The 104,787-nt window shown below is 42.3% G+C and overlaps 1 protein-coding gene across 2 annotated transcripts; it reads left to right on the forward strand.

Annotated features, from left to right (window-relative positions):
* The first annotated feature begins 5,063 nt into the window (after nucleotides 1-5,063).
* Nucleotides 5,064-102,717, forward strand: LOC142759071 (cytochrome P450 2C14-like). 2 transcript variants are annotated; one of them, XM_075860915.1, is made up of 10 exons: nucleotides 5,064-5,143; nucleotides 30,011-30,198; nucleotides 33,330-33,492; nucleotides 40,932-41,081; nucleotides 45,569-45,729; nucleotides 74,321-74,497; nucleotides 76,164-76,305; nucleotides 97,126-97,310; nucleotides 99,051-99,192; nucleotides 100,084-102,717. In XM_075860915.1, exons 2-10 carry the CDS (start codon nucleotides 30,025-30,027, stop codon nucleotides 100,260-100,262), a joined length of 1,473 nt encoding a protein of 490 aa, XP_075717030.1. In that variant the 5' UTR covers nucleotides 5,064-5,143; nucleotides 30,011-30,024; the 3' UTR covers nucleotides 100,263-102,717. The 2 variants fall into 2 exon arrangements, with proteins under 2 accessions (XP_075717030.1, XP_075717031.1); XM_075860916.1 differs by lacking the exon at nucleotides 5,064-5,143 and adding an exon at nucleotides 5,701-5,764.
* The last annotated feature ends 2,070 nt before the right edge of the window (nucleotides 102,718-104,787 follow it).

A 104,787-nucleotide genomic window follows, 5' to 3' on the forward strand; every position in this document is an offset into this window, starting at 1 on the left:
TCTAATGTTGGAGAGAAGAGAAACCTCTTCTCTCCACCGTTAACCCCTTGAATGCCGCAATCAAAGCTGACCGCGACTTTCAGAGGAGGGGGGCTGCCCTTTGATCGCGTCACAGAAAATCCCTGTGATGCGATCAAAGCCCATAACTTGTATGGCCAGACAACCCAGGGTCCATTGAAGGACGCGAGGGCTGTCTGAACATATTTCCTGTTGTTAGGGCATACTGAGGTACACAGGCTAATGTACTGGCATATAGATCTATGCCAGTACATTACAGTTAAAAAATCTAAATCAAAATGAAAAATCCCTTTATGGGATTAAAAAAAAAAAGTTAAATGAATGTAAAAAAAAAATTATGTTAAATAAATAAAAAAAGTTTTTTTTTTTTACAATAAATAAACTTTTTAAAAGAGACATGTCCGGAGATATTTTTTGTACATATGGAGTCCAATAAAAATGGCCTTGATATTTCTTCTCTTGGATTCATACAGCATCCCTAGTGGTATGGACAAAAGTATTGGGACACCTACACAATACACCTACAGGAACTTTTATGGCATCACATTCTAAATCCATAGTTATTAATATGGAGTTGGTCCACCCTTTGCAGTAAAACAGCTTTCACTCAACTGGGAAGTTTTTCTACAAAATTTTGGAGGAAGTCTGTGGGAGTTTTTTCCCATTCATCCAGGAGAACATTTGTGAGTTCAGACACTGATGTTGGGGCAGGGGGTCTGGCTCGTAATCTTCATTCTAGTTAACCCCTTCAGGACTGAGCCTGTTTTGGCCTTCAGGACGAAGCTGATTTTTAAAATCTGACATGTGTCACTTTATGTGGTAATAACTCCGGAATGCTTTTTCCTATCCAAGTAATTCTGAGATTGTTTTCTCGTGACATATTGTACTTTATGTTAGGGAAAAATGTGGTCGATAAATTCAATATTTATTTGTAAAAAACACCAAGATTTGAAGAAAATTTGCAAAAATTAGAATTTTTCTAAATTTTAAATGTAGCTACTTGTAAAACAGATAGTAATACCACACAAAATAGTCACTAGTTATCATTTCCCATATGTCTACTTTAGTTTGGCATCGTTTTTTGAACATCCTTTTATTTTTCTGGGACGTTACAAAACGTAGAACTTTAGCAGCGATTTCTCATATTTTCAAGAAAATTTCAAAAGACGATTTTTACAGGGGCCAGTTCAGTTCTGAAGTGGCTTTGAGGGCCTTATATATTATAAAAGTCCCCATAAATCACCTCATTTTGAAAACGGCACCCCTCAAAGTATTCAAAACAGCATTCAGAAAGTGTTTTAACCCTTTAGGCATTTCACAGGAATTAAAGCAAGGTAGAGGTGAAAATTACAAATTTCATTTTTTTTTTACAAAATTCATTTGTAATACATTTTTTTCTATACCACAGAAGGCTTTACCCGAGAAATGTAACTTATTATTTATTGCCCAGATTCTGCAGTTTTTAGAAATATCCCACATGTGGTCCTAGTGCGCTAATTTACTGAAATACCGGCCTCAGAAGCAAAGGAGAACCTAGTGGATTTTGGGGCCTCCTTTTTTTTAGCATATAATTTAGGTACCATGTCAGGTTTGAAGAGGTCTTGTGGGGCCAAAACAATAAAGACCCCCCAAAAGTGACCTCATTTTGGAAACTACACCCCTCAGGGAATTTATCTAGGGGTATAGTTAGCATTTTGAACCCACAGTTTTTTTGCTAAATTTATTTGAATTAGTATGTGAAGATGAAAATCTACTTTTTTTTCTGAAAAAACTTAGAAATTTGTAATTTTTTCAAGGAATAAAAGAGAAAAAACACCCCAACATTTGTAAAGCAATTTCTCCTGATTATAGCAATACCCCATATGTGGTAATAAACTGCTGTTTGGACCCACAGCAGGCCTCAGAAGGGAAGGAGCACCATTTGGATTTTGGATTTCTGATATTGCTGGAATAGTTTTCAGTGCCGTGTCACGTTTGCAATGCACTGGAGGGATGAAAACCATGGAAACCCCCCAATAGTGACCCCATTTTGGAAACTACACCCCTCAAGGAATTTTTCTAGGGGTAAAGTTAGCATTTTGACCCCACAGTTGTTTTGCTGAAGTCATTGGAATTAGTCTGTAAAGGTAAAAATCAACTTTTTTTCTGTAAGAACTTAGACATTTTTAATTTTTACAAGGAATAAAGGAGAAAAAGCACCCCAACATTTGTAAAACAATTTCTCCTGATTACGTAAATACCCCATATGTGGTAATAAACTGCTGTTTGGACCCACACTGGGGCTTAGAAGGGAAGGGGCACCATTTGGCTTTTGGAGCTCAAATTTAGCTGGAATAGTTTTTGGGTGTCATGTCGAATTTGCAAAACCCTTGAGGTACTAAAACAGTGGAAACCTCCCAAAAGTAACCCCATTTGGGAAACTACACCACTTAAGGAATCTATCTAGGGGTACAGTGAGCATTTAGGCCCCACACGTCTTTTGCAGAATTTATTAGAATTAGGCCGTGAAAATTAATATCAACATTATTTCCACTAAAATGTTGATTTTTTTTCAATTTCACAAAGGATAAAGGAGAAAATGCACCCAACATTTGTAAAGCAATTTCTCCCGAGTACGGCTATACCTCACATGTGGTCATAAATGCTTTTTCATTAGAAAATAATTAACCCTTTCCGGACTGATCCATGTTTTGTTTTTTCTTTTTCGTTTTTCCTCCCCGCTTCCGAGAGCCACAACTTTTTTATTTTTCAGTCAATAGAGCGGTGTGAGGGCTTATTTTTTGCGGGATGAGCTGTAGTTTTTATTGGTACATTTTTATTTGGTACATAAGACTTTTTCAGCACTTTTTATTACATTTTTTGATAGAGCCAGGATGACCAAAAAACTGCGATTTTGCCATTTAAAATTCTTTATTTTTCACGGCGTTCACCATGCGAGTTCAATGATGTTATATTGTAATAGCTTGGACTTTTACGGACGCAGCGATACCAATTTTGTGTATTTTATTTTATTTTTTACATTACTTTAGAGAAAAAATATGAAAAGGGTTTCTTTTTGGACTTTAAATATTTATAAAAAAATTTCCACTAATAATAACTATTTACTTTTGTTTTTACATATTTTATTAGTCCCCATAGGAGACTTGAACCAGCAATCGTTAGATCACTGGTAGAATACACTGCAATACTAATGTATTGCAGTATATTGTCATTTTTACAGGCTCCTGTAACAGCGCGGTCGCTGTTTCTGTCCGTTAGTCCCGGGTGTCAGCTGTAACACACAGCTGACACCCACAGCGTATAGCGTGGGCTCAGCGCGTGAGACGCTCCATATATCACCCCCCACACCACGACATGTTATTAAGTCATGGTGCGCGGAGGGTTTAATGCGCAGTCGATGGTGGAAAGTGAAAATTAAAATTTTCCACTGATGTGCCATTTTAGTGCACTATATGTTGTACCCAGTTTGTGCCACAAATACCACAAATAAAATATTAACAGGGTTCTCCCGGGTATGGCGATGCCATATCTGTGGACGTAAACGGCTGTTTGGGCAGACTGTAGGGCTCAGAAGGGAGGGACGCCATTTGGCTTTTGGAGCGCAGATTTTGCTTGGTAGAAGCTCTGCCGTTTTGCTGGTATTTCAGTTTATAATGTGGGGGCAAATGTAGGCCGGGCAGAGTACATCAGGGGCATAATAAGAGGGTATAATAATGGGGTAAATAAATAATAATCCGCAGATATGTGGCCGGTGTCGCACTGATATTATAAATGGCGCCCGATCTTATCCGCTTTTGGAACGCTCTGCACATTTTGCATCGCCATAATCTGGGAGCCGGAACTTTATTTATTTTTTCTCCACCGGAGCCGTGTGAGGGCTTATTTGTTGCGGGACAATCTGTAATTTTCATTGGTACCATTTTGGGGTACATGCGATTTTGTTGATCACCTTTTATTCCATTTTTCGGCAAGCCAGGTGACCAAAAACCATCAATTCTGACAATGATTTTTATTTATTTTTTAAAACTTTCACCCTGGGCTATAAATGACCATTATTCTTTATTCTGCGGGTCGGTACGATTACGGCGATACCATATGTATATAGGTTTTTTATGTTTTGCAGCGTTTGCACAATAAAATCACTTTAGTAAATTATTTATTTTCTGTGTCACCATATTCTGAGAGCCGTTAGTTTTTCATTTTTCAGTCAAAAAAGCTGTGTAAGGGCTTGTTTTTTGCGGGACGGGTTGTAGTTTGTATCGGTACTATTTTAGGGTACATGCGACTTTTTGATCACTTTTTATTGTACATTTTGTGAGGGGTGGTGACCAAAAAATAGTGATTCTGGCATTGATTTTCATTTATTTTTTTGCGGTGTTCATCGTGCGGGAAAAATAATATTATAGTTTTATAGTCGGGGTCGTTACGAACGCGGTGATACCAAATATGTGTACTTTTTCTTTACATGTTTATTTTTTTTTCCTATAATAAAACACTTTTTATAGGAAAAAAAGCAGTTCATGTTTATGTCACTTATAACTTTTATTTTTACCCTTTTTTTTTAATTTTTTATTCTTTTTGTACTTTTTTCACTTGTACCACTAGGGGGCACTTAGACTTGCAGCTTTGATCGCTGCTGGAATACATTACACTACACAAATCGAACGCCGCAATTAAGGGGTTAACTGACTAAATCAGCGGCGATAAGCCGCTGATCGGCAACGGGGAATGCAGGGCAGACACCCTGCACAGTTAACCGCCGCTACGGTGTAGCGCCGCGCGGCGGTTAACTGTCAAAGCACTGACGTAACTGCACGTCAAGGTGCGCGAACTTACTGCACACATTGAAGTGATGAGAATTTTGGGTTTTTGCTGCGTCCTGAAAGGGTTAAGCTATAAAAAGATCCGCTGAAATGCTGCAGTTAGTCGCTGACACATTTCCTCACGTTTTTTTGGGCAGGTTATAGCTGGGTGGAGTAATTCTCCATAAATTAAAATTTAACTTGTGTTATCGCGTGGTTTACATAATCTCAGAACTAAAAAGCGGAGGATTCAGCGTGTGAGGACAGAGGGTCGGAGACTCCACCGATCGCCTGTATCTGCTGAACTCTCCGCGCTGCACAAAGTAAGACACAACGTTCTTATAACTTCTTATCAAACCTGAATGTTTTCTTTACTCATTTTATATTTACTTCTGTTTTATGATTTGTATTTTCTCCCATATTATAGATAAAGATCAATATTTTTTTTCAGTCTTTTTTAATTTGGGAGGTAAACATGGGAAAATTCCCCCCTACTGTAAATTATAAGTATATTACAAGTCACCAAGATCTGTGACCGTATAAAAGCACACGGCTGCAGGCTGAATACATTTCTACAGGTCACGTTGGGTGGTGGCTTTTAATCTTCTTTATAATATAAAGTAGTTGGTATATTAGTCCTTATAATACACACCGCAGCTGCTGCAGGTCATTTATGATGTTTTGCAGCAGCTGAAGTGTATTTTATGAGGCTCTGTTGCAGATTGTAAGGGGGTGATGCTGCCCCCATGTTTGTTGGTACCTGCGCTCTGTGTTCCCTCCTGTGTGAGGTGATGTTTACACCTGAGTGCAATCTGTTGCATGCCTGCCATGTCATGTGCAGCCACTAGAGGTCACTACAGTATGAGTGATATAGAGATAGAGCTGCCTGGCAGGAAACAGGAAGGAGTGTGTGTTTGCAGCTGAGGCAGTCGGGATCCGTCAAGGTAGAGATGTAGCAGCCACCGTGACCCACGGAGCTGCAGAGCATTCCTCCAAAGTGACTGGTGCACCCTAGGCGTAGCAGGGCAGGCTGTGGGTAGAGGGTAGCCCCTCAGGGACCCGCGGTGGGAACAGGCTGTGGAGCCTGCAGTCACTTTGGCGCAGCCCGACTTGGTTAGGACTCCTGCAAAGTGGAGAGCCCAAACCCGGTTTTGTTTGCCACTTGTTTAAATAAAACCCATTTAAACTTCTGCCCTCTGTGATTATTGAAGAACCACCCCGTACAAGATGAGGTGTGTTATGAGGTTCTGCAGCATCTGAGTGTATTATGTTCTGCAGCAGCTGAGGTGTGTATTATGATGTTCTGCAGCAGCTGAGGTGTGTATTATGATCTGCAGCAGCTGAGGTGTGTATTATGATCTGCAGCAGCTGAGGTGTATATTATGATGTTCTGCAGCAGCTGAGGTTTGTATTATGAGCTGCAGCAGCTGAGGTGTGTATTATGATCTGCAGCAGCTGAGGTGTGTATTATGATCTGCAGCAGCTGAGGTGTATATTATGATGTTCTGCAGCAGCTGAGGTTTGTATTATGATCTGCAGCAGCTGAGGTGTGTATTAAGAGGTTCTGCAGCAGCTGAGGTGTGTATTATGATGTTCTGCAGCAGCTGAGGTTTGTATTATGAGCTGCAGCAGCTGAGGTGTGTATTATGATGTTCTGCAGCAGCTGAGGTTTGTATTATGAGCTGCAGCAGCTGAGGTTTGTATTATGAGCTGCAGCAGCTGAGGTGTGTATTATGATCTGCAGCAGCTGAGGTGTGTATTATGATGTTCTGCAGCAGCTGAGGTTTGTATTATGAGCTGCAGCAGCTGAGGTGTGTATTATGATGTTCTGCAGCAGCTGAGGTGTGTATTAAGAGGTTCTGCAGCAGCTGAGGTGTGTATTATGATCTGCAGCAGCTGAGGTTTGTATTATGAGCTGCAGCAGCTGAGGTTTGTATTATGAGCTGCAGCAGCTGAGGTGTGTATTATGATCTGCAGCAGCTGAGGTGTGTATTATGATGTTCTGCAGCAGCTGAGGTGTGTATTATGATGTTCTGCAGCAGCTGAGGTGTGTATTATGATGTTCTGCAGCAGCTGAGGTTTGTATTATGAGCTGCAGCAGCTGAGGTGTGTATTATGATGTTCTGCAGCAGCTGAGGTTTGTATTATGAGCTGCAGCAGCTGAGGTGTGTATTATGAGCTGCAGCAGCTGAGGTGTGTATTATGATCTGCAGCAGCTGAGGTGTGTATTATGATCTGCAGCAGCTGAGGTGTGTATTATGATGTTCTGCAGCAGCTGAGGTTTGTATTATGATCTGCAGCAGCTGAGGTGTGTATTAAGAGGTTCTGCAGCAGCTGGGATGAGTATGAATTTCCACGGCAGCTGAGATTTGTATTATGGTGTTATTCATCAGCGAGGTGAGTAGTATAATGTTCTGCCACAGCTGAGGTGTGTATTATGATGTTCTGCAGCAGCTAAGGGGGGGGGGTGTTATGATCTACATCAGCTGTTGTGTTATGATCTGCAGCAGCTGGGATGTGTAGTATGATGCTCTGCAGCAGCTTAATTAATGTATAAAGATGCTCTGCAGTAGCAGAGGTGTGCATGGTGTTCCTTAGCAGCTGAAATGTGTATTATGATGTTCTGCAGCAGCTGAGATGTGTATTATGATGTTCTGCAGCAGCTGAGATGTGTATTATGATGTTCTGCAGCAGCTGAGATGTGTATTATGATGTTCTGCAGCAGCTGAGATGTGTATTATGATGTTCTGCAGCAGCTGAGATGTGTATTATGATGTTCTGCAGCAGCTGAGGTGTGTATGAAGTTCCACAGTAGCTGAGGTGTATAATTGAATGTCCTGCAGCATCAGGGTCATTGTGCCATATAATATACTGCAGCTGTTTAACCCCTTAGTGACCAGCCCATTTTAGGCCCTAATGACCAAGCTATTTTATTCGTTTTTCTATAGTCGCATTCAAAGAGCTATAACTTTTTTATTTTTTCGTCTACATAGCTTTATGAGGACTTGTTTTTTGCGGGATTAGTTGTACTTTTTTAATGGCACCATTTTTGGGTACATATAATTTTTTTTTATTAACTTTTTTTGGGGCGATTTATTAAAAAAACCTGAAATTCCGCCATTGTTCTATGCGTTTTTAAATTGACGCCGTTCACTGTGCGACGTAAATAACATGTTACCTTTATTCTATGGGTCGGTACGATTACGGCGATACCACATAAGTAGAGGTTTTTTTATGTTTTACGACTTTTGCACAATAAAAACACTTTTGAACTAAAATTATTTGCTTTTGCATCGTCGCTTTCCAAGAGCCGTACTAACTTTTTTTATTTTTCCATCAATGTAGTGATTTTTTGGGCTTGTTTTCTGCGGGACGAGACGTAGTCTTGATTGGTACTGTTTTGGGGTACATGGGACTTATTGATTCATTTTTATTATGACTTTTTTGGGGGGCAATGGAAAAAAATTGCAATTTCGCCATAGTTTTTTGCATTTTTTTTTACGGTGTTCACCTTGCGGTTTAAATTACATATTAACTTTATTAATGGAGTCATTACGGTCGCGGCGATACTACATATGTGTACTTTTATTTTTTACACTTTTACTAAATAAAACCACTTTTTATGGAAAAAAGTTTTTTTTTTTTTTTTTTTTACTGTAACTTATTATTAATAATCTTTATTTCACATTTATTACTTATTTTATTAGTCCCACTAGGGGACTTTACTGTGCGATGTTCCGATCGCTGCTATAATGCTCTGGTATACTTCGTATACCAGAGCATTATTGCCTGTCAGTGTAAATCTGACAGGCAATCTGTTAGGACGTGCCTCCGGCGCGTCCTAACAGGCATGTGTCCAGGGCAGACCTGGGGGCTTTTGTCAAGCCCCCGGCTGCCATGACGCCCCATCGGAGACCCGCGATTGCATTCTCGGGCCACCGATGGGTGACAGAGGGAGCGCACTCCCTCTGTAAACAAAGTTAAATGCCGCAGTCGCTATTGACAGCGGCATTTGACGGGTTAAACGGCTGCGATCGAAGTAAACTTGGAAACCCGGGCGTTGGAGCAGGAGTTCAGCTGTCATCAGATAGCAGAGCCCCGGCTCCTGCCTGCACGGGAGACCCGTGCAGGACTTAGACTAGGCTGACGTGAAAAGGCGTCAGCCTAGCCTAAGGCCCCTTAGTGACTCACGTGAAAAGGCGTATTGGTGGTCACTAAGGGGTTAAGAGAGGGAGAGAATACTGCACATCAGCAATCCATTTCCATTGCAGTGAACTATTTGGCCATCATAAAACATAAAATGCAGCGATAAACAATATCTCTACTCAATAGAACCTATCCATAGGGTATGTACATACATCATTTTACATAGACATATTCATTTTCCCCACGTAACACGACTGTGCTCCTTATAAATATTGTACCAAAAAAGAGTGCATGGAGTCTAAGTCAAAATATAAAACATGTACTTTATTTGACAAAATCTAAAGTTAACACATGAACTATTTAAAAATGAAACACCACAGATGACAGACAAAAAGACCGCCAAAACATGAGACAATTACTCATAAGAATTCACATAACCATTATGTATCAACATATTCATTGGTGTGAAGTATCATAAAGAAAATGCATAGTGCAACGTAATTGCTTAAAGGGATCCTGTCATCAACATCTTATCTGTTAAACTCACCTTATCCCTCAATGGCCGCAGCTGTCCAGAGTTCATTCCTGTTCTCTTCTTTCCTGAAGTCCTCCTCTGTCTGTAAATATCGTCGTTTAAACTTTTCCCGCCTTTTATGGTAATTAGTTTTCCCTCTGGGATGCAGCTTCTTAACCCCGCCCACCGTTGCCACCTGTCTGGTCCTGACTGGCTAAGGAGCTGTCAATCAAAAAGAAGGAGGTGGAGTCCACTCTGAGACGCTGGAGGAATGAAAACCTGACTCTTTTCAGATGAAGATTTGACTCTTTTCTGCTCATTTGCATACGGTGTGGGACCACTGAAAAACTGAATACTAAAGCTACAGAGCTTACTTACAACATATTTATAGCTTAGATGACAGTGATTTTTCACCCACTTTCACCAGGTATTGCTGGCTTTATAGCTAAAATGCTGGTGACAGGATCCCTTTAAACCATAGGTGTATCTGTTTCTAAAGGTATGAGAAATATTCTGTTATCAGCCTCAATATAAGGGCAAATAGAGACCCCCCTACCACTATTCCATTTTAGTAAAGTGCTAAGTGCAAGCAATGAACAACCTGAACAGAGGTGGACTACTGACCCATGATGCGGTGTCTCAAGAAATGGCGACCTGCCTCGACGCGCGTTTCGGCTTCCGCCTTCGTCTGGGGGTGGCACGTGCTAGTCTCTACTTCCTATTTATCCTGTCTACTACCCAATTGAAAACTATTGTGCTCAACTGCAGAATATTACCAGAGTATCTCTGTCATTCCTCGGCGTCATGACCGCGATTATCCATGGCATCTCATCACATGATGTGGGCGTCATGTGACACGTGGAGTGCGTGCGTGATTGCATCATCGCAACGCATCACCATCACGTGTGTGTTATAGACGCCGACTCATAGTGAGTTGCCATGGACGCCTGCGCAAGTGCACTTGACACAGATTCGTACTTTAAGAAAAGAGGCTTCTCTACATCTCCATGTTAGAAGGTAAATATCGTACTAGATAGTAATTAGCACATGCAAATGGAACATGTATGCTGCTACAGAGATATGGAGAGAAATGGGGTCATCACGAGATGTTGTCAAATATATTAGTTGTATAACATTAATATTTATATATATTTTTTGACATGATACCTAAAACTGTGGTCACATACACGATAATATCAGATTATTACAAAATTCATATCTTTCAAATACATAGATGAACTTGTTTAAATACATATACACAATACAATATACACGAGAAAATTTATGTAATCATGTATAAATACTACCAAATATAAAATATTTATTACAAAAAAGTAAAGAATATATATTTACAGCAAACAAGGATAATTACTTCCATAATACAAATTATATGTGGGAAAAATAAGGGAGTGAAAAATTATAAATAAATAATTATGTATTTATGTAGATATAGTAATGCTATTCTACAGTTGGTGCATACTGGTGAACACAATGTATATATGATAAAATCAATTTGTAGTCAGAACAAAATAATATTTATATGTGATGAATAAATACAATCTAAATATTCTGCGTTGATGTGTTAATATTAAAATTGTGCCTTAGGTCTTCGTGTCTTCGTGTGTATATATGTGTACATGTTTTACACGTAATCGTATGTATATATCTGTGTATGTTATAAGAATACATATCCTGCTAGCGATACTCATTTACATATAGGAAATAAGAGAGCATGGTAAACGGAGAACGTCTTATTGGTATCTTGCGTAGATCCATCAGGTGTTATGGTATAAATACTTTTTATTGCAGTGCAGAACAATGTCCTACATATCAAGGTAATTCACATCATCTGTAACTAAAACAATAGGAAGAGAAAAAAACATAAATTAAAATCATGGCATCATATTGGAATAATGCTTTATCCAGTTACGAAATTCCACAGCACATACTAATAGTCAGAGAAAAGAGGCCTAACCGTGGGCTTCATTTAATCCCCTGGGCTGCATAGTCCCCAACGTCCATATCCATTTGCTCTCTAGTCTTAATAATTTTTTCATTAAATCACCCCTTCTCATGTTCATTTCTATGTGATCTATTCATTTTACTTGCAGTAGTCTGGAATTGCAGTTATGATGCAGCTTAAAGTGGCGGGGAATAGTTTTCAATTTTTCCACTTTGTCCGCATCATAAATGTCTTTTGCGGCCTCGATGTCGCGTACATGCTCCCGAACCCGAAGTTCGCGTGTGGTTAGTCCTACATAAATTTTGTCACAAGGGCATGATGCATAATAAATTACACCCCGTGTGGCACAAGTGATGTGCCATACGATTTTAAATATTTTGTCCCTTTTTGAGTTATTGAATTCGACAGCACGCTCAATATTTAGACATGAGATACAGTCTCCACAGGGGGAGCAACCCCACTTTGGCCCTTTAGTTCCAAAATTCTTTTTGCCTGGTGCTAATGGAGCATAAAAACTCTGTACCAGGTAGTCCTTAAGGTTCTTTGCCCGTCGGTATGTTCCTGAGGGGAATTGTGGTAAAATCTTATTAAGTATTGGATCAGCTTTTAATATTGGCCAATATCTGTTCAACTGATATTTCATTTCATCCCAACGAGAATGGTATGAAGTAATGAACCTTACCTCGTTACTCTTAGTTATTTTCACAGCTGGTTTTAGGAGTATGTTTCTTTCAGCATTTTCTGCTCGCTTTTTGGCTTTCCTGATACATCGTCTACTGTATCCGCGATCAATGAATCTGTTTGTCAGGTCCATTGCTTGCTTTTGAAAATCTTCTTTTCTTGAGCAAGTGCGTTTCAGTCTAAGGAATTGGCCTGTTGGTATAGCTGCAATGGTCTGTCTTGGATGCGCGGAAGTGGCATGGAGAAGTGAATTTACAGATGTTTCCTTCCTAAATAGATCAGTTTGAATAAATCCATTACCGTCACATTGGATCAAAATATCTAGAAAATCTACTTGTTTATTATTGTATTTATATGTTAATTTAATATTCTGGTCATTTGAATTCAAATCACTCATAAATTGCTGTAACTGTTCCGATGTCCCCCGCCAGATCATGAAGATGTCATCAACGAAACGGGCCCAAAATACGACCCGCTCCATTGATGTGCCATGATCAGACAGGAATAGGTCTCTCTCCCACAGCCCCAGGAACAAATTTGCATATGAGGGTGCACATGCCGCTCCCATCGCAGTTCCCTGGAGCTACAGGAAAAATGACCCATTAAATGTAAATACATTGTGTGTTAGAGCAAACTCTAATAGGGTGGTAAGTAATTGAGCAAAATTCTCATCTAGATTGCTCATACCTAAAAAGTATCTTGTAGCTTGTATATCATCACTATGTCTGATGCTGGTATACAGCGATTCGACGTCACACGTCACCAACCACATATCCGCATCCAGATGTATGTTTTCTAATTTCTGTAACAAATCAGATGAATCTCTAATATATGATGGCAAGCATTCTACTAGGGGTTTGAGATGATAGTCTATAAATTTACAGATATTCTCGGTGAAATTACCTTGCCCGGAGATGATGGGTCTACCCGGTGGGTTCCTCAAGTTTTTATGTACTTTTGGTAGTAAATATAGAGTTGCAATCACAGGTGTTGATACAATGAGTGCATCATATTCATTTTTAGTTATGATTTCATCTTCCATTGCTCGTTTTAAGATATTTGTTAGTAGCTCACTGTAAGAGAGGATTGGATTAAAAGTTAATCTCTTATAACATTTAATGTCTCTTTTTTTAAAACGAGCATTTTTGGCCACGTTCTGACCATTTTTATATTCATGTAAATGAGGCTTTCTAAAGTACAACTGGGCGTGTATTGTGTGTGTTACATCTGGGTGTGTTTACTACTTTTACTAGCTGGGCGTTGTGTATAGAAGTATCATCCACTTCTCTTCACAACGCCCAGCTTCTGGCAGTGCAGACGCACAGCGTGTTCTCGAGAGATCACGCTGTGTCGTCACTCACTTCCTGCCCCAGTAAAAGAAGTAAAAACGCCCAAATGTTACACACATAATACACGCCCAGTTGTACTTTTACTTTAAACACGCCCAGTTGTACTTTAGCAAGCCTCATTTACATAAATATAAAAATGCTCATAACTTGGCCACAAATGCTCGTTTAAAAAAAAACAAAAAAAACGTGACTCTTATCTACATTACAGCGCCGATCTGCTGCAATAGGAGATAGGGGTTGCAAAATCTGGTGACAGAGCCTCTTTAAAATGCCACCTTTTGAACATTAATGTTCTGGCAAATAAGTTGAGGTCTTTTATAGCAGTAAAAGCATCAAATGGTGCAGTTGGCGATAATCTGATATTATCGTGTATGTGACCACAGTTTTAGGTATCATGTCAAAAAATATATAAATATTAACATTAATGTTATACAACTAATATATTTGACAACATTTTGTGATGACACCATTTCTCTCCATATCTCTGTAGCAGCATACATTTTGCATGTGCTAATTACTATCTAGTACGATATTTACCTTCTAACATGGACATGTAGAGAAGCCTCTTTTCTTAAAGTACGAATCTGTGTCAAGTGCGCATGCGCAGGCGTCCATGGCAACTCACTATGAGTCGGCGTCTATAACACACACGTGATGCGTTGCGATGATGCAATCACGCACGCACTCCACGTGTCACATGACGCCCACATCATGTGATGAGATGCCATGGATAATCGCGGTCATGACGCCGAGGATTGACAGAGATACTCTCAGGTAATATTCTGCAGTTGAGCACAATAGTTTTCAATTTGGTAGTAGACAGGATAAATAGGAAGTAGAGACTAGCACGGGCCACCCCCAGACGAAGGCGGAAGCCGAAACGCGCGTCGGGGCAGGTCGCCATTTCTTGAGACACCGCATCATGGGTCAGTAGTCCACCTCTGTTCAGGTTGTTCATTGTTTGCACTTAGCACTTTACTAAAATGGAATAGTGGTAGGGGGGTCTCTATTTGCCCTTATATTGAGGCTGATAACAGAATATTTCTCATACCTTTAGAAACAGATACACCTATGGTTCAAGCAATTACGTTGCACTATGCATTTTCTTTATGATACTTCACACCAATGAATATGTTGATACATAATGGTTATGTGAATTCTTAGGAGTAATTGTTTCATGTTTTGGCGGTCTTTTTGTCTGTCATCTGTGGTGTTTCATTTTTAAATAGTTCATGTGTTAACTTTTTAGATTTTTGTCAAATAAAGTACATGTTTTATATTTTGACTTAAAGACTCCATGCAATCTTTTTTGGTACAATATCTCTATTCAGTTGCGTAAGTAGGAAAGACTGGGCCCCATAGCAAACTCTTGACCACCCCCCCCCCCTCCAGGTGCCACACACAGCCCCCTTATAAATAGTGCCCCCTGTAGAGGGTTCTATATAGCCCCGCCTATAGACAGTGTCACCCCATTTGTAGATGGTGCCCCCACCTCCCCCTTGTAGATAGTGCCATACAGCCCCCTGTAAATATCACCTTAAAGCCCCCATTGTATATAGCGCTATACAGCTCCCACTGTATATAGTGCCACACAGCCCCCCTCCCTTGTTTATAGTGCCACACAGACCCCTGTAGATTGCGCCACACTCAGCCCCCTGTAGATAAAGCCACAGCCCTCCCCTTGTCTATAGTGCCACACAGCCCCCCTTGTCTATAGTGCCACACAGCCCCCCTTGTCTGTAGTGCCTCGCAGCCCCCCTTGTCTGTAGTGCCTCGCAGCCCGCCTTGTCTGTAGTGCCTCGCAGCCCCCCTTGTCTGTAGTGCCTCGCAGCCCCCCTTGTCTGTAGTGCCTCGCAGCCCCCCTTGTCTGTAGTGCCGCGCAGACCCCCTTGTCTGTAGTGGCGCGCAGACCCCCTTGTGTGTGTGTGTGTAGTGCCACGCAGACCACCCCCTCGTGTGTGTGTGTGTGTGTAGTGCCGCGCAGACCACCCCCTTGTGTGTGTGTGTAGTGCCGCGCAGACTACCCCCTTGTGTGTGTGTGTAGTGCCGCGCAGACCACCCCCTCGTGTGTGTGTGTGTGTAGTGCCGCGCAGACACCCCCTCGTGTGTGTGTGTGTGTGTGTGTGTGTGTGTATATAGTGCCACAAGGCAATCGGGCATTGGAGAAAGTTGTATCAGCCAGGGTGATGTCACTCAAACATGGAAAGGTGGGTTTGGAGGCAGGACTATGTGACTCTTCAGGATAGCGGCACCGCCCAATGACCCATTAATGAGTAATTAGCATATAGTGTGCGCCATTTTAAAAGTGGATTTTAAAGATTTTGCTGCATCTGAAAAAAACACAAGGGAATGTTTGGAAATATTGTAAGGTCATGTATTGCCGCATGGTGGCGGTTCAAGGGGTTAAAACTACCAGACATGAGATATACAATGAATTGAGAACAATACCATCTGCCCTGAAATTTTGTTGTTATAAATATATCCTATATAATTACAGATCCAGAACCAAGCTCATACATATATATACAGTACCACAACCAAGATCAGTACATAAATACAGCACTAGAACTAAGCACATACATATATACAGCAACAGAATCAACCTCAGTACATATATACAGCACCAGAACCAACCTCAGTACATATATACAGCATCAGAACCAAGATCAGTACTTACAGTACATACAGCATCAGAACCAAGATCAATACATATATACACCACCAGAAGAAATACAGCTCAATTTAGTGCAACCCCTGCTGTATAGGTTTGTACAGCGTAAAACTACAGTTCCCAGCGTGGCCCGAACAATGGTGAGGATATTCTGGGAGATGCTGTTTCACAAAATCATATCATAATCATACCACCCATCTCGCTGCAGATCATAAAGTGACTACAGTACTGATCAGAGGCAGAATAAACATTTACATGAAGTGATAATTAAGATTCTTTTCTTCTCCCTCCGGTCCAGACCTCTATGATGGATTTCTACCGGCCATGACCCATTTCTGCAGTTTTCCGCTCAGATGTCTTCAGCTTCTCACTTTTAAAGCATTTCTGCACCTATAAACGAAGTTAAAATTCTCAACACCTCTAAATATAATAAAGCGCCATACACTGCACCTCTAACTATAATAGCGCCATAGATAGTGCTCTACGTATAGCCCACCTCTGTAGATAGTGTCACACATATAGCTCCCCTTGTATATAGTGTCCCTCATATAGCCCACCCCTGTAGACCGTACCCTACATATAGCCCCCCTGTATCTAGTGCCCCACATGTAATCCACCCCTGTATATGTTGTCCCACATATAGGCCGCCCCTATAGAAAGTGCCCTAAAAAAAATAGATCGCCTATGGATAGTGCTCTACATATAGCCCAACCCTGTATATTGTGCCCCACATATAGTCCCCCTGTAGAGTGGCCCACATATAGACCCCCCTGTATATAGTGGCCCACATATAGATCCCCCTGTAGATAGTGGCCCACAACCCCACATATAGACCCCCCTGTAGATAGTGGCCCACATTCCCACATATAGACGACCCTCCCCCCCTGTAGATGGAGCCCCGACTATAGATAATGCCACTCACAGTTTTATTAGGAAAAAAACAAAACACTTTACATACTCACATGATCCCGTTCCTGCGCCGTCCGATGGCAATGCAGATCTGCTCTCGTCTGAGCAGGTCTGCTGGAGCTGAACGACGCGCCGTTCAAAGGCGCTGATTGGCAAGGCAGAATTTGTCCCGTCAATCAACGCCTTTCAAGCACGGAAGCGGCGCAATGACGTCATCGCACCCCTAGCATCGTTGAAAAGCGCTGATTGGCGGGGCAAGTCATTTTCCCCCGCCAATCAGCGCTAATGCATGTATTTGTACCTGCGTGCTATAGACGGGTTGGCTGTCGCTAGCACCGGGTCCCCCTCCTGTGCTAGCGACGCCTAAGGGCATGAGAGGGCCTGCGTCAGCCGGCCCATACTTGTTGGAGGCTCGGCGGCGCGGGCCCCGTAGTAGCGGTGCTACCGCTGTAGCAGCCATAACGGCCATAACGGCGCCGGGCATATGGGGGGGCATGTCGTCTGGCGGCGCGGGCCCCCTCAAGCCGCCGCCCCCATAGCAGCTGCGGTAGTTACGCCACTGTCTAATATTAGATCTGCATTCTGGAACTTCCAAAATAGGAGGTGAAATCCACTTGTGTGACAAATTATAGTTCTGTGCGACATTGGGTTTTCTTGTTTCTTGGATAATTTTTAGGCTACATGGGGAATTTGTACTAGTTGTCAAGTGGTTAATAAAATTGTCTATAATCAGCCTCCAATTTGTGGGCGTTCATTATACTGTAAGATTGACCTGAAGGTCCTGGGCCCCAAATAAAAATCTGTAATGGGGTTCCCAAACTATCGTGCATAACTCGAACAGCACAGAGAAACACAACTCCAACCTGTAGTCTTAGGCTGGGTTCACACACCTTATTTACGGACGTAATTCGGGCGTTATAACCTTGAATTACGTCCGAAAATACGGCTCCAATGCGCCGGCAAACATCTGCCCATTCATTTGAATGGGCTTTACGATGTTCTGTGCCGAAGGTAATTTTTTTTTGACGCCCGCGTCAAAGAAGTTCCTGTCACTTCTTGGGACGTAATTGGAGCCGTTTTCCATTGACTCCATAGAAAAAGAGCTCCAATTACGCCCGCAATGGACGCTGCGAAAAACGCCTGCACTTGCCTTTACGTCTGAAATTCCAGAGCTGTTTTACTGAAAACAGCTCCGTAATTTCAGGTGTATCAGACGTGTACGTATGAACATACCCTTAGGGTTTGTGCACACAAAAACTCAAAAACATCTGAAAATACGTATTTTCAGTTTGTTTTTTTTAACAACTCGCGTTTTTCGCTGCGTTTTTTAGTGCCGTGTTTGGAGCTGTTTTTCTATAGAGTCAATGAAAAACGGCTCCAAAAACATCCCAAGAAATGGCATGCACTTCTTTTTTGACAATGAGAATGGTAACACACATTTTTCTATTAGTCCCGGGTACACAAAGATATGTAGAATACAAGGATTTCCCACAACAGACATGTCAGGAGAGGGGACAGATCCCCTATAGATCCAGTGACTCACAGGTGATGTCTTCTTTGATGGGAGTCGTTTTCTTTTCCTCTCCATATGATGCAGACCGTTATGGCGACTTCTCCTGATGAGACATCTTTGCTCATCACTTCTGCAGCCATTTCCAACCTCTATAGAAACACACAAATTTAGACACCAAGGTCCAGAACCTTACATTAAAGGTGTTGTCCGGGCACAGACCGGTTTTTATACTCATGACCTATCAATGTGCCCTGACAACCACTTTTACTCAGACTAACAAATTTGGACCCCATACTAGATCATAGAATACATACAGACCCAGACCTTCTAAACTATTACAGTCCCCAGATCAGACCCCGCTTAACAAATACAGACCCCAGAACAAGCACCCTAAAAAAATACAGACCCCAGACCCGACCCTAAATAGACCCCTAAACTAATACAGACCCTAGACCAGGCCCCCTAAATACAGACCCAATAAGCTAAGACAGACCCCTAAATACAGACCCGTCCCTCTATACTAATAATGACCCCAAACCGTACTCCCTTAATACAGACCCCAGACCAGAACCCCAAAACTAATAAAGACCCCTAAAATAATACAGACCCTAGACCAGGCCCCCTAAATACAGACCCCATAAACTAATACAGACCCCAGACCTGACCCCCTACACTAATAATGACCCCAAACCTCACTCCCTTAAGTAATACAGACCCCAGACTAGACCCCTAAATACAGAACCCATGAACTGATCCAGACCCCTAAATACAGACCCCAGACCTGACCCCCTACACTAATAATGACCCCAGACCTGACTCCCTTAACCCTTTCAGGACACAGCCTGTTTTGGCCTTGTGGACGCAGGCGATTTTTTTCAAATCTGACGTGTTAGTTTATGTGGTAATCGCTTGGGAATGCTTTTACCTATCCAAGCGATTCTGAGATTGTTTTCTCATGACATATTTTACTTTACGTCTGTGAAAAAAATTTGGTCAATAAATTCAGTATTTATTTGTGAAAAACACCAATATTTAGAGAAAATTTGCAAAAAATTGAATTTTTCTAAATTTGAATGCATCTGCTTGCAAAACAGATAGTAATACCACACACAATAGTTACTAGTTTACATCACCCATATGTCTACTTTATGTTTGCATAGTTTTTTGAACATCCTTTTATTTTTCTAGGACGTTACAAGGCTTAGAACTTTAGCAGCAATTTCTCACATTTTCAAGAAATTTCCAAAACCTATTTTTTCATGGACCAGTTCAGTTCTGAAGTGGCTTTGAGGGCCTTATATATTAGAAACTCCCCATAACTCCATTTTAAAAACTTCACCCCTCTAAGTATTCAAAACAGCATTCAGAAAGTTTCTTAACCCTGTAGGCATTTCGCAGGAATTAAAGCAATGTAGAGGTGTAATTTACAAATGTAATTTTTTTTGCAGAAATTCATTTGTAATAGAAAAATTTCTGTACCACAGAAGGTTTTACCAGAGAAACGCAACTCAATACTTATTGCCCAGATTCTGCAGTTTTTAGAAATATCCCACATGTGGCCCTAGTGCGGTACTGGACTGAAACACCGGCCTCAGAAGCAAAGGAGCACCTAGTGGATTTTGAAGCCTTTTTATTACAATATATTTTAGGCACCATGTCGAGTTTGAAGAGGTCTTGTGGAACCTAAACAGTGTAAACCCCCAAAAAGTAACCCCATTTTGGAAACTACACCCCTCAAGGAATTTATCTAGTTGTATAGTGAGCATTTTAACCCCACAGGTTTTTTGCTGAATTTATTGGCGTTAGTCTGTGAAAATGAAAATCTACATTTCTTCTGAAGAAACAGACATTTTTAATTTTTGCAAGCAATAAAGGAGAAAAAGCGCCCCAACATTTGTAAATAAATTTATCCTGATTACGGCAATACCCCATATGTGGTCATAAACTTATATTTGAACACACGACAGCCCTCAGAAGGGAAGGAGCGCCATTTGGGTTTTGGAGCTCAAATTTTGCTATAATGGTTTTTGGTGCCATGTCCCATTTGCAGGGCGGAGGGACCAAAACAGCGAAAACCCCCCAAAAGTGACCCCATTCACTATCGGAATCCAAGAGAGCAAATGCCTCTTCAGTGGTATATAACTTGCGTGCCATTTTTTACGTATTTTTTTTTTTTTTACTTATTTTTTGTAACCGTTTTAATAAAAGTAACAAAGAAACAGTCCACTAATCCCTTGATCAATAAATTTATGAACAACCCTAAGGCCCTGTTCACACTGAGTTTTTTTACGAGTTCTTCGGTGTGGAAACCGCTCCGCAAAACTCGTCAAAAACCGCCCAGAAATGTCTCCCATTGATTTCAATGGGAGTTGGACGAGCTTTTTTACCATGAGCAAATAAAACGCATCGCGGTAAAAAGAAGCGACATGACCTATCTTGAGGCGGTTACCGCCTCCAAAACCCCATTTCAATCAGTCAGAAGGGTAAAAAAAACAGTGTTTTGGCGAGTTTTTGTCAAACCACTGTGCAAAAAACATTTGGAGCAGTTTTTGCAGGAGGAATTCACACGAATGTGTATTGCGTCCGTGCGGGCCGCGTGGTTGTCACGCGCCACGCACAGACCAATACAAGTCTATGGGGCAGTACAGACAGTCCGTGCTTTTTGCGCAGCGTTTGTCCACTGCGCAAAAAGCGCAACATGGTCAATATCTCTGCGTATTTTGCACATCACGCACCCATTGAAGTCAATGGGTGCGCGAAAACCACGCAGGTCGCACGGAAGCACTTCCGTGCGAATTGCCTGTTTCGCGCACCAGCTGTCAAAAGGATGAATGTAAACAGAAAAGCACCACGTGCTTTTCTGTTTACAAACATCCGAATGGCTTGTCATAATGATGGCGGCTGCGCGAAAAGCACGCAGCCGCGCATCATATCGTGATGACACGCGGAGCAGGCAAGTGGCTTTTGCGCAGGCAAAACGCTGCGTGTTTTGCGTGCGCAAAAACGCCACGCACGTCTGAATCAGCCCTAACAATGAATCAATGTATTTAGAATTTACAGACGTGTAAAATATATGAAGAGATTTATATAAGTATATGTGTGTATACGTATTTATTACATGTACGTATATATCTATATGATGATACAGATATATAACATCCCTAATTATTAATTTTTAGTATTAACAAATTTCAAATATATGTCTATATATAATATATATTACGTGTGTGTGTGTGTGTGTGTGTGTATGTGTATGTATATATATATATATATATATATATATATATATATATATAATATAGACGTGTGTGTGTATATACACACACACACACACAGTATATATAATTGTAAACAGTAAATATATATAACATAGACGTGTGTGTGTGTATGTATATATATATATATATATATATATATATACACACACACACACAGTATATAAATATATATATCTATATGATTTTATATTTTTATATATATATATATATATATATATATATATATATATATATATACATACACACATTATAAGCCCTAATTGATTACTAATTCACTAATTAATTGTCCTAGTCTGAGTACTATCTACCTAAACTATATCTAGCTGCCTACACTAAACTATCTATGTGGAGGTGTTTTTGTGTGTTTTTCACATACATTGTGTCTTTATACGAGACACACAGCAGCTGCTCAGCACAACTTCTTCTCCCCCACTGTCTCAGAACGATCTGACAGGGAGGGAGAAGAAACATTGTAACAAACAGCGCAGAAAGTTTGTTGCTGCAACAAACTTTGCTGTGAACACCATGATAAGTTTATCATGGTGATCATGTCATCAGGACCGACACCAATCCGGTCCTGATGTCTTCTCTCAGCACTTAGGCTGCTAGTAGCAGCGTGTGCTGAGAGATTCAGAGCACAGGGAGAGCGCTGTGCACTCTGTTCTGGCACCACGTGAATTAACGGGCTGCAGGAGAAAAGCCCAGCACGGCAGCCCGTTAATCTACGTGGGCTGGTCGTGAAGGGGTTAAGTAATACAGACCCCTAATCTAATACAGACCCCAGACTCCTAAATACAGACCCCTAAAATAAAGACCCCTAAACTAATACAGACCCTAGAACAGGCCCCCTAAATAGACCCCATAAACTAAATTAGGCCCCAGATGTCAAACTAATACAGACCCCTTAAACAAATCCATCCCCTTATACTTCCATAGCAGCTCACCTCATTCTTCTCTGTGGAGTCTTGCTGCTGCTCATGGACCTGCGTCATGTGACCAGCTGGTCTCTAAACAGTAGTAAGAACTTCAGAGATGAGGTCATGTGACCTTATGTCTAAAGGTCCTTTTGCAGAACATATACAATGCTGTTTCGTCTCGTTTTTGCCACAATTCGCTGCAAAAACGTGACAAAACGACATTGTACTTTGGGCAGCCATGGGCCCCCTGGGAGCCTCGGGCCCCAGGCGGCCGCCCAAAATGCTTTATAATGATCCGCCATAGGCTTGAAGGCATGTCTGATCTTAGACAATTCTAGTACGGTATTTGTGCTAGGCTTCGTTCACATCTGCGTCAGGGCTTCGTAGTCGACTACACTATCCATTCCGTCCAAAACGACGGAACCCTTGCACAACGGAGACAAACGGAAACCACTGGCATTGCGATCCGTCACCATTGAAATCAATGGTGATGGAAACGGAAGGTTTCCGTTTGTGCCAGTCAGGGCTCTGTTCCGATGGAAAGCTCAGATGGAACATCAGAACGGTGCCCAGACGCAGATGTGAACGAAGCCTTACTGGAAAGTTTATTGATTGTTTTATTTTTTACAATGTTCTTTCTTCTCTTATTCAACCCATTTCTTACTTTTCTTTTATTTAATTAACTTTTTTTATTTTTTAAAGAGAACCTGTCAGGTGGAAAGTTTACCTTAACCGTCTTCCACAGTATTTTTAGGTGTCTTTAGGATAGGACATCAATGTGTGATTATTAGGGTATGTTCACACGACAGCGTCCGTAACGGCTGAAATAACGGGGATGTTTCAGCCTGAAAACATCCCCGTAATTTCAGCCGTAACGGCAGGTGCAGGCGCTTGAACGCCGCGTCCATTACGGACGTAATTGGCGCTGCTATTCATTGGAGTCAATGAATAACGGCTCCAATTACGGCCAAAGAAGTGACAGGTCACTTCTTTGACGCGGGCGTCTATTTACGTGCCGTCATTTGACAGCGGCGCGTAAATTACGCCTCGTGTGAACAGACAAACGTCTGCCCATTGCTTTCAATGGGCAGATGTTTGTCAACGCTATTGAGGCGCTATTTTCAGACGTAATTCGGGGCAAAAACGCACGAATTACGTCCGTAAATAGGCCGTGTGAACATACCCTTAGGGGTCTGACCCCATGGGATCTCTGCTGATCATCAGAAAGAAGGGTCTGCAGCACTTATTGGAGGCTGATGGCCCCTTTTCTGCAGTATACATCGCAGTTTTGTTTGTGTGTAAAGCATTGTCTTATGTTGCGCTTGAATGAGGCTGAGCTATAACTGAGCTGCAGTACCAGTCACAGCCACATGGACGAGAGAGTTGCTGTTTCGGTACTTGCTGTTTCGACAGTTAAGGTGCCACTGGCCATTCTTTCTCCTGATAGGTGGGCATCAAGGAGGTCCTAGGCATGGGTAGACACAGCTAGTAGAGGGTCCCTGTGCAAGAATATGGGACCCTTGCTCTCAAATATCTCAGAATTGATACCCCCGTTATGTCTTTCTAACGATACCACAATCCATCAGTAACTGTGAGCCATGAAATTCATTAGCTCAGTACATTACATGCAAGCTAACAGACCGTAGCAAGATGCTTTTAAGGGGGCAGTGCACCCCTTATCTTATGGACCCTGTGCAACTGCATCAATTGCACAAAAGGTATAGCCTGCCAATGATGACACATTGATGGGCTCTCCTAAATCTTGCCTAAAAGCTGGTTAACCTATTAAATTTACCCCACCAGAAAAAAAATCTTCTTATTCTCCGGTGTAAATAATACCAAATATGCAGGTTGTCAATATTGTTTATGCCCTTTATCAAAACGTTCGTGGATTTCAGTTTTTTCCATAACGCGTATTTTAGACTTTCATGGGGATGTATAATACCCAAGTACAGACATTTTCATCCAAAGAGAAAGTAGGAGAACTCTCTTCTATCTTCCGGTCTTCTACTTGTCTGTAAGTTACCTAGACGAAGGGACAGAGAGTAGAGTAACACATGATTGCAGAATCAGACTACACAGGGTTTGATTGTAGTCTGTAACCATGGAGACACATACGTCTGCATTGGAGCTGTGTTGTGGAAGGCAATGGCTCAAAATATATTAGACTGAAATTTAGTCGAGTGTTCCAACAGACACTCACGCCAGGAACTTTATCCAGCATTCTAATCAGGAGTTTTCATACCGATATCTATCCAGAGAGGAGAAATAACACACAGACGCTGCTGGTATGCTCAAAATACTCCCCTGGGGGTTTATTGTCAAACTCAATTACAATAATATCATTCAAAATGGGTGTAGGCCGGAGGTTAACCAGTCAGAGGCAATGTGACTATAATTCGTATTCAGCCAATAGCAGACCATACGAATATTTCAAATTCATAATTATTCTTTATTAAAATGCTGACATCAGGTAACACCTGGAGGCAAGCATACAATGGGGTGGTGTTAACTGTTCTTTCCCATGAGGAAGTTTGTTGCGATAATGACACATAGTTGCATTTTATGTCTAGGGGTGTTCAGCCAACCCACTAGCAATGGATGCATGAAGATAACACATTTCTTTGAGACTCGAGCAGAACTATGTAGAGGAAAGGTCATTAAACTAATGGAGAATCAACATCTTAGTAATTCGGCATCCTGCTTGATAATTCATAATGTAATTTAATACAGAAAATATAAGCAAATGGACCGTCCTTCACAGCTGTAGACACAAAACGTTAGGAGATTTTTTTTAAATCAAGACTATTTTTAAAGCTGCTTTACATTTTATTTTGGATGTATTGGAACAAAAGTGTGCATATTTAACCCCTTCCCGACATTTGTCGTAAGTATACGTCATGGAAATCCAGTGCTTCCCGCAAAATGTATGCTTATGACAAATGGATGGCACCGATTCAGAAGCTGAGTCGGTGCCATCATCCCCAGATGTCAGCTGTATCTTACATCTGACACCCTGCTGTAATGGTGGGAACCGAAGTTAGCTTCGATCCCCGCCATTAACCCCTTAAATGCAGCAGTCAAAAGTGATCGCTGCATTTAAGGTGTTTGCAGCTCATCGACACCCCAGCAATGAAATCACCAGGGTGTCGGTGGCTGCAATGGCAACCGTAGGCCTAATAGTGGCCTCCTGGTCTGCCTAGCATGGAAAACTTCCAGCCCCTGCCCGGAGGCGGTGCCTGAAAGGCTTCCGTAGCCAAGATGAAAAAAAAAAAGCTGACAGTTGGACCTTCAAGTACCCTAGTGGGACTAAAGAAAAGTGTAAAAAAAAAAAAGTTAGGAAAAATATAATAAAAGTTGTAATGTAATAAAATAAAACACAATCGCCCTTTTTCCCTTATCAAGTCTTTTATTATTAAAAAATAAATAAATCATACATATTTGGTATCACCACGACAGTAAGGCTGGGTTCACACAGAGCTTTTTGCAGGCGGAAATTCTGCCTCAAAATTCAGTTTGGAAACCATAAAAATATTATGTTATTTATTCCACGCGGTGAATGGCGTAAAAAAAACCCTGTGAAAAACAATTCCAGTACTTCTGTATTTTGGTCACTTTGCCCTAAAAAAATTTAAATAAAAAGTGATCAAGAAGTCGCATGCATCCAAAAATTGTACCTATAAAAACTATAGCTCGTCTCGCAAAAAACAAGCCCTCATGCAGCTCCGTCGACTAAAAAATTTAAAGCTATGCCTCTCACAACATCGCGACAGAACAAAGTACATTCTTTTTACAAAAGTAATTTTATTGTGCAAAAAGATGTAACACATAAAAAAGTGCTATAAATTAGGTATCGCCGGAATTGTACTGACCTGCAAAATAAAGTTAACATGTCATTTATAACGCATGGTCAACACTATAAAAAAAACTGTGCCCGAATTGCTGTTTTTTGCTGTCACCTTGCCTCCCAAAAAATAGGATAAAAGGTGATCAAAAAGTCGCATGCTCCCCAAAATCGTACGAATAAAAACTACAGGTCATCCCGCAAAAAAACAACCCTCATTCTACTACGTCTATGAAAAAATAAAATGCGTTAAGGCTCCAATAAGTCGGAAAAGAAAAATATGCGAAAGTGCAGGCCCCCCGAGGGGAACATTTCTTTTGTTTCAAATGGCGAATTATCAAGGCCCTAAAATTAGAGAACCAGATTGTGGTTTGAGAGGTGTGGACCAAAAGGGGAATAAGAAAGGACATCATTTATCAGTGGGACACTGGCCTGTGCATAAAGGATTGCTTCACAACACACATCTATGGATTTTTTATTTTTTTTTACCCCATTATTATGCCACCTGACTATGCCCCTTATATACTCTGCCCAGCTTACATGTACCCCCACATTATAAACTGAAATACCAGTAAAACTCCCATCAAAACTACTACCAAGCCAAATCTATTCTTCAAAAGCCTAATGGCGCTCCCTCCCTTCTGAGCCCTACAGCTTTTGAGGAAACCGCAGTTTACTTCCACATATATGGCACCACCATACACGGGAGAACCCTTTTAACAATTTTTGGGGTGTGTATCCCCAGTGGCACAAGCTGGGCATGACATATTTGCCACTGAAATGGCATATCTGGGGAAAAATTAAAATTTTTACTTTGCGCCATCCGCAGCGCAATCATTTATGGAAAAGACCTGTGGGGTGAAAATGCTCACTACACCTCTTCGTAAATGCCTTGAGGAGTGTAGTTTCCAAAATGGGGTCACCCCTCAGGGGTTTTATTTATTATTTTAATTCAGAACCCAGCAATTGTGAACCAATACTGTGTAAGTCGCCAAATTAGGCCTCAACTTCGCATGGTACACTTTCACTCCTGAGCCCTGTCAAATGTCCAGGCAAAAGATTAGTGCCCCATGTAGGGTGATTCTAAAACCGGAAACACAGCATAATAATTAGAGAGCTGTCTTGTTAGGGTATGTTCACATGGCTTATTTTCAACTTTTTTATCGAGCCGTAAACGGCAAAAAAACTTTTGAAAAATCGGAGGCTGCCTCCAAACATCTGCCCATTGATTTCTATGGAAAAAACGGCCGCCTGTTCCGACGGGCCGTTTTTTTACGCTGCCTTTTGTGAAAAAGGAGTTCTTGTCACTTCTTGAGCCGTCTTTGCAGCCATTTTCCATTGACTCCATAGAAAAACAGCTCCAAAAACGGCCATAAAAAACACGAGTTTCTAAAAAAACGGCTGAAAATCAGGAGCTGTTTTCCATTAAAAACGGCTCCGTATTTTCAGACGTTTTTTAGTAAGCGTGTGAACATACCCTTATGGCGGCACTAGCTTGGCATCACATATTGGCATATCTATGGAAAAGATCCCATTTTCATTCTGCAACATCGAGTGCACACTAATTTCTGCAAAACACCTGCGGGGTTAACATGGTCACTACACCCCTAGGTAATTACCTTGAGGAGCTTAGTTTCCAAAATGGGGTCACTACTAGGGGTTTCCACTGTTTTGGTCCCACAGGGGCTTTGCAAATGCGACATAGCGACCAGAAACCAATCCAGCAAAGTCTGCACTCCAAAAGCCAAATGGCGCTCTTTCCCTTCTGAGCCCTGCCGTGTCTCCAAACAGCAGTTTATGACCACATATGGGGTATTGCCGTATTCGGGAGAAATTGTTTTACAAATGTTGGGCTGCTTTTTCTCCTTTTATTTTTTGAGAAAATGAAAAAAAATTTAGCTAAATCTACGTCTTATTGGAAAAAAAAAAAATTTTTAATTTTCACTGCCCAATTCAAATAAAATCTATGAAACACCAAAATGCTCACTACACCACCAGATAAATTCCTCAAGGGGTGTAGTTTCCTAAATGGAGTCACTTTTTGGGCGTTTTCGCTGTTTTGGTCCCTCAGGGGCTTTGCAAATGTGACATGGCCTCAGCAAACCATTCCTGCTAAAGTTGAGCTCCAAAAGCCAAATGGCGCTCTTTCCCTTCTAAGCCCTGCCGTGTGTCCAAACAGCCGTTTATGACCACATATGTGGTACTGTTTTACTCGGGAGAACTTTCTTTACAAATGTTGCATTTTTTTTCTCCTTTAGTCTTTGTGGAAATTAGAAAAAATGAGCCAAACCTACTTTTTTTTTTAAAGAATGTAGATTTTCATTTTCACGGCCTACTTCCAATCATTTCTGCAAAAAAAAACTGGGGTCAAAATCCTCACTATACCCCTAGATAATTTCCTTGAGGGGTGGAGTTTTACAAATGGGGTCACTTTTGGGGGATTTCCACTGTTTTGGCACCTTCAAACCTGTCATGGTGCCTAAAATATTTTCTAATAAAAAGGAGGCCCAAAATCCTCCAGGTGCTCCTTTGCTTCTGAGGCCAGAGCTTCAGTCCATAAGCACACTAGGGTCACTATTTTCTAAAACTGCAGAACCTGGGCAATAAATATTGAGTTGTGTTTCTCTGGAAAAATTTGTGTTAAAAAAATATTATACAAAATATTTCTACAAAAAAAAAAATTACATTTTTCAATTTCACATCTACTTTGCTTTAATTCCTGTGAAACATCTAAAGGGTTAAGAAACAGAAACTTTCTAAATGCTGTCTTGAATACTTTGAGGGGTGACGTTTTTTAAATGGGGTGACTTTTTGGAGGTTTCTAATATAGAAGGCCCTAAAAGCTCTTTCACAACTGAACTGGTCCCTGAAAAAATAGCCTTTTAAAATTTTCTTGAAACTGAGAAATTGCTGCTAAAGATCTAAGTCTTGTAACATCCTATAAAAATTAAAGGATGTTCAAAAAACAATGGCAATCTAATTTTGTGTGGTACAACTGCCTAACTTTCAAGCAGATACATTTAAATTTAGAAAAATGCTAATTTTGTAAACGTTTTTCACTACATTTCATTGTTTTTTACAATTAAATACTAAATGTACCGAGCATATTTTGCCAGTAACATAAAGTCCAATGTGTCACGAGAAAACAATCTCAGAATCGCTTGGATAGGTAAAAGCATTCTAAAGTTATTACCACATAAAGTGAAACGTGTCAGATTTGAAAAATGAGGCTCTGTCAGGAAGGTCAAAAGTGGCCAAAGTGGGAAGGGGTTAATAACAAAATGTCGAATTTTAAAGGAAACCTTTCAGTTTGTTGCAAGTAAAAACTCTCATAGGAAAGTTCTTCTTGAAATATCTGGGCATAAGAATATCTGATGTTTTGTCTTAATTTTCTACATTTTACAGAACTCTCATTTGCCATGGACCTGATCACAATTCTCATCTCCGTTGTTGTCATCTTATTTTTGGCCAATGCTTTTAAGAACCAGAGACCTGGAAATTACAAAAATTTTCCACCTGGACCAACACCTTTACCGATCCTGGGAAATGTTTTCCAGCTGGACATGTCGAAACCCCATAAAACATTCATGGAGGTAATACAAAAATTCTCAAATAGAGTTCTTATAATATATATGATCTCCAGATGGAAATTGGCACAAAGGTTCGGATCCATTTAGATAAAAAAAACAATGGGGAAGATTTACTATTCAACTTGCGCCACATTTATTAACTGTTTAAGCCACTTTCTGGAGCCGCACTCGACATTGAGGCGTAGATTAGCGAGAAAGAGATGTGGCTTAAAATGTAACGCTGTGCGCCAAGTGTAGCAAAACAAAGCCAGACAAGAGGTGGTATAAGGAAAAGAAAGGTGTCTAAGGGCCTGTTCACATCTGCTTTGCTGTTCCCGTTGCTCTGCTCCGTCAGAGGAGCAAAACAACAAAAATATTGTTAGCAACAGTTCGGATATATGACGGATAGCATGGGCGCCGACGGTACCGATTGACTTTTATGGATTCCGTCAGGTTTTTGTTATGGTGTCTGTCGTTTTACCAGAAACAATAGCGAAGCATTCTGCGCTATTTTGTCTGTTGTGTCGGGCAAAATCTGTGAAGGAGGCCTTATCTTACAGCCACTTTGATTTATTTGGCTCATCTTCTGACTTTATTGTCTAGGTTTACACTATCTCAAACTTAAACACTACTAGTAAATCTGACCCAATGGACATTGACATGAGAATTCAGGGAATTCCACCTGATCTATTGTGTGCTGTATTTTTTTTTCCTTTTTAAAGGCTATGTACACCTTTGAAAACGTGTGTGTGTGTGTATGTATATATATATATATATATAACAGTGTGATTGCCACAACTTTGTAATTACATTTAATTAAAAAATATTTATATTTTTGGAGATACAGCTACTTTGTATTTTGTATCAGTAAGGTCTCTGACACGCAGGATTGAGCTGTTACCGATCACATCTAAGTTCATAAGTTAGATGCAGGGCCGCACCATCCATGAGGCGAGATGAGCATCTCGCCTCAGGCTCGCAACCTACAGCCTCTCTGAGAGGGGCGGCGGCTCCACTGAATCCAGTCATCGTCCCCCCACTCCTGCACGATAATTGTGCCTGCGTCTATAGTACGACTTTGTTGAATGACCGGGCAAAGCAGCCTGCCTATCGGCTCCTATCAACGACGCAAGCGGCATTGATGACGTCATCGCGCTGTTTGCGACATTGAAATGTACATAATGGCCGGGCAGAATGACTTGCCCTGCCACTTAGCGCCTTTTAACGACACAAGCAGCAGCAGGGCTGCATTGAAGATGACTGCAAGGGAAAATGTTTAGTTGAGTATTTTTCTGTTGAAAAGGGGCTATACGTGGAGCACTATCTACAGGGGGGCTATGTGTGGAGCACTATCCACAGGGTGTGGGGGCTATATGTGGAACACTATCTACACGGGGGCTATATGTGTGGGCTATATGTGGAGCACTATCTACAGGGGGGCTATATGTGGGGGCTATATGTGGAGTACTATCTACAGGAGGGCTATATGTGGGCCACTATCAACAGGGGGAGGCCATATGTGGGGCGCTATGTAGGTCACTATCCACAGGAGCTATATGTGGGGCACTATCTACAGGGGGCTGTATGTGATGCACTATCTACAGGAGCTACTATCTACAGGGGGATCTATGGGGGCCTGACTGATTCAGGTCTCAGCGTAAGATACAGCTGCTCTGTATACAAGATACAAAGTAGCTGTATCACAAGAAGCAAAAATAAGTTTTAATAAAATGTAATTACAAAGTTGCCTCAATCACACTGATGCACATTTTTATTTAAAAAAAAAAAAGAAAACTTTTTTCAAAGGTGTACATAGCCTTTAAGTCAATTATGTTCCTGACCTGCTTTTTCTTGTGCCTGGTTACAGGAAGTATCTAGGTTACAGTTTCATTTATTGCAGTTATTAAACTAAGTCACAGAGTCACACCAGCTCCATAGAAATGCACAGCCCCTTTTTCCTGTGGCTCCTCCTAGATATTACACTGAATTATATGCAAAGAAAAATTAAGTAAGATATTGATTTTATGATGGACACAGTCTTATAGCGATAACTGGAAATTCACTTTTATATGACTCGTTTTACAAATAGATGCTGAGGACCTTCAGAGATTTCAAATTTCTTTGCTTTACAATGAGTGTTAAAGAGATTATCAGTTTTGAATGATCCAATTTTTTTAGAAGGGATCCCTGACAATAAGATGATCACAGCTAGTCCCGCTAACTGTGTGGGAACCCAACAGCAAGTTTTTAATTTCCTTTCAGCGCCACCACAGGGAAAATAAAGCGTTACACTTTACAATGGACTGTCCATGTAATGTATGGATGTGTTAGGTCCTCCAGAGCCAGATTTGCTATTTGAAGTAATTCTCTTCTTTGGCTAATAGATGAAGGACCTGATCGGGACCCCTTCTATTAACTCATAATTACCTTCCAGGGTATTTGAAAGTAAATAGATAAATACAAATATATATATATCATGTATATATAAATGAGTCGGGAGTATTAATGAGCTGCCGCTAGCTCCGCCCACTTTCTGCTAGCTCTTCTCACTCTCCGCTGATTGACAGATGACTCCTTAGTACTGTGAAAGGGAGACATCTGTCAATCAGCAGAGAGTGGCTCGAGCTAGCGAAACATGGACGGAGCTAGCAGAAGCTCATGAATACCCCAGACTCTTCTTTGACGGCACTCCCCGGCTCTGCAGGTAAGCTCTCATCGATGGCTTAACTTCAGCAAATCAGTTGAGATCAGCTTCCCTAAATGAGAGCAGCATAATCTCCGCGACAGGTTCCCTTTTAATGACACAATTTTGGTTTACTTCACTCACCACTAGGGGGCACTTAGGAACTCACTGAATACTGTTATTATTGATTTCAATGTATAGACATTATTAAGTAAGCCCTTAAGCTCCCCCTAGTGGTGGCTGAAGGAAAACAGAATTGTAACATTTAACACCATGCAGGGGATTTGGAGCTCTTTATCAGAAAACGGAGCTCCAACCGCTGTAAAGATATATTATGAAATTCTGAACAGAATGTTACCCGTAAAATGGCATGGTGGTAAAAGGTGGAGATTAAATTTATTTTCTTTAAGTTTAAGGTGAATTTAACTCATGGAAATCGTTTAAGTTAATCCTAAATATCTTGTGTCCACAGCTTTCCAAGACGTACGGCTCAGTCTTCAGTGTCCAGATAGGCATGACAAAAACAGTCGTCCTGTGCGGTTATGAAACTGTTAAGGATGCGCTAATCAACCACGGTGATGCATTTTCTGATAGACCCTATGCACCTGTCACTGACAAATTAATAAAGAACAATGGTAACCATTTTTTTTAATTGACTTTGACCCCCTTCTAGAAAAAAATATATTCATAATATTTATACTAAATTTGCAAAGTACAGTAAAATTGCAAAAAAATTGATAGTAGTAAATTGTGAGATAAAATAGATTGGGTATTCTTACTGGAGGTTCTCTGCCCGTACAAATAAGTTTTTTATATTTTTTATGATCATCTTATAATTCATAATATTTGATATTCCAGAATCTATCAGGTTCCATTGATGTTGGTCTAAATTTTCTATACTGCTTTCTCCCATTACGCCATTATTAAAACTGCTAGAGCCTACATAAAAAAAATATATAACACACACACACATATATATATATATATATATATATATATACATTACAATAATTTGTAAAATTGAAGTTATTAAAAGAGTAAACAAAAAAAAAAGGATTCAAATATAATAATGATACACAAAAGGAATTTTAAAGATTGTAAAACTTGAAAAAGCAATAGTGGATACATGACAGGACAAACAGAAATTGGAGCTGTTGCTCCATAAAAGTTTAGAGTTGTGCTGAGCTATGATACGTCACCCATAGCCGTGTATGGGGCCCTGCTATACCTCTATATACCAAGGATTTGTATACAAATCTGAGAGAAGTCATTGGATACCATGTTAAAGGAGTTTTCCGGAAGCAAAAAAATTACATTTTGTTAAACTAAACAATGGAAAACAAGTAACTTTGCAATATATTTACGTTTGATCAGATGTATGTAGCGGCGTATCCCATCTTCAGTCACGTGACCGCTCGGTAATCCAAAATAGGCACTTCCTCTGCAGATCCGTCCATTAGTTCCGATAGCTAACTTCCTGTTTCTGGTTTTCAGAGTGTACGGTTACGTCACAAATGACGTAACTGTACCACGTGTTTCCCCACGTGCTTAGAACGTGCGTGGTTGACACACACTCCACCACGCATGCTGTGTTAAATGACATGGCTGCGTCTTCAATTTTAACTATTTGGTGTTCGTGTGTAGTTTGACAGCCGTGTATTCTGTCGCTCTCTCTCCTTTCTCCTCACAGTGCGAAGTGCATGTGAGGAGGAGGGTGTTTTTTTTGCTCCCTGTAGGAGCGGAATCCCCGATCCACGGCCACAGCTTCGGCAACGCTGTGGCTGGGGATTGGGGATTCCGCTCCAGGAGAAGTCCCTGACTTCACTGTGTCCATATATGGACAGTGAAGTGAGGGACTTCTCCTGGAGCCGTCCCCTACAGGAAAGTAGGGGGGTGGGGTGCCATCTATGGGGGTGACTATGTACAAGCGGGCTGTGTAGCACTACCTACAGGCGGGCTGTGTGGCATTACCTACAGGCGGGCTGTGTGGCATTACCTACAGGCGGGCTGTGTGGCATTACCTACAGGCGGGCTGTGTGGCATTACCTACAGGCGGGCTGTGTGGCATTACCTACAGGCGGGCTGTGTGGCCTTACCTACAGGCGGGCTGTGTGGCATTACCTACAGGCGGGCTGTGTGGCATTACCTACAGGTGGGCTGTGTGGCACTACCTACAAGGGGGTCTGTGTGGCACTACCTACAAGGGGGTCTGTGTGGCACTAGCTACAAGGAGGTCTGTGTGGCACTAGCTAAAAGGGGTCTGTGTGGCACTAGTTACAAGGGGTCTGTGTGGCACTAGCTACAAGGGGGTCTGTGTGGCACTAGCTACAAGGGGGTCTGTGTGGTACTAGCTACAAGGGGGTCTGTGTGGCACTAGCTACAAGGGGGTCTGTGTGGCACTAGCTACCAGGGGGTCTGTGTGGCACTACCTACAAGGGGTCTGTGTGGCACTAGCTACAAGGGGGTCTGTGTGGCACTAGCTACAAGGGGGTCTGTGTGGCACTAGCTACAAGGGGGTCTGTGTGGCACTAGCTACAAGGGGGTCTGTGTGGCACTAGCTACAAGGGGGTCTGTGTGGCACTAGCTACAAGGGGGGCTGTGTGGCATTACCTAAAGGGGGCTGTGGCAGTATCTATAGAGAGCAGTGTGTGGCAGAAAATTTACAAATTAAATTCATCCGTTTTTAAAACGATAAAGGGGAAAAAAGGATGCAAAACGGGTCAAAATCGGCCGTTAAAAACGGAAACATGGCCCGGAACGGGAGAAAAACGGACCAAAACTGCAGTTTTTATCGGCCAATACTCGGACCGTCGCGTGAATAGAGCCTAAAGGTAGTTGATGCTGTGCCGTGTCTCTACACAGTCGGAAGTGCTGTCTTAGCAAAGACACGGAGCATCATCAATCATAGAACACACCCCCTCCTCCTATCTCGTCATCTACACCTCCTCTTCCTTCCCTCTAGGATTTTCTGCGCTGCCTGTCTGCCTTGTCTCTCCTCTAACACGCCCCCGCCTATGTGTATACACACACACACACACACACACACATTAATGTGTGTATATATATATATATATATATATATATATATATACATACAGATCAAGCAATATAACCACATCCTGTTATTGATATGTATATCTATATCAATAACAGGATGTGGTTATATTGCTTGATCTGTGTGTGTGTGTGTGTGTGTGTGTGTGTGTGTGTGTGTGTGTGTGTATATATATAATATGTACAGTAAATAATAGTGAGACACACTAAGGCCTCATGCACACGACTGTAGCTATGTGCACGACCGGGATTTTCGGGTCTGCCGGCCGCGGAGTGTCACCCGTGAGCCGCCCACAAATCGCGGGCCGCGTCCATTATTTTCTATGAGCCTGAACCGCAGTACACGGCTGTAATAAGACATGTCCGTTCTTTCTGCGGTCCAGGCTCCTAGGCCAAACACGGACCTTGGAAACCACAGTCGTTTGCATAGGCCCATAGAAATGAATGGGGCCGCAATTCTCCCGTGGATTTTCTGGTGAATTGCGGCCGCAAAAGCACATTCGTGTGCATGGGGCCTTACATACATTTATGGTAATTTATGTAAAAAAAATAAGTTTTACCATTGTTTTGAGTAGTGATTGGCGTTTGCTTCACTGTAAGGCCCTGTTCACACTGAGTTTTTTTGCAGGCAGAAAATTCTGCTTCAAAATTCCGTTTGAATTTTGATCTGCCTGCACACCTTTGCCACATTTTTCGTGGCGTTTTCCACTCACGGCCATTGAGCGCCGCAAGCAAAAATGCTGGGAAAAATACTTTCTCTGCCTCCCATTGATGTCAGAGGAGTAAACTCCCGAAGATAGGGCATGTCATTTCTTTTTCCCTCAATGGCCGTGGGGAAAAAAACGTGGCAAACGACGTGCAGGCAGGTCAAAACAGAATTTTGAGGCATAATTCTCTGCCAGCAAAAAAAACTCAGTGTGAACAGGGCCTAATACAGGATCTCTTGGAACAGATCCAGCAGCAGGCGAGGAAAATGTGCTGACTGGATTGTGTTTACCAAGATGTCTGACATAGGTGGAGTGGGCAGACTTACATTTATCAGACTGTGAAAAGGGCGGGGGAGATGGGTACCTGTATTTAGAATAGGGATAGATGGAGGCACAAAGGATAATGATGATTATTAGTGTGTAAGACCGTGTTCAGGGAGGGAGCTGCCTGTAATTAGTAATTAGAGCAGGGAATGATCCTGTGAAGATAGAGGGGCGTGGCAGTATGCAAATAGCTGAGATGCTTTGGAGGAAGGGGGGGATGCAACTGCCTCCTCAGATGCAGCCGGGAATCATGGGTATGGTGGGTTTCAAGACCGGAAACAGACAGCAAGGGTTGTAAACAAACAGAGCAGCAGTGACGATGGAGATGAAACCGAAACTGGTTAGAAGTTTAATAGGGGGCATTAGGGAAGGCAAACCAAGGCTGGGGAACACTTTTTAGAAAAAAAAAAATCCTGGACAACCCCTTTAAGAATACATTTTCTCTAGAAGCATTAAGACTACCTCTGTAACATGATTCTGTACATAGATAACATGCAGAATACTAGGAACACTGTGTGTTTCTCAGGAGGTTTGATGATTTAACATGCAGCAGAAAAATACCTCCTGGAATCCAGTACCTTTTAATCCTGTCATGAGCAAGGGCCATTGTCCAGGTCAAATTTTCCATTTCTGATGTGCACGTCTTTTAAACGATAATATCTTTGCAACCGTTTGAATATCCTAAATATTTTTACTTTGTTTTTTACAAGACTTATGAGGCTTTAATTTTCTAGATTAGGGCCTGTTCACATCACAGTTCGCTTTCTGTTCCGGGGTTCCGTCTGAGGTTTCCGTCGGGTAAACCCCGCAATGGAAAGTGAAAGTGAAAGCACAGTTTCCGTTTCAGTCACCAGTGATCTCAATGGTGACGGAAACATCGCTAATGGTTTCCGTTCGCCACCATTCCGGCAGGTTTCCGGTTTTCCGACGGAATCAATAGTGCAGTCGACTCCGCTATTGATTCAGTCGGAAAACCGGAAACCTGCCGGAATGGTGACGAACGGAAACCATTAGCCATGTTTCCGTCACCATTGATATCAATGGTGACTGAAACGGAAGCTGTGCTTTCACTTTCACATTCTGTTGCGGAGTTCACCCGACGGAAACCTCCAATAGAACCCTGGAACGGAAAGCGAACGGTGAGTTTAATTAACTCCATTTTTAACATTTTTATTATGAACAGACAAATCATTAAAAAAGTGAAAAAAAAACAAAAACAATTTTAGAATTTTTCAATATATTTATCTTTGTTATTTAACTTTGCCCAGATAACCGCACACTGGCTCCGTTATCTGCCTGTCGGAGGGTGGGACGTGCTGACACACATGGGGAGAGAGAAAAGTACAGACTGCTTCATTGTGTGCAGCACTGCACTTGTAACTTTAGTTTCATAAAAATACACATTTGTTTTATGAAACGAAGTCAAAGAGGTGTCAGCACTAGTAAAGGGAGCTGCCGAGACATAGATTAGTGCAGAGCTGCTCACGCTGAAGCAGCACTGCATTTATTAAACCCGTTCCAGGCTGTCGACGTCTATACACGTGCTAACTGCACGGGGCATCGGCAGTTAGAACGTATATAGCCGTATGGCAGTCGTGGAAGGGTTAAAGAACCCCCTAAAACTCTGCCCAAAAATGGTTCCCAAATGTCCAGCAGAAGACCACCTAATTTGGAGTCACAGTTACATACTGTAGTTGATAAGGTTGAAAAAAATGCATGGGTCCATCAAGTCCAACCAATAGCTCTACTGTGTTGATCCAGAGGAAGGCAAAAACACCCATGAGACAGATTCGAATTGCTCCATATTATGGAGAAATATTCCTTCCCGACTCCAAATATGGCAATCCGAGATCTCCAGAATCTAGTACCTACAACTTGTAATATTATTGTAATGGCCGTGACCGCAGACCCACGAGCTCATGGCAGCGTCTCCCTCCTCTGAGACGCCGGCACACTGTATTGTCCTCGGCTACTGCTAGGGTGCGCATGTGCGCTCGCTCCTGGCCTTAAAGGGCCAGCATGCACACCAGGAAAATCTCCCCCATCCTATCCCAGCATACCAGGACCTATGAAAAGGACTCTACCCTCTTCCTCCTTGCCTGAGCGTTGTTGTGTCTGCCCATGTTCGTCATTGCAAATGGGCCTGAAGTTGTATTCTGTATCGAGTATTTCCGTGCCCCGTATCCCATATCCAGTAATTGTGTTTGTCCCAGTGCAAAGTCTAGTCACGGAGTCAAGAGTGTCATCTGTGCCAAACGTATGTTACACCAAACATCTGCTACATCTAACGTCAGCTACGCCAAGTACCTGCCTAAGCTTCTATCCAGGTACTCTTGGCCTAAAGACTTTTATTGACTATTGTTTGGCCGGCTGCTACTCCGCTACGGTGGAGCGGCCTACTCGGTCCACATACCCCAAAGCTGTGAAAAATTAAATTTTTCAACAAAGGCATCAAGGTCCTTCTTGAACTTGTTGAATGAATCAACCATCACAACATCCTGTGCCAGAGAGTTCCATAGTCTCACTGCTTTTACTGTAAAGAATCCCCATCTGTGATAATGGTGAAACCTTCTTTCCTCTAGACATAGAGGATGCCCCCTTGTTATGGTGACAGGTCTAGGAATATATAGATCATTAGAAAGATCTCTGTATTGTCCATTCATATATATGTACATTGTAATTAAATCACCCCTAAGCCGTCTCTATTCTAAACTGAAAAGTCCGAAGTTTGATAACCTTTCTTGGTACTGCAATCCACCCATTCCCTCAGTTACATAGTTAGTACGGCTGAAAAAAGAAACATGTCCATCAAGTTCAACCAAGGGAAGGGAAAAGGGAAGGAAAAATTTCTACACATAGGAGTTAATACTTTTTTGTTCTAGGAAATTATCTAACCCTTTTTTAAAGCATCTACTGTCCCTGCTGTGACCAGCTCCTGCGGTAGGCTATTCCATAGATTCACAGTTCTCACTGTAAAGAAGACTTGTCGCCTCTGCAGGTTGAACCTTTTTTTCTCCAGACGGAGGGAGTGCCCCCTTGTTTTTTGAGGGGGTTTTACATGGAACAGGATTTCACCATATTTTTTTGTATGTGCCATTAATATATTTCTATAAGTTAATCATGTCCCCCCTTAGTCGTCTTTTTTCAAGGCTAAATAGGTTCTCCAAACACAGATACAGTTGAACTTAATACTAATCAGGGAACGATCAGGTCGTGAAAAAGCCTGATGGCAACTGATACATTTTTGCATTTTTGTATCAGTTGTAATCACTTGAGAGACAAAAAAAACTGATGCTGATACAACTGATATATGTGAACGCACCCTGACACAGTCAACATCCTACTCTATTGGCCAAGATTGGAGATAGGGATAGAAATTGTGACTGGATCACCTTTAGGAGTTTGACAGAGTGAGTGAGTGAGCGAGCATAGTCACCACCTCGATCTGATTGCCCAGACGCCAATAGGTTGCTACAGCGGCCGAAGGCCCAACACAAGCACCAAGTTCAAGGACATCCAGTTGGTAGATATCTATTAGGCCATGTCAGAGACCAGTTTGCCTGTCAGTGTAACACTGTGTGTATCATTATACAAGCAATCAAACAATCGCAGCTTCAAGTCTCCTAGTGGGACTAAAAAAAAATAAAGTGTAATATTTTTTTTTTTAAAAAGCAATAAAAAATAAATCCCTTTTACATTAAAAAAGTGTAAGAACAAATCCCGAAAAACAATGGCAGATTTGGTGTTTTCCATACTGCCCAAAATTTTTCTTATAAAATGCATTCAATATTTTATATGTACCCCTACGTGGTGCCTCTGAAAAATGCAACTTGTCCAGCAAAAAAAAAAACATGCATACGTCGAATAGAAAATAAAAGAATTTGCACCAATAAAAAAAAAAAATGCGTCCGGAAAGCCCAAAAAACGGCCGGTCCTTGAGGGTTTACGATGTGGTATGGATAGGTATTACATGTGTTCATTTTATTCAGGTGTTGTCTTTTCCAATGGTGAGAACTGGAAAGTGATGAGAAGATTTACACTCTCAACATTACGAGATTATGGAATGGGGAAGAAATCTCTAGAAAACAAGATCATTGAAGAGGCTGAGTGTTTAGTACAGAAGTTGAAATCCTATGAAGGTAAGGGGTTAATTTCTATAATTACCTGTAATAATGGAGGATATACAGTATATTCATGTATGCAGCAAGCTCCTGGTCACCAATGCAAAATCTGTGACAGGCCCCACTACTATCTCATGTAATTTATAGAACTGGTCTCCTTCGATGGGTCAGAAGTACATTTAGGGTTCAACCCAAGTTCAAAGGGCCCCGATTGTTATGTTCATGGCCGCAACATAGTATTAGTTTTTTTGGGCTTTCATTTATTCTTTGCTATCATGTAAGGTGGTAGAGGGTGGAGTATGATGGTGGAGCCCCTCAAGGATGTCATGGAAAGAGAGGAAACGAAGCAGGAAGTTAGAGAGACAACTACTTTGCTTTGCTCACTGCCACGAAAATCCTGTACAAATTTTTTTATTCTAACCCAAATTGGTTCTGATATACAGCACATACAGTACAATCTTCTCACTGTTAAGGGCACAGACTTAGTTACAAATAAAGCTGGCAAGATGGATGGCTTGTTCTGATGTGACTGACAGACACAGGGTCAAGGGCAATTTTCCTTAATACTAGAGCTATCTGCTTGGGCCTAGTAGGCCTTAAGATGGTGGCTGCATCTGTGTACTTTGGGCCTAGTGCCCTTTTTTTATTGGCGGTATCTGGCTGCATTGCACATGGGCCCTAAAGACCTCCACGTCGCCTCTCCCCTTAGTTTTGCACTATGCAGGCCACTGCCGATACACCTTCCCCTTACTGTCTTTGGGCCACGTCTGTTACGTACCTTTCACCGACCAGCCAAGCTATCCATGCATCTGGGCCTCATACAGCACCCCTGCTCGCTCTGCAGAAGCTGTTGCCACCGCAGGTCCATTGATGGGTACTGACTAGGTCGGTACTCACCAGTCTCACTCAGGCTCCTCATTTCTGGCTCTAAGTAATTGGTCCCTTCTGCTCCTTCTACCTCCAGAGCAGATTTTATGCCTTTACTCTCTCTCAACATCACCTCTCTCCTTATCCACAGTACACCGCTTAGGTCGCGCCAACTTTTTCCCAACACTGAACATAGACTGGCAGACTAATGCTCTTTTTTTATAGTCCCTGCGCCACCCCCTGGCATGGCGTACCAATGTATGCATGTGTGTCATCACCCGGTAAATGAGCCACCAATGCTGCCCAAAATGGCATCCGAGCCGTACATCCCGATACCGTATATTTAGAAGTGTGAACAAGCCAAGCACCTTGTGCTACCTCAAATAAATGTTAAAAAAACGAGAACTACAATAGATGCAAAGTGTCAGATAGACACGCTTTTCCCTAATGCAGAATATGTTCTCCCATCTTTGTCCTAGTGGAGGGAATAAGAATAACAATGACAACAACAACAACAACAATCGCACATAACAGCGGGACAATATCACTTAAAAGGTGCAGTATGCCATATATATATGTAGCAAATATATTTATAAGCCCATGGTGGTCACAAAAGGCATTTTTAGGCCATTCTACATCATCTTTTATTTTGAGGATTCAGTCCCCAGATGTTACAATCACATGAAAATAAGTGATTACATTTTTACATCTATTATAACCGTTTTCTTCCAAATTTTGTCTTTTGAAATTAGTTGAATTTTTAATAGGAGGAAATTTTCATTGTTCTCCTACATATATGTGGACTGTCATGTGGGCTGTTATGTTGGGGTTCTTGCTTCAGTGTAGGAGTGCCTTCCCCTTGTATAGTAATCAGTCAGCGATGCGAGGGCCGGTTCATAGAAACATCTATGGCAGGTCAGTCCAGCAGTAGTGAAGCAGAAGTCTCTTAGCTCTGGCTAGACGATGATGAAGATGAAAGCAGAATATTCACCCTAAACTCCATCACTGAGATTGAGCTGCCCTTCAATTAGTCTTCTATAGGTAACTGGTCTAAGATGGAGCAGAGTGCTGGGCGGTGAATACATCAGGAGAGACTATCTTGGTGGGTAAACCGGGCAGGTTATAAAACTATTTTAGAATCAGACGAGTCAGGTTATCTGAACAAGTAGTCAAAGGGCACAAGGCAGAATCAGCAGGCAGTACTGAGGGTTAGAATTTCTGGGTCATTATAGCGATTGTCTCATCAGAGATGACCCCTTTCAGATTTAATAGACTACAGATAAAGTGGGCAATTGCCCTCCGAGTAATATATAATAGTAGATAAAGCCACACTGGGTGTACACCACCAATTGATATCAAATATAAGGGAGGGGGGAGAAGGAGGAAAAATTGTGTGACTAAAAGAGTTATGACAAATAAAAGAAAACATTTTTATTAATGAACTTGATTAAAAATCCAAGGTTATGTAACCGAAAAGTGCAGATGTCCCCTATTTCTGCACTACAGACTAATAGGTCCGAGTAGATCAAGAGCCTGTTCCGTGAGGAAACCAATACTGCTTGTGAGCAACGTAAAGGTGCCCTAGTCCCTTATTCACTGTGCAGAGATCTGGACTCTATCTATTCAACTCCTATCTATTAATTAGACTGCACATGTATTAAATTAGAGATGTAACTCTGTTTGTGCTAATATATTCACTGTATCTAGAAATCGCTGTTTCGATACTGGTAATATATAAAGATCGTGGAGAACGGTGAGTGCATTCGCAAGTGAGTTTAAATAACTCACATACACGGCTGTAAGATAAAGTTGCTGTAAATGGTATGAGCACCATTCGTGTTACCTGGAGACTATAGGGGTTAAACCAGACTCCGAGAGGTATACATTGGAAAGATTAAAAATTTTACCAAACACCTGACACATGTTTCGCCGGCATTTCCGGCTTATTCCAGGGGCCTAGTTTAACCCCTATTGTCTCCAAGTAACACGAATGGTGCTCATATCATTTACAGCAACTTTATCTTACAGCCGTGTATGTGAGTTATTTAAACTCGCTGGCGAATGCACTCGCCATTCTCCAAGATCACCGCAGACCCTGGTTCCGTGGAGCATGGTTGACGGCATCCAGAATACTCACCACTCTGTTTCCTATCCTCTGTATTTACTACATCACACATTCACCACTCTCTCACCGCAATGTGAGCGGTGAGCTCGTTGGAATATGTCGCGAGGTTCCTTACCTGTCTGTTTCCATGTCTGTCCGAACACGGACGACACTGCTGCATACAATGCATCCCACTACCAAGTGGGGCCCCTCCACTTTTGATATACAGCCCGGTGAAGAGAATTGGCTGCATAGCAGGCACCAGTTGCACGTTAATATTATACTTTATATATTGCCAGTATCGGAACATCGATTTCTAGATACAGTAAATATATTAGCACAAACAGGGTTACATCTCTAATTTAGTACCTGTGCAGTCTAATAGATAGGAGTTGAATAGATAGCGTCCAGATCTCTGCACAGTGAATAAGGGACTAGGGCACCTTGACGTTGCTCACCAGCAGTATTGGTTTCCTCACGGAACAGGCTCTTGATCTACTTGTCCCCTATTTCTGCACTACGGACTAATAGGTCAATTTGCACTTTTTGGTTACATAACATTGGATTTTTAATCAAGTTCATTAATAAAAAAAAAATATTTTATTTGTCATAACTCTTTATTAGTCACACAATTTTTCCTCCTTCTCCCCCCTCCCTTATATTTGAGATTTAATAGACTATGATCAGCTGATCGCCACAGTTCTGGCTCCCGGCACCTCCGATAAACAGCTGATTTTGCTGTGGGAAGTCGCAGCCGATTTGATATTTCCCCTGCAGTGGCCGTATGAAGTATTACATGCTGATCGTTCAGATGACAGCTAAGCTCGGGTCCACCACAGCCCATTCTGGTTAAGGGACCCCCTTAATAATATCTATTTGTACCACTAAGGTATATGGAAAGGGGTTTTCTTCATGAGATAAACCATTTAACATACCAACTGTTTCTGAGTGCGAGGATGGGAATATTTCTGAGCCCGTGTAACATTATATGGTGTACAGTAAAAAGAAATGCAAATTAAAGAGGTTTGCCAGCAATCAACAAGATCTCTCTCTATAGGCCTAAAAGTAAAACATAATATTTGTAGTATACATACCGGACCAATTATCAACTGTTTTCCTCCCCACGGAGACCGGTGGTGAAGGATGGGGCGAGAATTGGTGAGGTATGTGACAAAGTTTGTTTCAGTTTACTTTTATGGAGACCTTATTGCAGGGGCAGAGCTTAGGGGTGCAGAGTTGGCTGTCGCACCTGGGCCCTGGTGCCCGAGGGTTTGCCACATAGGAAGACACCAGTATGATAAATAGTACAGTAGTAAGTGGAACCCCTGTTACAGACTTTGCATTGGTGCCCAGAAGTTTCAAAATACTTCTCTGCCTTATTGAGATTTGAAGAAAAAGCAGTGAATATAAACTTAACAATTCAGATTTATTTTTACTTTTTGTCATTTTTGGTTACACACAACATTCAAAAAAAATGTATAGAAATATGGTTTGTTTTTTTATTAACGAAAACTTATATTTTTAATTTTTTCAGGGAAGCCCTTTGATAATTTGACCTGTATTAATGCGGCTGCTGCCAATATCATTGTCTCCATACTGCTCAGTAATAGATTTGATTATGAGGATCCGACCATACTGAGACTTATGGGTCTAATTAATGAAAATGTCAGACTTCTGGGAAGCCCATGGATCAGGGTAAGTCACAATTGTATTATTTTATTAATTTTTGTTTTATTAATCGTCTCAATTGGGAGAATTGCTTCACAATAAACATGAAAGTTATAACTCATCGATGATTTTCATGCTTTACATAATACTAGGCCATATACAGTAACAGCTCTATACGACCAGCACAGCTCCCCTGTCGCTCTGTGGTCTCCTTGGAGGAGCTGTACTTTGTAATTTCCTGGAGACTGTATTAGTCTCATGACATTTGTCTGTCAATTAACCCCTTAGTGACCACCAATACGCCTTTTCACAGCAGTCACTAAGGGGCCTTAGGCTAGGCCGCCACCTTTTCATGGCAGCCTAGTCTAAGTCCTCCACGGTAGACCCGTGCAGGCTGGAGCCGGTGGTCGGCTGTCTGACAGCCAGGCTCCTGCTCCAACCGATAGGGTGTCTTGGCAGCCGGGGGCCTAACATAGGACCCATTCCTGCCCTGGCTATATGCGTATTAGGCCGTGCCAGGGCCACGTCCTCATAGATTGCCTGTCCGTTTTATAATATACTAAGTACACCAAAGCATTATAGCAGCGATAAAAAAAAAATTGCATAGTGAAGTCCCCTAGTGGGACTAAAATAATAAGTAATAAATATGAAATAAAAGTTATAAATAAAGATGCACAGTAAAAAAAAAAAAAAAACACAAGAAAACAAATTTTTTCCAAAAAATGGTTTTATTTAGTAAAAGTGTAAACAAGAAATAAAACTACACATATATATGGTATCGCCAAGACCGTAATGACCAAAACAATAAAGTTAAAATGTAATTTAAATCACAAAGTGAATGCTGTGATAAAAAAAACAACGCAAAAAACGATGTCAGAATTGCCATTTTTTTTCATTTCCCCCGAAAAAAGTACCAATAAAAGTTAATCAATAAGTCCCATGTACCAATGAAAACATCTTGTCCCGCAAAAACAAGCCCACGTATAACTGAATTGACGGAAAAATATAAAAGTTACGGCTCTTGGAAAGTAACAATGCAAAAACAAATCATTTCAGTTCAAAAGTGTTTTTATTGTGGAAAAGTAGTAAAACCTTAAAAACCTCTACATCTGTGGTATCCCTGTAATCGTACCGACCCATAGAATAAAGGTAACCTGTTTCTTACGCCGCACGGTAAACGGCATGAATTTTAAACGCATAGAACATTGGCAGAATTGCTGTTTTTTTTTCTATTCTATATGTACCCCAAAATGGTGCCATTATAAAATACAACTAATCCCGCATAAACAAGTGCAGCTATGTCGATGGAAAAATTAAAAAGTTCTAGCTCTTTAAATGCGACAATGGAAAAAATAAAAAAATTGCTTGGTCACTAAGGAGTTAACTTTCATTCATTGGAGTTGTCCTGCACCCACCGTGCTGCACTGCCTAGTCAAACTATACAGAAAGGAAGTATGCGTCTCTAATATGGCCCCCTAAAGAAGTTTTAAGAAATAAATATCTACAATATAAAAAAAACACATAATTTCCGTTCCACATTAATACTTACATTAATCAGTCATATGATTAAAGGGTTATCCAGGATTTTAAAATTGATGGCCTATCTTTGGGATAGGCCATCAATATTAGATCGGTGGGGGTCCGACTCGGCACCCCCGCCGGTCAGCTGTTTGAATGTGCCGCGGCGCTTGTACAATGGTGCTTTATTATTTATATTGATTTTCATTTTTGGATTTCAATAATTTTATTAAAAGTTTACAATAAAAGGTAAACTGTACATCAGACAATGCAAATAACAGTCGGGGGCAGTCCCCGTAAATCGAATCATAACCGACAAATGGGGGAAAACCCAAACCCCCTATACATTAGTAGCATATAGAGTACTTTGTGTGACTCCATATCGTTTGGACCCCAAACGAAGAACAATATAAGCCTTTGAAGGTCTTTTAAAGTACCCAGCTCATTTTGGCCTTGAGGACCAGACCCATTTTTTCAAATCTGACATGTATCACTTTATGTGGTAATAACTCCGGAATGCTTTTACCTATCCAATTGATTCTGAGATTGTTTTCTCGTGACATATTGTACTTTAGTTTAGTGGAAAAATTTGGTCGATAAATTCATTGCTTATTTGTGAAAAACACCAACATTTAGCGAAAAGATGAAGAAATTATGATTTTTCCAATTTTAAATGCATCTGCTTGTAAAACAGATAGTAATACCACACAAAATAGTTACCAATTAACATCTCCCATATGTCTACTTTATGATTGCATCGTTTTTTGAACATCCTTTTATTTTTCTATGACCTCACAAGGCTTAGAACTTTAGCAGCAATTTCTCATATTTTTAAGAAAATTTCAAAAAGCGATTTTTTTCAGGGACGAGTTCAGTTCTGAAGTGGTTTTGAGTGCCCTATATATTAGAAACCCCCATAAAACACCCCATTTTGAAAACTGCACCCCTCAAAGTATCCAAAACAGCATTCAGAAAGTGTTTCAACCCTTTAGGCGTTTTACAGGAATTGAAGGAAAGTAGAGCTGAAATTTTCAAATTTCATTTTTTTTTTACAAAATTCATATGTAATACATTTTCTTCTGTACCACAGAAGGTTTTACCTGAGAAACGCAACTCAATATTTATTGCCCAGATTCTGCAGTTTTTAGAAATATCCCACACGTGGCCCTAGTGCGCTAATGGACTGAAACACAGGCCTCAGTAGCAAAGGAGCACCTCTTGGATTTTGGGGCCTCCTTTTTTTCAGAATATATTTTAGGCACCATGTCAGGTTTGAAGAGGTCTTGTGGTGCCAAAACAGTGGAAACACCCAAAAGTGACCCCCATTTTTTAAACTACACCCCTCAGGGAATTTATCTAGGGGTATAGTTAGCATTTTGACCCCACAGGTATTTTGCTATATTTTCTGGAGTTAGTCTGTGAAAATGAAAATCTACTTTTTTTCTGGAAAAACGTAAAAATTTCTTATTTTTGCAAGAAATAAAGGAGAGAAAGCACCCCAACATTTGTAAAGCAATTTCTCGCGATTACGGAAATACCCCATATGTGGTAATAAACTGCTGTTTGGACCCACAGCAAGGCTCAGAAGGGAAGGACCCCCATTTGGATTTTGGAGCTCTGATTTTACTGGAATAGTTTTCAGTGCCGTGTCAGGTTTGCAACACACTGGAGGGACCTAAACCGTGGAATCCCCCCAAAAGTGACCCCATTTTGGAAACTATACCCCTCAAGGAATTTTTCTAGTGGTATAGTTATCATTTTGACCCCACAGGTTTTCTGCTGAATTTATTGGAATTAGTCTGTGAAGATGAAAAGAGACTTTTTTTTGGAAAAAACACAGAATTTTCTAATTATTATAAGGAATAAAGGAGAAAAAGCACCTCAACATTTGTAAAGCAATTTCTCCTGATTACGGAAATACCCCATTATGTGGTAATAAACTGCTGTTTGGACCCATGGCAGGGCTCAGAAGGGACGGAGCACCATTTGGATTTTGCAGCTCAGATTTTGCTGAATTGGTTTCTGGGGGCCATGTCGCATTTGCAGAGTCCCTGAAGTACCAGTACAGTAGAAATTCCCCAGATGTGATCCCAATTTGGAGACTATACCCCTGAAAGAATTAAATTAGAGGTGTAGTGATCATTTTGAGCCCTCAGGTGTTTTATAGATTTTATTAGAATTGGTCCGTGAAAATGAAAACATTTTTTTTTTCCAATAACCTGTAGCTTTAGCTCAGAATTTTTCATTTCCACAAGGAATACAGGAGAAAAGACACCCCAAAATGTGTTACACAATTTCTCCTGATTACGGATATACCCCATATGTGGTTGTAAACGGCTATTTGGACATACGGAAAAAGTGCAATTTCGTTTTTGGAGTGGAGATTTTACAAAATTTGTTTTTGACGCCATGTTGCATTGCGCTGAGGTACCAGTATAGTGAAAACTCCCGTAAAGTGACCCCATTTAGGAAACTACACCCCTCAAGGAATTCATCTAGAAGTGTAGTGAGCATTTTGACCCCCAAAGGTTTTTCAGAAATTAGTGCACAGTGGATGTTGCAGATTGAAAATTGACATTTTCCACATATATGCTATTTCAGTGCCCAATGTGTTGTGCCCAGCTTGTACCACTGGAGACATACGCCCCATAAATTGTTAAGCGGTTCTCCAGAGTACGGTAATACCCCATATGTGGTCATAAACCTCTGTTTGGGCACACTGCCAGGCCCAGAAGGAGCGCCATTTGGCTTTTGGAGCGCAGATTTTGCTTGGTAGTAGTTTTGTTTAGTGTTTTACTGGTGTTTCAGTTTATAATGTGGGGGCATATGTAAGCTGGGCGGAGTACATACATTTTTTGCGTGACACACTGTCGTTTTTATTGGTACCATGTTTGGCTACGCGCGACTTTTTGATCACTTTTTATTCCATTTTTTTGGAAACAACGTGACCAAAAAAGGAAATTCTGCCATTGTTTTTTTTGTTATTGTTTTTACGGTGTTCACCGTGCGGGATAAATAATATGATATTTTTTTAGGTCCGGCCGATACGAACGCGGCGATACCTATTATGTCTAGTTTTTGTCTTTTTTTTCATTTTTTTTCTAATTATAAAGGGCTTGATCAGGGAAACAAGGCGATTATTGTTTTTATTACGTAAAACTTGTATTTATTTATTTATCTAAAACTTTTTTTTCACTTTTTATTTTACACATACTAGGGGACTGGAAGATCTGATCTTCTGATCCCCTGTACAATACACTGCACTACTTCTGTATGTACTGATGTAGTGCAGTGTATTGTAACTGTCACTTTACAACTGACAGTTGAGCCTATTACATCCTGCCTTGGGCAGGACCTAATAGGCTCCCGTACCTGGCAACCAGGAAGCCGTTGCTAGGCTTCCTGGTTGCCATTGCAACCATCAGAACCCCGCGATTTTTCGTGGGGGGGGGCAATGGGGTGCAGAGAGAGCCCCCTCCCTCTGTATCAATCACTTAAATGCAGCTGTCGCTATTGACAGCGGCATTTAAGGGGTTAAACTACAGCGATCGGAGAGGACTGTGATCGCTGTAGTTGCAGTGGGATGTCGGCTGTATATTACAGCCGACATCCGATGAAGATGGAGCGAGCACAGCTCCTGTGCCCGCTTCATCCTCAGCGCGTTACAATACGCCCATTTTCGGGAAGGGGTTAATAAAAATAGTGTTTTTTTTTTTTTACACGGCTTTCTCTGATCTCCTCACGTATCTCACAGAAGTGAGGAGATCAGAGAAAGTGACAGGAGCTTTCTCCTGCAGACGACGTCACAGACGGCTGTGATTGGTCAGTCTTCAGAGACTGACCAATCACATCAATCGCCGGCATTGGGGACTGCTAATTGGTCCCCAGGCCGGTAGCAGAGACGGTTAGCTGTCAATGACAGCTGCCGCCGCTGTTCTGTCACTATGTGATTTCACATAGTGACAGTTTATTCCTGCACCGTAATAGTACGTCGAAGGTACGCAAGGGGTTAAATAGGGGGCAGGGACATCTCTTGGTAAAGCGCGGAAGAAGTATAAGATTCTGGGATGAACAGTCATTTTAACAGCTGCGATCCTGATGAACCAGGAAAGAGGCATTGAAGCCCAGTGTAACAGGTCTGTTTTACTTTTTTGTTTGAGAGGGAGGACATTTGTGCGAAACATGGTGGAATAGCAAGGAGTAAGGTGAACCCCCAGATATGTGATTTTGTCTTCCCTCCATCTCAGCTCAAAGTTCAATTGTATCAACTTGGCCATGGAATGTGGAATGCTGATGTTCAAAACCTCAGACTTATCATGGTTGACTTTTAACCCCGAGACTTGGGGAAAAACGTGATAGAGATTCAGCAGAGACATAAGGGGGACGACAAAATCAGTAAGATGTTGTCCGCATGAAATGCACACTTATGAGTCTGACCCCTCACTTCAAGTAATTTGATATCGTTATTCATCCTGATCAGGTGGGCCAGGGGCTCAATTGCCAATACTAAAAGGATAGGGGATAGAGGGCACCCCTGTCTCGTCCCCCGGGCTATGGATATACGATCTAAGAAGAATCCCTTGATTATTACCTGGGCAGATGGAGCATAATATAGACTTCTCAAAAGTGTAATAAATTTATCTCCAAACCCCAAACGCCTCAGGACAAAAAATAAATAGTCCCAAGTCAGGGAATCAAAAGCCTTATGCTGATCCAGTGACAGGCATAGTGTCCCGTCTTCCGCGTTCCATCCCAGAGTGAATGAACAAGGGATATAAGATCAATGATCCCTCTAGTCTGATCAGCCGCTTGTCTGTTTGGAACAAAACCCACCTGATCAGGGGGAGTGTATTGTTCTAGAAAGGCATTGAGTCTCGTGGCCAAGATTTTAGTCAGGATCTTCATGTCAACATTAATTAATGATATTGGCCTATAATTTTGAGAAGAAGAGGGGTCTTTACCTGGTTTTGAGATCACTGAAATGTACGCCCTAAGGGCTTCAAGTCCAGGAAGACTACCGTCCCTTAAAGCGTTAAAGAGGATGACTAAGTGAGGGGCCAAAACAGCCGCAAATTTTTTATAGTAGAGATTTGAGAACACATCTGGTCCTGGGGATTTAGCTGGCTTGAGGGATTTAATCGCAGCCAGAACTTCCTGAGTCGATATAGCGGCCTATTATCTCTGTGAGGGTCTGTTAATACAGGCAAGGAGATTTCCTTAAATAATGTGTCAACTTTCACTTCATCTATCTGGGGGGGGATTTATACAGGGAGGAATAGAATTAAAATAAACTATTGAGAACTTCTTTAGGGTGCTGCGTGAGATTACCATTCGCTAGCCTTACTTTAGGGACCATAAAGTTACGAGAAAATCGAGCAAGTTTCCGAGCTAAAAGGGTGCCGAGTTTGTCACTTTGGGCAAAAAATCTGTATTGCGTCCACCGAATGTGACGTTCTGCGATAGTCGTAAGGCATAAGTTAAGTTCAGTATGGGCAAATCAAGGCTGGTATCCACCTTCTGTTGTCTAACTAAAGCTAAATAGGTCGCTTCCTTATCTGTAAGAGCTTGGTCTCTAGTTCTTTTTAGACGTGAGGCAATCTGAATGAGTTTCCCTCTAAGGCTAGCTTTGTAGGCCTCCCAGTTGATTGCTGGGGAAGTGTCAGTCGCACAGTTAAGTTGGAAATACTGTTCAAGTTCCGTTGTGATTTCTTAGAAAATATTGGGGGTTTGTCAGAAGGGACTCATTCAAACGCCATGAGCTAGACCTAGGTTTAAGCCAGAAGCAATCCAATGTAAATGATACCTTGTCATGATCTGACCACGAAATGGGATGTATTTTGGCAGGTGGTAGACTATTTAACCCCTTCCTGACATCCACCGTATATATACACGACGCTGTCGGGCAGGGCTTCCCGCAAAGCACAGTACCATTACGTTGCGGTGATAGTGCGGGGTCAGGAGCTGAGCCTGCACCATCACCGCCGGGTGACAGCTGTATGTTATATACATACAGCTGGCACCCAGAGATATCGGCCAGGACCGGAGCTTGCGTCAGATCCAGCCGATTATCCACTCAGATGCTGCGCTCAATAGAGATCGCAGCATGTGAGGAGTTTTTAGCCACCGGCACCTCAGCAACGTGATCGCTGGGTTGCCGGTGGCTAATACGTACCTCCTGGTCTGCCAGCAACGGAAGCCTCCTATGCCCCGCTTGGCGGCGGGGCCTAAAAGGCTTCCGGTACCATCGGCAAGATGGCGCCGGCTCAGCTCCCGGCTCAGAAGCTGAGCCGGTGTCATTAGCAGTGAGTGTCCGCTGTATGTTACAGAGGACAGCCCGATGTATCGGCAGGAACCAGAGCTAGCTCCAATTCTTGCCATTTAACCCCTTTGATGCAGTAATCCAATGCGATCGCTGCATCAAAGTGGTTTGTAGCAAATCGGCGGCCTGCCATGTGATGGCACGGCTGGCGACTGCTACTATGGCAACAGGAGGCCTAACAATGGCCTCCTGTCTGCCATTACGGAAGCTGATTAGGCCCCGACCGGAGCCGGAGCCTGATTAACTAACAGTCCTAATACATTGCAATGTATTAGAACATCAATCAAACAGTTGGACCTTCAAGTCCCCTAGTGGGACTAAAGAAAAGTGTAAAAAAAAAAAGTTAAAATAAAAGTTGTAAAAAATAAAATAAAAGTTTAAAGTAATAACATAAAACACGATCACCCTATTTCCCTTATCAAGTCATTTATTATTGAAATTTTTTTATAAAACCATACATATTTGGTATCGCTGCGACCGTAACAACCTGAACTATTAAAATATTATGTTATTTGTCCCTCGCAATAAACGCCGTAAAAAAAACAACCTAGAAAATAATACCAGAATTGCTTTTTTTTTTTTGGTCCCTTTGTCTTCCAAAAATTGAAATAAAAAGTGATCAAAAAGTCGCATGTATCCAAAAATGGTAGCTCGTCTCGCAAAATACAAGTGATCATACAGCTCCGTCGTTGAAAAAATTACAAAGTTATGGCTCTTACAACTTGGCGTCATTATTTTTACAAAAGTAATTTTATTGTGCAAAAAGTTGTAAAACCTAAAAAAGTTCTATAAATTCGGTATCGCCGGAATTGTGCTGACCCGCAGAATGAAGGTAACATGTAATTTATAACGCATGGTGAACGCTGTATAAAAAAAACTAAAAAACTATGCCAGAATTGCTGTTTTTCTATCACCTTGCCTCCCAAAAAAATGGATAACAAGTGATCAAAAAGTCGCATGTACCCCAAAATGGTACCAATAATAATTACAGCTCATCCCGCAAAAAAAACGCCCCCATACCACTACGTCTATGAAAATATAAAATAAGTTAAGGCTTCATTAAGTCAGGAAAGAAAAATATCCAGTTGTGCAGCCCGAGGGGAACATTTATTCTGTTTCAAGAGGCGATTTATCATGGCTCTAAAATTAGGGAACCGGGAAGGAGAGGACTCAAACATATCCGCTGGAAGCGAGGGTGCCCGTATTATACCAGGACAACACTTTCCCAGCAAAATTCCCCAAACTGCAAAGTGTGGACCAAAAGGGGGATAAATAAGGACACCATTTATCAGTGCGACACCGGCCTGTGCAGAAAGGATTGCTTCGCAGCGTAACAAATATTTATGGATTATTTTATTGTTTACCCCATTATTATACCGCCAGACTATGCCCCTGATGTACTCTGCCCAGCTGAAATATGCGGCCAATTTATAAACTGAAATACCCGTAAAACTCCAAACAAAACTACTACCAAGCAAAATCCACGCTCCAAAAGCTAAATGGCACTCCTTCCCTTCTGAGCCATACAAAGTGCCCAAACAGCCGTTTACTTCCACATATATGGCATCGCCGTACCTGGGAGAACCCTTTTAACAATTTTTGTGGTGTGTGTTTCCCTCTGAAATGTCACATCTAGGGAAAAATATAAATTTTTACTTTGCACCATCAGCAGTGTAATCATTTATGGAAAACACCTGTGGGGTGAAAATGCTCCCTACACCCCTTAATAAATGCCTTGAGGGGTGTAGTTTCCAAAATGGGGTCACTTCTTAGTGGTTTCTTATTATTTTACATCAGAGCCTCTGCAATTGTGAACCAATACTGTGTAAGTTGCCAAATTGCTACTCAATTTTGCATGGTACTCTTTCACTCCTGAGCCCTGTCGATAGTCCTGGCAAAAGATTAGGGCCACATGTAGGGTGTTTCTAAAACCGGGAAGCACAGCATAATAATTAGAGAGCTGTCTTGTTATGGTGGCACAAGCTGGGCACCACATATTGGCATATCTATGGAAAAAATACAACTTTCACTCTGCAACATCGAGTGCACACCAATTTCTGCAAAATACCTGCGGGGTTAAAATGCTCGCTACACCCCTAGGTGAATACCTTGAGGGGTGTAGTTTCCAAAATGGGGTCACTTGTGGGGTTTTCCACTGTTTTAGTCCCACAGGGGCTTTGCAAATGCGACATAGAAACCAGAAACCAATCCAGCAAAATCTGCACTCCAAAAGCCAAATGGCGCTCCTTCCCGCCTGAGCCCTGCCGTGTGCCGAAACAGCAGTTTATGACCACATATCAGGTATTGCCGTGCTCTGGAGAAATTGCTTTAAAATGTTGTGGTTCTTTTTTTCCTTTATTTATTGCGAAAATGAAAAAATTTGAGCTAAAGCTACGTCTTATTGAAGAAAAAGGATTTTTTTATTTTCACTGCCCAATTCTAATAAAATCTATAAAACCCCTGTGGGGTCAAAATGCTCACTACATCCGTAGATTAATTTCTCAGAGGGTGTAGTTTCCAAAATGGGGTCTCTTGTGTGAGGTTTCCACTGTTTTGTCCCTTCGGGGGCTTTGCAAATGTGACATGGCCTCCGCAAGCCATTCCTGATAAATTTGACCTCCAAAAGCCAAATGGCGCTATTTCCATTCTAAGCCCTGCCGTGTGTCCAGACAGCCGTTTATGACTACATGTGGAGTGTTGTTTTAATCGGGAGAAATTGCTTTACAAATGTGGCAGTGCTTTTTCTCCTTTAGCTAAACCCATATTTTTTTTTGAAAGAATGTAGATTTTAATTTTCACGGCCTACTTCTAATAATTTCTGCAATAAACCTGTGCAGTCAAAATGCTCACTATACCCCTAGATAATCTCCTTAAGGGGTCTAGTTTCCTAAATAGGGTCACTTTTGGGGGATTTCCACTGTTATGGCACCGCAAGAGCCCTTCAAACCCGACATGGTGCCTAAAATATTTTCTAATAAAAAGGAGGCCCCAAAATCCCTTAGGTGCTCCTTTGCTTCCGAGGCTGGTGTATCAGTCCATTATCACACTAGGGCCACATGTGGGATATTTCTAAAAACAGCAGAATCTGGACAATAAATATCGAGTTGCATTTATCTGGTAAAACCTTCTGTGTTACAATTTTTTTTTTTATAAAAAATGAATTTCTGTAAAAAAAAAGAAAAGGAAATTTGTCAATTTCACCTCTACTTTGCTTTAATTCCTGTGAAACATCTAAGGCCTCATGCACACGACCGTGTTTTTGCGTCCGCAATTCAACCGCAAATCCACGGGTAAATTGCGGACCCATTCATTTCTATGGGCCCATACACACTATCCGTGTTTTCACGGCTCTCCGCATGTCCGCACATCCGTGCCGCAGAAACTACGGACATGTCCTATTATGGGCCGCAAATGCGGTGCGGACATGCCAATAGAAGTCAATGGGCCCGTGGAAATTGCGGATACACCGCCGTGTGTCATCCGCAGTTTTGCGGATTTGCGGAAGTGTTGCTAGGCGACGACCGGGAATGAGTTCTGTCGTCATCATGTTTTACCTAGGCTTTTTATTTTTCATCCGCATTTTGCGGATTACATACGGATGAACTGCGGAGGACATACGGATGAACTGCGGATGACATTTCACGGAACACGGTCCTGGAATTTGCGGACCAGAAAAACACTACGGTCGTGTGCATGAGGCCTAAAGGGTTAAGAAACTTTCTAGATGCTGTTTTGAATTCTATGAGGGGTAAAGTTTTTAAAATGGGGTGACTTATTCTGAGTTTCTAATATATAAAGCCCACAAAGCCACTTCACAACTGAACTGCAGGAGGGTAAAAATAGCCTTTTGACATTTTCTTGAAAATGTGAGAAATTTCAGCTAAAGCTCTAAGCCTTGTAACGTCCTAGAAAAACAAAACGATATTCAAAAAACGATGCAGATCTAAAGTAGACATATGGGGGAGGTTACTTAGAACCAATTTTGTGTGGTATAACTGCCTGTCTTACAAGCAGATACATTTAAATTTAGAAAAATGCACATTTTTGCAATTTTTCACAAAATTTTGTTGTTTTTCACAATTAAATACTGAATGTATCCAGCAAATTTTGGCAGTAACATAAAGTACAATGTGTCACGAGAAAACATTCTCAGAATCGCTTGGATAGGTGAAAGCATTCCGAAGTTATTACCACGTAAAGTGAAACACGTCAGATTTGAAAAATTATGTCCGGAAGGTCAAAAGTGGCCAAAGTGGGAAGGGGTTAAGAGCTGAGATGGAAGGAATAGATGGTCTATATGAGAGTAAGATGAATGGGCATGGGAATAAAAGTAATAAATAATTAATGGAGAGATTGGCAGATCTCCAGGCATCTAACAAATCACGGGAGTGTAAGAGTTTAGCTAATTGCAACACCTGGGGGGGGGCTGCAAAGGGATGTGGGACCTGTGATCATTTTTTCAAGGAGGTGATCCAATGCTACATTAGAATCTCTGCGCAAAAACACTTTACCAAGGAGATGAGGAAGTAAATGTCTAAACATGGCATTGGAAAAACTTATTTGGCCCTCGTTTGGTGTGTAATAAGAAATTATAACGTCTGCGGTCGCTGACCACCAACTCTTCTCATCCTGTTGACGCCTTTCTCTCCAGAGATGCCAGCACATGCTGCCGTCCTGTCCCGCAGTGACCACTAGGGTGCGCACGCTCAGTCCAGCCTTAAAGAGCCAGAGTGCACACATGTGTGAGATTGGGTTGATTGCTCCTAGATCACCCTGGACTATAAGAAGGGCCCTGCCCCTTCCTTCATTGCCTTAGCGTTGTTTGTACCTTCTCATATCAGTATTTGCAAATGGTCCCTTGAGTATTCTCCAGTTCCCAGTGTTCCCGTTCCTGCTACCTGTATCCTGTATCCCATGCTACTGTGTTCCTTTGCTGTGCAGAGTTGGAGTCGTGTTGGGTCGCCTGCTACACCCGCTGTGTTTCATCGCACTTGTTGTCTGCCTGCTGCCAGAGTTCCATTCGAGCCTAAACCATCGCTACTGTCTGAATTGCCACAGGTACCTTTATCCGAACTATAGATATGGACTTTGTACCCTGTTTAGCAAGCTGCTATACCGCTACAGCGGTACAGCTCAGTGGGTCCACATACCCACAGATCGTGACAGAAATTAAAGTGACTTGAGTGTCCTGCAGTGTACCATTCTCGAGAAAATACCGGTCCTCAGGATCTTCCACTGTAGTTTGATGTATGAAGGGAAGATTTCATCTGAAAAATATGCCCACTCCTCCCCCTTTCTGCAGCAACCGCTAGGTAATACAAAGGATAATGATTATGCATAAATTTAGGACAAGAGTTAGTGGAAAAATGCAGTGTAAAAACACAACATCACAATGCAAGGACTTATATGTTTGGAAAGCTTTGCGCCGTTTAGTTGGTGAATTGAGGCCTTGAACATTGTGAGTGACAATGTTAAAGGAGAACGGAGGGTCAGCCATGACCTAAATGTTTTCAGAAAGCATGATACCTAAGACACTCGACCATCATAAGAAGGGGACAGGAAAAATGGAAGAGAAGCAAAAGTAAAAGAGAGAGGACAATAAACAGATGTTATTTTGGTACATATAGCAAGATGCGAAGTCACGCCCAAACAGGGCCATAAGGGATGTTGAGAGAGCACCACCCCAAGGACAATAAAATATCAGTCTGGTCTCTCAAGATCCCAAGATGGGCAGTCCATCACACAACAGAAGGGCCATCTCTCACTAACTCAGCCCTCATATAGCTGAAAGACAACATCAACAAACACCACAGTAATAAAGGCAAAAGCAATATAAAAGCAAACGTTAATAGTAAGCATCAAAGGGAACTAATACGTGCAGAAAGTTCCAATCACAGGATCCTATGAGGAGTACATCCAGATGACATCAAGGATTTGCAAGTTCAGGTAATAGAAGCTGAGGGTCGGGCCGAAGATCTGGAGCTCCAGAGCGGTTGAAGACTTGCTGTAGAAGAGGAGGAAGCAGGCGGTGGTGATTTCCTCAGTGGCGGCGTGCCATCTATCGAGAGAAGACCCAAGCGTTCCATATTGGCTTCTCCTTCTTGGAGAGAAGCAAAGTTTTGTGACCGATATGAGAATGTAAGACGAAAAGGGAAGGCCCATCGATATCTAATCTCGTGACGAATCCGGACTTGGAGGAGAGGTTTTAATGAACGATGTCTCTGGATCGTACAAGGAGCCAAATCAGCAAAGACATGAATGTTGCAGCTACGCAGTCGTAACTGTTCTGAGGACATGGAAGCTTTCATGACCTTTTCCTTCACAGAATAATAGTGAGGCTTCACCAACACATCTCTGGGCAGACCATCTGTGCGGGGAACAGTAAGCGCCCTATGCACTTAATGTCAAAATATCGGTCAGATAAATCAGGAAGGAGCTGTGTGAAAAGATCATGTACCGCAGTTTCCAAATCCAGAAAATTCTCTGACAGACCTCTTATACTGAATTTTTCCCGCCAGGATCTATTTTCCATGTCTTCAAGCTTAGAGTGGGCTTCCTCAAGCTGTTAATATATGTCATCAATGCAATCAGAGTAATGATTAACAGTCGCCACAGTATTATCAATCTTAGCCTCCATTGCTTCCGTTCTAGATCCCAGAACTTGAAAATCAGCTTTAAGTTCAGATGTAATCTTAACACGTTTTTTTTCCACCTCTTGCTGTAAGAGTTGTGAAAAGTGTGCAATAAGAACTTTGTCACCCGAATATGCCCCAGTGTCAGTGTCCGCTTGCAGCTGCGGGAAGGATCATGGCGGAGACCCCTCCTGCCCAGCCTGGGTAATTGAAAACCCTCGCGCCAGAGGTTCTGCAGAGGAAACATTGGAATCCTCATCCCCAAACAGATCTGAGGCAGGGCTTGGGCTCTAAAAACAAGGGGTACCTCCACCCAAACTTTGTATCGGGGCCGGTAAGGGTGCCTGCAACTGAGGAGAATGAGGCAGGTCCGGCGCCATCATGGCCAGCTCCACGTGTGCACTCTGCAGTGGAGTCGCCCCTTCTGCAGCCGATGATCTGGTCACGATCCCGGACTTTTCGGCGTTCCCTTTCACCATCAAAAGATCTCTGAGAAGAAGCAGGAGGTATTCCGGTGGAAGGCAATCAAGGGGAGTGACTAAAAATAGCTGAATACTCCCGTTGAGGTGCGGAGCTCTAGTGACACACGTCCACCATCAGTCCCGCGCCTCACTTGATTTAATTTTTGTTAGTACTTGCACACGCCATTACGTTCGTAATGGCTGTGCAACGTATTTAAGGTATTTTGACAATGCTGCAATATTTTGCACAGACAATACGAATATAGGACTTTGACATTGGCTAAATTGTAATGGCTAGACTTTGTCAGGATATCTGCAAAACAGCAGGTCTTGTGGGGATGTTCCCGGTATGAAGTGGTCCAAGGAAGGACAATCCGTGAATCGGCAACAGGATCATGTGTGCCTAAGGCTCATTGATGGGAAGTTAAGGCTAGCCTGTCTGGTCCGATCCAACAGAAGAGCTACTGTAGCACAATTTCTTGAAATTGTTACTGCTGGTTATGATAGAAAAGTGGCAAAACATGCAGAGCATTGGAGCTAGCCTATATATTGAGCAGCATAGTTGCAGACAGCACAATGTGGCCATATTGACCTGTCCACCGCCGAAAACGCCTACAATGAGCACTTGAGCATCAGAACTGAACCATGGAGCAATGCAAGAATGTGCCTGGTCTTATGAATCACGTTTTCTTTTACATCTTGTGGATGGCTGGGTACGTGTGTGTCACTTACCTGGGAAAGAGATGGCCCCAGGAGGCATTATGGGAAGAAGACAAGTCCTGACATTCATGTGGATGTGACATGTTTCACCTACCTAAACAGATACCACAGAACACGTCCTGAGGTTTTTTGGAGGTAATTCCTCGATTGGTCCGTTCTGTTTTGGCAGCACAATATTAGCAGGTTGTATGAAGGTATATCCAATTAATGAAACTAAAATCAAATACATGAGGCATTCCCTTAACTTTGTTATTTTTATGTTCATATAAATGCAAGGTAATCTTAAAAAAATATATACTGGACAGATAGAGAAAAAATCAATAAAAAATAATGGCACTGACTGACTTCAGTCTGTACGATAGACTGCACAATGCCTTAAATATGCAGTATATTTCATTATGAAGGCATAGTAATAATAATAATTTTATTATATTTCAATATTTCCCTCTTATGAATGGTTGGGCCGGACACTGTTGCTCCTTCTATTTAAGTGAACAGGACACTTGTCATGGTGTTGATCGGCAGGTGTTAATCGGCAGTAGGCCATCCCTCTTATAGTCCAGGAGGAACCTTTTTTTTTTTTTTTTTTTTTTTAATATATGTATTTTTTATTTTTGCAAACGTTACAAAGAATCAACAAGATGTCCCATGACCATAGCATCTCTGAATGCTTATACCGTTATTGTACATATTGTATAGTGTACATATTGTATAATATACATTAAATGGTCCTTGATAAAGCGATGACAGGATCAGAGATTTTGCCCCAAGACAAATTGAAAAAGTGTCAAAAGTCATAGGACATAAAACACACTAAATAAATCATAAAGAAGGGGGAGGTTGGGGGGGGGGGAGAGGATGGACACGTGTATCCTCCACTGTCACCGCGATGTAGTACGGATATTAACCCTTTCAGAACCAAGGGTCATCGATGCCTCAATGACCAGCCCCATTTTATCAAATCTGACACGTGTCATTTTATGTGGTAATCACTCTGGAATGATTTTGCCTATCCAAGCGATTCAGAGCTTTCTCGTGACATATTGTACTTTGTTAGTGGAAAAATTTGGTCAATAAATTCATAGCTTATTTGTGAATAACACCAAAATGTAAAGAAAATGTGCAAAAATTATAATTTTTCTAAATTTAAATGTAATCTACTTGTAAAACAGATAGTAATACCACACAAAATTGTTGCTAATTAACATCCCCCATATGTCTACTTTATATTTGCATTGTTTTTTGAACATTTTGTTTTTCTAGGATGTTACAAGGCTTAGAACTTTAGCAGCAATTTATCACATTTTCAAAAAAATTTCAAAAGGCTATTTTGTCAGGGACCAGTTCAGCTCTGAAGTGGCTTTTAGGGCCTTATGTACTAGATAAACCCCATAAATCACCCCATTTTAAAAACGGCACCCCGCAAAGTATTCAAAACCGCATTCAGAAAGTTTATTAACCCTTTAGCGTTTCACAGGAAATAAAGCAAAGTAGAGGTGAAATTGACAAATGTAATTTCTTTTTGCCGAAATTCATTTGTAATACATTTTTTTCTGTAACACAGAAGGTTTTACCAGATAAATGGAACTCAATATTTATTTCCCAGATTCTGCAGTTTTTATAAATATCCCAAATGTGGCTCTAGTGTGATAATGGACTGAAGCACTGGCCTCAAAAGCAAAGGAGCACCTAGAGGATTTTGGGGTCTCCCTTTTAGAATATATTTTAGGCACCATGTCAGGTTTGAAGAGGTCTTGTGATGCCAAAACAGTGGAAATCCCAAAAAGTGGTTTTGGAAACGACACACCTCAAGGAATTTATCTAGGGGTATAGTTAGCATCTTGACCCGACATGTCTTTTTCTATATTTATTGGAATATGTCTGTGAAAATTAAAATTTTACTTTTTTTTTCTGAAAAAATATAAAAAAAAATAATTTTTACAAGCAATAAAGAATAAAACGCACCCCAAAACTTGTAAAGCTGTTTCTCACAATTATGGCAATACCCCATATGTGGTAATAAACTGCTGTTTGGACCCACGGCAGAGCTCAGAAGGGAGGGAGTGCCATTCGGCTTTTGGAGCGCAGGTTTTGCTTGGTAGGAGTTCTGTTTGGGGTTTTGCTGGTATTTCAGTTTATAATGTGGTGGCATATGTAAGCTGTGCAGAGTACATCAGGGTATATGTGTGAAGCTGTGCGGAGTACATCGGGGTATATGTAATCTGTGAGGAGTACATCAGGGTATATGTAAGCTGCGCGGAGTACATCAGGGTATATGTGTGAAGCTGTGCGGAGTACATCAGGGTATATGTAAGCTGTGAGGAGTACATCGGGGTATATGTAAGCTGTGCGGAGTACATCAGGGTATATGTAAGCTGTGCGGAGTACATCAGGGTATATGTAAGCTGTGCGGAGTACATCAGGGTATATGTAAGCTGTGCGGAGTACATCAGGGTATATGTAAGCTGTGCGGAGTACATCAGGGTATATGTAAGCTGTGCGGAGTACATCAGGGTATATGTAAGCTGTGCGGAGTACATCAGGGTATATGTAAGCTGTGCGGAGTACATCAGGGTATATGTAAGCTGTGCGGAGTACATCAGGGTATATGTAAGCTGTGCGGAGTACATCAGGGTATATGTAAGCTGTGCGGAGTACATCAGGGTATATGTAAGCTGTGCGGAGTACATCAGGGTATATGTAAGCTGTGCGGAGTACATCAGGGTATATGTAAGCTGTGCGGAGTACATCAGGGTATATGTAAGCTGTGAGGAGTACATCAGGATATACAGTGGAGGAAATAAGTATTTGATCCCTTGCTGATTTTGTAAGTTTGCCCACTGTCAAAGACATGAACAGTCTAGAATTTTTAGGCTAGATTAATTTTACCAGTGAGAGATAGATTATATAAAAAAACAAACTGAAAATCACATAGTCAAAATGATATATATTTATTAGCATTTTGCACAGAGAAATAAGTATTTGATCCCCTACCAACCATTAAGAGTTCAGCCTCCTCCAGACCAGTTACACGCTCCAAATCAACTTGGTGCCTGCATTATAGACAGCTCTTACATGGTCACCTATATAAAAGACTCCTGTCCACAGACTCAATTAATCAGTCTGACTCTAACCTCTACAACATGGGCAAGACCAAAGAGCTTTCTAAGGATGTCCGGGACAAGATCATAGACCTGCACAAGGCTGGAATAGGCTACAAAACCAGAAAGAGAAGAAAAGTCACGACCAAGTATTTGCAAAATTACAAACAATCTTTATTTCAGTCAAAAATACACAGAAAACACATTACAACTATACACAGTAAAAAGAATGAACCCTCATAAAGAGATTGAATCCGAACATAAAAGCAGCCTGGTCCCCCAGATGTTAAAATGGTCAAAAGATCCCACAAAGAGCATAAATCAATATTATTAGGCAGGTGCTAAGCATAGTACATTTGCACAGATAGATACCTAAAAAAATATACATGCAAAGTGCAGTCATAGGCAAACTAATGAGCTGTATTAGAGATGAGCGAACTTATGAAAAGTTCGGTTCGGCAAGTTCGCCGAATTTCGTGCAAAAGTTTGATTCGGACCGAACTAGTTCTGACCGAACCTGTAATACAAGAAAGTCCCTAAAAATCGTGTATAACACTGTTTTAAAGCCCTAGAAGCCCTGTATAACACTCTTAGGTCACCCATGAGTGTATCCAAGTACTTTTGAGCTGTCTTTAATGCAAAGTTGGTGTCAAAGTTACGCCAACATGTATGGCTCTAGGAAAACGGATGGGACACGGAGATAACTAACAGAAACCACTGCACTTGTGCATGTTGTATGCTTAATGCATTGTTAAAAAAGGTACAAAAATTAACCATTTTAGGCGGCTGATGCCTGCCAGGGTTCATACATATAAGGTGGTAAAAGAAGAAGCAATTGCTTTTGACAAGCCCTCCAAAAATTGACCCTTTTTATTGGCAGATGCCTGCCGGGGTTCTTCCATACATGGATGTAAAAGCATTAAAGCAACAAGCAATGGCTTTTGACAAGCCCTCCAAAAATTGACCCTTTTTATTGGCAGATGCCTGCCGGGGTTCTTCCATACATGGATGTAAAAGCAACAAGCAATGGCTTTTCACAAGCCCTCCAAAAATTGACCCTTTTTATTGGCAGATGCCTGCCGGGGTTCTTCAATACATGGATGTAAAAGCATTAAAGCAACAAGCAATGGCTTTTCACAAGCCCTCCAAAAATTGACCCTTTTTATTGGCAGATGCCTGCCGGGGTTCTTCCATACATGGATGTAAAAGCAACAAGCAATGGCTTTTCACAAGCCCTCCAAAAATTGACCCTTTTTATTGGCAAGGGTGAGTAGTAGCAGCACATTAAAAGACACTGGACGACAGTCACAGGACAAAGCCCTGTGGTGGGGCAGGCCTGCTTGTAGCAGACGGGCGGCAGTGGAGGTGTATTGGTGGTAGTAGTCGAGGTAGCCAACACAGACAGCAAGGGTGCAAGCAGTAGTAGCAGCACATTAAAAAAAGAGACTGGACAGTCACAGGAGGACAAAGCCCTGTGGTGGGGCAGGCCTCAGGCCTGCTTGTAGCAGACGGCAGTGTAGGTGTATTGGTGGTAGTAGAGGTACTAGCCAACACAGACAGCAAGGGTGCAAGCAGTAGTAGCAGCACATTAAAAAAAGAGACTGGAGAGTCACAGGACAAAGCCCTCTGGTGGGGCAGGCCTGCTTGTAGCAGACGGCACTGGGGTGGATTGGTGGTAGAAGTAGTAGCAGCTGCAGCACCAACAGCGGCACATTAAAAAAAGAGTGGACAGGACAGAATCCCGTAGTAGCAGGCGGCAGTAGCAGGCGGCAGCAGCAGCAGCAGCAATGTCAGATCTAATCAGTGGCATCAGGCACAGGGGTTTTAAAATCCTCACCGATCCACGCTTGATTCATTTTCAGAAACGTGAGATTTTCCAAGCTGTTGGCGGACAATCTTGTTCGCTTAGGGGTGACGAAGCCCCCTGCTGCGCTGAATACCCTCTCTGACGCTACACTGGATGGTGGACAAGACAGTACACCCATGGCAAACTGGGCCAGTTCTTGCCAATGATCCAATCTGCTGACCCAGAAGTCCATGGGGTCTGGGATCAGCATTTCTGATGGACAAAGGGCACAGTCCAGGTACGAGTGAACCTGGTTGTTTAGGTGCTGCACCTGGAGATGGTGAACATCCCTTTGGTGACTAGTACTACGATGTGTGTCAGGTCGGGGTATTGGATGTAAAAATGTTGTCATCATATTTTCCAAACTGAATTGGCTGCTGCTGCCGCTGCTGCCACGGCTGCCGCCTATTGCAGAGGTAGCTCTGCCAGAGGCGGTGGAACGATGAGACAGTGGGGAGCGGAGAGTGGCCCCCCGGTCAGACATGCTTGCAGCAGGTGTTTGCCGTTTGAAAGCCGTGACAAGCTGGCTGCATAGCTTCTCTCTATAATAAGCCAATTTTGCCTCCCTCTCGGAAGGCACAAAAACTCCCCCATTCTGGCTTTATACCGAGGGTCTAAAAGTGTGGCTATCCAGTAGTCATCTCTTTGCTTCATGCTAACAATACGACAGTCAGCGCGCAAGTAACGAAGCATACAGCTCGCCATCCTGGCCAGCGTTTCAGAGGGCCCGGTTGGTTCCATCTCCGCCCCATACTGCCATGGTTGTCCATCATCAAGGTCGTCGTCAGACTCGTCATCACCACCATCACTGTCATGTTGTGCGGCTGCCTCGTCCCCTATCCCTTCCTGTGATTCCAGCTCCTCTTCAGGTCCTGTTTCCTCATCCTCCTCCTCCTCCTCCTCCTCCTCCTCCTCCTCCTCCTCAACATCCATAGCCAGATGTGATCCTTCCTCCATCCTTTGCTGAATCATCGCTGTGAGCGTTTGCTCCATAATGAATATCAGCGGCATAACATCGTTCATTCCGCTAGCGTCACGGCTCACAAATCGTGTGGCCTCTTCAAAGGGCCTCAAAACGCGACATGCGTCTCTAACCAGCTGCCAGTGCCTGAGCTCGAAATTACACTGGCTCCAAACGCTGCCCGTCTGCTGCATCAGGAAATCATTCACGGCTTTCCGCTGTTCGTACAGACGGTCCAACATGTGCAGGGTGGAATTCCATCGTGTTGGAACGTCGCAAATCAGGCTGTGTTCTGGGAGATTGTTTTGACGCTGCAAGTCCAGGAGGGCGTGCTTAAATGCATACGAACGTCTAAAGCGAACGCAAACCCTCCTGGACATGGCCAGCACACCCTTCAAACCAACATATGACTTTAAGAAGCGTGTTATGACCAGATTGATCACATGTGCCATGCAAGGAGCGTGTGTCAGGTGACCTAGACGCAGTGCAGCCACAACGTTCTTGCCGTTATCAGAGACAACATTGCCCAGTGTGAGTTTCAGAGGAGACAGCCAGCGTGCGATTTCCTCCTTGATGCACAGCAGCAGCTCCTGCCCTGTGTGGCTTTTCTCGCCCAGGCTCAGCAGGTGTAAGACAGCGTTGTGGCGCTTCACCTTGCACCTATGAAAAGAGGAGTGGAAGATACGCTGTGTCCTGTCGGGGACGGGAAGACCTCCAAGGAGGAAGGCAAGGAGGAGGAGGAGGAGTAGGAGGAGAAGGATGGTAGGCGCCTGGTGTCCGGAGTTGAACTAGAAACATACAAGCGTGGAGGTGGTAATGCCTGGCATTGCTGCGGTGGTGCATCGGACTGCAAAATATTGACCCAGTGGGCCGTGAAAGACATGTACTGTCCCTGCCCATAGTTGCTGCTCCACGTGTCGACGGTGGCATGTACCCTGCTGCACACGGATAATTGCAAGGACTTGGACACCTTTTCCTCCACATGCTTGTGCAAGGCAGGGACAGCTGTTTTGGAGAAGTAATGTCGGCTAGGTATTCGCCACCTAGGCTGAGCGCACGCCATCAATTGCTTGAAGCCGGCGGAGTCGACCAGGTGGTACGGCAGCGACTGCACCACCAACAACTTAGCCAGGTGTGAATTAAGCCGCACGACAAGTGGATGACTGGGTATATATTGTTGCTTATTGGACAACGATTCCGTAATGGATAACTGACGGGACATAGGAGGAGCACTAGATGACAGTGATGATGATGATGACAACGACATGGTGGATAAGGCCTGGCTACTACTTAGATGACAGGGACTCGGAGCAGCAGCAGCAGCGGAAGAGGGGTCTTCATTAGATGTACATGATGGTGGGGCATGTTGATTGTCCCACATGGCCTTGTGATGCCGTTCCATGTGTTTACGTAGAGCAGTAGTTCCTACATTGCTTCCCTGCCCACGCTTTACTTTCTGCTTGCAGATACGGCACTGTGCCATGTTTTCCTCCTCCGGGAAGGTACAGAAAAATTGCCACACGGCAGAGTACCGTAAAGAGGTAGTACCACGTCCACCACCACCACCACAACCACCCAAGCTTGCCCCTTGTCTGGCAGGCTTTTTTCGGGAGCCTACACCAGCATCTGTGTCGCCGTCACCGGCTCCTGAGCTGACCCTACCGCTGCAACGTTTTGCAGATTGACTTCTGCCCCTACCTCGGCTTGGCTGTTTATCACATCCAGTGCCGCCACTACTACCCTCCTCCTCTGACGCCGTCATCAACTCGTCACCTGGTTCCCACGTCCTGTCTAAAACATCATCATCATCATAGCCTTCCTCATCATCCCCGCCACTTCTGTCACTGTGTTGTGAATGTGATGTGACATCATGGCGGGCTTCATGCCCCCCCTCATTACTGCGTCTGCCACCACGGCTACCACCACCAACACCCCCACTACCGCAGCTATGCGTCTCGGTCACCGCTTCCACCTCCACCACCGCCGCAACACACTCCGTTGGCTGACTCGCGGAAAACAAATCATCATCATCACTATGTTGTTCAGTATCTTCCTTCGCACCCGAGGAGATGTCTCTTAGGACTCTCAGGAAAGATGGCTTCCCGCTAGGAAGGGGGAGCGAAGACATAGATGATGGAATGGAAACGCTAGAAATACCTATATTACTACTGTCACCGTGCCAAGGAACTGTAGAGGATCTGGAATCCAACGAAACCTGGCTTGAAGCCAGATCGTCAGAGTCTTCCTGCTGAGATGACTGCGAGCCAGCCAACCAGTCCACAATGGCCGTATTGTCTAAAGTAACCCGCCCACCGGAGGAGATGGACAAGTCTGGCTTGCTGATACTACTACCAGCAGGCACATGGCAGCTGCTACTAGTGGAACTGGGCACATGTCTTGTGCCACAAATTCTGCTACTGGGTCTGGCACCAACCACTGGAAGAGGAGACGGCATGGGTGTTTCTTCCTCTACCCCGTCCTTTCACAACCTTTTTTTTCCCAGACATTTCAGAGCCCCTTCTAAAAGCGTATTCACACACTGACACTGGCTTGGCAAATGGCAATGAATGAGAATTTCAATCAGTCTCGCGGCAGTGCACTCAGGGAATGCTGGGCCTTGTAGTACTACTAGGCTGCCTGTATGGCAAGTTGGATTGTTATTCCTGTTAATAACGGCCAGGGATGAGCCCCTTTTTAAAAGCGTATTCACACACGGACACTGGCTTGGCAAATGGCAATGAATGAGAATTTCAATCAGCCTCGCTGCAGTGCACTCAGGGAATGCTGGGCCTTGTAGTACTACTAGGCTGCCTGTATGGCAAGTTGGATTGTTATCCTGTTAATAACGGCCAGGGATGAGCCCCTTTTAAAAGCGTATTCACACACGGACACTGGCTTGGCAAATGGCAATGAATGAGAATTTCAATCAGCCTCGCTGCAGTGCACTCAGGGAATGCTGGGCCTTGTAGTACTACTACTACCACTACTACAAAGGCTGCCTGTATTGCAAGTTGGATGCAGTGGGGATGAGCCCCTTCTAAAAACGTATTCACACACGGACACTGGCTTGGCAAATGGCAATGAATGAGAATTTCAATCAGCCTCGCTGCAGTGCACTCAGGGAATGCTGGGCGTTGTAGTACTTCTAGGCTGCCTGTATGGCAAGTTGGATTGTTATTCCAGGGATGAGCCCCTTTTAAAAGCGTATTCACACACGGACACTGGCTTGGCAAATGGCAATGAATGAGAATTTCAATCAGCCTCGCTGCAGTGCACTCAGGGAATGCTGGGCCTTGTAGTACTACTACCACTACTACTACAAAGGCTGCCTGTATTGCAAGTTGGATGCAATGGGGATGAGCCCCTTATAAAAGCGTATTCACACACTGGCTGAGTAGTGAGTAGTGGATGAGCCCCTTCGATTTCTGAATTCCTGCCTTTTTAGATTCCTAAAGCTTTCCCTTACTGCACAGAGATGCTATCCCTGCAGCTCCTGTCTGTAAAATGGCCGCTGAGCTCCGTGCATAGACTTTTATTGCAGGCTTGAGCCCGCCCCTATGCTGCCTCCCGATTGGCTGGGAGAGCCATTTGCAAGGCATTATGGGGTAGCCTGATGTCAGGTGATCTTCTGTAATCCTCCATTTTAGATGTAACATGTGGCAGGCGCCAAAATGTAGCCGGGTTCGGTCAAAACGGGTTCGGCCGAACCCGGTAAAGTTCGGATTCGCTGCGAACCGAACTTTTCCTGAAGTTCGGACCGAAACCGGGTTCGGTTGTCCCGGTTCGCTCATCTCTAAGCAGTATACCTACACCTACGTAGTGGAAAATGAGCAGGAGATCAGGACCGGGAGGGGAGACCGCTGCCAGACCCGATGCGCGTTTCGCTGGTGCTTCGTCAGGATTAAAATCCTGCAGTGCCCGCAAGGTCCCCATGTTCAAGAAGGCACATGTACAGGCCCGTCTGAAGTTTGCAAATGAACATCTGGATGATTCTGAGAGTGATTGGGAGAAGGTGCTGTGGTCAGATGAGACTAAAATTTAGCTCTTTGGCATTAACTCAACTCGCCGTTTTTGGAGGAAGAGAAATGCTGCCTATGACCCAAAGAACACCGTCCGCACTGTCAAGCATGGAGGTGGAAACATTATGTTTTGGGGGTGTTTCTCTGCTAAGGGCAAAGGACTACTTCACCGCATCAATGGGAGAATGGATGGAGCCATGTACCGTCAAATCCTGAGTGACAACCTCCTTCCCTCCACCAGGACATTAAAAATGACTCGTGGCTGGGTCTTCCAGCACGACAATGACCCGAAACATACAGCCAAGGCAACAAAGGAGTGGCTCAAAAAGAAGCACATTAAGGTCATGGAGTGGCCTAGCCAGTCTCCAGACCTTAATCCCATCGAAAACTTATGGAGGGAGCTGAAGATCCGAGTTGCCAAGCGACAGCCTCGAAATCTTAATGATTTACAGATGATCTGCAAAGAGGAGTGGGCCAAAATTCCATCTAACGTGTGCAAACCTCATCATCAACTACTAAAAACGTCTGACTGCTGTGCTTGCCAACAAGGGTTTTGCCACCAAGTTTTAAGTCTTGTTTGCCAACGGGATCAAATACTTACTTCCCTGTGCACAATGCAAATAAATATATATAATTTTGACAATGTGATTTTCTGTTTTTTTTAAATATAATCTATCTCTCACTGGTAAAATTAACCTAGCCTAAAAATTCTAGACTATTCATGTCTTTGACAGTGGGCAAACTTACAAAATCAGCAAGGGATCAAATACTTATTTCCTTCACTGTATGTAATCTGTGCGGAGTACATCAGGGTATATGTAATCTGTGCGGAGAACATCAGGGCATAATAAGAGGGTATAATAATGGGATAAATAATTCATAGATATGTGGCCGATGTCGCACTGATAAATGGTGCCCGATCTTATCCGCTTTTGGACACTGCACAATTTCTGTCGCCATATTCTGAGCACCACAACTTTTTCTTTTTTCTCCACCGGAGCTGTGTGAGGGCTTATTTGTTGCGGGACAATCTGTAGTTTTCATTTGTACCATTTTAGGGTACATGTGATTTTTTGATCACTTTTTATTTGATTTTTTTGGCAAGCAAAGTGACAAAAAAAAACATTTTGACAATGTTTTGTTGTCCGTCCTTTTTTCTTTTTTTTTTTTTTTACAGTAATCACTGTGCGCTATAAATGACATTTTACATTATTCTGCAGGTCGGTACGATTACGGCGATACCATATGTATATAGTTTTTTTTTATGTTTTGTGGCGTTTGCACAATAAAATCACTTTTCTATAAAATTACCTTATTCTGAGAGACAATTTTTTTATTTTTCAGTCAAAAAAGCTGTGTAAGGGCTTGTTTTTTGCGGGACGGGTTTTAGTTTTATTGGTATTATTTTGGGGTACATGCTAATTTTTTATCAATTTTTATTCTATATTTTGGGAGGGTTGATGACCAAAAAAATAGTGATGCTAGTATTGTTTTTTAACTATTTTTTGCGGTGTTCACCGTGTGGGAAATATAATATTATAGTCTTATAGATGGGGTCGTTACGAACGCGGTGATACCGAATATGTGTACTTTTTAACGTTTTATTTTTTTTCAATATAATAAAAGTATTATTATAGGAAACAAAGCATTTTTTGTTTTTGTAACTTATAACTTGTTTTTACACTTACACCAGCTGGTTCTCATAGGTTTCCGTGAATGGCAGACTGGAGGCCGTTGTATGGCCTCCGGTTTTGCCATGCAACCGACGGCAGCAGCCGCAATCGGTCCATCGGTTCCAGTTTGTTGCTACAACACACTTTCCCTGCGATCACATGATCGAGACCTGAACCAATCAGGTTCCGGTCATGTCTCTGGGACCAGAGGCAGGGGTTGACAGCGCTATGCCGGCTGGAACAGAGATCTGTATATTCATGCCCTGGCAGCACGGGGTATGTGCGAAAAGGACGTGAATCTACAGGTTCTCGGCATGAAAGCGTTATGGAATCATATTATGATCGGTGCCACACCAGACATCTGATGTTCCAGATACCAAGTTGTAGAGCCAAAGCATGCAATTAGTTTTTGTTTTATATGAAGTGGTAAGAGAGGTATAAAGTTCTCCCATAGCTAAAAACAGGTTTCAGTATTGTGCTTTTTTCGAAGGGAGGTTTCTACCCAATGCATTCTGGAGGATCGCCGCAGAGACATAATATAATAGTTTTTTGTGATTTTTTTTTTTCGGGAGAAGGGTCATGGAAGGTGGCAGAATCCCAAATAGACCCCACTTCTGGGTAGAAGGACATTGTATAGACAGGGTGTTTGACACAAAAGATTGTATTTTTCGCCAAAAGTCAGCAATAGTTGGGCATAACCAGAGACAATGTCATAAGTCTGCGTGCGGCGCTTCACACTTTAAACACGTATGGTGAGAGGAGTTACCCATGAGAAAGCCCCTATAAGGGGAGTCGTAAGCCCTATGAGCTGTTTTAAAGGACATCTCTCAGTACATGGCTGATGGTAGGTATTTGGCAGCCGTAGTTACAGAAGACAGGATGTCGTCATGAGTGATGTGATCTAAGTGGTCAACCCAGTATACCTGATCTCGCTTTAGCGTAGTCCAATGTCTGTCTTAAAGTGTTATAATAGGTAGTGATCAGTCTTTTTTGGCATTGATGAAATGGAGTGAAGTGACAGGAGTCATCCCAGTCTTGATCCTGTAAGTGTCGAATGACCTTGTGAGCATAGCTACAGGCCTGCATGTAATAAAATGGGTGTTGTCCCGGAAAATCGTATTGTATACGTAGTTCATTAAATGAGTAAGGACGACGAGTGAGCATGTCAATTATCTGATTAATGCAAGTCAACCCCTTCAGAGCCCATCCATGAAAGACCACATGGGGATTGACGTTTTGGAAGTCAAAGTTATTGATCCAAGGAAGGAGTAGAGAAAATCTAGGGTTTAAACCTACCTTAAACCTTTTAATAGTATCTACTATTAAATTTTAAAATCCTGATGTTAGTGTTTGTGACTTTTTATTCAGATGTATAACAGTTTTCCGACATTGATGGACTGGCTGCCCGGAGCTCACAAAACAATTTTTGGGAACATCAGAGAGTTTCAGAAATTTATAAGAGTGACATTTACAAAACAGAGGAAAGAATTGGATGTAAATGACCAGAGGAATCTTGTTGACGCCTTTCTTACAAAGCAACAAGAGGTACGTTGAACATTATAACAATCCTTATTAATTAAACAAAAAAAGTATTAATGAATACATGCACTTCTCAAGTATAATTATAAATAGCTTCCTCATCATCAGAACCTGTTCAGAGGCACATGGAACGGCTGTGGCTCCTTACTACGTGTGCCGTATCCGGCCATTAGGTGCCTACTGGGGTATTTTCCTCTAGAACGTATGTTTTTAGAAGAAAAAAACCTCTATAATACAGCATGATAGATCATACCTCTATTTTTTTTGGTCGCATTCTTATGGAATCCAATAAAAAAAATAAATACAATATAATATCAGACGTATACGGAGATACTGTTTGGCCCCATAGATTGTACAAAGCCATAAAATGGTAAATTTTAGCAACTTTAGTAAACTATAATTTTGTAAAGGATCTGCCAGGCACAGCTTCTGTGTCTACGCACATAGGTAATCAGTCTGCACCTGCTTCTATGTCTGTGAGACTGACTCCATCTTCCACCACTCAGGATGGCAGGCTTAGGAGTGGGAGAGCCTATCACAGCCTGGCCAGACGGAGCTAGCTCCCGCCCTCTGTCTATTTATACCTGCCTTTCCTGTTCCTCCTTGCTTGTGATTCTTCTCTGTTGGTTTCCTGGCCCTGCTGCAGCTTCTTGAACTATCACAATCCGTACAACTATAACAATCCGTATTAATTAAACATAAAAATGATTAATGAATACATGCAGTTCTCAAGTATAATTATCTAATCCAGACAATCCGATCAGAATAAGCCCCCCATCATGATGCCGGATTCCACCCTGGAGCTGTGGTGCTGGGGGTACCTTACAAGTATTTATATGTGAGTGACAACTCCTGATCTCCACGTGCACAGACATCACGAGTTGTCTACCCACAAGCCGCACCTTTTGTTGCTAAGCAACTGTGACTGAAAATGATTTATTATGGTATCTAAATAGCTTCCTAATTATCAGAACCGGTTCAGAGTCACATGGAACGGCTGTGGCTCCTTACTATGTGCACCGTATCCGGCCATAAGGTGCCTACTGGGGTATTTTCCTCTAGAACGTGTGTTTCTAGAAGAGAAAACCTTTTATAATACAGCATGATAGATCATTCCACTATTTATTTTGTCGCAATCTTATGGAATCCAACAAAAAAAGAAATACAATATAATATCAGAGGCATACGGAGATACTGCTTGGCCCCATAGATTGCACAAAGCCATAAAATGGTCAGCTGCTTCAGACATAAAATTTACTAATAGAAATCAAAATCTCCACCCGAGAAAAAAAATTCACCTTTGCCAATTTGATCAACTTTAGTAAACTATTTTTTATGCAATAAATGGATTTGCTGTAGATATTAGATATGGGTTTTCAAGGACTGTTTTGTTTTATCGTGTTTTTAAAGGGGTTGTATGAGATTAGAAAAACACGGCTGCTTTTGTCCACAAACAGCGCCACACCTGTCCATGGGTTATGTCAGGTATTGCAGCTTAGATCCATGTAAGTAATTGGGGCTGAGCTGCAATACCACACACAATCTGTAGACAGATGTGGAACTGTTTTTTTTTTTTGTTTTTCTAGTCCTGTACATTCCTTAAACTGGGGTGTTAATTATTACATCATTTATTAAACTATTTAATATGATTTTGTTCTTTTGTGCTGTTTAGGGAAAGCCTGAATCCACTGAGTTTTACCACGATGAAAACTTAACCTCACTGGCTGGAAACCTGTTTGCTGCTGGAACGGAGACCACCTCAACCACACTGAGATGGGGTCTCCTGCTGATGATAAAATATCCAGAAATTCAACGTAAGTATTATTATACCACTTTTATTGTATTATGCTTTCTTCTTGAAGACATTCCTGAATTGTACTACTGATTCTTTTACAGCAGGAGAGGGATGCTTTACTGTAAGGCCTCATGCTCAAGGCTGTTGACCTTAACCCCTATCCGCACGAGGACGTAACTGTCCGTCGTTGCGGGAGGTTACTTCCCGCACGAGGACGTACAGTTACTGAGTTTTTCCCGGAGCACACTCGCCGACAGCTGACACTCCCCTCTTGCCGGCCAGCGGTCCTTTGCCGCTGATTTCGGTGAATTAACCCCTTAAATTCGGCGATCGGTTGCAATCGCCGAATTTGAGGGGTTTCTAGCATATCGGCAGACCCCGGTCCGAAACGCCGATAGTATGGCAAACGGAAGCCAAACAATGGCTTCCAGGTCTGCCATGGACGGAAGCCCATCAGGACTAACCTTCGGCTGGTCCTGATAGTGACTTCCTGTCACTCTGACAGGAAGCCTGTGTCGTTCCCTATGCAATCTGTCGGCGACAAGGTGTGCATCGGGAACTTGGAGATCAGCTGTCCCCGACAGCTGACACTCCAGTGTTGCCGATCAGCGGCTCATCGCCGCTGATTTCGGCAATTAACCCGTTACATGCGGGGCTCGATTGCGATCTCCGCATGCTGTGGGTTTGTAGCGCATCAGCAGCCCCCATGCAATCGCGGGGGCTTCTGATGCTTGTGATGGCACCCGGGGGCCTGACAACGGCCCCCAGGTCTGCCATGTATGTCAGCCTATGAGGATCAGCCTCTGCTGATCCTCGTAGACCAACTGTCAGAGTGACTGTGACGTCACACTGACAGTTGGAATACGTTACACTACCTAGGTAGTGTAATGTATTCTAGCAGCTATCAGAGCTGCAGGTCAAAAAAAGAAAGTGTAAAAAGTAAAAAAAAGTTAATAAAAATGTTTTATAAAAGTGTAAAAATAAAAGGTTTTTGTTTTCCTATAATAAGTCATTTATTATAGGGAAAAAATTAAAACGTTAAAAAAAAAAGTACACATATTTGGTATCACCGTGTTCGTAATGACCCAAACTATGAAACTATAATGTTAATTTTTCCGCACGGTGAACGCCGCAAGCAAAATAAACGGAAAACTGTCAGCATCGCTATTTTTTGGTAACCACCCCTCCCAAGATATAGAATAAAAAGTGACCAAAAAGTCGCATTTACCCCAAAATGGTACCAATAAAAACTACAACCCATCCCGCAAAAAAAAGACCTCCCACAGCTTTTTTGATGAAAAAATAAAAAAGTTACGGCTCAGAATAGCGTGTCTCAGAAAATAAATTATTTGATAGAAACGTAATTTTATTGTGCAAACGCTGCAAAACGTAAAAATAAACTATACACGTATGGTATCAGCGTAATCGTACCGACCGGCAGAATAAATTAAAACGTAATTTATTGCGCACGGTGAACGCTGTAATAAATAAAGAATTTAAAGCGCCAAAATCGCTGTTTTTTGGTCACCTTCGCTCTAAAAAAGATCCTGAGGGGCCAAAATGCTCACTATACCCCTAGAAAAATTCCTTGAGGGGTGTAGATTCCAAAATAGGGTGACTTTTGGGGGGTTTCCACTGTTTTGGTCTCTCCAGGGCGTTGCAAACCCGACGTGGCACTGAAAACCAATCCAGCAAAATCTGCGCTCCAAAATCCAAAAGGCGCTCCCTCCCTCCTGAGCCTTGCTGTGGGTCCAAACATCAGTTTAAGACCACATATGGGGTATTGCCGTAATCGGGAGAAATTGCTTTACAAATGTTGGGTGGCTTTTTCTCCTTTATTCCTTGTAAAAATGAAAAAAAAATATGTTTCCACAGAAAAATAGGTGATTTTCATCTTCACAGACTAATTCCAATAAATTCTGCAAAAAAACTGTGGGGTCAATATGCTAACTATACCCCTAGAAAAATGCCTTGAGGGGTGTAGTTTCCAAAATGGGGTCACTTTTTGGGGGTTTCGACTGTTTAGGTACCACAAGACCTCCTCAAACCTGACATGGTGCCTAAAATATATTCCGAAAAAAAGGAGGCCCCAAAATCCACTAGGTGCTCCTTTGCTTCTGAGGCCTGTGTTTCAGTCCATTAGGACACTAAGGCCACATGTTGGATATTTCTAAAATCTGCAGAATCTGGGCAATAAATATTGAGTTGCGTTTCCCTGGTAAAACCTTCTGTGTTACAGATTTTTTTTTTTTTTTTTTTTTGTAATAAAAGTTTTTATTGAACATACCACATATATACAGCAAAAGAATGGCATTGCCCACTCTTTGAAAAAGGGAACAGTATTACAGAGTATGTCATTTAGGTTTTATCTCATTTTAACTTGCGGTTCATACAAACTTTACTTAAGCGTTTACATTTCAGACTTTCTTGACTACACTTTCCATTAAACCTTTCAAAATGCTGAAACATTTAACATACCAACTGTGGCAGACAATATGTAAATCCCTCTATTCTGATATATCTTTCCCCTCTTCTCTCTTGCCAGTGAACTATTTTCTCATTTCCATTTAGGCTCTCCGCTCTACAGTCTTCAGCCTTCCTAATTGCCCTTTAATCTCTTCTGTGAGATACCATTTTGTGTATTGAAATCCTGTTACTACCTCCCCAATTTCTGAATCAGATAACTGCAGAAGAAAAGGTCTCCATTTTTTGAAGAACCCTGCTGTCCTTTTCTCTTTAGCTGTAATTGCTTCATTTCTATCTGATTGGAGGCAGACTTTCAATTGTTGGATCAGTTGATCTATTGTGGGTACGCTGGCTTCCAGCCACATCCTTAAGAGACACCTTTTGGCCACCACCAATATCACATGTGCCAATGGCGGCACATATGAAAGAGCTCCCTCTTCCCCTGTCTCCAGTGAAGCCACCGAATTAAAAAGAAGCAGCATGGGTGTCTTCGTTAGGGTACCTTCCCAGAGTTTTCGGATATAATCAAGTACTACATCCCAGAACTCTTGTGTATTAGGGCACACCCAGATGCCGTGATATAAATCAGTGTGTTGCTGTTTACATTTGGGGCATGCATGTATTCTATTCGGATTGTTAGCGTTTGCTGGTATATTAAAAGCGTATATAGCCGCATGCATCAGTTTGAACTGGGTCTCCCTCCACACTTCATTGATGATATGCTTTCTCACCACCTTCCATCCTTCCAATATGTGTGTGTTAATGTTTGGTATCTTAAGAATGCGTCTCCAGTATGCAAACCGGTCTTTCGAGTTGAGTCTCACATATAAATCTTTAATTGTTTTATACAGATCTGATAATGTGTTCCTAGTCTGTCTTTCCCCCACCATCTCATCAAATCGATTATCGATCACTTCTCCTTCCAGATTCCCCACTCTGGTAATACAAAACGACTTGACCTGCAGATACTGGAGATAGTGTGTTGGTAGTATACTGAACTCCTCTACCAGTTCAAGTAACGTTTTTAGTCTGGGCTCTGAGGCATGCAAGATATGACCCACTGTTGCAATGCCCTGCTGTTTCCACTTATTAAACAGGCTACTGGACTGCCCCGCCGGGAACTCTACATGTGACCATAAAGGTAAGTATTTTGATAGTCGGAAGGGTAGGCCCTGCTTTTTCCTCACTTCCTTCCAGCACATAATAGTGTCTCTCAGCACTACAGAACCCTTTACATGTTGCGGAAGAGCGCCCAGTTTGGTATGTAAAAGAGCCACGAGGTCACACGTTCCCGCTAGCTCCGCTTCTATTATGTAATTAGAATAATGATTTGTGTGGTGTATCCAATCCAGGACATGTCTAAACAAGCTAGCAATGTTGTATCCCCTCAAATGTGGAACATTCATCCCCCCCTGCCAATGATATCCTTGCAACTTAACCAGTGAAACCCGTGAGCGTTTCCCTGACCAAATAAATTTAGATATGGCTTTGTTAAAAGCTTTGACCTCCGTATGTTTCAATAAAAGTGGCAAGGTCTGTAGTGGATAAAGTAACCTTGCGAACGAGATCATCTTCACCAGGTGGCATTTGCCTAACATTGGGAGCGGCAGGGAGGCCCATCTGTCTAGTTCTGATTTTATTTTATGAAATAGTGGTCCGTAGTTTAGGCGATATAAAGATCCCGCAGTACTCCCTATCTGAATCCCCAAATATGTAATGTGGTTTTTTGCAATTTTAATTCCTGACTTTTGAATTTCCAAATCTCTTGAATGGTTATGGGATGTTAATCCTAGCAACTCACTTTTGTTTGGATTAATTTTTAGTCCCGCAAACTTCCCGTACTCCCGAAATAATTCAAAAATGTTTTGTAGGTGCTGGGCTGGATTCCTGAGAAACAGCAAGATGTCATCTGCGAACACTGCAGTTTTTACTTCAACTCTTCCCACTTGTATGCCCTCAAACTTTTCCCCATGCTCCAAAGTATGAATTAAAGGTTCCAGTGCTAAGTCGAACAATAACGGTGACAAGGGGCAGCCTTGCCTCGTTCCTTTATGTAGTTTGAACCCTGGCGACCTGACTCCCGGTGTGCATACCGCTGCAGTGGGATTGTTATACAGAGTGTTAAGGTATGTTCTAAATCCCCCCTCGATGCCAAATTTATCCATGACCATGTTCAACCAGCGCCATTCCACATTATCGAACGCCTTTTCAGCATCTAGTTGTATTAGTGCTGCCTTTTGAAATAATGATGGCCGGGCCTTAATCTCATCCATCACTCCCAGGACTTTCCTTATATTAGTAACAGCCGCTCTGCCCTTGATGAAGCCAACCTGTGATGGTCCTATCAGAAGCGGCATCAGTAATGCGAGCCTGGCTGCCATAATCTTAGATATTAGTTTGATGTCGGTTTATGAGTGAAATGGGCCTATACGCGCTTGGCTGCAATACATCTTTCCCTGCTTTCGGGATCACCTTTATATATGCCGTGTTGGCTGCGTGTGGAATATTTGCACCATTCAGCAACGAATTGAAGTAATCTAACAGTGTCGGGGTTATCTGTTCCTGCAGTATTTTGTAAAATTCTGCCGGGTAACCGTCAGGTCCCGGTGCCTTCCCATTTGATAAAGCCGCAATAGCCGATTGCAACTCTTCCATCTCTATTGGGGCATTTAGGTTTTCCCGCTGCTCCGCTGATAATGCAGGTAAGTTTATTTGTGTTAAAAACTGCGTCCCTGCTATAGCATCTGTCGTGTTAGTAGGTTCGTATAGCCTTTGGTAAAAGGAATGAAAAATTTCGTTTATCTTTCTAGGATCAGCGTGAGTGACACCTCTGCAATCTGTCAAACGTGTAATGTGCGTGTGTGGTCGGAATCCTCTGGACAATCCCGCGAGCATTCTCCCTGCTTTGTTGCCGAATCGGAACAGCTTAGCCTCATAGATAGATCTACCCAATCTCTCCTTTTTTTCTAACCATGATTCAAAATGCTGTTTGGCCTCTACCCACTTCTTCTGATTTTCCGGGGTCACATCTGCCAGGAAATTAGAATAGGCCCCCCGTAAAATGTCGCTACAGTCTCTGTATTTTTGAAATGTTTGCTTTTTCTTGTATGTCACATAAGATATCAGTCTCCCCCTTAGCACCGCCTTGGCCGTTTCCCAGTACAACACCTGGTCAGTTCTATGTGCTGCGTTATCAGAGTCATATTCTAGCCACCATCCTTTTAGCATTGTTTGGAAATCTTCTTCCCCTGCTAGTGTTGATGGAAACCTCCATTGAAAATCCCCCCCTTTAGTTTGAGTGTCCATCAGTACTAAACTCACCGGTGCATGATCCGATATTACCATATTGGTGATGTCAATTTGGTCTATTCTCTGTAGTAAACTCGAACTCAAAAAAATATAATCTAACCTAGACCACGATTGATGGGTCGGTGAGAAGTAAGTAAAATCCCTATCATCTGGATGTGCGTATCGCCATCCATCACTCAAATGTGTGTCATGTGAGAGATCTGGTAAAATATCATCAGTGGGTAAGTTCGTAGTTGGGAACTTTCGTTTTCTATCTTCCGCTACATGCATGACTGAGTTAAAGTCACCTCCTACTATCTTCTGAGCACAGGTGTCTGCCAGGATTGTGGCCTTTAGATTTTGAAAGTATATGCGATTACTGGAGTTTGGTGCATACACATTATATATACTCAATTCGCCCATTTGCGTATCTAACAATACATGTAATAGTCTTCCTTCGGTGTCTAAGGATTTCGAGCGTAATGTGGCTGCAAAGTTTTTGTGAACTAGCATTATTACCCCATTTTTCCTGCCTTTTGCTGGGGACGCATGAACTTCTCCCACCCAAAATTTCCGCATACGAAACAAATCTTTCTCCTCCAGGTGTGTCTCCTGGAGAAGGGCCAGATCCGCTTTTAGTTTGCTGAGATGTCTCAGGACCAAGGATCGTTTATGTGGGGACTGGAGTCCCTTAACGTTCCATGTCACTATTCTCATAAAACAACAGAATGTATTGTGTTACAGTAGTCGGTTTCATCCTAATTGTAAAATCTGTATTGTGGTATGTTTCACCTTCTAGTTCCCTGGTAGAGAGATGTAAATGTTCATTTAAGCCTTCATATGATATGTGTATATGTCTGCCTTTAACCCAACAACCCCAACTATGGTAAACTCCCTTCCCTTTCCCCGGTTTCCCCCGGGGCCCTCCCCTTTCTCCCACCTTTACATTTATGACTTCTCTTTTTTCTGACATGTGTCCATCTCAAACCTGCCGTCAGATGTGTTTATCGTATAACAAGCTTAAATTATAACAATAACCGGATACCTTTTGAAATGCATTCACTTCTAACTTAAACTGGCATTTGAAAGTATAGTGACACACACTTATAACTTATGTCCTCCTCATCTTGCCAGGATCTGTCTACTCAACAGGAACAATTAGTAACAGTCCCGTGACATACTCACTGCACGTTCTACCCTCTTGGCCCAACATAATCCTGCCACCTCTGGATCTCTACCCATGTCTCGGGGTTTGATGCAGTCTCTTTTCTTTGGGAGACGATCCACTTGTCTGGGCTACATGCTGCTGTGAGTTTCCCTCTGAGATTTCTTCTGTACGTGCTGGAGGAGTAGATTCCTTTAGTAGATCTCTGAATACCGCTTCTGCTTCTTGATGTTCCGTGTAGGTCTGCAGTGTGCCACTTGGTGTGGTGACTTTCAGTATTGCAGGATATTGAAGCTGGAACTTTATTCCTTTGTTATGGAATGCCGTACAGATCTTGCTGAACAGCTTACGTTTTTTTGACACTTCTGCCGAGTAATCTCCGAACAACATCACATTGGCGCCATTTAATTTTGTCGGTCCCCTACGTGTTTTGTACGAACGCAATAGCGCTTCTTTATCCGAATAGTCCAGATATCGCACAATCACTTGCCTTGGTCTTTTTTGCGAGTTCTGTGCTTGTTGTGAGTTTTGCCTGTCTGGGCCCACCCTGTGCGCCCTTTCCACTTTACATGGCCCTTCCATGTTCAGTAGTTTCGGTATCTCATATTCGCAGATGCGTCTCAGCTGTAAAACAGGCACCGATTCCGGGATACCAACAATTCTGATGTTCCGACGTGACCTATTTTCAAGATCGTCAATTTTAGATAGCATCCGCTGTTTTTCTGTCAAAAGCTCCTGTAACTTTTCATGCGTGTCAGCCGCATCATCTTCCAGCATGGATATTCGTTGTTCCGCTTCATCCAGTCGAGTTCCATGTTGGGTAATGTCGTTTTGCATCGATTGTAACGAGGCAGATATTGTAGCTGCTAAAGTGTCCTTTATGTCTGGTGTTATTCGCTTAGCTACCTCACTAGCTAATTTTTTATAATTGATCATTGCCGCTCCTGGTGTCGACTCCTCTCCTTCCCCTTCAGACTCTACCTCCTCATGGTCTGATGCTGACCTGTTAACCGATTGTTTCTCCTGCTTCTCCTTTCTTGTAATCAACAAAAACCTAGAAGCACTCCAATGATTTTTCCGAGATATTTTCAAGATGATTTTATTATGAAATAATTCATACACGATTTTCTTTTTCAACTTTTCCAAGCGATATTTCTGACGTTTCGACCTCACCTAGGTCTTTATCACAATCGCTGTAATAACATAATATGTATAACGTATGTAATGACATAATAAAATAATATATAACGAACAACTTAAAAGAGTAGACAAATGACATAAAACAAAAAAGAACCCCACATAATAAACAATATGAAGAGTAGACAAAAGTCGGCAAAACATCAACATTCAAGCATATATATTAATCAATGAATTCATCATATGAAATAATGTATCAACCATAAGGGTTGTGTAGACATATATATATTCATGTAATATAATACTATAATACTATCGCATACAGGTAAGGATAATAGGTTAGAACTGTCACCTAAGCTCCATGTGGTAAGATGCTTAAAGATATTACTATGTCCAGTATACTTATAACGGTGCATCTTCACAGGAACTGATGATATCGATAGGGGCTAAGAGATATATCATTATCAGACCATGACCTAAAACCGGTATTATTGGTTGGTGCACAGAAAAGTTAAATGAAGAAAGAATAGTCATTCTGATGTAACAAAAAAGTGAGCATACCTGATAATCGTTAGGATGTGAAGTGGACGGCGTCTACCAGACGCTCTCAAAATGCAGTCTGAAACAAGAGACCCCGAGAAGGTATTTAAATAGCGCGCGATACTGCCGGATATCCGGTGTTTGGAACGCACTCGGAGCCCTGCGCAAGCGTACTGAGTTCAATTGTGAACTTGGCACGCAAATAAAGAACAGATGTCGGTATTGACGTAATCGCTAATGGAAGAAAACGAGGACGCTAGCGCTGGGATACCTTGACTGGTATGTGAAAAACTCACATGTTTTAGGAAAGAAATGAATCAACTAAAATCTGGCTGTGCTATAGTATTAAAAATAACAATAAGAATATAAGTGCATTCTAGCACACGATTAGCGTAGTAACGATAAGGACAAAGTAATGGACCATATACAGATAGAATATCGTAATGAATTGAATTCACCCTAATCTATATTATATAGAGATAGAAAAAAAGGAGAAAAGAGGAAAAAAAAAAAAAAAAGGGGAAAGTAAGAAAAGTGAACCGGTTTTTAGGTACCTGTATCTGGTCATAATTGGTCTCATGTTTCCTACCGTGCCTGGAAGAAATAAACATGAGTGTTAATATGATAAGGGAATAGATGGGGATGTAGATATTATTCAATACAGAAGATCATATTCCCTATTAAGCCCTTTTGGTGCAAGAGTCTCCAGTGTATGAATCCAATATGATTCTCTTGTTTTAAGTAATTCAATATGGTTGCCACCCCTTCTAGGTCTGTTGACCTGCTCTATAACCTGAAACTTTAATTGAGAAAGATTATGATTGAATTTCTCAAAATGATCAGGGAGAGGTAACCAAGTTTTTTTGCATCGTATAGTGGATTTGTGGCTGGATAGCCGATCTTTAATATGTTGTGTGGTCTCGCCTACATAGACCAGGCCACATGGACATTTGATAAGATAAACCACAAAATTAGAATTGCATGTAAAGTAACCTTTTACCGGAAAGGTCTTGTTGTAATGAGGGTGTTGAATCTTATCTCCCTTAATAACATTGGAACAACATGCACAATGCAAGCAAGGGAAGGTACCGTAACGTTTAGTTTGCAAAAAGGATTGTCGAGGAACCCTCGTAGAGCTGCCAATGTCGGCTCTAATGAGGCGATCCCGGATGTTGAATGATCTTTTGGAACACATCATCACTGGACTAGAAAATTCTGAAATATCGGGATAAGCCGTGTGCAATACTGGCCAATGTTTTCGAATACTTTGATATAATTTGGGTATAATCGGGTGGTACGTAAGTATTAATGGAAATCTATTTTGTTTTGGTTTAACAGTAGATGATGTGGTCCTATTGGTCATAATTGATCTACCCAGTTCCTTCGACAGAAGTGATGGAGGATACCCTCTCTCCTCAAATTTAGTGGACATTTGTTCTAATCTTATAGTTCTTCTATCAATATTGGATACAATCCTGGACACTCGAGTAAATTGTGATCTAGGTAGAGATCGTATCATATTGCTAGGATGACTGCTATTATAATATAGTAGACTATTCTTGTCTGTTGGTTTAGAATACAGATCAGTAGAAAGTAATCCATCTTGGTCCTTCATGATAGTAGTGTCTAAAAAACAGATGTTGTCTTTACTATAACTCAATGTAAATTTTAGTTCCTCTCTAACCTGATTTATCTGATGAAAGAAATCGTCAAGAGACACTAGTGGACCCTCCCATATACAGAAAATGTCATCGATATATCTGTGCCAGCAAATTGCATGTTGAAGAAATAGAGAATTGGTATAGATATGTTCTTCCTCAAAAAGAGCCATGTAGGCGTTGGCGTAAGGAGGTGCTACATTGGAGCCCATGGCGGTGCCGCAAACTTGAACATAATAGTCGTCGCCAAACAGGAAGAAATTCTCATGTAGGATTAAGTGGAGTAATTGAAGGCACAGAGATATCGAATCGGTGTTCATCGTAGTTAGATTGAGTAGCTGTGTAACTGCCTGTATACCCCTATGATGGGTTATCGAGGTATAAAGGCTATTGACATCTAGAGTGACTAGAATGCATATGGGATTAACCCTTGAAAGCTCATTTATATTTCGTAAAAAATGGCCTGTGTCTAAGATGAAAGATCTGGTAGATTTAATTAGAGGTGTTAGTATTTTCTCTAGAAAAATGGATAATGGTGAGAGGATGGAATCAGTGGACGCTACTATAGGTCTGCCTGGTGGATTTATTAAGGACTTGTGGATTTTGGGTAAGACGTAGAAAACAGGAGTCTTGTAATCGGCGGCATGTTTTGCTCTCTGTCGTGGGGTGTGTGTTCTTCAGCTATTATCTTAGCTGTTCTTGTCTCCACGCCGTCTATCTCGGGGGCGGGGCCTGTGGGGAGCAATGGCGTTGTCGTTCTTTCCACCAGCTATCACTGGGTTTGGCGCCAAAAATAATCTCCGGTCCGGTTTCTGGTCCGGGATGGCCTTAAAATCTCGTGCTACCCCCTCTGGGTTTTTGCTTTCTCTCCCGGTTTTTATAAAGGTCGTCACCGTTCCCCTTTCCCAGACGCGTGTCGCGCTGCAATGTCCGACTCCAAAAGCGCCGTGTAAGTCAGCGATACTATATTTATCAGCTCACCGCTGTTTTCTCTGCTACCCTGTCAGTTAGGTACCTCTTTCGACGTCTGTTTGTTGTAATATGTTAGGCATGAATGTCGCTTTTTTGCTACGGCAGGTCCGGAGAGCTCTTTTCTCCCTCCTTACATGTCAGCGCCGGAACCGGAAGTCCCAGATTTTTTTTTTTATTACAAATGAGTTTCGGCAAAAAAAAATTTAATTTGTAAATTTCACCTCAACTTTGCCTTAATTCCTGTGAAATGCCTAAAGTGTTAAAATACTTTCTGAATGTGGGTTTGAATACCTTGAGGGGTGCAGTTTTCAAAATGGGGTGATTTATGGGGACTTTCTAATATATAAGGCCCTCAAAGCCACTGCAGAACTGAACTGGTCCGTGAAAAAATGGCCTTTTGAAATTTTATTGAAAATATGAGAAATTGCTGCTAAAGTTCTAAGCCCTGTAACGTCCTAGAAAAATAAAAGTACGTGATAAAAAATGATGCAAACATAAAGTAAAAATGCAAATTTTTGCAAATTTTTACTAAAATTTGACGTTTTTCACAAATAAATATTGAATTTATCGACCAAATTTTTTCAGGAGTTATTACCACATAAAGTGACACGTCAGATTTGAAAAAATCATCTGTGTCCACAAGGCCAAAACAGGCTGTGTCCTAAAGGGGTTAATATGGAGCCCATAGCATTCTATGGGCTTATACTGTACCCCTATGTGCCTCCTATTTTGTTCAGAGGCATGTAGACATTTACTTCATATGGATTCCATGCAAGTCTGGAAGAATAAAATTCTGGCATTCTCCATCAAACATATTCTCAACTGCAAGTATCACCACATGAAGGCAAGCCGAAAACTATGGCCCTGTAGGGATTTTGTTTGCATAAGGGCTCATGTACATGGCAATGTTGTGTATGGAGGCATATGGAGTCTCTGCGGCTCTGTACTAAACAGCCATAAGCATGTGCCGCCATATAAAGCCCCTATGCAGCATCACATTACAGAGGTTTTCTCCCCTTGAAAGAAATGCTTCCCATGGAGAATACCTCCTTTCTACAGAATTTGATGGAACATAGGAAAAGCAGAGAAAAACTCCTGTACAGAGGTACAGTATAGCTCCATAGAAGTCTATAGTTCCATACAATATTTGTGAAGGAGTGGTTAGCACAGGGATGGAAGAAGGGTCAGTTATCCAACAAACTTTATTGCATCCTCAAACTACTCCACAAAACATTGGCAAGCACCAACTCCCAAGGTTCTACCACCACAGTAACAATGAAAAGAAACCGGGAGCCCCATCCAGTAATCCGACGTCAGAGAATGAATAAGCAAAAGTCCTGGGCACTCCAACATCCCCAGTCTATATGTCCCTTCCTGTGGCTCCATCATCAGATCCTGGTCCTAACGTTGCACATCACCAAACTATTATAAACAGGGCCGGCCTTAGGGGTGTGCGACCTGTGCCATCGCACAGGGCACATTTTTCCAGCAGGTGGAAGGAGGCGCTGCACTGACTCCTTTTCCCTGCTTGTTTCAGAAGCGCCCGGGCCCAGCGACTCAGTCGCCTTTCCGCCCGGGCGCTTCTTCACTGAGTGGCAACGCTTCCGCTGTAGCAGCCATACCGGCTGCTAACGGCGACACCGAGCATGATGGTACACGTGCCGGGCCCCCCCTGGGCGTAGCCGCCACTAGCAGCTGCGGCAACAGTAGCGATGCCACTATAGCAGAGCAGGGAGGTTTCTCCCTGCTCTGCTATCTACTAGCGCCACTGTAGCTCCCTGTAGGAACGGAATCCCCGTGTGGCCCGGGATTCGGCTCCTGGACTGAGCGCTTAGTTTCTCTGTCCATATATGGACAGTGACATCAGGGGAAACTCCTGAAGCCGAATCCCAGTCCACAGCGTTGCCGACTCTGTGACCGGGGATTCCACTCCAGGATAAGCCAGTGACGTCACTGTTAAAAATGGACACAGACGACAGGGGCTTCTCCTGGAGTAGAATCCCAGGTCACAGCGCCTGCAATGCTGTGGACGGGGATTCCGCTTCAGTAGTTTTTTCTCTGATGTCACTGTCCATATATGGACACAGACATCAAGTGGAGCATTCCAGGAGCGGAATCCCCGGCCACAGGGGGTTTCTGCTCCGTTCGCGAGCTACAGTGGCGCTATCTACAGGAAGGAGTGGCACTAACTTCAAGGGGGCTGTGGGCTGTGTGGCACTACCTACAAGGGGGCTGTGTGGCACTACCTTCAAGGGGGCCATGGGCTGTGTGGCACTACCTACAAGGGTGCTGTGTGGCACTACCTACCAGGGTGCTGTGTGGCACTACCTACCAGGGTGCTGTGTGGCACTACCTACCAGGGTTCTGTGTGGCACTACCTACCAGGGGGCTGTGTGGCTCTATCTACAGGGGGCTGTGTGGCTCTATCTACAAGGGGGCTGTGTGGCACTATCTACAAGGGGGCTGTGTGGCACTATATGCAAGGGGGGCTGTGTAGCACTATATACAAGTGGGGGCTGTGTAGCACTATATACAAGCGGGCTGTGTGGCACTATCTACAAGGGGCTCGTGTCGGTCGTTGTGGTGCTTTTTTTACCTGTGTCTTTTGCATCAGCTTCAATGGCTTAAAAAAATGCTAAAAATAAAAGGTCAAACAATGCTATCCATTCAAAATCTGCCTAAAAAATTCCTGAAGGAATTTTGAGGCAGATTTGTTTTGCCTTACAAAAAACGCTGTGTGAACATACCCTGTAGTGTAGTGCTTGTTTTTAGCCGTTTTCTGTTTTTCTCGAAACCATTTTTGGTAGGGGTGCCCTGAGGAACTTTTATTTTTCTAGTGGTGCCTCTAGTCCGAAAAGGTTTGAACACTGTACTAGGCTACAGGATCACACCGGCCTACGCAAGGATTCCGTCGTGGAGCAGCTCAGTTCGTCGTGGGAACAGGGCATGGGTGAGTACAATTTTTTTTGTTTGTTTGGGGGCACTGTCTACAAGGGGGAGGTGGGGGGCTATATGGCACGATCTACAAGGTGTTGGTGGGGGATGTTGGCACTATCTACAAGGTGTGTGGCAGCCAGGATAGAGGGCATTATACTGTGTGGGGGCCACTAAGTGGACATTATACTGTGTAGGGGTACTACAGGGGGTATAATACTGTGTGGGCACAACTAGAGGACAAAATACTGTGTCCTTGAAGGGGTTATAATATATTATATTATATTATTTATTATTATACAGTATGGGGGGCACTATATACGGCATTAGTGTGTGTGGGGCATTATACTTTTTTTATGGGGCATTTTTTTTAATGTTTGGGTGGGGCGCCGAAAGATAATTTCGCACGGCGTGCCATCTATGCTAAGGACGGCCCGGATTACAACCCTGAACCTCCTCTGCTTTTCAATTCCAAAACTCCCTCTGGCTGATAAGCCCATGTGCGGGTAGGGGCGGGAATAATTACCAGCCTCCAACCACCATCCTACATCTTCTGGAGGGTCCATAAGGTGAAGAAGTCCATACAGTTCTACCCTCCTTCAGCACAATCCAACTGTCTCCGGACAGTCTGCAGGATATTTAATTAGTAAATCCCCCAGCAAGGCACCACAGTTTTACAATGGATAGCTTGTTAGGTCCATGTAGAAAGTTCACAGTTCATGGTTCTTAAAGAGTCTCTGTCACCAGATTATAAGTGCCCTATCTCCTACATAATCTGATTGGCGCTGTAATGTAGATAACAGCGGTTTTTATTTTGAAAAATTATCATTTTTGAGCAAGTTATGAGCAATCTTATATTTATGCTAATTCGTTTCTTAACCCCTTCCCGACATCCGCCGTATATATACGGCGCTTTCGGGAGGTGCTTCCCGCAAAGCGCCGTATAGGTACTGCGCAACGGGAAACGGTCATCGGTGCTAATTGCACCGTGACAAAGTAAAGGTGGCTGCTGTCCCTGACAGCAGGCCATTTCTACTACTCGCTCAGGGTGCTGTTTCGGCACCCCCGCATCGGCGATCGCTGCTATTGGTCAGTCAATTCTGAACGGCCAATAGCAGGCATTTTTGTTAAAACAGTGCCCTGGAGTCACAGGGCACAGTTAGACAGTGGCGTTTGGTGCGGTCTAAGACAACACCAATCACCACCAACGTCACCAATGCCACCTATAGGAGCGTCTGATTGGTCGGTCTGTAATGACCGACCAATCAGAGCACCGGGGGTTGTTTTGAACATCGAGACCGCTCTGCACGCCGCCATTCCAGTTTGAGGCAGCGTGCAGAGCGGCTGAGAGACTGTCTGCTGTGGCTTTGCTGGTAGTGCAATCTGCGCTGCTGTATATATAAAAAAAAAAATGTCCTATCTTGCTACTTCTGTCTGATCACCAGTCTTTTTTTTTATTTTTTTATCAGACAGATTTTTTTGGCCCTTTCCCTGTCCTTGGGCCTGTCCTTGTCCCTGTCCCCAATCCCCCCCTCCCTGTCGCAATCTACCAACCCCTTTCCCACCCCACCCCCTCCCTGTCTGATTCCTGTGCCCACTGAGCGCTGATCAGCGACCACCATCACTGATCAGCATCTGTGCTAAATTTTTGGCGCGGGATTTTTTTTAAAAATTTGCACCATCTCCGTGTTTGCGCCCTGCGGCCACGAAGTGCTGGTTAGTGACCGCCATCACTGATCAGCATCCGATTTTGTTTTTTTTTCCGCAGGTACTTTTTGTGCCTTTTTTCACCCACACCAATTACCTGTGGGTGTCCTGCGACCGCTGAACGCTGATCAGTGACCGCCATCACTGATCGGCATTTGTGCTCAACTTTTGGTCCAGGAATTTTTTATTTTTGTCATTTTTTTCCAATTATAAATTTGCACCATCTATCTGTGTGCACCCTGCGGCTACAGACTGCTGATTAGTTATCAGTATCTGTGGTAATTTGTTGACGCAGGTTTTTTTAGGTCTCTTTTTCAACTGCACCTTTCCATAGTGTGCGTGCTGATCAGTGACGCACATCACTGATCAGCATATTTTCTGGTGCAGGTTTTTTTTTTCTAATACACTATAAAATTTTAAATATAATAGTCGTTAGGTGTAGCTAGTAGGTAGGGCGTTAGGGTAGCATAGACGAGCATTAGAAACGTTCATTTAGTTTTAGATCTGGAAAGATATATCTAGCAACTTTTTTCTGCAGTTTTAGAAGAAATTTACCGTAGTTCAGTTAGACTACAGTTTTTTTTAGTATTAGATAGCGTTATCTTCTAATTTATGTTCACTATACACGTGTAAAAACACTACACACACACACACACACACACACACACACACACACACACACACACACACACCCTGTGTAAAAATAAAAGTTGATTACACGTGTAAAAACACCACACAACCCCCTGTAATAAATCAAAATGTCTCAATCGTCCAGAGGGATGTATTCAGTCGAGGAGGCATACGCCATCATTGCCTCTGACACTGATTCGGCCAGCGAGGGAGACGAGGAATATGCCCCACTCCTTTTAGTTTCCTCCTCTTCCTCCTCCTCCGGTGATGAGGAACCCCCCCAAAGGCGATCCAGAAGAGCAGCTGAGGCAACCCCAATGATTGATCCCGTGTGGACTCCACTCCCTGAAAATTATGAGCCTCAAATTCCTGATTTTATAGGCAGCTCAGGAATTCAATTTGAGACTGAAGGCCCCACAGAAATTGACTTTTTCAAGGTCTTTTTCTCTGTTGAGTTTGTTAATTTAATTGTGGCCCAGACGAATCTGTACGCCCAACAATTTTTAACCCAAAACCCCAACTTCATCATTTGTTAGGTGGAACCCAGTAGATGCAGCGGAGATGATGATATTTTGGGGCCTTGTGCTGCATATGGGACTAGTGAGGAAGTCAGAGGTTAGGCAATACTGGAGTGCGGATATTTTGTACAACACCCCAATTTACCGCATGGCCATGTCCCGGACTCGCTTTGAAGCGATTTTAAAATTCTTGCATTATAATGATAATGCACAGTGCCCGCCCCAGGACGACCCCACATTTGAGCATCTATTTAAAATCGGGCCACTCATTGATCATTTCTGCACCAAATTTTCACAAGTGTACACCCCCGATAAATATATTTCCATAGACGAGTCCCTTGTTCATTTTAAGGGGAGGCTTAAATTCCGCCAATACCTGCCCAATAAGAGGGCAAGGTATGAAATTAAATTTGTTCAAACTGTGTGAGAGTACATCTGGGTATACACACAGGTTTAGGGTTTACGAAGGGAAGGACTCTATTATTGAACCCCAAGAATACCCCCCCCCCCGTCCTGGGAGTTAGTGGGAAAATAGTGTGGCATTTAATACACCCATTGCTGGACAAGATAGGAAGAAATTGAGACAGCACGCCAAAATATTCAAAAATAGAGATCCTTTTATTCCACGTGTGTGCAACGTTTCAGCTCAGTGCGAGCCTTTCTCAAGCATCAAGGCTCGCACTGAGCTGAAACGTTGCACACACGTGGAATAAAAGGATCTCTATTTTTGAATATTTTGGAGTGCTGTCTCAATTTCTTCCTATCTTGACTGAGGGGTCACTCTTGGACTGTGGCCTGGGAGACGTGCACCCGTTCGAGAGAATTAAAGCCGTCCTGTGCTGCTGATTTGTTTCTATCCATGGCTGGACAAGGGTTATCACCTTTACGTGGATAACTTCTATACCAGCATCCCACTATTTAAGTGCCTTTCTGCCAGAAGTACTGTAACATGCGGTACTGTGCGCAAAAATTCGAGAGGCCTCCCTAAAACACTGCTTAGCCAAAGCAGGGTAAGCGCAGGGAACTATGCAGCGAGAACATGCTGTTCGTCAAATATAAGGACAGGAGGGATGTCCTTATATTGACCACAATTGATGGCAGAGGCAGCACCCCTGTCCCTGAACGAGGTATCACCACAGTGACCCAGAAGCCAAATTGTATCCTCGGCTACAATAAGTACATGGGTGGGGTTGATCTCTCTGATCAAGTACTGAAGCGTTATAGTGCCATGCGTAAAACAAAGGTGTGGTACAAAAAGCTGGCCATTCACATTATACAGATGGCATTGTATAACACTTACGTACTATCCCGATGTGCAGGCCGGACAGGGACATTCCTTAACTTTCAAGAGGTGGTGATCAAGGCACTTCTATTTGGGAACCAGGCAGGGGAGGGCACAAGCACATCTGCTGGTAGCGATACTCCACGTATTGTACCAGGACAACATTTCCACAATGAAGTGCCCCAAATTGCAAAGAAGGTAAGGACACAAAAAAGGTGCAGAGTGTGTTCCAAAAGGGGAATAAGAAAAGACACTATTTACCACTGTGAAACCTGCCCCGAAAAACCAGGCCTGTGTATCAAGGATTGCTTCAAAGCGTAACATACATCCATAAATTAGTCATTTCTTGCTTCATTAACCCTTTTATTATACCAAAAGCAACATTGCGACCACACACATATCCAGCTAAATCCTAGTTCCAAAAGTCAAATGGCGCTTCTGAACCCTGTCGTGTGTCCAAACAGCCGTTTATGACCACATGTGGGGTACTGTTTTACTCGGGATAAATTGCTTTACAAATGTTGTGGAGCTTTTTCAACTTTAGTCCTCATGGAAATGAGAAAAAAAGTAGCTAAACCTACATTTTATTTAAAAAAAAACGTAGATTTTCATTTTCACTGCCTACTTCCAAAAATTTCTGCAAAAAACCTGTGGGGCCAAAATGCTCACTACACCCCTAGATAATTTCCTCAAGGGGTGTAGTTTCCAAAATGGGGTCACTTTTGTAAGGTTTGCTCTATTTTGGCCTCTCAGGTTCTTTGCACATGTGACATGGCCTCCCAAAACCATCACTGTCAAATTTGAGCTCCAAATGGCGCTCTTTCTCTTCTGAGCCCTGCCGTGTGTCCAAACAGCCGTTTATGACCACATGTGGGGTATTGTTTTACTCGGGAGAAATTGATTTACAAAAAAATTGTGCAGCTTTTTCTTCTTTAGTCCTCGCGGAATTGAGGAAAAATTAGTTAAACCTACATTTTATTTGAAAAAATGTAGATTTTCATTTTCACATCCTATTTTCAATAATTTCTGCAAAAAAACTGTGGGGTCAAAATGCTCACTATACCCCTAGATAATTTCCTCAAGGGGTGTAGTTTCCAAAATAGTGCCAGTTGTGGGGGATTTCCACTGTTTTGGCACTGCAAGAGCCCTGCAAACTTGACATGGTGCCAAAAATATTTTCTAATGAAAAGAAAGCCCCAAATTCCACTGGGTGCTCCTTTGTTTCTGAGGCCGGTGCTTCAGTCCAGTAGCACACTAGGGCCACATGTGGGATATTTCCTAAATCTGCAGAACCTGGGCAATAAATATTGAGTTGCATTTGTCTGGTAAAACTTTCTGTGTTACAAAAAAAAAATGGATTAAAAATGAATTTCTGCAAAAGAAAATGAAATTTGTAAATTTCACCTCCACTTTGCTGTGAAACATCTAAAGCGTTGATAAACTTTCTAAATGCTGTTTTGAATTTGAGAGGTGCAGTTTTTAAAATGGGGTGACTTGTGTTTTTGTTTTTTTATTGTGTAGGCCCCTCAATACCACTTCACAACTGAACTGGCCCCTGTAAAAATAGCCTTTTGAAATTTTCTTGAAAATGAGAGAAATTGCTGCTAACGTTCTAAGCCTTGTAACGTCCTAGAAAAATAAAAGGAGGTTCAAAAAATGATACCAATCTAAAGTAGACATATGGGGAATGTTAATTAGCAAACATTTTGTGTGGTATAAGTGACTGTCTTACAAGCAGATACATTTAAATTGAGAAAAATGCAGATTTTTGCAATTTTTCGCAAACTTTTGGTGTTTTTCACAATTAAATACTGAACATATCGAGCAAATTTTGCCAGTATCCTAAAGTTCAATGTGTCACAAGAAAGCAATCTCAGAATCGCTTGGATAGGTAAAAGCATTCCAACGTTATTACCACATAAAGTGAAACATGTCAGATTTGAAAAATTAGGCTCTGTCAGGAAGTTCAAAAGTGGCCAAAGCGGGAAGGGGTTAATAGACAACTGGGCGTGTTTTTACTTTTGACCAAGTGGGCGTTGTACAGAGGGGTGTATGATGCTGACCAATCAGTGTCCTACACTTCTCATTGTTCCAGCCCAGCTTCTTTCACTGCACAATCATGTTGGGTTTGAACAATGAGAAGTGTATGACGCTGATTGGTCACTGATTGGTCAGCGTCATACACTTCTCTTTACAACGCCCACTTGGTCAAGTAAAAACACGCCCAGTTGTCTATTAAGAAACTAATTAGCATAAATCTAAAATTGCTCATAACTTGCTAAAAAATGATCGTTTTTCAAAATAAAAACCACTGCTGTTCTCTACATTACAGCGCCGATCAGATTATGTAGGAGACAGGGCACTTATAATCTGGTGACAGAGCCTCTTTAAGAATAAGATGGGGGTGATGCATTGTCACAGTATTACAGCTCTGTACAACTGAGATGATGTTTGCCGCTGTAATCCGGTTGTGTACATGACCCCTTAATTCTCGCATTATGATAAATTAATAATTTGTGACATCTTATCCCTTCTCTGGCAGAAAAAGTACATAATGAAATTGAACGAGTGATTGGATCTGCTCAACCCCAAATGGAGCACAGAAAGCAAATGCCATATACAGATGCCGTTGTACATGAAATTCAACGCTATGGGGATATTGTACCGACTAGTTTGCCACATGCAACTTCTGAAGATGTCACGTTTAGAGGGTATTTTCTTCCAAAGGTACAAAATAAAGATTTATATTAAATACCTCCAAGCAGGGGTGTAGCTGAGGGGTGGAGTCTGGAGAGTCATGCAACTTGGGCATTAGTATGGAGTGCCAACAAGCCACTCTGTCTTGGCTATGGCATCTAGATACAGGGCTAGGGCAGCACACTGACTTTTGCCCCAGGTGGAGAAAAGTCTAGCAATGACTTTTTTAATTTTCTACCCCACAAATAATTTTTTGCCCATTTCCTAGTACATTATATGGCACCATAAATGGTGCCATGAAAAATTACAACTCGTCCTGCAAAAATCAAGCCCTCAGAACTATATTGATGAAAAAATTAAAAAGTTATGGCTTTTGGAAGGTGGGGAGGAAAAAATGAAAGTCTGAAAAATGGCTGCGGCGGGAAGGGGTTAAACTTGAATAGCTACATCTTCAAATGTGGCAAACGTTTTTCTGAAAAAATAAAAATAAAAATTATTGCAATTGTCACATATATTCCCCATTCCTTATGGAAATTCAAATTAATTTATGTATTCATCTCTGGGGTGGTAATGATGTGGTGAGGAGCTGCACCTTAACCCACCACAAAAATTGCCGGGGATACAGCATGTACGTGCTTGTGCTTTTTGTTGTGATTTTGCTACAATTGCACTTGTTCTTAGGAGTAGATGTTGTTCTAGGAAAATGTTCTATGGTAAATCGAGCTGTAGTACTGTAATGGAACACAAGTATAGTTTTACTTGCAGTTTCCCCATTGAGGTCATTGGGGGAAAAAAACACCCAACAAGCACCAGAGAAACTCCAGAAAATGCACAGTGTGATTGGGATTTTATAACATCTCATTTACTACAGTGATAAGATGGTCGCTGAGGTAATATACCGGAGTATCCAAAAAGTAACCTCTATTTGTACATACACTTGGGCCTAATTTACACTCTGCAGTTTTGATGCAATTTTTGAATGCATTTTCTTTTACCAAAAATCTAACTGGATCCAAAAACAGAGAAGAAGAATAAAGGTGGCTATACACATTAGATGTATGTCAGCTGAACATCGCCAATTCCGGACTGGTCAACCATCTAATGTGTATCACAGATGTCGGGGGAGGGCAGGGTCGGGCATGTTAAAATTCCAACATGCCCGATCCTTTTTTTGCAAAGAAAAAAGCCTCTGCCAGAAGAGTCTGGCTTTGGCTTTACTCCTTGTCCCTATTGAGAACGCTGAGCCAAGCGTGTATGTGCATGGGGTTCAGGAGGAATAGCTGGCAGACAAGCGCTCGTCTGACCAACAGCAATCTGAAATGTATGGCTCAGCTTCAGTATTTCCTTTATATGTTTCGCCTCAGTATGCACTCCTGGATTTAACTATAAAAAGCAAATTTTTCCCCCCATCTAAATAAACTTCTGTTCTATATTAAATTAATTGGGTTCTTACTTACCCATGACCTGTTATTGCATGTGACCATATACTGTAGGTCAACGACTTTAAGTGTGTGCCCCATTTCGGACAACCGTTTTGCAACTACCTATTAGGGTCCATATTACAACTCCAACACCTGAACCCCTAAGGGTTCTCCTGAATTCAACTTCGATCACAACCGGGTTCTATGTACCACCAGGGGTCTGGGTCTAGCAGCTGTAAATTCCGCCCTTAATCTGTGGTCGTATTACGGCCATTGGAAATGGGCTAAATTTTACATTGTATATTTTTATTATATAGTGTATACCAAATAACTGTTTGTTCCCTTCCAGGGCACTATGGTTATCCCACTGCTGCACTCCATACTCAGAGACAAAACTTACTTTGAGAAACCTGAAGAGTTTTATCCAGAAAACTTTCTTGACTCAAAAGGAAATTTCAAAAAGAGTGAGGCCTTCGTACCATTCTCAATAGGTAATATTCATAATGAATTCCTTTTCCTAAGGAGGGGGGTCACATCATGAAAGTCCAGATGACCACATCTTATAAAACTAGTCCGTCATAAAAACACATTGTAAAAGTTTTGATACTCTGCGTTTGCTAGGACAGTATGGTTTCTACATTGTAGCAGCTAGTGGCTGATTCTTCTAAGACACATTTTCTTATTCCAGTATACTGTATATATGTCAGACTCCAACATGTTGTATTATTTCCCCATTTCTAAAACTGATATGTTCTTCAAAGTAGATACAATCAGGGTAGAAAGATTTACCAAAATTTCAAGCCATACCATTATTTTATTCCAAGCATTTAATATGTCTGCCCCGATGTAGGATAGACTACTTAAAAAGACACTAGAGGCAAGTACTGGGCCATCAAAGTCTCATCTATGTAGTCCTTGTTGATCAGAAGATCCACGTGTGTCTTCTGACTGGTTGTACTAGCAGCTTGCTTGGCGAGTTCCTAATATTCGTTTGTTATGACCCGCTGGGGAATGACTGACTGCAAGCACAGATATAACAGTGAGTCTCCTTAGAGAGGTTTTCGGTACGTAAAGACAACCTTTGCCTGAGACCTAAGCATACAGGTAGACTCCATGAGCCTTCAGCCAGAAGACTGATTGTCTTGCATCACTTACTGTAGGTCAGACTTTGAGGGTGCGGTGGGCATCTCCACTCTTGGCAAAAACTGGGAAAGTCTCTTTAATGACGAGGGTCAAAGCTATTTGGCTTTCCATGTAGAAGCAACCACTGGAATAGCATGTACACCATTGTCTTATAATTGGGTCCATCGGGTACTGCAGTTTTGAACAGAGTAATTATTAGTCACCCCGGATCTTCTATCAATGTTTTCTGTTCTTCATAGGTAAACGCAGCTGTGCTGGTGAGACCTTGGCTAAAATGGAGCTATTTATGTTCTTCACAACACTCTTACAAAATTTCACTTTCCAGCCTAAACCTGGAGCGGAACTGGACCTTACTCCTGCACTGGGGGCTACAAACTCCCCCAAACCCTTTGAGATCTGTGCCATTTCTCGCAGATAGACTCTGTGGTCAGTCATTGCCGTAACAAGACATGTATGTCATCATAATTGTTTTCACCAAATGAATATTGCCTGTATGTGCCATGCAGTTGAGTGTACTTTATTGTTTCATGTTATCCGTCATTGCAGACTCATATCAGACTCCAACTTTGATAAGTGGAGAAAGAGGCATTTTTCTGTAATAAAATAACTTTGTAATATATCTTATCTATTGGGTTATGGAAAGTTGTTAATAGTCGGAGGTACAGTACACCTTAAAGCTGAAAGTCTAAACTTCGATCAATTTTCATTGCTGTCAAAATACTTCTGGAACCGATTCTATATAGGAAACTCTCCCAGCCTACAGCAGTTTCATTTCCAAAAAGTGTATGTGACCCTCTTTATCACATACCAAAATGATTACATACCGCAGTCTAGAACCCTGATACAGACCCCCTTAACAAATACAGATCCCAGTCCACTTAAATTAATACAGACCCCAGATTAGACACCCCAAACAAGTACAGACCCAAATCAGGCCCCCTAAATAAAAACACAGCTTATACTAGATGCCCTAAATAGAGACCCCAGACTTCCTAAGTAAATACAGACCCCCTAAAGTAATAGACCTCAGACGTGACGTGCATATACATACATTCTCTTCATTTCCGGGCGCTGCCGCAGACAATATCATGATGCTGTCCAGCATCAGGACGTTGTCTAGAGTGTCAACCGGGAGTGAAGAGCACTGCAGGAACTGGGAGAGGTGAGTATGTTGCAAAGAGGACGCAGGGCACCAAGGACATTTGGCTGCTCATCAGGGAGGTCCTTCCTTTTTCTGGGAAAGTTGGCAAATATGTTTAATAGGTAGTGAGATAACAGGGCAGTGCCATTGAATCAAATTAGGATCAATCAAACAGGCAAATAGGAATCATATTCAAGACACCAAAGCGGCACTGCCGTGGGTGGAGAGTGCCCCCTGCAAGCAACTAGGGTAAGAGACAAATATAGCGTAGGAAGTTGGAGAGGGTAGGGAGACCAAAACTGTGGAGAGCAGGGCACCCGAAAGAGGGGTTTGCACTTAAAAATTTACACATGTGAGGTAAAGAAAAAGCAACTATTGGCGTGAGCTTTTGTCCCATAGGGGAATGGGAGGGACTTCAAATAGGTGTGGCTGCTATGGACCACCCACGAGGACCAAATCTGCCCACTCTATCATTTATAAGAGATGTAAACATCTGTACTAATTCAACTTTGAAGTGAATTTACAAACTTTTATCATCTTGTCATTTTTATGTGCAATGTTCTGTGCTGATCAATTTCCCAATATACCTTTATAGCAGTCTGAACTCTATTTTTCTGATACAGAATTTAAAATGCTCTTCAAAGGTACTGTATAGAGTTAAAGGGGTTGTCCATGCACGGACAAGTGATGACCTATCCAAAGGATAGGTCATCAGTATATGATCGGTGGGGATCCGACACCCAGACTCTGCACCGTTCAGCTGCTCCAGCTACCTCTGGGCGTCGGATGTTATGCATGGTATGCAGTAATCTGAGTTGGAAGCAGCTGGTTTTGACTACTGCATAACGGCCGTGCTGCAGAACCGAAACTCTGCTCCTATCCACTTTTAGACATCTGTATCAGAAAAGAACTGAGCATCGATTACTATAAAAATATATTCACACAGAATTTTTTTGAGAATAAAAAAATAAAGTGGTGTTTAAGGGCGAACCCTTGATTTTAGAAATAAGAGAATTCCCTGAAATTCATTTTTGGTCCTATTCGATCAAATCGGCCATCCGATTCCGTTCGAATAAATTTGCAGCAAAGTTGCCCCGATTGCCCTGAAAACTTGTGTCTGACTCGTCGATGTCTTTTAGGACTGTATCCAACTCCTTTCAAGCCCTTTAACGCCAAGACAGTATTAGTGATGCCATAAACCTATTTCCCTCATGATTGGCTTTGCTAGGAATACTGTCTGCAAGGCATTATGGGGGAGCCCCCTCACTATCATGTGATCCTTTTTTTAATCTGTCAAATGGCAGTTTGATACAATATGTGCAATATGAAACCCAAATGTATTAGGTTTCAATGAATCCAAAGATTTTGTGAAATTTGGACTGAATACAATTAGCGTAGAATCGATTCGCTCATCTCTACTTGACCTATGTTTGTCTAACAGCTACAGCTTTTTATATGAGGTTGCCGGACAGCAAGACCCTAGCAACAAGTCTGTCTCAAGTTACTCAGATCTCCAGCTCAGGAGTCAACTGGCTTTTAGCTGCATCTGCAGAAAGGGCAAGAAACCACTCTCATAATACCCTTATGCATATTCTCATCTCATAAAATAATAATAATGCAAAAATGGAAATAATTGTAAGGGAAGAACCTCTTTCAGTGTGAACCCTCAAATTTATATAAATTAACTGTTTATCTTGTATATTTCATTAATAATAAAAGTTTCCAAAAACTACCAACACATACCGCAAGGGTATTACTGGCCCAATGCTTGTTGTTTGTGTCGCTCTTTATTCTCAAAGTTTTACAAGTAGAAAGAAGAAATCCATCAGTGCACAAAGCATCATGCTCAGCGGTTTAGAGAGAGATAATTTTCCAGCAAAATATTCATTCATGATATGTCTAAAGTTGAGTGGACCCACCTCCTAGTTCTTGAGATTAGGTGATTCAGTCCCATTCATTGCAAACAGGTTAAAAAAAAAATCAAACACACACCCATGCAATCTCAATAGACAAACATTGCTAGTAGTATGGCTTGTACTGAAGGGCTCAGTGACTTTACATGTGGCACTATCATAGGATGCTACCATTACCACCAGTTAGTTCATGAAAGTCTTGATCTGCTAGATCTGGCCTGGTCACCTGTAAGTGTTATTATTATCTGCTAGATCTACCCCAATCACCTGTAAGTGTTATTGTCTACAAGATGTGCCCCGGTCACGTGTAATTATAATCTACAAGATCTGCCCTGGTCACCTGTAAGTGCTATTATTATCTACAAGGTCTGCCCGGTCACCTGTAAGTGTTATTATTATCTCCTAGATCTTCTGCGGTGACCTGTAAGAGCTATTATTATCTGCTAGATCTGCCCTGTAGGGCCCCCTGCACACGGCCATAGTCTAGGCTGGAGTTTCGAGATGGGAGTGGCTCCTAGAACTGTTGTATTATGTGATGTAATTTCCTAGTTTATAAAAGGGGAATGTCTAGTGTCCGGCACAATTACCCCCAACACCCCTGAGGACGCCACGCTTAGTGGTGAAACATGTTGGGGGGCTCTCTACATTTTAAAGCATTGCAGTGTTCTAATAGTGATATGCCTAATGTGGACTACAGTCGCCAGCTTAGGATAGATCTGACTTGAGATAATTCATTGTCATTTTTTAGCTGCACATGCTATATCTAGCAACAGTGTTACAATACAAAGAATACTTACAAGTTCCGCTATCAGACTGCAGTGTGATTTTAAGTATTTGTGCCTAGTTTGTTCTGTTTATTTATACTTCATTATAAGTCAATAAAAGGTATGTTTTAGGCTAAGGGCCTGTTCACATCACCGTTCGCTTTCCATTCCGGGGTTTCTTTCAGAGGTTTCCGTCGGGTGAACCCCGCAACGGAAAGTGAAAGTGAAACCACAGCTTCTGTTTCAGTCACCATTGATATCAATGGTGACGGAAACATCGCTAATGGTTTCCTTTCGTCACCATTCCGGCAGGTTTCTGGTTTTCCGACGGAATCAATAGCGCAGTCGACTCCGGTATTGATTCCTTCGGAAAACCGGAAACCTGCTGAAATGGTGACGAACGGAAACCATTAGCGATGTTTCCGTCGACATTGAGATCAATGGTGAGTGAAACGGAAGCTGTGGTTTCACTTTCCGTTGCGGGGTTCACCCGACAGAAACCTCCGTCGGGTGTTGCTAGATATAGCAAGTGCAGCTAAAAAATGACAATGAATTATCTCAAGCCAGATCTATCCTAAGCTGGCGACTGCAGTCCACGGAAACCTCCGACGGAACCCCGGAACGGAAAGCGAACGGTGATGAGAACAAGCCCTAAGTTCACACTACCGTTACTATCAGTTTACCTCTATTCCGTCAGATACATTAAATGGAAAGCAATGGTTTCGTTAGAATTACAATTGATTTCAATGTTAATTATTTTGTATCAGTTGCTGTTCGTTTGTCTCCGTTCGCTAGGTTTACGTTTTTTTGAACAGAAACAAAAGTGCAGTCTCCAGAACTTACCTCAAGTTAGTTCATGAAGTTGAAGCCGGAAGTAGATGGCTCCGACCACTGCATAGCGGCCGTTCATATTCACTTAAATAGGAGCAAAGCTGCGATACTGCAGCTCGGCCGCTATTCTTTGACTAGAGCCTTCTGCTTCCGGCAACGTTGTCCGGTGTCCAGAGGCACCTGGAGTGCCGGATCGGTGCGGGGTCCGGGTGTCGGACACGTACCGATCATATACTGATGACCTATCCGGTGGATAGGTCATCAGTTTTCAGAAAGTGGAAAACCCCTTTAATG

Source organism: Rhinoderma darwinii, chromosome 4 (genome assembly GCF_050947455.1).
Source record: "Rhinoderma darwinii isolate aRhiDar2 chromosome 4, aRhiDar2.hap1, whole genome shotgun sequence".
Lineage (NCBI taxonomy): Eukaryota > Metazoa > Chordata > Amphibia > Anura > Rhinodermatidae > Rhinoderma > Rhinoderma darwinii.

What these genes read in the sequence shown, in the direction of transcription:
- LOC142759071 (XM_075860915.1), top strand. Translation starts at nt 30,025, where the DNA reads ATGGACCTGATCACAATTCTCATCTCCGTTGTTGTCATCTTATTTTTG. An exon ending in CAAATTAATAAAGAACAATG is followed by an intron (nt 33,493 to 40,931) that starts GTAACCATTTTT and finishes CATTTTATTCAG; the next exon opens with GTGTTGTCTTTTCCAATGGT. An exon ending in AAAATATCCAGAAATTCAAC is followed by an intron (nt 76,306 to 97,125) that starts GTAAGTATTATT and finishes CTTCTCTGGCAG; the next exon opens with AAAAAGTACATAATGAAATT.